Below are 144,179 nucleotides of genomic sequence, written 5' to 3' on the forward strand. Positions count from 1 at the left end.
AGGAGTTCCCTTAATTGGCAGCGATTTCTTCTCAATTTGTGTTTTGGCTATGGGACAGGAAGTGAAAGGAAATCTCCAACATGAAACACAGATGGTGAAAAAAATAATCTGACAGGGGTTATAACTCTCCCTTACTCTATCCAAAAGAAAAAGTTTTGACTATAGTTCGGATTTAAGCAAGGCTGTCTATTGCGATCCAATGCACCTACTGTGAAGGGACCCCAAGTGAAACTGTTGCTTTGCCTTTAATGGAAAGCACAGGTTGCCATCAGCATATCTTTAATTTACTTATCCAACATTCTCACCTGTTGATAGATTTCTTTGGCTCAATTACCTTGATGATTAAAGGAGACTTAGATCATTATCTTTTAAAATTAAATTATTAGGACCATTACCAAAAGGGAAGATATGGATTGTTTATACAAGTAGCTAACCAGTTTAAGGCTGGGTTCACACTATTCGCGGTGCGTCCCCATTCACTGTTTCAGGAATTTTTGCCTGAAACTGATCCAAAGACACACAGGACACTTCTATAGTGCGCTCCGCAGCCACCGCAGAGATGTGTCAACAGGGTCCATTGCCACCATTTTGCCTCTCAGATAAGTTCCCACTGACACCATTGATCTTTGTAGTTATCTGTAGCGTTCCCTGAGACCAGAAAATTATTCCAAGGGTTCCTCTGTGATAAAAGGGTTAAGAAAAGCTGCTGTACAATTTTAACAGGACTCAAATGGAAGATACAAACTGGGCTGCTGTTAGAAATCACAGGGCCTCATACAGCCTACCTGACAGGACCAAATCCTCCTCCCAGCCGAAAGTGACTAGACAGATGAATGAATAGGAGGCGCTCTGAGGCTTCCTGCTCATTCACAGACTGAAGCAGAGTAAACACCGTTTACTCTGCTTCAGTGATGAACCCCCCTGAATCCCCCACATCCCCCACATCCCCCTGTGTGCCTGCAGCATCTGCCAGTGGGAGAGGAGGAAAGCCAGCATCACTGTGGGGGAATGTAGGGGGCAAACTGGGGGGGGGGGCAGACAGCAGATGGAAGGGGGGCATTTGCTAGGACCAATTCCCCCTGCAGTACAGCCAGAGGGAGGCAAATGAGGAAAAGCTGGCAGTGCTGCAGGGGGAGGCAGGAGAGGATCAATATCTGAAATAGGACATTACAGCCAGAGCTGGCCCTCCTGCTCAGCAGGTGCCCAGGCCCTCCTTTTGAACTGATGGGGCCCAGACCCAGTACAGGATGGTTGACTGTACTGCCTTACCAGTGACCCTGAATACAAAAGCTGAGTTTATGTCATAAATTTAAATGGGGACATCTACAAAATAGATCATAAACAGTACAAAAAAACAACAAACAGCTCTATGGGTTTTGCGCACCGCATGTGATAATCTATTCCTTTCCGATTTGCTAAATGGCAATAAATAGTGCTATGTGCAGTCCCAGACACTTGGTATTACATGGGGGACAAACATTTTCTAGCTTCTTAGAAAGCTATCCCTGCATTGGGCCCGATTCCTTCCTGTGCTTTGTACACCCCTGTCACTGTTAGGCATCGTTCCCACAGGGCGATTTGATCCATGCCCCAAGTAGAGCCATGTTTTACTGTCATGGGGATGTAAAGGTGCTGCATGCATCCCATTGCCAGCAGTCTTATAGCTGTCTATTGAGACATAGCGGCTGCATGGACACAGTCGCTGCTCCCAATGTGACATGTGTGCAGGTGCACCGTCCTGTACGTACCCAGGAGGAGTTTGGGGACATGTACTCGCACCCACATGGGTGCCATACTGTAAGCAGTGGCTGTATCCATGTAGCTGCTGTGTTCCAAAAGACATGAATAGGATTGCCCGCATGGGGATGTACACAAAATCTGTGCATCCCTGTGCTGGTAAAAATATGGCCCTGTGTGGGGTACAGATCAAATCACCCCATGTGAATATGACTTTAGGGAAGTATCAGAATTCCTGTATGGGCTGGAACACAGCTTTGTGATAGGGTGCATTGTGGTAACATGTATGTTAATGATGGAGGGGAGAGTAGCGCACGTTATCAGAACAGACGTTATGTGAGTTAGTATGTTGTGGTGCCATTCATTTTGAATGGTCCCAGAATACTCAATGTAAAAAATGTTCCATGTCCATTGGCAGGCAGCCCATTCAAAATTATAAAAGAAATTAAACATCTGCCTTTCTTTTATTGGGCTTTCAGCCACAATAAACTAGTATGCACAGCCTATTAGCACATTATGGCAGACATAGCTGGCAAGCGATCCCCTCCAGCACTGCGCTGTCATTGCTCTGACCAGTCACATCTTCAACCAGTCTTCCTTCTAGACTCCAACTTTTTGGCCACTTGGGTCGCAATGACATCACGTCCACACATGTGCACAGGAGTCACATCGCATCTCCCTCGCAGGCAGTTCGCACTGCCCTCTGCGAACCGCTGCGGGTGTCAATACAAAGTTAACGACACCCCCAGATCGGTTTGCAGATCGCAGTGTGAACTGTGAATTCGGATCACATGGGTGTTTTCCATTCGATACAATTTCAGTGCAGGGAAAAAAAAGGAAGTTCCTGCAGTGTTTTTGTGCAAAGCCAATGCGAGTTCAGCCATAAAAGCTGTATGGCTGAATTCGCATTCCACAGACATTGCATGTCGTCTGCACAGCAATGCGGTGCGAATCACATGCAATGTCTGCGTTCACAATAGTGTGAACCCAGGCTTAAAGAGGAAGTAAACTCTGGTGGGTTTTACTTCCTCTTTATTTTCCTGCAAAGGTAAAGCATAATGGGCTACTATGCATCGCATAGTAGTCCATTATGTGTCACTTACCTGAAACTGAAGCCTGCGATGTCACTGCTTCCCCCCACTAGCAACAAGTGTCCATCTTCACCCCTCTTCCTTCCGGGGCCGCAAACTCCGGCTCGGTGACTGGCCAGAGTCGCGTGACGTCACAACCCCTATTAGGGACGGCACGATCTGAACTTGTAGACATCGGCGCATGGCTTTTTTGTAATTATCTCCTAAACCTTGGAGGTTTAGGAGATATTTCCAGCACCTACAGGTAAGCCTTAATATAGGCCTAACTGTAGGTAAAAGTGGTTGTACAGGGTGTACAACCACTTTAAGCAGGTGCATTAATGCAACGCACAAGAACAAACGTGAATGGGTCCTCACTTTGAGGACAGGAGATCTACTTTCAGAAAATTCCCCACACGCAAGATATAATAGAAGTCTATGGAAAAGCGCAGCTACCCACAGGAAAGCCGCAGGTGCACTGCACCTGTGCTGCGGGTAAACCGCAGCACATGAGTGTGAAAACAGCCTTATAGGGGGTTTAGGATAGTAAGGGCTCGTTTGCATTTGCCGTTTGGGGGGAGGGGGGTAAAACCCCAACCACCATGTGGCCTCCCTGTCATATTCTGTTTTACTGTACACTTGGACAAGAGAGGTGCCTACTGTATACAGGAACTGATCCTCTCCATTTTCCTCCTGCAACTGCTGAAAGCCTGCTTCTACTCCTCTACCTTCATCAGCTTCAAGAGGAAAATATACATTATGCTATTCAAAATAAAAAATTTGAAATTTTGATTAGTTTCATTGTGGCCCACAACTGGCTACCAAAATCACTTAAGTGGTCCTCGCTCTTCAAAAGGTTGAGCACCTCTGTTCTAAAAGCTTGTCAGCTGGCTTTTATTTAAACATGAAAGTATAGTTTACAAAGTGGTTGCCCATGTAGGAGATTTTCATCAGCAAATCAAGTTAACAGAAAAATGCTAAACCACTTGGCTCTCTCTTCATCAGTACAGCTGCTCTTGTCACTGGTCCCCCAGACCGTCTCACCCAGCTTCTCCTGGCTCTCTGGGCTTTCTTTGCTCACTCAGCTTGTAGCTCCCTGCTGTATAGGACCACACCTGGCCTCTCAGTAGAGGTTCTCCTAGCACTCCAGGCTCTTTCGCTTCTCTGAGATTTATGGATTTCCTGGACTCATCTAGTTGCCCCAGCTCTAGCTGCCTTCACACTCTCAGTCCTATGGACATCAAATCTCTCCTCCAGTATGGAGTGCTGTCTCTTGAGTTGAGCACCTGTGTCTCCTGACATGAACACACACCTTCCTTCACACAGGAGCTCTGACCTATGGTCAGGTCCTTCATTATAGGGGCTCTGCACACCTTCAATCACAGCCTTTTGACAGTCTTTTGCAATACCTGGAAACAGGGCTGGAGGTTTATTCTCTCCCTCCCAAAGCACTTATGCCCTGTACACACGGGTGGACTTTTCGGCAACAAAGGTCCGACAGTCTTTCCGACGGACTTTCGACGGACTTCCAGCGGACTTTCGAAAAAACGGACTTGCCTACACACGATCACACCAAAGTTTGACGGATTTGTACGTGATGACGTACGACCGGACTAAAATAAAAAAGTTCATAGCCAAAGCACTTATGCCCTGTACACATGGGTGGACTTTTCGGCAACAAAGGTCCGACAGTCTTTCCGATGGACTTTCGACGGACTTCCAGCGGACTTTCGAAAGAACGGACTTGCCTACACACGATCACACCAAAGTCTGACGGATTTGTACGTGATGACGTACGACCGGACTAAAATAAAAAAGTTCATAGCCAGTAGCCAATAGTTGCCCTAGCGTCGGTTTTCGTCCGTCGGACTAGCATACAGACGAGCGGACTTTTCGATAGGAACTGGGTCTGGCGGAGTTCCGACGTAAAGATTTGAAACATGTTCCAAATCTAAAGTCCGTCAGATTTTCGACAGAAACAGTCCGCTGAAGGTCCGATGAAGCCCACACATGGTCGGATTGTCCGCCGGATTCGGTCCGTCGGACCAGTCCGGTCGAAAAGTCCGCTCATGTGTACAGGGTATTAGAGATTTCCAAACTATGGGGCTCAATCCGGGAACAACATGCGCAGTGAACGCTGTAAAAAACATTTTTTCTGCTCATAATTGATACTCTGGAGTCCCGCAGTCTGTATGAAACCTGTGTCCCCTATTGCAACTATTTTCACAGTGGCAAGGCCTGGCATTGGCACACCATCTATGGTGGAGCCTTCACAGACCCATTCACTGTGATCATCCCCTGATTACACAAACCAATGAAGGACTTCAATATTTTCCACCATGGGGCCCTAGGAAGTGCCTAATCACTGAACCCTGAAAGTTTATAGAGTCGGAACATTATCAGGACTGGTTTCTAAAGAGGACCTGTCCTGGGTCGAAGCTGCCATGTAGACATGGATGCACTGTGCTGTGTGACCCCCTGGACCTGTGTTCTGCATCCTGGATATAAGTTCTGTACTCTCTAAATAAGTTAAACTCGAGTACTAAAAAACAAATCAAGTATTCTTCAATTGGCTACTTTTGGCCCATTCACCCCATCTGCGGGTATGTGCTTTCTTCTGTACTGGATGACCTCAGCTTACTGCAATGGCACATAGAAAAGAATGGTTTCCTAAATGGCCTGTTCACTAGAGCACTTAGGCTATGTTTCCACTAGTGCGTCCCCAAAGTCGCGCGATTTTGCCGCGATTTTTTACCGCGATTTTACCGCAACTTTTTACCGCGATTTGAAGCAATGCCTGTATCTATGGACCTCAAGTCGCATCAAAGTGGGACCAAAGTAGTGCAGGGACTACTTTGAAGTCGCTGCGACTTGAAGTCGCACAGATATGAACGGTACTCATTGGAAATCATAGGAAACAATTTGTCATGCGACTTTTCAGTCCCAAGTCGCATGAAAAGTCGCACTAGTGGAAACAGAGCCTAAGTTCCGGAGATGTGCATTAGAATGCATTATTTTTACATTTTATTATACAGGAATTTGCATTGACAGGTGTGAACGCAGCTTCAGAGTTACCAAAGTTATGTTATAGGAGGACAAGATGGTCAATAGATGAACTAACCCCTCAATGAATAAATAATGAATGTAACACAAACAAAATTCACGAATATAATACAAAGTGCAAATAATGATAATAATACAAGTTGCAAAATAAAGTGATACATGCAAAGTTTGAATACATTGATTAAAACCATAAAACAAATTCATGTGTATTATGAAAAAAAGCAGATCTCATGCATCCTATTGAACGCTACTTCCGTCCACCAAAAAGTGACTTAGATCAACTATCTGCAAGAGTTCATGTGGACAATAAGGACCAATGCTGATCTCCTGCTAGCTCTTTACAACCACTTCAGTACACCTCCCCCACACCAGTGAGCACCAAAAGATGCGGACGCACAACATTGAGCCAATCATCTTTGTTATATCTATCCGTTAACACTGCCCCCCTCTGACTGGTTCCCGATGGTAACAGATTGTGCCATAGATAATAAACCTCTGAGCTCCATGCACATGCATACACAATGATGTCACTGCCTTGGCTCCGCCCCAGAGCGTTTCACACAATAGCGTCCTTGGAGACGCCAGGGCGGAGTCAAGGCAGTGACAAGTGCAGGAGAATAATTTTTCAATTATCTTCACTGAGGCTCCGCTCACATTTGTACAACTCAAAAGTCGCACAACTTTGGATGGGTGCGACTTGGATGCACTTTTGGCTTTGACCAATGATAATGGACAACTGTTGCATGTAGAACATTCAGGTGTGACTTTCATGCAACTTTTAAGAGTGTATTTAGCAGTCTATGGCACTCAAGTCGCACCAAATTAGTGCAGGAACCTTTTTAAAGTAGCTGCTAATTAGCTGCTGATGTTAAGTCGCACGTATCTGCGCGATTGTCATTGAAAAACATGGGGTGCAACGTGTTATACGACTTTAGTGTGCAAAGTAACTTAAGTGTGAATGGAGCTCACCTTAGTGCAGAGGTTTTTGTATACATGGTTGTTTAAGCAATCCAGACAATTAATATTAAATCAGGCAAGAATTATCGAGCAGTGCCTGTCATTGCTCAGTGTTAGTCCAAATTATTCCGATCTGCTTGAAAAATCCGATCATATGAAAGTAGTTAAGTAGTTAATATGATCGTTAAGTGTATGGAGCACAGAATGATCTTTCCAATCTCAGATCGGACAGCAGATCTATTGAATATTGCAATGAAATCAGTGTCAGTCCTTCTCCTCCTGTACTGATCACTCCGATCTATCCCCAGATCACAGGAGGTGATGGTGGAAATGATCGGACAGGTCAGTGGAAATGTGACCCAGCGGGGCTTCCCCAGAATTTGTCACATCCGTGTCACCCGGCCCGGGGCGGGGGTGGTGCTGCCCCGGGCCATGCGGTGTGATCAGGGTGACACCCACATGTGTGCCCGGAAGTGAGGATGAGCGGAGAGCAGAGAGTCTGATCACATCACATTGGGAGAGACGGGAGCAGGATGGGGAACCTCAGCTGTGTGCCGCAACCCCACCGACACCTCCGATACTCCTTCTCCAGGAAGAACTCCCTACCGGGGAAAGAGTAAGTCCGACCGACCTATCCACACACACATCGATCACCGACCACCCCATCCATATCGATCCGACACTGACCACCCCATCCATATCGATCCGACCACCCCATCCATACAGATCCATCCCCGACACCGATCACCCCGGGCACCACTCTGATCGCTCTGCCCGGTGCGGTGTCACTGTACCCGGGGCTGCCAGCACTGCACCCCCCCCCTATATTATTCTGATTACTGCGCTCCATGGAGTGTTCATTCCAATCATTGAGCTCTATGGAGGATCCCCTGTGCTCGGTGTAGTATTATTGATTGTGATCCATGGAGTACTCCGGGCTGTGGACAAACTGCCAGCTCTGGACCCCATGTACTATTCATTCTGATCACTCTATGTGATCGCTGTGCCCTATGTACTATTATTATGATCATTGTACCCTGTGTAGTATCATTTTTTGTGATAATTTGCCCCTTGTAGTCTTATTGTGATCATTGTGCCCTGTGTAGTTTTTTTATTGTGATCAATGTGCCCTGTTTTAGTACTTCTGGATTGCGATCATTGTGTGTAGTTTTTTTGTTTGTTTTTTTTTTTTTCAATCGTTGCGCCCCGTTTAGTAGTCTGGATTGCGATCATTGCGCCCCGTTTAGTACTTTGGATTGCAATCATTGCTCCCCGTTTAGTACTTTGGATTGCGATCATTGCGCCCCATTTAGTACTTTGGATTGCGATCATTGCGCCCCATTTAGTACTTTGGATTGCGATCATTGCGCCCTGTGTAGTATAAGTGATTGCGATTATTGCGCCCTGGTTAGTAGTCTGGATTGCGATCGTTGCGCCCCGTTTAGTACTCTGGATTGCGATCGTTGCGCCCCGGTTAGTACTCTGGATTGCGATCGTTGCGCCCCGGTTAGTACTCTGGATTGCGATCGTTGCGCCCCGGTTAGTACTCTGGATTGCGATCGTTGCGCCCCGGTTAGTACTCTGGATTGCGATCATTGTGCCCAGTGGTTTGTAGATTTACAGGCCCCATTTGGATGGCACTGTCCCAGGGATGTTCTGGGTGTAGATTCTGCTCTTTGTGGTTTTACCATTTTCCATGTGAATTGTATGATTTGGGAGAGTCGGATTGGACGGCGAGGCTTCAGACAGGAACACTTGTTGGAGGATGAAGCTCAGCTGCTGCTGGATGTCTTAGCAGGCAGAGCTGTCAGTATAGTAATGACTTTTCAATGGAGTATTAATGGGGCACTTGGGACTAAGTCGAGCCTTCAGCACTGCCTGGTCTGTAGTATCAGCCCTTTGTAGGTCTTACTTTCCAAATAGTTTTCTGATGTGGAAGTATGGGAATCTTCATGTGTATAATATGTATGGATAGCAAATATTTTACAACATGCTTTTATTTATATACAGTATAATTGTTATATTGTGTACACAGCGTGTCCTTCTATGAAACAAAGTGACTTCTCCTGTTTTGGTCTGTAAATCAATCCTTTCCTGGGACTTGTATGCTTTTAGTGATGTCCATACTGATTTGATCATCTTGTGTTTTTATTTATTTTTTGGATCCCCTTGTATGAGGGGACAAGGAGTAAAGTCAGCCAGGTTTGCTCTCTATGTATGTAGGGAACTATTCTGGTATGAGAAGAATGGGCATACCTGAGACTTTGCTTTCCTTTTACAATGGGCAAGCTCCAGCATTCCAGGAGGACAATACTCAGGGCAAAGTATCGGGGATTGTGAAGGTGCTCCGTCTATTCTGAGAACATTGGAGGCTCAACTGCTTCTAAGTTTAACCATAAAATGTAACAATTCACAAGGAGCGCTATAATGTGAAGGCAGATGTGGTGTAAACTGAAAAGCTCACCAAACATTTCTGTTTCCTAAAAAAAAGAGATAATGCATTTACCACACTGACAGTTTGTAATTAGGTTTCAAGCAGTTTGAATACAAGGACAATTAAACCCCAGGGGGCAATCCCATCCCCCACCCAAATGTTACTGTACACAAAAAAACTGGTCTTAATTGTATTTCGGTAAAGCTCTGTAAGGCAACATGCAAATCCCTTAGAGACCCTAAAGGTGGAGTATTGTGTGCTTTCAGTGATTAGGTTGGGTTCATAGTGCCGTGTCCAACTGTAATATTTATGATGGGATGTCCTTGCATGTCTTCTTCTCACATATTTTGTACTCTTGCAGCTAGAGAGTGTTCTGCATTTTACTGCAATCTGTATTCAATTCGGGGTTCTCGATCAGCCGACTTTTTAGCTGCAGACTGCAAATTTTCTATTTTTTATGGATTTTAAAAGGTGAACTGTTTTGAAACAAAATTGATCTGCCCGTGTAGCCATCTGATTTATGCTTCCTAGAAAGGAGTTGGATCTTCATTGAGAAATTACATTTTTGTTCGGCTGTGTTTTTTACATTTACTGGAAGGAAGCCAATTTGAAGGCTCACTCCGCCTGAAGATAATAGCGGGGTGGATTGTGAAGACTTGAGGGAGAATTGCACCCTTTGCAAAAAATTAATAAACGCATTTATTATTTTGCATTTAAGATGGTAAAGCATTGCAACCATGATCAGTGGATGGCAGGTGCAGTGCTCTGACTCCTGCCAACTTCTCCTCCAGCGAAGGTTCATATCGAGGTGCAGACCTTCAGTTTAGGATCTGGAGGAAGTATCAATGGACTACAAATGCAGTGACATCACCACACTTGTGCTCAGTTGAGAACTAGAGATCTTCATCTCACAGGCACAAAATTTAAACTTGACAGGAGATAGCGGGGATCAAAATCTCCAGTATTCCATAAGTGGAGGTGGTGGGTGGCTGTGGACTCTGACCATGTTACATCTTAAATATGGGAATAACATGAAACCTGCTCTGAAAGGTGGAGTTACCTTTTAAACCACCTGAGAGTTTCTTTTCTCTGGGGCTTTATCAGTAGATAGTTGCCCTTGTGTTCCTGGGTCTGCACACCTATGGTGGCCATTGGAAGGGGGTTCCCACTCTTCCTGTTGGAAGGGAGGCTTAATTTCTGGAACATTTTAGACATCTAAGACAGTCTTTGGTAAAGTGGTTCTAAAGCCTTGGTGTTTTTTTTTTTTTTGTCTTAATGCATTCCCTGCTTTAGGCTGGGTTCACACTTATGCAAATTGGATATGGGTTTCCCGGAACCAATTCGCATAGCAGGAGATTTTGAACGACTCTCTATGGAGCTAGTTCACATATCTCCGCAGCCCTGTGCATCTTCTGGTCCATTTCAGGTATGAATTACTTGCTGGTTTCCAGCCTTAGGCAAATTGTATCATACATCCCAGGAGTCTTCAGGAAGGAAGGAGGGGTTTTCTCAGCTAAGCACACCCTCCTGTCTGCATGCCTGGGCTAAGGGCAGATGGATTCTCAGAAGTAAATGCTACATGAATCATCTGCCCTTACTCAAGATGGCCATGGCCAGAAATGCTAGGGGGTGCTTTTCAAAGTGATTTCTCAGCAAACTAAATGGATGTATGGAGGAGTTTTCTTTGATTATTAAAAAATGAATTAAATTGTGTTTTTGGTGCTCAGATGCAGTGTAGTTTCACTTTAAGGTAAAATTAAAACACTCCACCAACTATTCCCCTCCCCTCATCTCTAAACACTTCCCTGAGCCTATCAGCCTTCTCTCCTATTTTCTTCTTCTCACAGAGAATTGAGCAGGAGCCATGGCTCCTGCGGCTGTCAATCAAATGGGGGCAGGGCAAGGCTGCGCTGTGCGTGTTAATGGACATACGCGTCCTGGTTCAGAAGTGAACCCACTTTTGTGCCCCCATAGAAAACGATTGCTATGGGGTGCACAGAGAAGAGGAGGAGCGCCTTGGGGGGACCACAGAAGAGGAGGTTCATGGCCCCTCTGTGCAAAACCATTGCACAGAGCAGGTAAGTATAAAATGTTTGTTGTTTTAATTAAACAAAAAAAATCCAGCCTTTTACCATAGAGGAATCCTTGAAATAATTTTCATATTTTGGGGAACCTCTGCTAAAACCAGTTTTTTTTTTTTTTTTTTTTTAGAGATCAGTGGGGAAAATGTCTTACATTGTTAGTGGGAAGAAGGCCAGCCTTACAAAAAGCTAAAAAAGATGGTTGCTGTTTTTGTAACATTTTAATGTGTATCAATAAAGAAATCGTTGCTTGTAAAGGAATTTTGAAGAAAGTTTGTTGGTGTGATACCACTGACTCTACCAAGTGGCGCTAGCTCTGGAACTTGGTAGGCACCACCAAATGGGAGGCCAATTAGCCACAGCTTAAAGAACCCATAGCAACCCCAGGAGGAACCCTGGCTAAGAATGGCTGATCTAAGACATGCAGGAAGCCGGAAGGTGCCTCAGCCCAATAGGCTTTGCCCATTACTAAATATTACTTTTAAGCAGATTTTTAAAGCCCAACTCTGGGAAATCGCAACATTCCTCCTTGCAGAGGACCCCACGCTGTAAGGGTTAACTTCTGGTTTAGGTCTAGGGAAGAGTAAAAGCATTTTACCTACCCGATCCTGTGCTCCCTCGGTAGGCGGTGCACCCTCATGCTCTGGCGATGGACTGTGCCTTAGCATCATTATGTCCAATTAAAGGCTAAGGCTCTTACATTGGTCTTGATGATGTCGGGACCTTACGGAGCATGGCAGAGAAGAAGCTGCGGGGACTGGTCTAAGGATGCAGAGTATTTGGTAAGTACATTTCCCATGTTCTCTAGATCTTGATGAGCAGTTAAAGCAGTAGTAAACCGCAGGGTGTTTAAGGTTTTTTTTTTTTTTTAAAAAAAGAAAAAAAAAAAAAAAAGGTAATATAATAATGTGCTAGAACACTGTGAAACTTCTCTGAAAACGAAGCCTACCAGCAGCGCACTTTCACTGTTGAAGGCACTCCCATCTTCACCCGATCTTCCTTCCAGGTTTGCGGACTCTGGCTGTGTGACTGGCTTGAGCCGCGATGATGTCACTCCCGTGCATGTGTGTAAAACCTGCTGATTACGGCACAGGGCTCTGAAGGAATGCCACAGGTATGTGCCAGTGGCGTCACCGGCTGCGTCTACAGCAAATATCTCCTAAATGGCGTATGTTTAGGAGATATTTACAGTACCTATAGGTAATCCTTATTATAGGCTTACTTATAAGTAAAACTTATACATGGGAGTTTACTCCCACTTTAACCCTTGCTGTGCAGGTACAGCACTGCAGCATGGAGTTTCCCAGAGTTGGGCTTTACCTGTGTGTCTAGATTTGTTGGAAAGCATGAATCTCTTGACTTTCATTTATCAAAAAATGTTCAACACCTACTTATGCCCACTTTATGACCGTGCCCTGTGGTGCTAACTATCACTGTAAATTCTTATGTAGCTGCCTTGCTCTGTGCTTACAAGTCTCAGCATCAGGCCTGTAGTAGCAGTAGCAGAGCTTCTAAAGGTTTCCCACATGAAACCAAACACCTAGAAGTGGCATTAAGTATGGGTATGAAATTCTGTTGAACTTGCAGTACTTGGCCTGCCTTGGCGAGCAGAGAGCCTCTGAGACGTTGGCGTGTCTGCTGTAGATGTCTGCATAGGAAGCTGCCTTCCTAGTGTTAAACGATTTCCCATTCAAGGACTGTCAGATCTTTGTATTGCAGGGTAGGGCTAAAGTGCACAATCTTATCTACACTTACTCAGTCTGACCTGTCTGTCTACTGCTTATTACTAATCAGCCTCTGTGACACATTGTGCGATAAATGAAAACTGCTTTGGATTGACAATTTGAGCTTCAGTATGCATGTGTTAGCATAGACACCTTCTCTGTCTGCGTAATGGGATGACTGCGCTCCTGCAATTGCGAGGTAGTGACATCATCCCGCGTTGGCCAATCAAGACGGCCAAAGACTGGCACCTGGAAGAAGATGTCAGCACTGACGAGGGCTTTCATGGACATTGGAACTACTACTACTACTACTACTACTACTACTAAGAACAGGCAGTCCTCGGGTTACAAACAAGATAGGCTTTGCCCGAACTTCCACTTTAAAAACAACCTAACTAACGCTAAACCTGTTCTCTGCCACATTCAAAACCTAATCTAACCTTGTAAAGCAAAAATCGCTATACTCGCCTATTCTGCAACCAATCTGGTTCGATCCCAGCATCAGCTGACAGCGGCGGCTTCAGTGTGGAGGTGGGTGCAGGGGAGGCAGCTGACAATGGAAACCCCATAGTAACTCTATGGGTGACGTCACTTCCCAGCCATTTCACAGCCGTTGTCAGTCCTTTCTTGCACACAGCTTCCTCCGCTGGAGACCCGACTGAATTGGTTGCAGAATAGGCAGGTACAGCGATTTTTGCTTTACAGGGTTAAATAGATTAGGTTTGGAATGTGATGGAGAGCAGTGTAATTTTTACCTGGAATTATACTTTAAGTTGCATTTGTATGTAATTTGGAACAGGTACATTTTTTTATTTTTTAAGTATAACTCCAGCCAAAAAAAAAATTTTTAGAGTGTTTTGGATGGCATAGGGAAGGGTTAACACCCTTGTAACATTTGTTTTGTGGTCCGTGCCCCTATTCAGAAGATTTCACCTCGCTGTCTGTCCCACTAACAATTGGAATTCTGAACATTTTGGGATGTTGTGGAAAGAAAGATTGGTGATCAAGCTTGAGGCTGCATTCACACTACGGCGTTTTGAATCGCGGGTGGGTCTGCCAGCAATTTGACAGCGCCGAGGTGTGAATGACAAAGCGCAGAACTCGCTTTTGAGTCGCCATTCATTTGAATGACTTCTCAAATGCGAGTTCCCCGTTTTGTCGTTCACACCATGCAAGTCAGCGCACTCCAGCGCACGTTAAAGCACAACTAATATGGATGGAAATGTACGTGCATTTTCCATACATTTTAGCGCTAGTCAGTGTGAATTGGCTCTTAGGTTGTAAAGTGTTAACATTTTGGCTGCGGCCGGTGTCGGACTGACATTTCATAACACAGTTGTATGTTTAGCGGTGAAAGGATTCCATGCTCTTGTTTCATCACCCGCTCTCTTCACAGGCAAGACAGCAGAACTAAGTGGACCTATTTGTTTGGGAATGAAAGTGCGGCTGGAAGAGGGACTCACTCGGACAACATTCTCCAATACATCCCCGGGAAGGTAGGCACTTGTGTCCGCTCATCAATCTGCTATGGCAAAATGCTTTGTGATGACTGATGTTGTGGTTCCTAGAAATGTCACACAGCGAAGGGTTAAGCCTGTTACTGAATATCAGTCTTATCAAACGAGTCTGCTGTGTATATACATCTGCATGCCTGGAATTTGGGATAGGCTGCCAGGATATTCCTCTCTCTTCTGTATTCCCATGGGAGAGGCTGTGCATGTAAGGATTTGCTAAAACACACACACATGCATACAAATGAAACTCCACCCAAAAGGCTTAATTTCGTTCTTTAGGTGGAGGGTGCGAAGAAAACTTTCATCCAGATTCAATAAAGGAACTTTAACTTTAATTATAGTCTTATAGCAAAGTTGAAAAAAAAATGTATTTAGGACTGTAGTTTCCCCAAGCTTAAAAAATAAAACAATAAAATAAAAAAACAGATCCTAAAAATACTGGTCTTTAAAGTGGAACTAAACCCACCGATGTTTCCCAAAACAGTTGCATTCAAGGCATGCCATAAATAACTGTCAGTTGCTGAAAGACCCCTTTCACACTGGGGCGCTTTGCAGGCGCTACTGCGCTAAAAATAGCGCCTGCAAAGCGCCCAGAAACAGCCGCAGCTGCGTCACCAATGTGAAAGCCCCGAGGGCAATCGCACTGGAGCGGTGCGCTGGCAGGACGGTAAAAAAAGTCCTGCTAGCAGCATCTTTGGAGCGGTGTATACATCGCTGGTATGCATTGCATGCTAGCACATTATGACAGACTTGCCTGAAAACAAAGCCCTTGTCGTTTGCAGCTATTGCTATATTTCGCAAAAATTGCAGCATTTACCAGCTAAGCCACAAACGTCACGCTCTGTTGGGGCTTAGCAAACATTCCATGCTTAGGCTTTAACATTTGGTTTGAAAATGAAAAATGTGATGCTGCAGAAAGTCCCAAATTTGCAAGTTTGTTTGTTGTGTTTTTTTTTTTTTTTTTTTTTTTCTTATAAACCTCAAATCGATGCTTTTCTATGAAGTTGGAGTTTGAGAATTAATTTGTTGCCTGCCTTCAGCCCTTTGCAGCACAGGCTTACCAGGAAGACCCTCTAAAAATCAATGATGGCAAGCCTACAGCCAAGCCTCATATACAATTACTTCTTCATATAATGGGTACTATAGTGACCCCATATATACCATAAGCCCTGTTGCCCACATGTTTCAGCTTGTTTAAGAGTCGTGTGAACAGCAAGCTTTGACAAAGCATTTGCAGAGCTTTGAGCAAGCTTTTAAAGTTCCATTCAACTCCAGTGTTGAACACAGATCCTAACGGGAGTGCTGATTGCCACTTTAAACAAGCTGCTAGCAGTCTTAAAGAAGTGCTGAAGCTTGCTAGCAGCTGCACTCAGCACTCCTATTAGGATCTGTGTATAACATTTCTAAACTGAAGATGAAAGGTACTTTAAAAGCTTGGCGAAATCTCTGCAAATGCTTTGTCAAAGCTTGCTGTTCACACAGCTCTTCTACAAGCTGAAGCCCGTGTGAATCAGGCCTAATTGTAAATTGGGAAAGCTAGCTTTTGAGAACACTTGTTGAAGTAGGTGTAACCCCTAATGAAATGACATGTAGTTTGTGGACTGTGTATCATATTCAAAACAGGTTTTTTAATAATGATCACAATAGACCGTACCTGCGTAATGTGTAGTCTACTTTTGAAGCCTATGTGAAAAGATGACAACACTGGAGCACATTCGGGAGACGAGGACAGAGTATCACCTTATAACAGGAAGTGCCTGAATAAGGACCTTCGCCAGGAATTCTCTCAATGAAAATGACAAATTTAAAAAAATATGACTAGGGAAATGACAATAAATCGTTAAAGCTTCTCTGATATTTTAATGATTGGGGTTTACATATACTCAAAGATCAACAGTAAAATGTTTACCCATAGGAATCAATAGGGTATAGTTTACAAGCTATGCTTTGCCGATTTCAAGACTTGGCAATATTTTTAACTTGATTTGTATGACGGGTTGTACTCCCTAAGGGCTGAAACCACCCTAGCCATTGATATCCTATATGCCCCAGGTAGTTTTAGCATGGACACTGGCCTTTCTTGTCCTAAACGATAATAACCTTATATAGTGAGGGAAAAAAGTATTTGATCCCCTACTGATTTTTGTACGTGGATGGTAGGTTGTTTTTAACTGTGAGAGACATGATTACAAAAAAAATATAGAAAAATTCATTTAAAAAAATGTATAAATTGATTTGCATTTTAATGAGTGAAATAAGTATTTGACCCCTACGCAAAACATGACTGCTTGGTGGCAAAACCCTTGATGGCAATCACAGAGGTCAGACACTTCCTATGGTTGGCCACCAGGTTTGTACACATCTCAGGAGGGATTTTGTCCCACTCCTCTTTGCAGATCCTGTCCAAGTCATTAAGGTTTCGAGGCTGACATTTGGTAACTCGAACCTTTGGCTTCCTCAACATATTTTTAATGGGATTAAGGTCCGGAGACTGGCTAGGCTACTCCAAGACCTTAATGTGCTTCTTCGTGAGCCACGCCTTTGTTGCCTTGGCCATGTGTTTTTGGTCATTGTCATGCTGGAATACCCATCCACGACCTGTTTTCAATGCCCTGGCAGAGGGAAGGAGGTTCTTGTCCAAGATTTGACAGTACGTGGCCCCGTCCATCGTCCCTTTGCAGTGAAATTGTTATGTCCCCATAGCAGAAAAACTGCCCCAAAGCATAATGTTTCCACCTCCAAGTATGACGGTGGGGATGGTGTTCGTGGGGTCATAGGCCACATTCCTCTTCCTCCTAACACAGTGAGTTGCGTGATGCCAGAAAGCTTGATTTTGGTCTCATCTGACCACAACACTTTCAGTTCTCCTCTGAATCATTCAGATTGTTCATTAGCAAACTTCAGGTGGGCATGTGCATTTGCTTTCTTGAGCAGGATTTCAGTCCTTCACGGCATAGTGTGTTACCAGTTCTTTAATTGGTGAATATGGTCCCAGCTGCCGTGAGATCATTGACCAGATTCGACCATGTAGTTTTGGGCTGATTCCTCACCGTTCTCATGATCATTGAAACTCAACGAGCTGGGATCTTGCATAGGGCCCCAGACCGAGGGAGATTTACAGTTATTTTTGTCTTTGTTCCATTTGCAAATAATCACACCAATTTTTGTCACCCTCTCACCAAGCTGCTTGGAGATGGTCTTGTAGCCCATTCCAGCCTTGTGTAGGTCTACAATCATGTCCCTGACATCCTTGGACAGCTGTTTGGTCTTGGCCATGGTGGAGAGATTGGAATCTGATTGCTTCCGTGGACAGGTATCTCTTATACAGGTAACAAGCTGAGATTCGGAGCACTCACTTTAGTAGAGTGCTCCGAATCTCAGCTTGTTACCTGTATAGAAGACACCTGGGAGCCTGAAATCTTGCTGATTGATAAGGGATCAAATACTTATTTCACTCATTAAAATGCAAATCAATTTATAACTTTTTTGAAATGCGTTTTTCTGGATATTTTTGTTGTTATTCTGTCTCACTTTTGAAATAAACCTACCATTAAAAGTATAGGCTGATCGTTTCTTTGTCAGTGGGCAAACGTACAAAATCGGAATGGGGTCAGATACTTCTTTCCCACATAGTACATGAACTGGGGTCAGCACTGGATGTCCAAATTGTGCTGTAGCATCCATATTCTTCTAGGGAAACCAACATGTCACACCGCCCCGGAAAGCTTTGAGAAATTGCATCCTATTGTGGGTTTCTGCTGAATCGGTTATTTCAGAGTCAGTGCGTGTTAAGATTTACGCTTCATTAACCTTCGCGTTTCGTAAATACATAAAGAAGTAAACATTGTGAAATGGGGGGAAAAAAACAATAATCTTGATGGAGTTTCTACACTTGTGGAAAATAAACTATGCAGAGAAAGTTTCACGGTGCACGGGAGGATAGAAGGCGCTTTGAATTCAGAGCGGTGCGAAGTAAGCTGTTGCATTGACTGGTGAAGTTTCAGAATATACAAGTTAAATTTACCAGGATTCAAACATAACGTTTGTGGTTTCCAAACAAAAATGACTGATGTATTTACCCTATTGTAATATAAACATACATGAGATAATAGCATTACAACTAGCGATTATGTCGGAAAATCCATCACGTGTGCTAGCCCTCCGCTCAAATTAAAGGAAACCTGTCATGACAGAAATAAAAGGGCTGCTATTGGTGACACAATTCTTAAAATGTTAGTTGCCTTCCTGTCATGTTTATCCTTTGATTTTAGTAATATGTGAGTTATTGCTTTTTGACAGCCACTAGCTACCTGATCACTGCATGCAGCTGATGGTTTCAGGTGCTGTTTTTGACCCGGCATCTTCAACCAAAGTTGTTCTAGTAATAAACTTTTGTCAACCCAGGAGGGCCACCCACTGTGAAGAAAAATCAGCTGCAATTATAACTGGGTATGACCAGCTTAAGGCTACATACCGTTCCTAGACCAGTGGTCTCCTAACTAGGGGCCACATTATTCCCCCCACTGTTGCAGACATGGTTTCTCGCATTGCCACCAAAGATGGGGGCACTCTTCCCCCTGCATTGCCACCAACGATGGGGGCACTATTCCCCCTGCATTGCCACCAACGATGGGGGCACTATTCCCCCTGCATTGCCACCAACGATGGGGGCACTATTCCCCCTGCATTGCCACCAACGATGGGGGCACTATTCCCCCTGCATTGCCACCAACGATGGGGGCACTATTCCCCCTGCATTGCCACCAACGATGGGGGCACTATTCCCCCTGCATTGCCACCAACGATGGGGGGCCACCAACGATGGGGGCACTATTCCCCCTGCATTGCCACCAACGATGGGGGCACTATTCCCCCTGCATTGCCACCAACGATGGGGGCACTATTCCCCCCCCCATTGCCACCAACGATGGGGGCACTATTCCCCCCCCCCCCATTGCAACCAACGATGGGGGCACTATTCCCCCCCCCCCCCATTGCCACCAACGATGGGGGCACTATTCCCCCCCCCCCATTGCCACCAACGATGGGGGCACTATCCCCCCCCCCCGATTGCCACCAATGATGGGGGCACTATTCCCCCCCCCATTGCCACCAATGATGGGGGGCACTACCCCCCCCCCCCAATTGCCATCGACGATGGGGGGCACTATTCCCCCCCCCCCATTGCCACCCACGATGGGGGGCACTATTCCCCCTGCATTGCCACCTATGATGGGGGGGGGGGGGGAACTATTCCTCTCACTAATACCAAGACATTTTCTTCTCCTACTGGCCACCGTGCAGCCCCCTTAAAGTTTAAAGGACCCTAAACTGGCCCTTTTGTTTAGGAAATTTGGAGACCCCTGTCCTAAACAAATGATTGCATTTTTTCTTTAGGGCACTATTCCCCCTGCATTGCTACACCTACACCTTACTTGTCTCATGGCAATTTTAAGTAAACCTGGACCCAGTACTTCCAGTAATTAGCCTGAGATGCGGGTAATGCAAACATCTGGATGTTCATACTGAGGCATTTGATTGACTGTCAATCAGACTTGTGGTGGGTGCCTGGAGGTAATTGAGGATCTCGTACAGAGGAGGATGCTGAACGTTGACTCTTAGCATCAATATGTTCTCTTTAGGAAAGTTTTTTTAAGGTGATAACGCTGCTACTGCATGTGTGGAATAGAAAGGGATTATTGTCATCCTTGAGCAGGATGTACAAGGGAAACAATATAAACAACAAATCGTCTGGATAAGATTCACTTTAATGGTTTAATTTGCTGAAACCATTTTTTTTTTTTTTTTTTTTTTTTTTATAGCAACATTGGCTACCTATGTGGCATTTGGGATTTGTACTTCTCTGATCTATGTCTATGGTCTATTTGTGACCCATCTTTACAAAAAGCACATAACTTTGATTTATGTGGTTCTGTTCTCCTAAAACTCCTGCTTCTGGAACCCAACCGCTGCTTTCTAATCTGCTCTTTATAGTGCGTCTATATGTGATTCAAACCTCATTTGGAACAGGCTTTTATTTCTATTGCTTATTGTATTTGTGGTATTGTTCTTTGCTCCTGCTTTGTACTTCTCTTTGGACGATATGGGTGCCATAGACTGTATATACCAATAAAATAAGTCCTACTGCCAAAGCCAGAGCATGCTTGAGCAGCATGTGGCCATTCATAATCTAGTTTTAAAAAAGTGAAAAATCCTTTTGCCTTTCCTTTTTTAAAATACATTTTTGTATTTTTTGTGGCTTTTCATTGTGGGACTGTAGCAATTGTTTGTGTCCGCACAAATCAGCTAGCTGGCTCTAACTGGGTCCATTTAAGCATGACATTAGATCAGCATGTTTTTGCGGAGGTTGAATTGATCCTTTGTTGTTGTGATGGGGGCTTTGTACAAATCGGCATTTGTTCGCAAGGTAAACAGCGGTCAGCCATACAACATCTGTATTAGAGCTTGTAGGTCCTTTTTTTCCAAAAGTTGTCAGTGCAGCTTCCTACACTGCAGTCATTCAGCCTGAGGGCCAGGCTATGGGGTCATCGCCCAATCTGACCAGTGCAGCAAAGGTGTCCATATGCAGGCGTCAATTGTTATTTGATACAAGCGATTCTGATACATAAGGCATAGCAAAGGCTGAACACACATGGGCTAAAATAATTGCAGATAAAGACCAATAAGCAGGCCGGGGCATTTAGTGATCCGTTACCTGTTTATAGTTGTAACAAAAAAAAAAAAAATCGGACATGACAGTTTTTGTAGATGTTGTATTACTGTTTATCTAATTGACTGTTTGTGCGCAGCCTGCACAGCGTACTTGGCAGCATGCATTTATTCAATCACCTGTCGACAAGTAGAAAACATAAGTGGCAATTGAAATAATTGGAATCTAGCACCTGGCTGGTTTCATTGTATGACTCACCCTGTCTGTATTGCGGTTTCATTGTAATATATCCCACATAGCTGTGCTGACCTGGCTGTCTGGGAGGCAGACTTCCCCGATGGTCTCAGTGCCGGTAGGCACATCACCTTCTTTCTCAAAAAGAGAGTGAGAAGTTGGTTGGCTTAAAGTGGAACTTCACTCTCCCCTGCATGTTTTCTTTTTTAACCACCACCCCCACCCCACCATACTTGCCTTCCCTTGGATTCACATACTCAATTGCACAGCAGATCCAGCGTTCTCCTGCTGTTCAGATGTTACAGCCCAGTTCCCATGCTGCCATTTTGGTCCTCTTAGTGATTGTGAGCATCTGCCCTTCTGGGTTGAGGCAGCAGGCCCATGATGCTGACCGGCGACTCTACTCACAGCAGCCACTGTTTCATTACTCCTGCAGCCTCCTGCAATATGTGAAGGTGATATCCCAAGAGGCTGCTGGAGAAGTGACATGTCATTCTTGCCCAGGTGAGAATGGTAGGGGACTGGATGGAGTTGGAGCAAAAAAAAAAGCTGTGGGTTATTTGGCGGGGAGGGAAGGGGGGATGCAGGGACTTAGTCGCTCAGGGGAGTTATGGCCTGCTTTAAGCTGACCATACAAGGCTGGAATTATGGCTGAATCAACAGAAATTTCAGCTGTGGGTGTTCTTGTTGGCACCACCCAGCTTGACAAATTTTGATTGAAAAATTGAAGGAGTCAAATGGAAAATTGTTCAAACAGTGAGTGCACCCAGTTCAGCCCCAGATTACAACAGCTGGCAGTGTGGATTCCTCCATCCATGCTTCCACTCTGTTTGGCATGGATGGAGGAATCAAGTAAAGTCTAAATGTGTATGGCTATCCTAAAGCCTAGTACACACGATGAGATTATCAGACAAATGATCATCCGTTTTTTCTTTTGAATGCTATTCACCATATCGAAAACGAATAGGTTACTAAAGTACAAAAATTCTTGTAGGGTAGCATAAAAATTCGGAAGTGATGTAATGTATTTCTATTGTATTTTCGGACAAAAACTGTACTGTTTAAACGAAAATCGTGTGATCTGGTATCGCATGAGAAAAATGTTTGTTTGTTCCTTCGGAAAATTTCAGACAACTGTGTACTAACAATCAGATTATCATACGATCTCTTCGAAAGTGTTATTTTTTGTTAGATATTCTGATCATGTGTACAGGGCTTTAGCCTCTGCACCCAGTGACTCCTCTCCAGCCATATTCAGCTGCCATGGCCATGTGTAGATAATGTCAGCCAGTATCCCGCCCCTTCGGGAGACATTTGCCTGTTCAAAAAAAAAAAACGGCGGACATTCGGCCCATGCGTATGTCAGTCTGTCCGACAGAAGCCAGCTTTTTGGTGGGCTTCTGTCAGACATGCATGCTGGAAAACCAGCAGTTGACCGACTCCTGATCAGCGCTCTCAGCCAAAGGCAGAGAGTGCTGATTGGAGTGTTCTGGCAGGGGGGTTGTCCCCCTGTCTGAACACAAAAGCTACACGGGGTGATCGATATACTAACTTCGCAAAAATGGAGCTGACCTTTTTATTCATTTATTTATTTTTTTCGCTCAACCTGCTGGGTTGAACTGAAAAAGACTATTAGTGTGTATCAGGCTTTGGTTTACTTTAATCTGTCATCCAGGAAATCTCCCAGGGGGCAGCTGAATGGGACTGAGGATTTGGCACTGGTTGCTGGGACACTGACATTCTAGCAATCCACAAACCCTGTCCACTTAGAATTGGTGGTAATTACCACCAGTTTGTCTACCTGTTCTTTTTGAAATAGTTGCAGCCATAGTGGCAGAATCTATTTTAGTGGCGGTAGTGAGAACTACCTAAATCTGGTGCACATGATGGTACTTGTACGGAAACTGGCACAAAGCTTTTATGAATTAGTCGCAGGCCATATTAAGGTAGCAATACCACCATAAGTGTTATTGATTTATTGAATATCTCCCTATTTGTTGTTGTCCTGGTGTCTGCTTCCAGGATTTTATATGTGATATTGCAGTGTCTTATGCTATCAGAGCTCTTGAGCCATGTCCACAATGCCATGCTTCTTGGCAGCAGCTGTCATAATGTTGTTGGTGGATGCAGAGGAAAAAGAGGTGAAATTACTGAATGCATCCAGTGATCACTAAAGGAGAAGAGGCCAGTTATTTTGGGTCATGTACCAGTCTGGGAAAACTTATCACCCAATTTCTTCCCAGGCACTCTGCCGCTTGTCAGTTTATGTAATGGGCATCCCTGGGGTCATAGAGGTTCGTGAGGACCCTTACCAGGCAGATGAAAGTCTCCAAATCCAACATGGGAACATGGCTGTTTGGCACAAGAACATGTGAAAAATACCCTAAAGAGCTTGAAGTCTATGGGGCCAGAAATGTTTGATTCTGCCTGATAAAATGGCCATGTACTTTTTTTTTTTTCACACAAGTGGCAGCAAAACACTCAGGTGTGAACAGCACCATTAGATATAATGTTGAGCGTTCTTGCGCTTTGAAAAACATGCAACTTATTGCTCGTATGTGATTGAGGGCTTTAAGTTTACATTTTCACATGCCATCATACATTAGCACATTACATAACAATGATAGTAGACTGCATGGAGCTTAGATTTTACTTATCAGTCTGCCTGCCAACCCATTACCCCCTCCTTACTCCAAATCATAAATATGCATGCTTGTATTGCAAGACTTTACATGTTTAGAAGTAGTACAGGCACCCATGTGCTGCTTGTATTGTATGGGGACAGTAAGGAACCAGTGTAGAAATTCCTAGCTGTTAGCTTTTTCTACCCATAGGATCTTTGCTTAGGAATTGTGGGGTTGCCTGAAACTTTTTAGGGTGTAGGGTAAAGGTGCAGTTTCCTTTTAGCAGCTAAGCCCTTTCCCAAAACTCCTAGGTGTGCGAATTTTACCACCGCTCTGGAAACCAGATGGGCGAGTTTACCTTTAATAGAAGGCACTCCTATTCTTGTACGAATTAAAACACATTAACCAAATGCTTTCATGGGCAGCCAAAGAAGGCAGATTTTGCTTATAATGAATGTGTTATGCAATCCACAGCTGGGAGGATGCGGTGTCAGTATTGCTGGCTGTGACATCATCAAGGATATTTTTTTTTTTTCAACTGGAGCATTAGATCTGTTTAGTCATCTGCCTGTCATACAAAGGAGTGACATGAGAACTTACCTATGTCGGTAGGGGTCACTCACCTCAACTGATTCATTGCTTTGAAAAGATCCTGTTTCCAGTATGACTTTAGGTGATCGAGTGTTCCCTGTATTCCATGAAATTTAATCATAGGGGCTTTCAGAATAAAGGGTGTGAAACACAAGCATGTTACAACGCCCTTTTCCAATAACTCTGGAAAGCCAAAAAAATGAAGGCATAATTCCGAACGTGAAAGTGAGTTGTGGAGTACACATTGGATACAAGTGAGAAAAATGATTTCACAATGGGCTGAACCCTGTTTTGGAAGGACGATTGTTCTTACTGTATTTCAACCCATCTTTAATTGATGGGGCTAATTCAACAATCAAAATGACTTTCAAGCATGTTAAAATGCCTTATCAGCCTCTAAGAAATTGTTCGGTTTTCATTCCCCTCTTTTGTTTACCTAATCGGGTGAGGATTGTGACTGGTCCCAAAAACAAAAATCAGCCTTGGCAGATATCTCATCGCCCACCTATAGAATGATCACGGCCAACCTACCCATAGTTAAAAGATAAACAAAAAAAAGATAGTCGTTAGAAGGTCTGACCATAACCAGATCTTTTTGTAGAAAAAATGTTCAATAGACAACTTTTCCAACCTGACTATTATTGGCTAACAATGGTCTTCTGCCATTTAGTTTTCACGTTCGATCTTGGGTGGGTTTCATCTTGCTATTCTAGTTTCCTCCTACACTCCAAAGACATACTGATAGGTTAATTGGCTCTAGTATGTGAGGTTAAGGCCCTTAGATTGTAACTTATGTGGATGTACGGTATGTAAAGGTCTATGTAAATGGTCAACACTATAAATAAATATAGCTACCTTTTTAGGTTTCATTGAGACAGACACATATCTCAATCGGTGATGGAAAGTCTACCCATGAATCATTTTAATTCCTGGAGTGCTTGGGCCTGCTGCTTTGCTCTAATGTCGCGTACACACGATAGGATTTTCCGACGGATGTGAGCTTGTTGGCAGTAAGTCCGACCGTGTGTATGCTCCATCAGAAATTTGCTGTCGGACTTTCTGCCAACAAATGTTGGCTAGCAGGTTCTCAAATTTTCCACCAACAAATGTTTGTTGGACTTTCCGATCGTGTGTACGCAAGTCCATCACACAAGTCCGTGCATGCTCGGAATCGAGTACGAGCCAGAAGCGATCGGTTTTGTAAAACTAGCGTTCTTAATGGAGATATCGCGTACGTCACTATGTTTGTAATTGTTGGCCAAATTTTGTGTGACTCTGTGTATGCAGGACAAGTTGGAGCCAACACCCTTCGAACAAAAATCCACGGTTTTATTGTCGAAGTTCCGATCGTGTGTGTTTAAAAAGCATTTTGTGTTTTTAACAAATACGTACAGGTTTTGATGTGAGCTGGAGCTTCGAAATACTTTCCAAAAGCAAAAAAGCCATTGGTTTACTCTTTGGGGAGGCCAGACTGTACTGCATATACCTTTTCTTAAATGTTTGTCAAATCAAAATTTTACATGATTTAGTGAAACAGACTATATTAAACATGACTTTACATGACTCAAATGTGACTTTTTTTTTTTAACTTTTCAAGTATTTAAAACAAAAAAAAAAACACCTCAAATTCTGAATTTTCCCTTTTGAGTAGAACTTTTATTCATCCGGTCAGCCTGACAAAGATGGTGGATCTTTCAGCATACATGCAGTGAGACTAATATGTCTTGACAGATGCATCCTAATGCCATGTGGCGCCCAGTGATCAAACTTGTGTTGGCAGGTGTTTAGAAGCTTCGCTTTGTGGTAAACATGGGATGTAATGTATATGCAGCGTGGCTCATTCCTGAGCAAAGGCTATACAGTCTTCACTCACTGAGAGAGGCAGCAACACCAATGTGCAGAACGGCCTGCGCTCCCCCAGAGATGTCAGCCAGGGAGAACAGCTTAAAGGAGGATAAGGAAGAGGCATGCACTGCGGCAAGGGTTGGGTGTGGCTCAGTTGTGCAAGGGGCATGGCTTAAAAAGCGGTACTAGTTACTTTTACATACAAAAACCATAGAATTATAACAATTGTGTATAAGAAAAGAAGCAGTGCTGTGCAATGATCATGTATAAATGTGAGCAGTTTAGGAAACCGTAAGCAAAAGCGCAAAATTCACATTTATTGTATGTTACACATAAGTACAAATCAGGACTGTGTTGCAAAATATGGTTAACCTGGTAACTACGTATAACTTTAACTACAGGAAGGCTAGCCTTGTCTAGCCCCGCTGCTGGAAGCCCGTAAATCTCTGGTTGGCTGAACGGTGCACCTGTGCCTTCCGCCCGCACCAATACGCTGAGATCTCATGCACTGGGGATAATCGCCCAATGTGAATGAGGTTCTAATGTATGATCAATGGCCTTGACATGACAAATCGCCGTGATAACTCACCCTAAAACCCTCTTTTTAAAACGGCCAGCTGTGCGGCTGGACAGCGCACCGAATTTTACTAAGGTTTTGGGGCAGTATGCACCCCGGGATAAATGTCTGGAAAGCAAGCAGCCTGTCTTTGCCTTCCTGGTCCCGCATTGTACATGATGACTTCAGGGACTGATGGACAGAGCTAATAAGCAAACTTACTCCTTGGGACCAGTTGCATGGAGATGTGGAAGCCTGTGGGTGTGAGAAAAAAGGTAATGGTACCCTAGGCATAAACAAGCATTTAGACACTTGCAGTGCTCACCACTGCAAGGGTAGTTTTTACATTGCCCATGAGTTCAGCTTTTACATGCATCTGATCCCTTTGTGTTTGAGATAAATTTGTTTGCCCTGTATGTTCTAATACTTCTCTGAGATTGGCTTAAGCTGGCCATACCTGGTTAGATGTTTTTGTTCAAACATCAAAAAAAAAAGTGGTCAGAAGATTCTTTCTTGCCATCGAGTCATCCAGTTTCATTCAAAAGCCCTTCAAAAGTTTGATCCAGGCCTATTCTAATGCAATCCCAGATGTATAAAGCAGGTTTCAATACATTATAAATGATTTTTCCAAAAGAAAATCGCATTTAGAATTTGGTTTGAGAAAATATTTCAATGTTCATCGCTACGGGCGAAAACTAAAGTCAACTAATCATTAGAAAATAGAACAAACATTCGAAAGTTGGAAATTTTCAAATGCTATGCTACTGGCATATGGCCAGCTGAAATTGGCACAATGTATGGCCACTTTTAGTCCTGTTACTTTGCCTAGTTTGTATAGCGCTTCCACATGTCACACAATTCAGTTGTGTCCGGCCAAACAGCGGTGTGACTCCAGCACCTGATCAGGAGAGGTGTTAGACTAATCTGTTTTATTTGAAGTCAGGCTTGAGCAGGTTTAGAGCGGAGGTAGGGCACCTTTTTGTTTTTCCACCGCCTGTGTAACTTTCCTGCTGGCTCCAATTAGGCTGCTTATGTGTCGGAGGGCCAGTTTCCTTCCACTTGTCACTTTTTTTTTTTTTTTCCTTAAACTGAAAGATAAAGGTGTTACACAGGATCTGATGTTTTTCACTGTGCTTTTGCATAATTAGCACTTGGGGAAAAAAAATAGCACTGTAGTGATTCAGTATCTGAAGATACATGTAAGATCGCTAATTGCATTATAAAAAGAGGATTATTTTCCTTTATAACTGGTCTACATTCCATCCACAAAAACAGCTATGCACTTTGAAGGCCTACCTGATTGAGTATACACTGTATTTGTTAGCTATGCCCTGGTGCTGTTGGTAATCTAAGGCTGGCCAATGTTGGATTTTTTTTTTTTTCCTTTCATTCAGCCAGCAGGCTGAATGAATATAAACAAATGGATTCCTACATTCACACAATTGAGGTGGCTAGAGGAATCCTTTGTGCCTTTGTAGTCTGACAGCAGGGACGCTCTGCTGTCAAAATACACTGTTCAATTGCTGCAAGCGTTGATGGAGAAAGATTTTGCAGCAAGAGGGTTTGACAGAAGTCGATCATTAGATCGACTTCTGTCAAGTGGGAGGGGCCACACATGGATCAAAATTTGGCAGCTCCCTGCTGAACCGGCTGAATTTCGATCCATCTTTTGCCCACTTAAGGGATCATTTACACAGCTGTTTATGACCGCTCATATTGAAAGCTACAAAAGTTTACCCTTGGGACTTTAAGTGAGGTGCAGGATACTCAAAATAAAAATTGTAGATTTATTGATGCATACAATATCAGCAGTAAAACAAACAATTAATGTGTTGTCAACAGATCTATAGTGTTTTTTATATTTTCATAGCTAGACACAATATCCCATAAAACCATCCATAATATGTATGGCAGGGATATGCAATTAGTAGACCTCCAGCTGTTGCAAAACTACAAGTCCCATCATGCCTCTGTCTCTGGGTGTCATGCTTGTGGCTGTCAGAGTCTTGCTATGCCTCATGGGACTTATAGTTCTGCAACAGCTGGAGGTCCACAAATTGCATATCCCTGATGTATGAGACTGCATCCCAATAAACTGACGCATTTCGTGAACAACTGTTCGCTTCTTCAGGGGTTGATGCAAACACAATATCTATGGAATAAAACTGTTTAAGATATACAGTAAAGATAGTAGATAATGCTTTACTAGTGCAAAAGCACTAAGTGGTCACAAAAGGGGTCTGTACTTACAAATCTGTTGAGAGATCAACGCTCATATTCCATTGGCCACCGCTGCGAATGTCTATCCTGGGAGCTGTGGATATGGGATCCATGCGGGCCTGTCAAGACAAATAAGGAAGGACACAAGCCCAAGCCAACGTAATGTGGCAACCACTCGTATCTGTGCGTTTATATAGTGGTTAAGGCCGGGTGTTTGCAATCAGTCTGTACAAATCAATACAGGCCCTGAAGCTGTCTGCCTGTAGTTGCATAAGGAGCGATTACCTGCATTTAGAGATAGATGAGCAGCCATGTACACAAACTACTGTCTACAGTGTTCTGTGGTGCTTACACTGCTCCTTGTGCGGTAACATGTAGACCGTGTCGCCTGATCATTGATCCGACATCTCGTCGTACCCACCACAGAAATACACTAATCTGGGGGGGTGTAAGGCCCTGGGCAGCCATGTGACTGAGCCCTAAAGGAGATTGACCAGTCTGTGTTTGGCCACCTTTTTACAGTATATTCAGGTACTAGTGAAAAATACATGAATATCCAGCTAAAAAAATTTCCTTCAGATTTGGTATATATTGTACTTGACAGGGGCCGATGTATGCAAAACTAGAAAAAAAGGTTTTTGGCTTGACTACACCTGAATGATTTTAAATACATGACTGGATTAAATTGTGCTTTTCTTAAATATCTGCCTAGAGGTCAGGGCTACTAGATGTGTACTAATCATCTAAAATGAATATCTCCATGTTTATTTCATGCTGTCAGCTTATTTTCTGTCCTTTGATTGCCCTTTAGGACAAGTCAGCTGTAACAATTCAGTGTTTTAATTGGCTTGGGACAATTGTCTAATTTATTTGTCTTGGGCCCTCTTCTAACATGTGTAATAAACGTTAGGAGGAGCCCCCCTGCTGTGCCCGCTCAATGTTCTGGACATATCTGCCATTTCTGGCCAGGTGGGATCCATTAACACAGGACACTTTTATTCATACTATGTGGATGGTATTTGTTGTGTGTCAAATTAACTATTCAATTAAACAAAAGCTTATTGTGAATTATTAGGTAGAATATCTATGCATATTTATTTACAACAGGAGATGTGCAGGATAGCAGCAGCCATAAAGTCCAGTCTGAGGTAAGCTTTTAGTGTGGCCTAGCTGAGATTTCTTGCTGTTGGCAACCATGGGCCTCATGAATAAGTTAGTCTGAAAGAAAAGTGTCTGCTTTTCCTATTCCAACCAGTAGAATTTTTCCATTTTCAAATCTAGTCTACGCAGTAACACAAACAAAAGTACTTTATGCGGTTATGCTGTATGGTTATGGACCTAAAGCCTGATACTTCAAACCACAGGATTACAGAACGGAGCATTAGACCAAAACATGGATGAAAGTCCAAATCATTTTTTCTTTTTTCTTTACAAGGGTAGTTGATCTTCCCCTGTGCTACCTGCAGACAGCCTTGGCTGACCTTTCTCTGGGGATACAGTTGATCAGATTTGGAAAGCTTGTCTGACCACTAACGTTCACCTGTTTGTAAGTGCTGGAATGTTTTGCCCATTCCTCCTGTCTTTTCCCCTTTCCAGTACCATAGCTGTCGTTGGCTTTGCAAAGCATTCACTTTTATTGAAATCTTTAGACTGTTTTGCCTCAAGATTGTCACATTGCAACTACATACGTGTCCTTTTATGTGTATGGGTTCCCTTAGGGCTTCACTATGCCAGGTTGTTGATTGCTCTGCTACAACCCAGAATTGTCCCCCCAGATGGCCTTGTGATAAACAGATTACCTGTATTGGTCTCTGGGAGCCCACATAAATCTCATTGGTCACAACAATCGTGATCACAGATGGTTACCAAATACTCACTTTATTAGTGGTGGACAGTGGCAGCTCTTGGTTGTGCAAAAGCCTTATTAAGGATAGCTTGTGTAGGAAAGAGCTGCCCAGAGACTTGAGAGGACGGCTGTTTATGCAAGCATGATCTGACCACTCTTGGAGCAAGCTGCATGTAGAGAAATCTGTAACTGCTATTGTTTGAGGTTTATAACGATGAAGAGGGGATGGGTGGGGAACAGGTCCTCACCATTGGCTTATTGTGGCGCTAACCTGATTGATAGGGGCAGGTTTTCTTACCTGTCCAGGGTGCTTATCCAACCTGACAGTTTTTTGTTGGTGAACTGGGAGGCCTCCAATAGCCATAAGATGGTATTCCAATAGGATTGGTTAATTGCATTAAATGCCCAGAGTGTTAATGTCAGCCAGAGTTGGAAATATGCATTTTTTTGGGTTAGTTTGATTCCTCGTGTCGGGCACCAGATTTTTCTGATTATTAGTTTAGCCATCCAGTAGGCCATCCTCTTCCTGTCTGTGGATCAAACAAAAGGAACAAAGATTCCTGCAAAAATTTGATCCAAGGTTTTTATAAAACTGCAGCCCTGAGTAGCTGATAGGTATGCCTTTTTATTTACCGTCTTCTGATAGAGTATGGTTGACTGCACTTGACTTTGAATTTTTTTTTTTTCCCCTCTCTCTGTGTATATCATTCCATTCTATTGTGTGCATCCAGGATCATTTGGTTTAGTCATCCTTGTAATGCCTTATTTGTAATGACATACTGTACAATGGAGAGTCGGGCATTCCTTGGTGGGGTGGGCTGTTCCTTTCTCCAGTTCCACATTCTGATGTGCAGCTGATCAACTAAGATGTTAGCCAGAGCTTGGGGAACCTGAATGTTGTAGGCGTAGACGTTTCCAGATCTGTGATCTATGTAATTGTGTGGGTGTGAAAGAATCACCCAATTATACATTCCTCTGTTTTTCAGGTATTGACGATTTATTTATGTCTTGATAGCTGTATCTGTAAAAATATGTCCTGCCTCTGTGAGGCATGCAAATTCAGCAATTTTGTTTTTCAATTTCAATATCCTCAGTATTTTACAGAGTTTTGTAACCCACTTACTCATCGAGTGTCGAGTGCGACAATCCTTCTCAATTTACCCCTATGTCTTTGCCACAAGTCATTGAAGGAGAGCAGTTTTGTAGTAGAGAAAGCTAACATAATGATGTAGCACAAGACTGACTTGTATAAAAAAAAAAAAAAAAACAACTTAGCGACAAATCCCAGCGACTATTTCAGACAATGCTAACAAAAGTCACTGGTATTAGTGATTTGTAGCAGTGAGTAACAATTGCTACAAATGCAACCGTCTGATATGTACCAACGCATTGTACTCTGTACACCAGGATGTACATTGAGCGTGAAATATGGAATCATATTGGGTCAAGGACTTGTTCTTATCCATTATTATTATTATTATTATTATTATTATTATTATTCAGGATTTATATAGCGCCAACAGTTTACGCAGCGCAATATAAAAGGGAGACAATACAGTTATAATACAAAAAAATTCAAGAGGATTAAGAGGGCCCTGCTCGGAAGAGCTTACAATCTAATAGGGTGGGGCAGGTGGTACAAAAGGTTGTAACTGTGGGGAATGAGCTGATGGAAGTGGTAGGAGATTAGTTGGAGACGTGATAGGCTTTCCTGAAGAGATGAGTTTTCAGGGATTGCCTGAAGGTAGCTAGAGTAGGGGATAGCTGGATAGATGGAGGTAGCGAGTTCCAGAGGATGGGAGAGGCTTTGGAGAAATCCTGGAGACAAGCATGGGAGGAGGAGATGAGAGAGCTTGAAAGCAGGAGGTCTTGAGAAGAGGGGAGAGGTCGATTTGGGTGATATTTGGAGACAAGATTAGTGATGTAGCTCGGGGCAGAGTTGTGAATGGCTTTGTATGTTGTGGTTAGTATTTTGAATTTAATTCGCTGGGTGATTGGGAGCCAGTGTAGGGATTGGAGTAGAGGGTTGGCAGACACTGAGCGGTTGGTAAGGTGGATAAGTCTGGCAGCAGCATTCATAATAAACTGAAGAGGGGATAGCCTATGGAGAGGTAAGCCAATGAGAAGGGAGTTGCAATAGTCAAGGCGAGAGATCATTATCAAGTTAAACAAAATGACATTTGTTTCTGGTTGCTTTTTGTCTTTTCTCTTGACCATCCACATTTGCTGAGCATGGCACCCATATTTTAGAGGTACTGGATGTGTATAAATGGAGCCTACTGTAAAATGTTAATGTCTGAAGACAAGGAGATGCTGGTACAAGAGTTGTAATGGAACGCTCTAGTGACCACTTATATTTTTTCATAGTAAGCATTATTTCTTATTATACACAAAGACATGGACGCTTGGACACAGTAGGGTTAATTTACTGAAACTGCAGAGTGAAAAATGTGGTGAGGCTCTGCATAGAAACCAATCAGCTTCCAGGTTTTTTTTTTTTTTTTTTTTTTTTTTTTGTCAGCTTAATTGAACAAGCTGAAGTTAGAAGCTGATTGGCTACCATGCACAGCTGCAACAGATTTTGCGCACTCCAGTTTTACTAAATCGACCCCTATGTCTTCTAAGGCCCCTTTCACACGATCGGACCGTTCAGGTACGCCTGTCAGTTTTGACGGCGGACCTGAACGGGCGCTCCATGTTATTCTATGGAGCGTCGGATGTCAGTGGAGACATGTCCGCTGACATCCGACCCGGTCCGATCCGCTGAAGAGCAGACGGATGGCCCTACGTCCAGGTCCGTCGCTGGCGGATCGGGGGAGATCTGACGAAAACGGACACGCTGTCCGTTTTCGTCCGATCCCTCCATAGGCGGCAGCGGCGCCTGACAAGCCCCTCCCCGCTCAGTGAGCAGAGAGGGACCTGTCATCCGCCGCCTCAGCGGAGATCAACGGACAGATCTCCCGCTGAGCCGGCGGACCGAGGCGGGCTCCGTAGAAACGGAGTCCCCCTCATGTGAAAGGGGCCTAAGTGGTCTAGCTTCAGTAATGTGAGTTGTAATTGGTTGTTAGGGGGTTACTGGATGTGTGTGAATGGATCCCCAATGTAGAATAAAATGTGAGGCCAAGGAGATGCTTCTTGACTAGATTGCATAGTGGTACGAGAGCTATAGAACATTTTATTGACCACTTTTCTACTTAAACTAAAATTGTGTTGTGCTATCAATATAAGGTGCATAAGGTTATTATAACCATAATACAATCAAGTAAAAAAAGGTCTGTGTGATTTAAAAACCATATGTGCAAATAAAGATAGAATTGAAAAAATTCGTAAAGAGTCGAATAACGTCCAAAAAGAAATTGCTTTTGTGCAAAACATTCATATGAACTTTTAAGTGTTAACAAGAACCAGTCCTCCAAAGTGAATGAAGAAATATTCTTCACACCCAACTCACAAGCCGCTTACCAGGTGTTAAGACCCCAAGATTGAGGTCTGGCTGCGCCTTATCCCAATATCCCTATGGGATAGATGGATTCCAAGAGCCAGTGTTCGAAGATTGATTAACCATGCTATCAAGATGATCCACAATCGGCTGCTAAGACTTCAAGATGGAGGTCTGGCTGCGCCTTATTCCAATATCCCTATGGGATGGATGGATGCTAAGAGCCAGAGTTCCAAGATTGATTAACCATGCAATTGAGAAGATCCACAATCCACTCAATGAGGAGGAGGGGGCGTAGAAACAAAGGAGGAACTCCTAGTGTAGTATTAAATGTTCAAGTTTTTTAAAAAAAGGTTAAAATTACTTACAACAAGCAGGAGTAAAATTGCATAGAATACAGTCATACACATGCAGTACCCTGGCAGGCGTGATGACGTTACTGCTGTAGCTCCTCCCAGGGTCATAAGCTATCACTGATAGCATTTATTGTTGTATTGTGACACTTTTGCACAAAATTTTTTTGTTTTTAGTAGTTTCCATTATTACTTCTTTGCAGAGGCATGGACACCTGGGCACAGCATCTTATACTGCTCTGGCTTCAGTAATGTAAATTTAGATTTTTAGGGGTTATTGCACTTTGCTTCTTTTCTGTTTATTAAAATTTTAGATTTTACAAGTAAAATTGATACAAACCTTAGAAGCCTGAAGGCCATACACATGTCTGGTCTCATCTTTACTTGTGTAAATAAACAATGTTACATTGGTGATGGCTTCAGGTATAAAGATCTGAAAGACATGCCAATTGATATAGAATGAATTAAATTTAACAATGGGTTGATTCTGATGTTACTAGGACAGTGGTCCTCCTTGAGATGGGTAAAAATTAGAGAAGGAAAAAGGAAAGAAAAGCAGAATAATAAATCCACGCATTTCTGCACTTTGTATCTTGCACTGATTGTTGACTAAGGCTCAGGCACAATAGCCTGATTATTTTCATTTGAAAACCCTTCTATTGTCCTACAACTTCTACCTAATTTGTCTTGCAGCCTCAGTTGGCTATAGACTCCGGACAGCTACTGGACTCTGCACTGGTGCCATTGCTTGATAATCAGTTATGATAACCTCTTTTATAGCACCGTACCTGGTGTTAGAGGCCATTTAATCTTAAGCATGTAAAAACTAGGAATAACATTTCTGCCCAGAAGAGCTTGCAGGATGGAAGACCTGGATTAAAAAAGCAGTGCTTCAGTGCCATTCTTTGTGTATAAAATGCCAGTGAACTGAGCAGTTCCCTTTCCGAAGAGACGACTAATAAAATACCATCGTTCTGTTTGCTTTCAAACACACAAGATTTGTTTTTCTTGGTAATCTGTTAGCATTTTGACAACAATCTGTCTGTCATCTGGCATGGAGAGAGGATTAGCCGGAGTTATACATAGCAGACAGGAGGTGTGGCGGGTGGTTTTCTTCCCTCTTTCTATTGTCTCATGCGTTAAGCGCACAGGTAGGTAATGTCCTTGTCACATTCATGTCAAGTTATAGCATCCTTTAAGACATCCAGGGACTAAAACTGCTAAAAATATATAGATCTGTGTTTGTTGTGATAGCGGACAGAGAGGTTCCAGGTGCTCTCTCTGCTGGTTGGATAACCAAATTCAATGCCTAGTACACGATGAGAATATCGGACAAAAAAAAGACACACTTAGAGTGATCATCCGATAATCTATTCATTAGTACACAGCTTATGAAAACCGATCATGATCATTCATTCCAAAAATATCTGAAGGGACAAGAACGAAATATGTTCTCAGACGATAACTGAACAAACGATTTTCCTGTAATTTAGTATAGTATATGTAAGAAAAAAATGTGACCAAGACCACGCAATCGCAGAAACGAAAGAATACTATACATTACATCACTTACGAAGTTATATTATGTCTTACGAGAATATTCCCTACTTTAGTAACCTAGCAGCACTAGGGTCATCAGTTTGAATCCCAACCAGAGCGCTACCTGCCTGGAGATTGCATGTTCTCCTTGTGCCTGCGAGAGTTTTCTTCGGGTAGTCTGGTTTCCTCCTACACGTCAAAGACCTGCTGATGGGTTAATTGGTTCCTGTTTAAATTGACCCTAGTGTATGTATGAATGTGAGGGATCTTGCATTGTAAGCTCCTTGAGGGCAGGGACTGATGTGAATTTACAATATATATGTTTAAAGCACTGAGTAAATTGGCGGCGCTATAGAAGTACCTGTAATATGTTTTCAATATGAGACTAGCAAGCAAAAAGTAATAATTCTTCGGATATTCTCATTGTGTGTACTAGGCTTTAGGCTTTCCAGTAGATATTAGATGGAAGCCTGGATGTATATGTTTTGTTGAAGCTTTGTTTCTCTAAATAAGACCATTTGTATAAATGGTGCCAAACAATTGTTCTGCAGAGCTGGAATGTTTTAGCAATTTTCTTTTGGTTGAGTGTTTTTTGTGTTATTATTTGACATGTCAACCTTGTACTTGATAACATAATTTTGATATCTGGCAACATTGTGGGCATATGTTTTCAATAAATGATATTGGAGAGAATTGTCTTTTCTTATATTAGAGAATATTGATACTCTTTTTTTTGGAATGGTCTTTTGCCATAATGAGTCTTCCCTCGCTTGGAAACAATACCTTTTGTCCAAGTATCCTAAAACTAGCCAAAGACACTAGGTCTTTTTTGAGCCAATTGCTTCCTATAACATGAATGGTCGCATTGAGGGACTCTTCCTGTTTAGTCCTGGATAGGCTGACCATAGACAGTTCATATCTCGGCCAGTTCAGCAGGAAGCAGCCGAGATTCGAACCATGTGTACTAAGATGATCGATCAACTTGGGTGCAACCAGCTTGCCGGATTCAGTTGCGATCATCGCTAGTGGCTGCTGTAGCCACTAACAAAAAATAATCTTCTCCTGTCCCGCTAGGAGTAGACAATTGCCTGGCAGTAGGGATTTCCCTGTCAGCACGGTCTGTTGATGGGGAATTGTGCAAATCTTTCTTGCAACCCGTGGTTGCAGGAAAGAAATTTGCATAGTCTATGGCCTGTAGTCCTTTAAAGAGACTGACCGCTATACTTCCAGATAAGCTGTAGCCTAATGGTGTCTGCAGGTGCCTTGTAGATCTTAGTTTGTCCCCTGATCCAGCCAAAAATACCCAGATTGAGAGACTATCATCTAATGTCACTGAGTACCTAAAAAACTTACTTGCTAAAGACAACACACCTAATTTTTTGTTCTCCAATTTTTGGCATTGGGGGAGGGGGATAAAGCTGATCACAACTACCAAATTCAAGCTTCCATTGTTTTGGCACAAGGCAACAACTGATTGGTCTTTCGACTACAACATGCTTATTGCTGGACACCTATTATTATTTTATTTTTATTTATTTTTTTAACATTTACTCTAGATATTTTTTTTTTTGACCAGCTTGTACAGCTGGAAACAGAGTTGACTTGACATCCATATCCAGTTTCAGCCTACAGAGCTGCACGGTGTAGTTAAACCATGTTAAACCCATGTGTCCTTAGAAACTGATACACCAGATCACAGTCTTGGGGAAAATGAGTTTAGGAAATAGGAAAGCAGAATTCAATAAAAAGTGAGCCGGGTCCCAGTTCTCCCAGGACTTTTATTTTTTCTGTTTAAAGTTTGACACACAACCAGAAACCTGATAACGCACCATAGAACTGTGTAGTGTCATCCGCTCACACTGGAAGACCACCCTTGAGCCATGGCAAAAGATGCCCTGGGATTAGCGGGTCAGCATAAGGGAAAGGCATGTAGACACGATCAGCACAGGGATCTGAAACTAAACACTGGGTCAGACCAGTTCAGCCTTTTGAACATTATCCTGCTGACCGTAAAAATATTATCGGGATGTGCTGCTAGATATAACCCTTTTTATTGCTATGCTAGAAATGCTAACCATAATGGAAATAGTTCTAGGTATCTTCATTTGTTTAGTGTTCATGAATTGCATAGCATTAAAAGAAACCCATCCTGACAGAAAAATAGACACAGCCATTGTATCTTGTAAATGCCAGTTGCCTGGTGGCTGCCATTATAGGACAGCCACCAGGCTGAAGTCCTTACCTGTATGCAGATAAGGACTTTGAGCGTTATTGACTCAGTGTATTTAAGCCATTGGGTTAGAATGACAGTCTGGTAACTAGCATTTTAGGAGGTCAACAGTGGCAGCATAAGTTCCTTTAATGGGTCAGAAAAACTTAAAGGCCAGATTATTAAATCTTAAAACACAGATGCATCGGAATGAGGGGGGGGCCATCTCATGCTAGTCCTTCATTAGTTGTGATGACATCAGAGAGCTCTGACTGGTTGAGCAGCAAAGTGAAGTGGCTTTTGGGGACCATTTGCACAACAATGAGAATGCCTGCAGGTGCAAGGGATAAAGTAATTATTTGTACCTATTTCCTTTCATCCTAGCCAGACACTGGGGTAGGTATTGAGAAGTTCTCGTATAAAACTCCATATCACTCAGGTCTTTGAAATGTTCATTGGTAAGGAGCATCAAGAAAAGCCAACACGTTTTGGGGGGAGGCCCTCCCCTTTCTCAGGGCTAATGTGCAAGAGAGCAGTGAGAAAGGAATCATATAATATCTCACATAAATATTATAGTGATGTACATCCTTAAAATTTATATAACAATCGAGTAAATAAAAGCCATAAAATGCCCTTTTCAATAAAATGGTGGTGAATTTGACAATCAAGGTAAACCCATAAAGTATATAACATTCATGAAATATCCTAAACAAGCATTTATCCTATGCTGTGCAGGGGAATCCACTGCATAGGTTAACTTAAAAGCAGCCTGGAGTGGGACTTTAAAGTACATGTGAACCTAAACACAAACATCTCAGATAAGCTTTTATGTTAATCTAATTTTCATTATATGTAAATCTGCAACTTTCTATAAAATGATACCTGGTGATCCAGCCATGAAGTTCCTTGCTCAAACACTTCTTTTTTTTCCAAGGATGGCAGCACTCTGTTCCTGGTTGTGCTCCTGCATTGCCAACCTGACACAGGCTTCAAAGCGAGTCTACAAGTAGCTGTTTAAACACGCAGTATGCAGGCATGGTCCACAGTTGTCACCATCAGGAAACTGGTCCTGAGACATGCTATGTAGCTATAGCTTTGGGGGGGGGGGGGGCATTTTTTGGGTGTGCAGTATTGGTAAATTTGGCATATGGCTTTCTGGATGTATGAGGGGGGGCTTCTTTTTAATTACTGTGCATTCAAAATCTTTTGTAATAACTTTTTTTTTTTTTTTTTTTGTTCATAGGACCTTAATTATGATGTACAAAAGGATAATGTGGACCAAAGATTCCTTAGCATCTTTCGTAAGGGCAAGAAGAAGACAATTGTTCGAAATATGGGGCAAATGATCCACTATTCCAAGGTCAAGTTCCGCTTCCAACATATTCAGGTGAATATATATAAGTCCATTGTTTACTGCCTTTTCAAATCCATATATTTGTATTTAAAAGACTGTGTATTTAAAAGAGGTGTTTTATCTTGATGCATTAAGATAAAAAAACCTTCCGTGTGCAGCAGCCCCCCTAATACTTACCTGAGGTCCCTCTCTGTCCCTCTCTGTCTAGCGATGTCCACGAGTGTTTCAGCCGTCCAAAATTCTCCCACCTGATTGGCTGAGACACAGCAGCGGCGCCACTGCTGCCAATCAAAGTCAGCTAGCCAATCAGGGGATAGAGGGGGCCGGGTCGGGGGCTCCGTGTCTGAATGGACACAGGGAGCTGTGACTCAGGTTAGGTGCCCCATAGCAAGCTGCTTGCTGTGGGGGCACTGAACAGGAGGGAGGTGCCAGGAGCACAGAAGAGGGACCCGAGAAGAGGAGGAACCGGGCTGCTCTGTGCAAATCTACTGCAACAGAGCAGGTAAGTATAACAGGTTTATTTTTATAGGAAAAAAAACGAAACTTTACAATCACTTTAATAGCTCATTCGAGAGCCCCTCTCTATATGTAAAACTATTTAAACGATTCACTGAATTAGAGGAGACCTTAAAGGATCATTAAAGATAAATTGTTTTTTTTTTTTTTTAAATAACAAACCTGTTATACTTACCTCCACTCTGCAGCTCGTTTTGCAGAGTGGCCCCAAACCTGGACTTCTGGGGTCCCTCGGCAGCTGTCTCGGCTCCCCCCCCCCCCCCCCCGCAAGGACTCAACACGCCGCATCATTGGATGTGATTGACAGCAGCGCAAGCCAATGGCTGCGCTGCTTTCAATCCATCCACTGTAACCAATCAACGGCCAAGCTGAGCGGCAAAGAGGATGTCGGGACTTTCGAGGGGTCAGATAAGTAAAACAGGGTGGCCGGTATTGTCGGATGTTTTTTCATCTTAATGCATAGAATGCATTAAGGTGAAAAAACTTTTACCTTTACAACCCCTTTAACTTATATGATTGTATCTAGTGTCCTCTCAATCTAAAAGCAAGTTGCAAAGACCCCATGCTAATGAATATTCATGTACAAAGCAAGTAGAACTATATGCCTACTAATTATCCAAAAAATATATCCCAGTCCAAATGTATCACTTTTTGGGAATGACATAAGGGCTTAAGCTACAGATTAGGAGATTGTGTATATAAAAATAAACCCTAGGCAAGCATCTGAATTTACATTTGAAATATGTATTTAACTGTTTTAATATATTTCTGTGCAGCCAGTATTCTGACTTGGGCACTACTGCCAGACAGCACATTCAGGTGCTCAATCCCAAGTGCTGCAACAGTAAAGCTTTGCTGAAAATTGGTGAATTTAAAATTCACTGCTTTATCAATATGTCCCTAAGAGACTACTATGCATGGCTCTGAGAGATGGCGTGTGATTTATGTATATATGACTTTATATTGCAGCCTGAGGTGTATTATCGATCTCTTTAATCATAATCTAACGTAATAGGAGGCAATTGCAGATTTTTTTTTTTTTTTACAAGGTCATAAACCTTAGAAATGTGTGGTATTTCCCTCAGGTGGATGTGAGGTGTATTGTTTACATTAATGGAAAAGATAATCCCTCAGGCAGTAGGCAGTTGATTTACATATAATCTCCCTGTTGGATGAAAATCTGCCTTTCTGGACTAGTTTGCTGAATTCCCTCAGAAGACAAAGTGTTAATGGGATCAGCTGTTTGCAGAGGCCGTGTGTTCTATATCACTCATATCTTTATACAAGTTTTTCCCTACTCGTGTGCGTGCGTGCGTGCGCAGCACCCTGCGTTGTTACCTGTGACTCACTTCCGATCACTGACATCGCTGTCTTGAACCTTGATCTCACGTCTGGATGATTCGGCACTGTGCGTGTGTGGATTTAATAAAGCCCATCCCTTTCTTGGTTATATTGATAATGGCCTTCCGTTCCATTATCAGCAAGTTTGGCAGACTTGCTGATAATGTATTGTAAGTTATTGGGCTTCTTTAAAGTGAATGTGTATCAATGTTTTTTTAGGTATAGATATATGCAGTTTTTTCTGAAGCCATTGGATTAGCATAAAGGCCAAGCAGAAACAAGGCAGCAAGGGCAGCTGTCATACCTCTCAGAGCAGGTTTTGGCTGGCCATGGGTGGATTAAAATTCGTCTGGATCTGCAGAGACTGGCCCAATTTCCATCCATCTATGGGCAGGCTGGTTGTACAGCAGGCGATCTCTCGATCGCCTGCTGTACAACCAGCCCGTTGGAAATTTGTCCCATTTATTCGTGCCACGACTATGCTGATGAGTGTATTCTGGTGACGGGGAAGCCTCCTCACTGTCAGAATACAGTAGCTTCGCAGAAGGGATTCCACCATCCTCCTTGAATGGGGGAATAGATTTCATTTTCTTTTGTTCAACCTGCTGGTTGAATGAAAGAAAAAAATCAAGTATGGCCTGCTTACTTTCAGAACAGGCTCCTTGTTAACACATCAAAGCCTGTTCTGGTCCACTAAGGGCTCCTTCACACCAGCCCTGTCCTGCCCAACACAGTCCTAAGACCTAGACAAGGCAGTTTGCCCTGCGTCTTCTTGTTTCAATTTACTTACTGAAAAAAGTAGGATGTGCTGCATTTTTGCACAGCACGTTGGGACGCACTACACCACATCAAACCGCCCCTTCAAAATGCACAAGCTATGTAGAGCAGTGGTCGCCAACTTTTTGGACCTCGAGGACCAGGAAAGCGAATCTCATGGGCCACTAACATGAATTTTACATGCCTTATACACACAATGCTCCGGGCTCTCTGCCCCCCTCCCCCCTGGATCACACTGCTGGCTTATACACGCAGTGCTCCGACTCTCTATCCCCCTCTGCCCCCCCGCACTCTGCATCACACTGCTGCCTTACACAAACTCCCCATTGGATCTCACCTCCTTATCCAGCCATGTGCTTGAGCTCGGTGCTCCCTCCCGCAGTCTGTGGTCAGCCCTGCCATTGGAAAATCCCCTACTTCTTTACCTCCTGCTCTCTGCACTACTACCAGCGTCTCACTCTGAGCTCACAGGAGCCAGAACTACAAAGGAAACTTCGGGTATCGTGCATTGAGAACAACACTGGAAACAACATCAGGCTGTATATATCCGCCACAATGTTGTTTTGCGGCAGAACCCCTGGGGACGTCAAAATTTTCTCGTGGTACTTGGACCATTGGTTCGCGACCGCTGATGTAGAGCATAATGCACTTCCACTGTCGTGAATGGGCCCTTCTTCAGCAGAGTAGTCCATTTCCAAACTGTGCTCTGTAGTGAATGGCAGGAACAACTTATTCTCAGTAAATGTAATCATAGTGGTGGGAGGCTGCAAGCCATACTGCTGGAAACATAATGTATATATCAGTGGCGGACACTCACACTGGGTGCTAATCCATGCACCCGACCCCTAATCTACATACAGGGCGCCGGACACATGGATTTCAATGTTTTGTTTTGTTTTTTGAAGCACATGATTAGAGCCTGAGGAGCACCTAGTTGTGTGACATTAGCGAATTGATATTCGCTAATGTCTTCCTGTTTCTTCTCCCGGCCAATCAGGAAGGGGGGAAGGGGGTCCTGGGACACGATTGGCTGCGAGTCTTCAGTCCTGATTGGCCGGGAGGAAAAGCGAATGCCTGGACTTGGGAGGAGACGCGGGGGTGGGGGGTGGGGGGAGCTGCGACCTGGATGGGGTAAGCCGGGGGGGGGGGGGTGGTGGTCTAACTGCCACTGAAAAAATTGAGCACCAGCCACCTTCTGGTGTATATATAAAAAGTGACCCACCATATTAGTATAATGACTAATGAAAGTTCTGTTACCCTTTAAAAGTCATGGAAAACAGGACCTGCTGAGCCCAGTAACTTTTCAGTGAATTTTTTTCATTTTGATCCCCTAATTTTTCAGATTTTTAAGCTGTTCTGTATCTTGACTATTTCCTTGTTTACATATACAACCATATAAAATGACCTAGGTGAAATAGCATGTCCATTGTACTGTAGATAAGGGGTTTATCCTGTACTAGGGTAACTATGGTCACTTACTGCACTGTATCTATGGGGGAGCAGGAGTAAAGTTTGCATACACTTAAAGAGATGATTGCTGATATTTTTCACCTTTTTGTTTCTGCCAGTAACACCATTCCTGTCCTGGGTGACAGTTTTTGCACATCTTTTTTTGCACTTTCTAATTAAACAAGCCATATAGTGCTATTTTATTCAAGGTTGTGTTATAAAAATCTAGCTCTGTTTTAAAGCACAGTGGTGACTAATTCAATGTGCACAGTAACATAGATTTGGGAAACCTTATAGATTTATTCCTTTCTGCTGTCGGGCTTACAAAGTGGTTCATTGGTTATTTTTAAATATTTATCATTATTAAAACATGTTTTTAAGGATTTTAAGAATAATAATAATGGCATAGTTATATTTTAACTTGAAGTTTCCGTATGTTTTGTTTGCTTTGGAATAACCAGTGCCTCACTGAAACCACTTACCAGTTCAAATATTGTCCCAGGCCTAGGTGGTCCATTGCTATCGAGGTGGCTCCGTATTTAATAACCAGTCTGTCTTGTTCCAGACGTTATTAGTGTGACTATTAACTCTTTTATTTATTTATTTATTTATTTTTCTTTTCCAATTGTTCCAGGATATTAGTGACTGTTACTTGGAATTGTTTGAGTCCCAGCTGTACTTCCAGTCTCGGGGTCCCACCGGTTTGACATATCAGGTATGTTACCCCTTCATAGTAATGAATAGCATTGCCTCATCAACAGGCTTTGGGAATATTTGAACACGGCAGGAACAAAAAGGGATTTCTTGTATTTCCAGACAGACAAATCCTGCTCAAATATCTCTTGACCTTTCACCCCCCAGGGTCACATCCATTACATGAGTTTACACAACACTAATGCTCAGCCTTTATCTGAGCCCTGAGAAACACGCTGACTCTTTTCAGGACCTTGTGAAAACATAAACATATTTTGTGTTGGCTGTTTGTGGTGCCATACAAGTTTTAGATCTTGCATTGTGTCGTCAGGCCTGGCGTTAAGAATTTGGCTGTTTTAGTCACTTGTTTATCATCTAACAATTATTGCACTACTTGAATATCGGTGAGGTTTATGTTTTGATGCCACACACACATAACAGACAAGATTAAAGTCTTTACCACATGGGAAATTTCTGACTTGTGGTACTAGGCAACCAGACAGGGCTGCTGCTATCCAATGACTTTGAATTTTATCTGATTTAGGAACTTCCATTAATTATAAACCACTACAAAATTCTGCTTTTAATGTTAATTACCCTGCAAACATACATCCCAAGTAGCAAATAACACTTTTCTAAAGCCCACAATTGGGTGCTAATGTGCCCCAAAGCTGGTCACTTCTGTTTCAATCTTTTTATTAAGATTTCAAGTAACAACGAAAACATAAAGTAGCAAAATCAAGTACAATAAGGAACTGTCATAGTCAGTATATAGGAAATGGTTACATCAACCTAAATGGTTTAGCCAGTGTCCCATGGAAAGTCCATTAGTAGGTATGAAAAACTGCTCCAAGGTGGTCCACTATGAAGCGTCCCTAAAGGCTTCATGTACACATGGCTTATTATGACCGCTGATTCTTCTGCATTCAGGAGAGGGAGGATGAACCTCCACCTAACCGCAGCAGCTCTTAAAGGATCCTAAAAGCCTATGTGTACATGGACATACAGGCTTTTAATGTGTTGAGTTTAGGAGCTTTGGCAAAAAAAATGGCAAAAGCTCCTAAACTCATGTTTAGGAGCTGTAATGTACATGAAGCCCTATAGTAGTATATGTTCAGCCATGTTCTAAGATGGGGCCAAACGACAAATGGGCCTTGAATCAGGACCGGCGGATGGGGTCGAGCAGGATTACACCTGCCGCAAAGCTGGTCATTTCATCCAAAATGTATTCCCCAATACTTCCTGCAAATGGAAGTATCACATCTTTTACTTCCACAGAAAATAAATATCTAGTTTCAGATTTTCCAGTGTGCTGGAGGTTCAGCATTGGTCAGAATACATGTGTTTTTGTTTTGTGTTTTTTTTTTTTTTTTTTTTTTTTTTTTTTTTTTTACATGACTGCACTTTGCATTACTTAAAAAGGATAATGTATTGACTCTCTAATGTCTAAAAAGTAAAGCTGGCCATACTCAGATCCACATTCAGGACAGTTCAGCAGGGACTAGCCAAACTTCACTTAGTATGTGGCTGTCTCCATTTGACAGAAGTCATTTGTTTGATAGACTTCTGTTGGAGGAAAATGTTGGAACATTTTTCTCTATCAACCCACTGGCTAAGTGAAAAAAATAAAGTAAGAGTGTATTGCCAGCTTTAGGGAGAATATCGCTAATGCCAACAGCAACCAGTCAACTACGTGTTTTATAACTGGATAAATTGCAGGTGAAAATTTGCTATACAGGTATTTGTGTAGATTGTGATTGGTTTGACATTTATGGAAAGAAACATACTTTAATACAATACCTGCATGTTCTCTAGCGTTTTAACCATAAAGCAATGTGGTTTTCTGTCTCTGTACTTAAGACTGATTTGATATTCCCACAGCACCCCTAGTATTATGGTTGGAGGGATAACACCGGCCAACACACATTTTGGTGCCTGGAATGTTAAACCTGTTCCCAGGTATATTTGATCCGCTGATTCCAAAAATGGCACCAATTTTTCCCTATCAGCGCTAGTTTTTGAGAAACAGCATGAATGCCATATGCCACTCTTCACTCTGGTTGCCCGTCAGAAATCAGGATATTTTAATGTAGTGTTTAAATTTAATCTCCTTGCAGCACAAAAGAAATACATAGTTGCCATAACCTCTACAGTGTTCGATCTGCAAAAAATAAAATGATATGCTGTAGGTGGCAATATATACTCGAGTATAAGCCATCCCGAATATACGCCAAGGCACCTAATTTACCACAAAAAAACTGGGAAAACTTATTGACTCGAGTATAAGCCGAGGGTGAGAAATGCAGCAGCTACTGTAAAAGGAAAAGAGGGTCAACAATGCCCATCTGCAGCTGCATGCCTCCCTGTGTCCATTGCAACCCTTCCCTGTGTCCATTGCAACCCTTCCCTGTGTCCATTGCAACCCTTCCCTGTGTCCATTGCAACCCTTCCCTGTGTCCATTGCAACCCTTCCCTGTGTCCATTGCAACCCTTCCCTGTGTCCATTGCAACCCTTCCCTGTGTCCATTGCAGCCCTTCCCTGTGTCCATTGCAGCCCTTCCCTGTGTCCATTGCAGCCCTTCCCTGTGTCCATTGCAGCCCTTCCCTGTGTCCATTGCAGCCCTTCCCTGTGTCCATTGCAGCCCTTCCCTGTGTCCATTGCAACCCTTCCCTGTGTCCATTGCAACCCTTCCCTGTGTCCATTGCAGCCCTTCCCTGTGTCCATTGCAGCCCTTCCCTGTGTCCATTGCAGCCCTTCCCTGTGTCCATTGCAGCCCTTCCCTGTGTCCATTGCAACCCTTCCCTGTGTCCATTGCAACCCTTCCCTGTGTCCATTGCAACCCTTCCCTGTGTCCATTGCAGCCCTTCCCTGTGTCCATTGCAGCCCTTCCCTGTGTCCATTGCAGCCCTTCCCTGTGTCCATTGCAGCCCTTCCCTGTGTCCATTGCAGCCCTTCCCTGTGTCCATTGCAGCCTCAGTGTGCCGATCTGCCTACCTGATCAGCCCGTGTCATGCAGTCAGATGGCGGCCATTCCAGTGTACAAAAGCTGCGGCGCCTCCTCGTTTTCGTCCGTGATAGGCTGAACACTCAGTTTCCCAGCAGTCATTGTTCAGTGTTCCGCCTATCACGGACATCCTCTCATCCTTGTCCGTGGAATGAGGATGAGAGGACGTCCGTGATAGGCGGAACACTGACTCACTTCTGGGAAACAGAGTGTTCCCCTATCACGGACGAGGAGGAGCATTACGGCTGCCGTCTGAGCATTACACACGGGCTGATCAGGTAGGCAGATGGCAGTGACTCGAGTATAAGCCGTGGGGGCACTTTCAGCACAAAAAAATGTGCTGAAAAACTTGGCTTATACTCGAGTATATACACACACGCCTCCTATATGATCATAACTATAATACAGTTAATAACTTACACTTTAGAATCAAATGTTTCAGATGTAAAAGTACAGTTGGAAGTCTATAAACACTCGCTAGATCTGCTAAATTATACGCAAAAACACAAACTGGGTAGCAAAACAACAAGTTGATCAACAAGATCTTTTCAAAGACTGACTAAACAATTAAATAAATTCAACAAGAAACTAGAGCTGATGCAGTTTAGCCAATGCAATTTTCTGAATCGGCTCCCCAAATAACCCAAGGAACACTCACTGTTCCTTTCCTAATGTGACAAGACATAATTGCCCTTCTACATCAGAACAATAGGTCTATAAAACCCTGCCCTGTTGTATTGTCCATAACATAGATGGGTGTCGTTCTGCTTCCTAGCAGCAGGACAAGGCACAGCTGCCTATAGGAGTTTTTTTTTTTTTTTTTTTTTTTACTAGGGGGACGGAAATGGCCTACAGTGATTAAACCGGCACAATATTTTTAAAGCTGCATAGGGCTCTTGAATACGCTGGGGCTCTTGACTGCAATGCTATATTTTATTAAAAACTTAAACTAACCCTAATGGCTTGTGCAGCTTGCAGAGTTATTGAAATCTTATAGTTAAAGGTGAACTTCAGGAGGCTACAAAATTACTAGTTATTACAGATATGTATTCATAAAAAAAGCTAGGATAAGTATCTTGATTTTGTCTTGATATCAGCATCCTTAGAACTAAGCCATCAATAGATAGTTCAATTCTCGGCTGATTCAACAGGGAACAGCGAGATTTGATCCATGTATGAGCAGGCTGATTGTAGCCAAGTTGTTCCATTGATCGACTTGGGTACAACAAGCATGTTGGATTCCTAGCATGCGATTTATTGACAGCGGCTATAGCTGCTAGCAGTAATCGCTGTGTTCTCCGGGCAGGGATGCAACACCCTCACCTAACCCCCCCCCCCCCCCCCGCGTCTCACTGCCAGGGGAACACAATAGCCCCACAGGACTGTGCTGATGGGGGGAATCAAGCACTTTGGTTGCAGAAAAAAAATCGCATCGTCTATGGCTTGCCTTATTTGCTGTACAAAGAACATGCTGCCAAGAGTAGACAGCAGAGGGATGACTTTGTGAGTTTTCTGCTTTTAATTCATTCTCCAATCAGCAGGTTAGGGGTGTGTTCTTGTTGTGGTCTTTTGTTGTGCTCTGGTGAAGGTTGAGGGTTTTTCTGCACTGTCTGTATCCTAAAGCTGTGTGCAGTGAACCATAAATCAATTTTTTTTTTTTTTTTTTTTTTTAAGCTCATCAAGGACTTTTCCATATTAAACTACCCTTGATTAAAAACCTGTTACCATCAGGCCTCATTAATGCTTTATTTTTGGTAGTTTAATATCTGGAAGTGGTCTAAACCCCTCTACATATCTATTGGGCTTTGCTTGCATGCACATTTGGTGGCACACATCACTTGTCAGCGTCTCAGCGTCTCTGTTTTCAGCGTTCAGAACACATTCATGATCTAGGCTGTACACAAGTCACTGACTTAAATTCTTTGCATTGTTCTTCACTCAGATACTTGTTCTCCCATTTCACTTCCTCCATATTGACACTCTGAGTGCTTTAATAAGCAACCTGCACTTATGTGTGATTATTTGGGGCATCAGATTTCACTGTTCATTGGTTTAGTGTAGTTAGAACAAAGGAAAGTGATTGCTGTTCACTTGTTTTGGGCGTTTCATGTGGCTTGTCTTTAGTAAATACACCCTCCTGGCAGTTCTATATCGAATGGATTTTGAATCCTGGCCTGATGTGGTGATTCACTCTTGTCATTGGTTATTTTTCAGGGTCTGGTGCCACTGAAGGAGCTGAGCGTTTATAAATTAGAGCGCTCTAAGGTTCCACCCAAGCCGGACGAAGAGCATGCTTTCCGAATCACAGGTAAAAATACAAAAGGCCAAGCCATTGCTTTTTGTGGTCCATTGCTTTAATACAATATGACTTCCTACAAATGATTGTCTTTGCTGACTTGTACATCTACCTGCCAATACAATTGGTACATATTCTAGAATTCGTTGTATTGCTTTTCTTTAAACTACGTTATATTTTCACATTCCCTTCTTGTACTGTGTCCCTTTCACTATGATAACAGTGGCTTAGTGGTTAGCTGGTTAACATGCTTGGCTTGCAACACTCAGTTCCTATGTTTAGTGCCATCCAGGGACAGTATCAGCATAGAATTAGTACGGTATGTTGGCTTTCATTGACATGAACACAGCTCCAGGGTTTTGAGCAGCAAAAACAAGTTGGAAAGTAAAATGCGTCCCCCAACCCTTGACCTTCTCCTCATTCAAGCTCTAAAAGTTAACATAACCCCAGAATACACCCTTAACACTTGTGGTATCTGCAACAATAAACCCCTAAAGGGTGAAAGTGTTGGTGGTGGTGGGGAAGGGGGGTTGGGGCATTATTGTGAAACCACCGTTGCATATGTAAGGCCTTGGTTCACTTATAACATGCAGATTTGTCAAAAAATTTTCAGACCTGTAGAAATTGCATGTATTTCTTTCTATTTTTTATTTCTGTTTTTTGTGTGTTTAGGTCCCTTGCTCAATCCTCTAATTGTCTATTGTGCAACCCAACAAGAGCTGCAGAAATGGCTCTACCACTTAGAAAAACAGATCCAACTCAATGGAGGAAACCTGGACTCGTTGCCTGTTGCAGAGGTATGTCTGAGACCAAAAAGTAGCATTTTATGTGCACGTCCATATTCGGGATAATGCAATTCTTGGCTTGAGCCTGGTACACAGGCAGAGGTATCAGATTCATAGCTCAACTAAGTTTCTTGGAACTGCTTGATGATTATTTGGACATCTGTAGGCTATACTTGCTGGATCATTTTTTGTTTTCATACACAGATTTTTTTTTTTTTTCAGTAATTTCTAATCTGACGCTAAAGGCTGTATTTACTAAAGGCAAATAGACTGTGCACTCTGCAAGTGCATTGGCTCCAGAGCTTGGTAATTGAAGGGGGGAGCTCTGTTACCTTACATCGTCCAATCATGTGCAATCAAAAATACTTTTTTTTTTTAATTTTCCTTGTATGTGATTGGGTATTTATAGCAAAGTGAAGCCCCATCTTATTTACTAAGCTCTGGAGAAACTACACATGAAAAGTGCACAGTCTATATGCTTTTAATAAATCCACCCCTATAGCTGTTATTGTATCTTCAACATGATTGAAATCCTGATGTATCATCATGATCCTATTTGTTGCTTTGGTAATATAGTGTTTATCTTGGTAATATTAGTAATTAACATGTCTGAAGTTTAGGTATGGTGTTGAGGATTAGGATCTAGCTAAGGGTTACAGTTACGAGTTATGCTCAGGTTTAGGGTTGAGTTTAAGGTATTCAGCCAATGTTTTTGATGAAGGAGGCAAAGATTAGAATCGCTGTTATGGTTTTAAGGTTGGCAGTAGAAGGAAAGTGTGGAGTACTGGAACTCTTTTCAGTAGGTGTTCTCTTTCAGGTCTCGAGCAGGGTAGAAGAAGCGATGTCCTTCGGCATCTCTCCAAGGGCTGATGTTTGAAAGTGTTTCATTGCTGAAGTAGGGACTGGGTGTTCCAGAATGAAAGCAGCAAAAGCAGAACATATACAATCTAGATTCAGTTTTATTCACACTATTGTGTCATAAAGATCCAGCATCTTTCAAGGTTTCAACAGGTACCCCTTCATCATTCAGCCTCAGCAACATCTGGAGTGGTCATCAGGCTAATTACTCCTCAGGATCATCAGTCAAGCCGCGATGACGGGGGCCCTTAGAACACCCGAAACATGCTGGCTTTTTATGACATAAGAGTCTACAAAATATTGAATTGGGCCTTTATACCTTCTGCTTTTAACATTGTGTGAGTTTTCTTAGAGATGTCCCCTCACTACTTCTTGTCTCAGTGGAAATGTGAAAGGGAACAAGAAGTGAAATAAAACTTCCAATGGGGACACAGAAGGCAATAAAAGCTTATGAAAGTTCTAGTTCGACATAACCTTAAGCGTTCGGTGTTCTGTTGAAGGCATTGTGTTGAGGATGAGGGTTAGTGACTAATTTTTTTGGGCCTGATAAATAGATTTTTGAATGTGAAAATGTTCAACACGTGATAAGTGATTTGTATCAAAATTAGCATAGTGCCACTTAAAGCCTCTTAAAGACAATTACTTTAGCAGTCTTTGCTCTGTATTGCTGCGGTTGTTGTTTACCAAGGAGGACTAATGGCTTACGGCAGGAAAAGGGAGTCTTGCATAGAGGAAAGTCTATCCTGTAGCCAACACATTTTTTTCACAGTTGAAGACAGCCGATTCCACCTGTTCACTGTAGCAGTGCAGCTGTGATCAGTACAGAGGGGGTCACACACTCTCCAGCTGTCACTTTGCACAGGGCCTGTTTAATAGTTATTTAATGAGCACACTTTTCAGTTCCTGTTATGGATTGGCTGCTGTTAGATGTGTACAGTCTACTCTTACTTTTTTCTTTCTTTTTTAAAACTGACCCTCTTGCATAGAATGTCAGTAGGTAATATTGTGCAACACAAAAAACTTGACATGTTATGACACTTTTTTGAACCAGTACATAATGTGCATCCAATGTACCCATATGTAGGGATGTTTATAACATGGCACATTGTCCTAGGAACACATGAATGATGCAAGCTGTTATACAGGTTCCACCTTTTTTTTTTTCTCTCCAAAATCAAAAATATGCGATTTTGCAGAAGTTGAAAATATATGTTTGATAGTCTCCGGTCCGAAAGGAAAAGGCTGCATGTCTCATTAAACCATTACTCAGAGAAATATGGGGGCCTCATTTTGCGAATGCTGCATTCCTTACTGTTCTGCTAATCAGCTAATCTTCGGCTTCAATTCTGAGTCACTGACCTGGAACCAGTTTGCATAGGAACTTTGACAACATCAAAAGACTTTGACTGCTTATCACATCTAAGTTAGTGACTCAAGGGGCTCAATTCGCAAAGCTAAAACACTAGGATAAGAAGCTTTATTTACAAAAAAAAAAGTGACTGTTATTTTCAGCTGTGCCAAGTGAGACCTGAAAATTAAGACTGGCCACAGAAGAAGCAAATTTCTTTCCTGCAAGACAATGTTGACAGGGGAATCCCTCCCGTGGAGCCATTGTGTTCTCTGGATGGAGGAGGCCGTCCCTGCCAGGAAAACACTGTGATCATTGCTAGAGGCTAGGATAGCCGCTAACAATAATTGCATCTAAAATCCAGCAGGCTGGTTGTACCGAAGTTGATCGATCAAACAACTTTGGTACATTCAGAATGCCCATACATAGTTTGAATCTCACCTAGTTCCTGCTGAACTGGCTGAGGTTCGAACAGTCTATGGCCGGCTTAACAGTCACATGGCTAAGTGTTGAAGCAAGAGGGCCAGCATGACAAGCAGGTAAAATAGCATGTGCAGAATGAGACTTAAAGTGGTTGTAAAGGCACAAGGTTTTTTTACCTTCATACATTCTACGCATAAAGGTGAAAAACATTTTGTGTGCAGAAGCCCCCCTAATACCCACCTGAGCCCCCTCTTGATCCAACGGTCAACAAGAGCCTTGGTTCTACGGGGGCTTGCACTTCTGATTGGCTCAATAGCTGCGATTGTGCTGGCAAAAGCCAATCAGGAGACAGAGGGGGCAGGCGGAGCCATGGCTTCGTGTGTGAATAGACACACAGCGGTGGCTTGGGAGCACGTCTGGGTGCCCCCACAGGAAGCAGCTTCCTGTGGGGGCACCCAAGCAGACACGCTCCCAAGCCACCGCTGTGGCACCTGGCAGGAGGGAGGGGCTCGGAAGCGCGGACAGCGGACCAGAGAAGAGGAGGATCCAGGCTGCTCTGTGCAAAACCGCTGCACAGAGCAGGTAAGTAGATCATGTTTGTTTTTTTAGGAAAAAAACAAAACACAATTTTCATAATGCTTTTAGCGGCAGCAGTGTGGAAAACTTATTTTGATCTGAACTAAGCTTATAACTCCTCCAAGTTGTCCCTGTGCCCTACGCCCTCAAATTTGCTGCAGTGCTTAAAAATCAATGCAAATGTATTTTGTTGCTGTCCCTGTGTACAATATTGTGCAGTATGGACAACTAAAAAAAGTGTACTTCACCTTTATACAGTATATCCTATACAATTTTAGTTTTATTACTGTTTTATATATATAAATGTATATTTTAAAAATCCAATTATTGATTTCAATTGAATTGCATAAAGAACGGTTTTCATTGACCAGAAAAGAACAAACAGAAAAGCAAAGGACAGAGATTTCAAGGACAAATGTTTTACAACTAGGGTTTGTCCCTTGGAATCTGTAATTAGGGTGTTGTGTATGTATTTCATTGGCTCAGCTCTATTTCATGCAGGTGCCTTGGCTAGCTGTCAGCCATGCTAGTGTTTTGGCTGGATAGGTGTTACTAGCTCAGCTGTTATAGAGGCCTCTGGAGTACATGGTCCCGGATCAGCACTTTTTTTGTGAGTGAGTTTAGCTAAAGTGGAACTAAACTCATCAATTTAACAGTTTCCCAAAACAGTCACAGTTGTTTGTGCTTGCAACTGAACGGTCAAGCCATTAAAAATGGCTGGTGTCCTAACCAATCATATGTGTAGCACCATGGTAACTGCACATCAAACAGAGGCTAGGATTGCAGCCTCCTTGGCTGTAAGGATAGAAGGGTTTAGTTCTGCTTTATGTTAGAACACTGAAATCTGATGGAAGATCTGCTGGATGCTGCACTCTAATTTTGAATAGATTGATATTATATTGGTATACAGGATTTATACAACGCCAACAGTTTACACTTAACAACATAACATAAGGGCAGACTGTACAATTTCAATTTAATACAGTAGGCATCACATATGAACATTAATTTGATGATCAAATCCCTTTTTTTTACCTTGCCAATTAGTCGGTTCAGACTGTCATATTGGACAGATTTTGGCAATTGCTTCAAAATCTGAGCTGCCGGTCTGGTTGGAAAGTTTGCGTTAATCAAACATATGGCGTAATTTACACGTGTGGCTGGTCAGCCAACAAGTATTGTGTACTTAGCCTCTTAAATGCTTTAGAGATTAGCATACAGGCTTATTAAAGCAGGCCATAGATTATGCAATTTTCTTTTCTGCAATCACGGATTGATGGGGAAATCCCTCCTGTGGAGCTTTCTGTTGGGAGAGCACAGTGATTACTGCTATCGACTATAGCCACTGGCAATAATTGCATGCTAAAATTTGACATGGTGGTTGTACCCAAGTCAATTGATGGATTGACTTGGGTACAATCAGCCTGCCCATACATGGATCGAATCATGGCATGTCCCTGCTGAGATTGGATCCATCAATGGCTGGCTTTAATAAAGCAAAATGAATGGTAATGGTTCTATACAGCAGGTCATCCATAGTTGTTACAATTTCTGGAACAATTGATGTGACACTTCTCTGCCATAGGAAAAATGAAAATGCTGCGACTTTGTGTGCATTGGCTCCTGCCCGGAGTGATGTTCCACGGGACAGTTTGAAAATCGAGGACTGTCTGACACGGCAACCTGCTTCGATCCATCAGAAACAATTGAACTTAGTTTGTAACTGACTGGTCGCTATGGGTTATTGGGATTTGCACATTGCTCTTTTGTTTTATAAAGCATGCTCATACAAGTGATAAGTAGTTCATGATTGATGGACATGAAGACCTTGTGCAGTGCCTTAAAAACTACATTTCCAGATCATAAAACCCGGCTCTGATCCTGCGTCCTCTTTCACCTTCCACGCTCTTTTCTCTCTTTGCACCTGTGGCTCCTGAAACTCGAGATTTAGCTGCTATGGGAACAGACAGTCCTGGACAGCAGCAACAGCTGCTGAGGGTGGAGAGGCTTGCCTGGCCTGCTAAGGGAATACCCTGGGTGTTAACACAGCTGCAAGCAGATTGGGTCACGCAGAATGGCTCGCTCCCCCCCCCCCCCCCCAGCTCATTATTTCTGGCTGAAGTTATCACCCCACCCAAAAAAAACAAGAAAACAAAGAAGTACTATGGTGCAGGACTTTACAACACTATAACTGGACAATAGACGCAGACACCAGTGTTTATATATACGCTAAAGCATAAATGTGATCAATCTTGTACACATTTTATAGTGCACCCCTTTTTGTCCACTCATATGCAGAGAAAAAAACTCCCATCACAATGACTTTATTCAGTCTAAAGGCTCGTACACACTATAAGAAAATCAGGCGAACATTTTTGTCCAAAGAATTTAGTGTGTTGTACGCAACTTTCGACAGCCGATTCCGAATTTTCGTATGAAACTTCTTGAGGGGACAAACTCCAAAAATTTTCTTGTACGGGAACAGTAGGAACGATTTTCGTTTTTGATGTGTACCGTTTTCTTGTACAAAAAGTCAGAAAAGAAAGACTGCGCATGGTCAGAAACAATAAACGACAAAAAAAAAAAAAAAACCTTTGCCGTACGAGGAATTTTCGTATGAATTTTTTTTTTTATTCATCAGTTCCGATGTTGCTATGAAACATTGAAAAAAATCGGACCAACGGTCGCCCAATTTTCTTATAGCGTGTACCCCACCTAACGCTGACAAAATATTAGTAGATTTTCGAATGAATAGTTGTATGAAAAATTCACATCTGTACATTTTATGACGTGACAAATGTAGTTCAAAAGTACTTAAAAAAAAAAAAAAAAGTTTGCTTTAACATTGAGTTTTTGGGTGAACTTTTCTGAAGCCACCCTGCTCCTTAGAATTGTTTTGTCACTGCGGTCAAAAACGTCACTAAAGATTAGAAAATCGAGTAAATGTTCTCAAAATTAGAATTTTCAAAAAAATTCTACTAGTGTACGGCCAGCAGCAGAGAAAATGGTTTGTCTTTTGTACACAGATTAGTTTGATATGTCGTATGTAGTATTGAAAGTATTTGTTATGTCTGTTCAGTAAGTGAAAAAAAAATACCTGCTGATCCTGCCAGTAAACTTCTTATTGGTTAATAAAAGTATAGCGCCCCCCCCCCCCCCCCCCCCCCCCCCCCCATGCTATGGAGACGAGAAGAGAGGCAAGGGATCTGTAGTCTTTGCAGACTTCCTGTTGTAGGGTGATAACTTTACTCCTCTATAGATGCAGTACTGTGAATGCGTATCATCACCATAGGGAAAGGAAGTGTGTTGCTGGCAGGATCACAATTTAGAAAAAAAAGAAAATGAATGCAGCCACCACATCCAAGGGATGGTAAGCTGCATTATATTCTATTTTTGTTCTTTTGATTTAGATACTCGGTTTTGTGAACTTTCTGAGCAGCCTTGTATCTAAGTTTTACCATGGTTTGTTATTTAGATCATTAGATGATTAGTGGTTTGTCATAATGATAATGAAAGCGTCAAATTGTTTCCATTAGAATTATACAGGAATTATTGTGATTCAATTCTGAATGACCATCTGATACATGCTGGTGGCAGCGCCTCTTCTACTGCTTGTAGTAATGTGAATGATTTTTTAGTTGGTCATAAATCCAGTGTAAATCTCCATTAAGCCAGCCATACACCAGTAGAGCTTTGTTTTGAACATTCATATGGAAATTCTGAAAAAGCCAGTAAAGTTTTGTCAGGACCTAATACTTGACTGGATTCCCAAATGCATTAAACCAATTTCTTTTTTCTGCTTAGACTATTCTCATTATGATATGTATTTTGTTAATTCGAGAAAAAACAATTCCATCCAGCTCCTTCAAATTTACTTGTCATTATGGTTGAAAACATTTGACGGTTTGACCCCACTAACCATTTGAAAATTTAACAAATGTTTCCAAAAAAAATTTCTTACAAAACATTATACAAGTGAATGGCCAGCTTTAGTGTAAGAGAGACAAAAAAAAGTTTTTGTGTTTTTTTTTTTTTCTTTTTTCTTTTGTCCCCCCCCAATCCAATTGAATATAATATGCCGGGGCGGCACAGTGGTGTAGTGGGTAGCACTCTCCCTTAGCAGTAAAAAGGGTCACTGGTTTCAATCCCAACCACAAAACTACCTGCCTGGAGTTTGCATGTTCTCTTTGTTTCCTCCGGGTACTCCGGTTTCCTCCCACACTCCAAAGTCATGCTGGTAGGTTAATTGGCTTCTGTCTAAATTGGCCTTGTATATGAATGTGAGTTAGGGACATTAGATTGTAAGCTCCTTGAGGGTAGGGACTGATGTGAATGTACAATGTATATGTAAAGCGCTGCGTAAATTGATGGCGCAATGTAAGTACCTTTAAATAATAATATGCCTACATTTAAGGATGTATGGTTTGTTGGCATCTGCTTACCTAGTACATCCTTTTGGCTACCTGCAAAGGTTTTAAAGTAAACGCATGTTCATATGAAGTTATAGACCCTTGTGTAATCGGCTTTAGTCAAATTCCAAGTCAAAGGTTGATAACCTCCCTTTTTGTTTCCTCCAATTAAGCAGTGTAGCTAGGTCACCTCCCACCCCCAAGTCTGTAATTGGACAGAGTAGGAGCAGCAGCAGATTGATGAGCTCATCACTCTTCTCTTAGTGTATTTCATGGCGTCACATTTCTAAAAATATAAAAATATCTACCTGGTGTTCATCTTCAAGTGGCAATGTTGGGGTGGGCTTTAATTCATATTCTTGTCATCTCTTCTTGTTTATTGCCCTTCATGTGTAGTCAGATGATGATGTGTTTTTTTTTTTTTAACCAGGTAAACAATGGTAATATGTGGGAGAAGTCTGAGCTCAGGAGGTCTGTACAGAACCAGCCAGTGCTTGACTGGGAAGGAACACGGAGGGAATCCCTTGGTGCCATCACCTGCATCTCCAAAGTGAAGCTTCAGACACTTCCGTTCCAGGTTTGTGCTGCTGTCCTTTAGCAGACCAGTTTTCTATTTTGCTCTTGTTCTGTAACTGCATAAGTAGTACCAATACAAAATGCACTTCTACATTGTGCTCTTTTACCCTAACCTAAATGAACCCACCCTCCCTCCACAAATGCCTACTTACCTGGAATCAACGCCCGCAGCCTCTAGTGTTTGCATACATCCTGGCTGCGGCTGCACATTACTTGCCAGGGGCCATCTCCTTACAGTCTCTCCATCTCTGGCCTCAGGACACAGTACTATAGAAGTCTGGGGACAGTGAGACTTGTGACGCCAGTTGCAAACAAGCTACAATATTACTAGTAAACCTTGGCGCCCGCCCAAATATCAACAACCATAAAAAAATGAGTATGTGAAGCTGCTTCTTTAAGTGGATTAACCACCTCTGAACTGGAGAAAAGTAAGGCGCTAACACACATCTGCAATTTGCATATAAGCAATAAGTGAATACCAATCCAATAATCTTGAGAATTCAAAATAGAAAAACAAATAACAAAAAAAAAAAAAAATGTCAAAAACTACACAGTCCGTGAGCTCAGTTTTTTGTTATTTGTTTTACTATTTTGAATTCTCACGATTATTGGATTGGTATTCACTTATTGCTTATATGCAAATTGCAGATGTGTGTTATTGCCTTACTTTTCACTTTTTTCCAAGCTATTTAGGCAGCATTTGAGGTTTTTAGATTGTCACAGGCTGCTCCCCAATGTTCTGAAGTATGTTTGTTTTTTTTGTGTTTTTTTTTCTGAAATAAAGGTTCAGTAACATCCCACATGGTGTTGATTGCTGCCTAGTGTAGAAATGTTCTTGCAGTGATGACCGGTCCGTTTTTGCTGAACTTTTGGCACTGCAGAGGTTAATTTCCTCGACTTTAACAATGCTGAACAGTGAAAAAACCCAGATGTCCTCCAGCCCCTCTCTGTTCTCTTCACATTCATGAAAGTTCTGGTATTTTTTTCACAGAATGCAACACATTCTGTGAATGGAGGAGGGTACCCTGTCTTTCTTCCACCCTACCCCCATTCACAGATGGTGTTACGTTCTATGAAAAAAATACAATTATTTTTCTTATGTCATTGTTTTGCAATTTCACCCCCGTCGGAGAAGTCGACTCCTGCAGCACAGTAAGTTCAGCGATGTAAAGAGAACCTGTCATCACCGCAGGGAACATTTCTTCACTAAGGAGCAATCAACAGGACATGGGGTACACTTCATTAAAGACATGTAATGTTACTGGACCTATATCCCAGATTTGTTTTCAACTAAAATTCAGTTTTAGGATGTCCCTGTCCAAACTATTCATTTAACTGATGAGTCACAAGAGATGCTTAATAAAGCAAATCTATACTAAGGGAACCAAGTATGCTGCCATTGTTGACCACCTTCTGAAAATGCGAATTCCCTGACTGTCTCCTATTCTTTTTATGCCACTGACCCAGAATAAGCAATCGGCCAGAAAAGCTATAGCCCTTAAAATGGTTCTGAAGGCTGAAGGTTTTTTAAGCTTCCCCTGCACCCTCCCTCTAATACTTACCGCGATCCTTCAATGTGCACAAGAGCAGCTGCTCTCCTGTGTGTCTGCCTCCTCATTGGCTGAGAGACAGCAGCAGGGGCCATTGGCTCCTATTGCTGTCAAGCACAGCAGTGAGGAGGGGGCGGAGCCGAGCCCTGTTCTGTGTCTTATTGACCAGAGCGTGGCTTGGGAGTGAGTGTGCACAAGTGCCCCCATAGCAAACCGCTTGCTGTGGGGGCACTCAGAGAAGAGGAGATGCCAGGAGTGCTGAGGAAGAGGATCAGGGCTGATCTGTGCAAAACCATTGCACGAAGCAGTTAAGTATGACATGCATGTTTTGTTAAAAAAAAAAAAAAAAAAAAAAAAAAAAAAGATTTACCTTTTTAATATTACTTTAATCTGCGTATTTGTTCTGGGTCAGTGACTCAGGAAATACTGAAGCCTTTAGATCAGCTTGACTGCCAGACAAAAATCATTTTTCAAATAATGTCAGAAATGACATCTTGCGTATTTCTCTGTGTATGCTTCCTTTTTAAGATTCCAGATGATTCTTACATAAAAAGAACTTTTCAGAAAGTTTTTTTTTTTTTCATGATGTCTGATGTTGGTAGCTGAGTCATACATTCTGGTCATATCTTGAAGGAAATGTCCTTTGGACTGATCTTCTTTTTCTATAATACAAGGATGAAATGTGATTAAAATGTGCTGTTTGCAAGACTCACCCATGACATACTGTAATTAGAAAGTAAAACATTTCTTGGAATCCGTTTTGTGATTAGAAAGGAATGTAATGGCAGGGACACTGCTCTGTTAATTTGCATGTGTCACAATGATATTTAAGCCTCTTATAATCTTGCTGTACTTGTATCTTCACATTCATTTCTGTGTCCATAAATTTTAAGTAGAACACGTCAAGAATGGGGTATTTGTGAGAATCTGACTTCCCATTCCTAAAGTGTATGTATAGAATAGAGTATGGAAGGCTTGGACCTTCTTCCAAACCGTTACTGTGTCCCCGCTAGGAAGATTCCGCCCTCTATTTGTCCTGTGATCATTGTCACAGAGACCGAAAGGTGAAATCCTAAATCTAGGACTTGTCAGGACTCGAAGATGCAAGGAGAAATCTTCCAGGGACAAATTTTCGTATGATGACTAAGATGAAAATTTCCTTCACTTTATGAAGGTTTCCTTTCACTTCCTGTTGCATCTTCAAGAATAAAAATAAAGGTAAATCTCTCCAGAAGGACACAGACCACAAGAAAATAACCTGATAGGGGTTTAACTATTTGCTATTGCCAAAACTAATAAAAATAAAAAAGCTTTAGCTATACATACAAAGAGACGTATGGGTTTTATTTTTTTATTTTTTTTAGAATCATACTTGCCTAGGTGGATGCCGCATTGGTCCCCCCAGTGCCTCTAACACTGAGAACCGAGCGATCCAACACTGCTATTCACTCAGTTCTCACAGCTCTTTGAGCAGAGAGCTGCTGACTGTCAGTCACCGGCTCTCTGCACTGCCCCCCCAGTGCTCACTGGAGTGCTGGGCTGTGGAGGGAGCGGCTGGCTCAGTCTCTCAGCAGCTCGCTGAGCCAAGTGCCAGTCCAGACATGTGGGCGGATCCTGATTCCATTGTGGTTATCTTGCCTGAGCCTGGACCGGTATTGTGATGTCAGCGAAAGCAGACTTCAGCCCGCTGTCTGCTGAAAACAGGTCACCGGAGTGCAAAACCAACTGCACTCCTGTGAACCACAGGAGAAGTGCAGCCAAACGAGTTTTGGCTGTACTTCTCCCTTAAGTTGTTATATAAGCGCAACCTTGCCTCCCAGGGATAGCTCTCCTGCCTTGGCTTGTCTTTCTGGACATCTGGAGGAATCTCACTTGAATATATTTCTTACCAGCACCACTAATTCACAAATTTAATATGTGATTAATGCTTTTTCAGTTGCAACATAATGAGTTTTTAACTTTGTTAATTCTTACAGGAGCTGAATGAGAGGCTGTTGGTCCTATACCCTTCCACTCTTGTGATACTTTCAGAAGAGGGAAAAAACCTTTGCTTTAGGGTAAGCATGTTTGTGTTTATTACTAAACATTTGTGTTCTTTATTTTCAGGTAAACTGCGGTATGGAGGTGCCCTACGTTTCCTCAGATCTGCTGTTTTATTCATGATCCTAAGCAGAATAAAATCCTAATATGTAATACCTTGGTTCTCATATAGATTGTTACGTTGCAATACTAGACTTCACCAGCAGATGGTGCTGTGGGTGAAACCTACAGCTGCAGCTCCTGGTCATGATACAATCCAGTAGCTGCAGGAGGGGATCTAGCAACCCAGAGCACCTACTACTTGCTGGATTTGGTGGTAAAGACAAAAATCTATTGAGGCACAGTCTCAGCTCTCTTAATGTACAGAACATTAAGCACGGTCTCTTAGGGAATGCATACTGTGCATGTCCTATTTTTCTGTGAGCGCATACATCATCAGGCATGGAGCTGTGTCTACATGTTTCTGTATCTAGAGGAACTGGTTGTGACTCAACATAGACTGACACTATAGAGAGAGGTGTGTGTGAGAACAGGATGCCAAGTGTAAATTACTAAATTGTCCTCATCAGGCAGTGATAACACCCTCCTTATTATTGATGCTAATAATAATCTCTTTACCACCAGAGGAGCAGCTTTGTGTTGTTTCAGCTGCAAGTATGGTTAAAGGTTTCAGCAGAGATATGTACAATTCATTGATCCTTTTGTTTTAACAGGGAGAACTGCCGCTTAAAGCCATACGGGTAATTGCAGACGAGAATGAAAAACGGAAGTCTTCTTTCTTCTTAGAAGGTGAGAAGAAAAAGGTGTCCATACACCGAGTATAAAGAATTGCAGGACTCTGCTCTGGCTTTTGTTTAGGGCAGTGGTTCCAAATCTTGGTCTCGAAGTACTTCCAACAGGTCATGTTTTGCGAATCTCTCTTAAAATAAAATAGCGGTTATAAATACCAAGCAAATGACAAGGAGATCCAGAAAACATGACCTGTAGGGGGTAGTTGAGGACTGAGATTAGAAACCACTGGTTTATTGGTATAGACTGGATCAAATCTTTATAGTGATATTCCATCCAAAACTTTGTAGATTTGGATAGAGTGGTAAAGGTTTAAATACTTTGTCAGATTTTTATTGCCCTGTGTATGCCTGTTGGCAGGATTTCCCTGCATTTTCTGTGTGGTCTCAATGCCAGGAAGTGAGGGTAAAAGCTCTTCCCCACTCTATCCAGGGCACTAAAGTCAGTTTTAGCTAAAATTGGGCTCCAGCAGATGTTGTAATTGGCACCTATAGGGAGATTTGAGTGAGCCAGGCTGAAGCTGGCCATACACCGATCAAAATTCAGCCAGTTTAACAGGGATTGGCCCAATTGAAGTCACTGTATGGCTGCCCTGACTTGACAGAAATCGATCATTTAATCAACTTCTATGGAAGGGACATGGAAATTTTTCTATTCATCAGCGGCTGAACGTTGTACTCTGACAGCATTTGAGGGAGACTATCTCCATCTGTCTCGTTTGTATGGATGGTGGAATCTGTTTAGTTTTTTTTTTTTTTTTCAGTCCACGCATACCAATCATAGTGGCATTATGAAGATGCAACTCTTTAAGGTGCCAGGTTTTCCGAATACTAATGTCTGATTAATTTCGGATGAGACCACTCATTCATATTGCAGGGGGCGGGAGAAAATCGAATCGAGAGTAAAGGGGGTCCATGTGAATTCCATGCACACCAATTTCCTTTGGTTGTAGAAAAGATGGAAAAGAGAGATAAAAGTCTTCTTAAATTAAAGTGGCTGTAAACATCAGACTTGAAATATGAACAAGCATATCCCTCTAAAATTTGTACTTGTCTCAATTAAGAGCACTAAATGTCATTTCTGTCTGCTGCTTCATTCCTCTATCAGCATGATTTAACTGTGGCAAGTTTTCCTGACACCAAGAGAAACATGGTGACAGGGGAGGAGAGCTCCAGCTGATTGACAGCCTCAGCTCTGTTGCTGTGTGGGTGTGTCCCTTCCCTCCTATCAGCTCTCAGAGCTCTCCTCACTGAGCTCTGCGGAGTGTAACTCTAGCTCTCCGACACTTTATTTCTAAAAGCTCTGACAAGCTTTATAAATTCTGGACTTTTAACCAATGTAAAGCAGAGAAGGCTGCAGATAAACAAGTACAACTTACATAGGAGGATTTGTTTCATCTCTGTGTATCACCCGAGGCTAGTCCTTCACTGGGTATGTGTAAGAGTTTACAGCCACTTTAAGGGAACTAGAAGTGGCAAAATCTGGTGCAGCTCTGCAAAGAAACCAATCAGTTTCCATTTTTTTTGTCAAAGCTTAAAGCGGACCTTCAGTCATTTCTTTTTTCAACTTTTTATCTATTAAATCTTCTGCCCTTGTTGTTTTTACTTTGGATAGTAAAACATTTTTTTCTGCCAGTAAATACCTTATACAGCCCACTTCCTGTTTCTTGTCTGGTAAAAAGCCTAGGCTTATGACATCATGCACAGCTCTCTCTCGCTCTCTCACTCTCTCATTCTTGTGAGAGTTTACCAGGAAGGGAGGGGTGATGAGTCATAAGAGGGCCAATGAGAACTGCAGAGCTGGAGGTGTGCTTCTGTGTAAATCCAGGAAGTGAACAGGCAGCAGCTTCAGCTGCCCACAGTTAAAATAGTTGCAGCCAGACTCAGTGGAGGGAGATTTCTGCAGCATATTTGGCAAGTACAGAATCACAGTATATATGAAATAATATGCAAAGTAATTGGAGGGAAGCTTCAGAATGGTAAAGATGTTTTTATTACAAATAATGTGCGCAGACTGCAGTTCCTCTTTGATTGAACAAGCTAAAGTTAAAAGCTGATTGACGACTATGCACAGCTGTACCAGATTTTGCACTATCCGGTTTTAGTAAATATGTGTCTGTCCATGAATGCATGATGAGTGGCACTGCATTAAAAGCACTCCAAAGTGAGATTCCAGGCAATTAAACTAAGGCCCCATTCACACTTGAGCATTTTGTAGCTTGAAGCCTGAAGCTACAAAACGCTGGAGGACAAAAAAATCAACTCCAAAACGCCTGAAGCCAGAAGCCCCAAAACGCCTGAAGCTCAAACAAGTTCTAGAACTTTTTTTTTAAGGCAGATATGGGCATTTTTTCTGCCTTTTACATTGGTGACCTTTTTGACCTGTACAAAATCGTGGCAAAAACGTGGTAAAACTGCGCGTCTTTCTGCCTGAAAATGCTACACTCAGGTGTGAATGGGGCCTAAGGCCTCATGTACACTGCTGCTGCTAAACGAACGTTTAGGATCAGTTGGGCGTTTTTTTTTCAACTGCTCCTGAACTCTCCCCTGTTATCTTATCAATACATGTACACAGGGTCGTTTCTAGGCAGTTAAGTTCAGAGGCATTTCAAGCGCCAAACGCTTCTAAACGTGGTAACTTGCGTTTAGCCGTGTTTCATTTACAGCCGTTTTTAATTTTTGGCTATTTTGGGAAAAAAAAAACGATTTTTTTTTTTCAAACGCTTCTAAACGCAAACGCGGCAAAACGCCGCTAAACGTGCCATGTAAATGTGGCAAGACGGACGTTTTAAACGTGGGTTACTATCAGTCAAGTTAAATAGTTCAGGAGAGGTTGTAAAAACATCCGCGTACATTAAGCCTAATAGTGCCCACCACCCTGGCCTAACTGCAATTTAGTGCGTTTGTGTTATTTGTTGAAGGCTGTGTTATAACAATAACTGGCTTCTGTGTCAAGAGACCCATTAACTAACATCAGGTTATGTCTGACCCGTGTCCTGACAGGAAGGTACATCAACACGATCCGGGTGATCTGCTACAATCCGCAGGATTATGATGAATGGATAGAACATTTGAAATACGCTCAGCAACAAAACCGAGACTCCTCGTTATCGGGCTCCAGCAGTTTCTGCGGCTCACACTCTGCACATCATGAACAGGTATACTACAAGTCGGAGCAGAGACTACCCAGCTTACTGGACTGGATTGTCTGCCTGAAAATGGTGAACAATTCTAGAGATGATTAGCAAGGATTCTTGAGAAAGAGGAAATCTCCTAATTTGCATGGGACCCTTCCATGTAATAAAAGGGTGGGGGAGGGGACATTTTCTCAGTCTCTTTCTATACAGCAGCAGGAGGCCCCTATTCAGTGTTTTGTGGAATGAAGTCTGACCGTAACAATACGGTGGTTCCTAAAGAATCTCTTTCCCACCAAAATAACTTTCTAAGGGGTCACAAATGTACCCTTTAGGATAAATGTTTTTTTAAGGTTTGTTTTGTGTTAACCGAAATTGCAAAAAAAAAAAATGGCCATCTTGAACATTAACATGCAATTAAGCCATGTTAAGTAGCATTAGATAGCTTAGAAGCTCCAATAATTGTAGGGTGCTGACAAGTATGGGCATTCACAAGCAGTAAAATAAAAAGTTCACATTTTTAAAAAAAAATAATAATTTGCAGGTAAAAAAAAAAAGTGCATTTATTATTTTTATTAGGAGTCTGTAAAGCACTGCACCTGCAAACAGCAGATTGTGGGTGCAATGCAGGGCTCCTGCAGACTGTCTGTGTAAGCTGTCTGCTCGTATCTTGTATGGGCAGCAGTTGCACACTGACAGGAAGAATCAATGTACTACCAGAGCACTCAACAGCACTCTGATAGTTCAGCGAGAACTACAAGCCAACAGCCGCAAAAGCAAAAGTTTTCTCTGATTAACAGAACTCTGGCGGAGCCCCGCACAGCCTCGATTTTTTTTTTTTTCTTTTCTATTGTGACAATAGAAGATCCTCGGCTCGCTGTCACTAAAGGTGGCCAGGCGACCCGGGTGCAGCATACAGTCTGTCATTGACATCAGTGTCTGTGGCCGTTGTATTCGTGTATACAGCTGTACTTTCATAAACACAAGTACAGTGTGTGAGTATATGCTGCATCTGGACTACCTTGGCAGGGGAAATATGCTGGCAATTATGCCAAACGACTTATGTGCACGAGTAGTAAATAGAATGCTGTTTTTAATCAGCGCTCCACAAATGTGTGTTAACCAATCTGCCTTTTATCAATGTACGACAGTGGTAAAGCCGGTATTTAAAGGGGTCAAAAGGAAACAAATAAAAGAAGTGACGTTTGTTAGGGTTTACATACACTTTTAGGGGTATGTGGATACACTTTCTATTTTGTCTATAAAAACTTTGTTATTTTAAATTGAGAGGAATCTCAATTTTTACAATGTCTTGGTACTTTTGACAATTTAATAGAAAAAAAAAAAACAATAATGAATCCCTTTCCAAATCACAGGTGACTGCAAGCTGCAGGAGCTCATTCACATCAGACGGTCGTACCAAATCCTGGGCGTCTTCAGTGAAGCTGCCCAACTCTAACCACCAATCAAACAACACTATTCAAGGCTCTGACCAGCCGTCATACACAATACTGGGCGAACAAACCTTGCAGGAGGATCCTCTGTCACCTGGATATTCACAACCAGTTCATGTGAGTCCCTTACTATTCGTTAATGTTATGGGTTTTTTTATTTTTTCCTAAGTAAATAAAATATAAGCTTAAGGTAAAATTATACTGATGCAATTTATTGATTTTTAAAGGCTCGGGGTTTTTTACCTTAATGCATTCTCTGCATTAAGGATAAAAATCTGAATGCAGCTTCACCTGAAGCCCCCCCCCCATACTTACCTGAACCCCATCTCGATCCAACGATGTCCATGAGAGCAGCAGCTCTCTGGGGTCTCTCCCTCCTCATTGGCTCACACACCAGCGGGATGTATTTAGTTAGTATCCATTTAAAGTTTTCTTTTTTTAGTGGTGTTTTTTTGTTTTTGTGTTTATAAATATGTATGCAATCTTAATATCTTGAAATTAAATAATTTAATGCATAAAAAAGGGTTCCTTTCTTAACTATGCTTAGTTAGTTTCTTGCAGGATTTCTTTTTTTACAAAGAAATTGTGTTCATTGCTGTAGCCTTGTTATGGAAAGAGATGCAATGCTGACACCTGCAGGCTACCAGGCATTACTGCATTTTATCTAAAGCTGTCTATTACTAAAAATACTTGAACATCAGTGAATCAATTCTAAAAAAAAAACAACTGTAAAATTAAACCTTTGAATTGTGAAGTGGCAGAGTACTGATATTTTGTTTCTATTTTTAAAGTGTTTGGTGAATCCTAATTGGCCCAGTGGACAAAATGGATCGAGTGATCTTAAGAGAGGTGGCAGCATCCGCGACTCTAAAGGAAAAAAGAACCTTTGCCTTCAGATTCCGTCCGTAATGCCACAGACTTATGATCTGGAGAACACGCCCTTTATGAATATCCCAGAGACCCCTAGTGAAGATATCCTGTCCCCCTTATATAAAGAGCCATATTCATATGAAAAATCCAAAGGGCACGCCTCTTTTACACCCCAGCTGCTGGTAAGTTATGACTAAAGAGGCATTCATCTTTTACTGCAGTGGGTATCTCCTCCTCCTATGTTATGTTATAATTTTTTATTTTAAAGAAAGACTGGTCGTTACTGCTTCCTCTCATTTTGCAGGGTTGCTTCCCCTCCTCCTCCTGTAATTTTCTGTTACTGGGTCTGAGCCCTGCTCCCTGCTGCATATAGTTAGTTGAAAAATATACCTTTAAGCAAATAAGTAAGATTTTTTCTTGCCTTGACCCATCTTCCACACGCAGCGCTTAGGCAAGCGTAAAGTCACTGGAGAGACCCTGGGAAGTATAAGGATCCCCTGACTTGTGAAGTATAGGGATCCCCTGACTTGTGAAGTATAGGGATCCCCTGACTTGTGAAGTATAGGGATCCCCTGACTTGTGAAGTATAGGGATCCCCTGACTTGTGAAGTATAGGGATCCCCTGACTTGTGAAGTATAGGGATCCCCTGACTTGTGAAGTATAGGGATCCCCTGACTTGTGTAGCATAGGGATCCCCTGACTTGTGAAGTATAGGGATCCCCTGACTTGTGTAGCTTAGGGATCCCCTGACTTGTGTAGCATAGGGATCCCCTGACTTGTGTAGCATAGGGATCCCCTGACTTGTGTAGCATAGGGATCCCCTGACTTGTGTAGCATAGGGATCCCCTGACTTGTGTAGCATAGGGATGCCCTGACTTGTGTAGCATAGGGATGCCCTGACTTGTGTAGCATAGGGATGCCCTGACTTGTGTAGCATAGGGATGCCCTAACTTGTGTAGCATAGGGATGCCCTGACTTGTGTAGCATAGGGATGCCCTGACTTGTGTAGCATAGGGATGCCCTGACTTGTGTAGCATAGGGATGCCCTAACTTGTGTAGCATAGGGATGCCCTGACTTGTGTAGCATAGGGATGCCCTAACTTGTGTAGCATAGGGATGCCCTGACTTGTGTAGCATAGGGATCCCCTGACTTGTGAGAAGGTGCCCATGCATTAGAGTGGAGTGTATTCCTTTGGGATTTGGGGTACTCTCCATACTCCAGGAATGTTGGAAGGATAGCAACATCATGCCCTGTATATGCAGAAGCATATAACCTTTTTTTTTTTTTTTTTTTTTCATTATTCAAGATTCATTTTTTATCCACCTTTAGACAGTATTTTTTACAGGGAGAGGTGGCCCTGGATCTAATATAGGGACTATGCATTTTTTTGCAAGGTTACTATCAAATTTTCCAGGCTCATAAAATTATGTTCAGCAAAATTTCTTTTGGTGGAGTGGGTACAGGGTGTGATCTCACACTGACAAAGGTTTGAAGAAGAGTTTTTCATAACTACAAGTCATTAAAACCTAAGTACTCAAACCAAGAAAGCAAGCAAGATGGCTAATGTTGTTAATGGTATACAGTATATGTGATGAAGTAAAGATTTGTAAATGATAACTTTTAAGTGTAGCATGTGCGGACTTAAAAGGCTATAATAGATCATTCCTGGTAATGTCATATTGCGGTGGCACGTGTACACCCTATCATTATAAAGATGTCCTCATTCTTAATGAGATGTGCAGTGACTGCATTATCTTAATGGTGCCAGTGTGCTTAGATAACCAGGCCTGATCTTTTAATAAGTGCTTAATGTAGAAATTAGGTCAATAATAACTTTTAACCTTTAGTATGCTATAAAGACAAACATGTTTTTTATACAAGGTTAGCTGGTGAATTTGGCCATTAGTGATTTGATTTAAATTCAGAAAAATAAAGCATGCTTTACAAAGTGTGCGTGTCTGCATTTGATTCACTTCTATACTTGTAACCAATTCATTGTATGTCCACAGTTAAGCAGAGTGACCAGTCTGACAGATAGCCAGAAGACTACCTCACCACCTAATTCCCAGGCTTTGTCAATGTCTCCGTTGTATGCTGAACCATATACATCAACTGGAACACCAAGTAACAAGCTGGTGGATGAGGTTAGTGTCAGTTATCATAGAGAATATCACCAACAGATTCATTGGGGTTGATTTACTAAGACTGGGAAATGCAAAATCTGGTGCATCTCTGTAGAGAAACTAATCGGCTTCTAGGTTTCTTTTTTAAAGTGAACATGCTGAAGTTAGAAGCGGATTGGCTACTATGCACTGCTCCGCCAGATTTTGCACTAAATCAACCCCTGTGTGTTTTCTCTTTTACACTTTGTGAATTAAAACTAAAATCTTGCAATCGTGCCAAAGGGTATTTTTGGTTTTCTTGTTCAGTTTTTTTTTTTGGGGTAGAGTGGGGATAGTATGAGAACTTCTGTCAGGGGTAGACAGGCCAGGAAACTTAACGTAAATGGGTTGGGTACACAAAGAACAGTTAAATCCGCTAGAAGTTCTAACCTTTGCTTATTCTATCCAAAATAAAATCATTTTTGGCTGTTGACCTTCAAGTATTATAATTTAAAGCTCAACTCTGGGCAAAAAATGTTTTTCCGGTCCAGTGGTGCTTTTCCTGCTCTGTACAGGTCAATTATTTTTTTTTTTATGTCTAGAGGTAAGCAGGATGTATATACTTGCCTGATCCTTCCATCCTCCTGAAACTGGCCCTCTCCTGCGGTGCAGCGGGGGGGACTATTCCTGGTCTATGTAGCCTGCTCTGGACTTTGACATCAAACAGTCCACTGTTTAAGACTATTGGAGCTCAGGGATGCCGGACCAGTCTTGTGCTGAGAGGATCAGGTAAGTATATCTCTGCTCTCTTCCCCACTAGAAAAAAACAAGCCATTAACCAATGCAGTGCGGGCACAGTCCCACTGCAAGGGAAATGTTGTTTTTATTTATTTTTTGCCCAGATTTGGGCTTTAAAATTGTAATAAAACGTAATTCTCATAATCGTTTATTCTGTCTCTCACTGATAGGGCAAGGTTTTGCATGTGTATCTACCAGGGGTGTTGCTAGGGGGTGGCTATTGGGGCTATAGCCCCGAATCTGGGGCCCATAGCCCCGAGTCTCTTGCCGCAGGGTCCCTGCTTAACCAGCGCTTCAATCACCCTGACACCATATAAACCATGGTGCCATGATGATTGAAGCATCAACACCAGCCATTGCCCGTGAAACATGGCTTACCACCGGCGTGCCACCCCCCCCCCCCCCCCCCCCCCCGCAGGCCTGCAAAAAGGTTGGTGATCACTGGTATGGGCTCTAGCCCCAGATCTTTTGCAGACCTAGCAACGCCCCTGGTATCTACTAACCTTAGACCACAGATGAATCTTTTAAAGCTTCACTAATAGTAATAATAATGTGTAGATAAAATATCAAGGTTAATATTTTTGTCTCTCAATAAGATTTTACAAAATCTGACTTCAAACCGCACTGAGAGCCATGTCTCCGACCTGAAGATAAACAGATCATTCCATGGGAAAAGCAACCCACACCCAGCCCTTCAGAAGAAGTATTCCAATCCAGTGACCGGGAGCCAGAAGCTCGTGAGGCCCATGGTGCACCGGAACAGTGAGCCAGACACATCTATCGACTCAAGGCTCATACCCACAAAACAGAGCCAGACCCCATTCTTCAAAAGTGTAAGTCTTCCTTTGCCATGAAATAGTAAAAATGTGAATGTGATCTGTTCCCACAGGTACATTGAAGTCTGAAATAATGTGAATATTCCTGGCTACATCTCTTTTGTAAAGAGTTTAATTATTGGCTTTGGTTGAGCACTGAAACTGAGGAAAGCAGTTTAAATGGTTCGTGGGTTACAGCTCAAATAGGGTTATTGTAGTTACAATCAGCCCAATTTTTTTGCTTGTTTTGGATAGAGTAGGAAGGATTATGGAAAGAGTAAGATAGAAACCCTGTTTTTATCGCTTACCTGGGCTCCATTGGTAAGACCCCTTCACTGACTATTCTGGTGATTAATAGTTTTAAAGGGCAGTAAGTGAGCAAGAATCTACAATCGCAGACAGAAATTTAAAAAAAATGTTTTTCTTTTGAAGAACCAGTCTGTTTTTATATCAGCCTCTTGTAAATCTCTGCCCAGCAGGATTGGGACTGCAAGAGGATAGGACAATCTGCGAGTGAATCAGGCTTTACTACAATGCCCAAAGTGACCTCATCAGTGTGTTGTTGTTTCTGTACTACTCAATCAAATGTTAGGATGGTCCTTGACCAAGCTGTATTGCCTAAACTGCTGTAAAGAATAACTAGATCATATCCTAAAAGTGATATCTTTCTTACTTACATATTTTAGTCACAAATTTAGCTTTTTGCCTCGCCTCCACTTTAAATGGTTTATACCAGTGCAGTTGCTTTAATTACTTAAATTTTTTTAATGATATAATAATTTACTGCATGCAAACTAAAAATTAAAGCTGGACGTGTGCTGGGATTGACTGTCCTGAAAAATTATGGGTGGGAGGATGAGGGAGCTCACGTCGTGGGGGGCTTATGTCCTTACTAGTGCTATGTCTGGAGGCAGGGCAGGGAAGGGAAATGGAGACTTTAGAATTGGGGCTTTTAGAAAATGTAGTCCTTGTAGTAAGCAGCAATGTGGCACAGCAAGTGTGAACTTTAGGCACATAATTTTGTTACAATTTTACAATTTGTTTGATATAAATTGTCACTGTTGTTTTTTTTTTTTTTTTTTTTTTAAATAGGCTTACCTATTATAATAGCAGAAGGTCAAAAGTTAGTCTATGTAATACAGAAGCATGCATGTTCCTACTATATTGTAAACCTATTTCTTATCATTTCATTGTAGATATCCTCAGTTAAAGAAGAAATTTCTTTCTCTCACCACAACAAAGAAGGTAATGTCATAAACCTGTCATGATGTTTATAGCACCAGACTGCTGCAAGGGTAGTTGAGGGAAAAAAGTTCAGACATGCAAGTGATAAGCCAGCTCCAATTATCAGGTTAACTGGTTATAAATTTACTATAGCTTTTGTGAAAACTATAGTAAGTTTGTTTTGTAACTATGTCTGTCTTGTTACCAACAAACTTTGAGTTATCCATGATCACTAACCAAAGCCTAAGTTACAACACTTACCGATGCTCATAATAATCCATGGTCAGCTTTAGTGTGTTTTGAGTGATATTGCAATTTTTTTTTCCTGTTTATAGCCCTTCTGTGTAGCAGCATAGTTATCCAACAGCCCTTTGACCATTGTTAAAAGAACTGACGGTCACTGTGCAGTCCCAGTTTTCACCAACAGGTGTCATTGCTGTTATTTCATTAATTGCAGGGATCTGAGCCAGGAATGTCCAAAATCTGTGAAAAAGGGGGTCCCTCTATGTTACCATACAGAGACAACTGAAACAAAAGGGATTTCCAGTTTTCATGAAAATCTACTTTTATAATCTGTCTACAGTTGAGTTAAATGATTTATGGTTCTCCAGACTGCAAGCTGCAAGTTCAGTACAAAACCTTTGATTTGGGCTTATCGGTTCATTCCCCAGTTCAGAGTTCCCGCTCAATGCCTATCTCATTGTATGCATAATATAACTTCTTATATCGGGAGTATGTGTGCTACTAAGGTAAACACCCATTAATGCAGTTGCAGTGCACACTTGCTCACAAGAAGGCAAAGAGTGATGTCTTCTCAGCATGCTGCTGTTCCTTTGTAGTCCATCAGGCTGGGGATTTATGTTTTGGGCCAGGCTGCACTGACGCTATAGTGAGGGTATCCAGTTTTTGTTGGTGTATAGTGGACAAAACTACTGTGTAAACCTTCCTTGGCACAACACCATACACAGTTGTTATAGTCAATAAACATATGTTACATTACAGTTGACCAAGATGTATTACGTTTATAATCAATTCTAAGTACCTACCTTAAAACACTTACTTTCTGTTCTTCCAGTTGAAGATATGTTTGACCTGCCCTCCTCTGAAAGTCTGAAGCCGGACAGTTTGGAGCACGACTATGCAGAGTTACAAAGCTTTCAGAGTGACCTCAGCTATGACAACATTTGGGACTATGAAGGCAAGGACAAAGATCCAAATTGGTTTTCTCCACCTCCTTACCCAGGACATGCTTACCTTGGTATCCAGCATGGAAAGGCTGTAGCTAGCCGTTGGTTGTAAAGAAGATATTTGGAGATACTGTCATGAACAAAGGGTTAATTTGTATCCCGTACCGTTGTGAAGGACATGTTGCTGCTTTTTGTTACACTGGGGGCTTGGCTGCCCAGCAGGAATATCACTGGTAGCTGAGAATTTTGGAGCCTTTTATACCCATAAATGATCATTTGTTGTCTGTCTGCTGCATGCAGAGATATTGTGTTAGATCAGGGACTGCTGGAAAAGCTATGTCCCTCACGTTCCCATGTTATTTTTGCCTTTACAACCTGTTCTTGTTTAAACAGACACTATAGGGAGTTTTTGCACATAAAAAATACAAAGCACGTGTTTCTAATTTACCTCCAGCTTAGCACAGCCCAGTCCCCAAACCCGACTTTTGTGACTAGCATCTGACTCACAAAACACACAATGCCTTCATTCATAAATGGCCTAAACACTCCCTGCTTTGTAGACCCTCCCAAAATACAAACATGTCTTGGAGAAGCATCTAAACCCATGACCACTGCTGGGACCCAGATGATGTGACTACTGTGGGGATGCAGATGTTCACTATTCTTTACTAAAGCAAGCCATACATGGATCGAAATTTGGCTAGTTCAGCAGGGACTGATCAAATTTCGATCCCTGTATGCACTAGCTGGTTGTACACAAGTGGATCTATTGGGTTTTTCGTGAACAATAAGTGTCTCCAGCTATAGCTGGCAAAATTGATCATTGTATTCTGCTGGCAAGGGAGCCTTCCTTGCTGGCAGAACATAATAGGGCTGTGGGAGTGATTCCTCCACCAGCGCCGCGTCTGTCGATGGGGAAATCTGCACATTTTTTTTTTATCTATTCCACCCGCTGTTATGGCCTGCTTAAGGCTTAGCTTATGTATTCTGTCAGTGGGGAGTCTTCCCTGCCGGCAGAATACAATGGTCAGTGTTGCCAGCTGTACTCGAGGGCACTGATTGTTCAGGAAAAACCTGACAGGCCATCCAGAACATCCTAACATTTTTGCTGTGATTCCTGTACACCAAGGGAATTCCTTGGATTCGGGAGATATTCTCTCTGTAATGCTTCTTGCTCCTATCAATAGATAGAATGGTTTTGTAGTTTATATTGAAACTGTTAATATGTAAAAAATATTTAATTAATAATTGGTTTATTATTTCAGCCATAAGGACCTTTTTTGTTTTTGTTTTTTTTTTATACTGGTTTTAAGGGTCATGTTGTTCTTATTTAACATAAAGCAATATTTATTAAGAACTGTTGCACTGTTTCTGGACTGTACATAATTTCTAAGGAATGTATGTTTTGAAGGGTGGGTTTTTTTTAGTTCTTTTGGAAATGTTATACTGTTAACTTTCAAAATAAAATCTCACCACTTCCCTTTCTGTGTGTTCTTTTGTTTCACCATCAATAAATCGAAGAGATTTATAATTGGATATACATTTGTTTGCCAATAAAATCGCTCACGTATGATATTCTTCCAGGTCATGTTCAAGGTAGATGTCATTGGGGAAATTAAATTAGTTGGTAAGGAAAGACAAGACCACATTTATGACTGAAAGGCAAATCAGTCCCTACTCCTAAGAACTTACAATCTTAAGGTTTCTACCTCACATTCATACTTAAACAATCACATACTAGGGACAATTTTAGAAGGAATCCAAATAACCTACCAGCATGTCTTTGGAGTGTTGGGCGAAAACCCTAGCAAGCACAGGGAGAACATGACAACTCCAGTATAGTTCCTGGTTGTGTGATCCCTGATATAGCCAGATAAACTAACCACAACTAATTTTGGTAAATAAAATGTATTTCAGCTGCCAGTATTTTCTACTATTACTAAAATAAGCCAAATGAAATAGACATTGTCCCTGTACAATAAATATAACTGGTTGAATCTGTTTTGTAAAGCAGCAGGATCACTTTATCAACCATGCATTTTTCTTTTTCTGTGCCAACGTTGACATCAATACTCCTTTAACATGGGCCAAGGCTTAACACAAATGTGAGCTAGCACCAATTAAAACAATTTGCTAACCTATGCACTTGCATAGATGTGCATTGAATGCCTTACACCCTGAAAAATAATTGGGTGATAAAGGGAGGCTTTTTAAGTTGTTAACAGATACAGGAGTATGTACCCCTACTGAACTGTGCAGCAAGTGCCCAGGCCTAGACTGGGGATTTGCTCGGTTGGCCTGGGGCCGCCCAGTCTGTGGCCTGTTGATGAGCGGGCCGCACAGCAGGAGGTTAGTGGTGACAGGGCTAACACAGACTGTGTTAGCCACTTACCTCCTGCTATGCGGCCATGCCTGTGTCTCCTCTGCTGCCAACAATGTCATCCTATTAGCAGAGCAGGGGGCGAGAGGAGTTGGACAGGGATCTACCAGTGGCAGAACTACCAGCGGGGTTGCTGGCTGCAGGGCTCTGAGCAGAGTCTCTCTCTCTCTCTCACACACAGCTCAGAGCCAGCACTGTGACAGTTTCCTCCCCCTGGACGGATGGGAGAGGAAAGATGGCTCATCTGCTCTTCCTCCATCCACTCCTCTCCTCCTGTGTCTGCTCCGCCCCCGCTCCCTGGGGATTTGTGGGCAGGTAGTTTGAGGCCAGCAGACACCAGCCAGAAGAGAAAAGGTACTGATGCCTGAGCCTCCATCCTGGGGTGAGTAAGCTCGCCCTCTATCCCCTGTCTGTGACTGAAATCTCCTGCCTCCCAGTGTATACATTAATGTAAGGGGTGGTCTGTGGATGCTGATGTAAGTGGGGGCTTTGGTGAGCAAAGACCCCCTTACGTCAGAGTTTCCCTTTTATCAGAGTCCCCAGCTTTCCCCCTTTTTACATAAGAACCCCCTTAAATCAGGGATCACAGAACACCCCTTACATCAGAGTTCCCCTTTACTTTAGAATCCACAGAGCTCCCCTCTTACAGTGTAAGTGGAAATTCTGCAGACCCTGATGTAAGGAGGCTCGGTGGACTCTGATGTAAGTGGGATGTGCAGACTTTGATGTAAGGGAGCAGGGGACGGGAGGAGCTGGAGGAGCTGGAGATGTGCACAGAGAGCATGAGTACAGAAAACCTTGGTTTGAGAGTGTTTTGCGAGACAAGCAAAATATTTTTTTTAGAAATTTTGACTTAATATACAAGTGATGTCTTGATATATGAGTAGTGTCATGTCACAACTGAGTATAAAAGAGAAGAGAGGCGCCAGCAATAGTGTAGCAATATAGTCACATGGTTGATGATTAAAAGAGGCACATCTAAGTATCCACATAAAACCATCCTCCTCACCACCATCCACGTCATCCCTTCCACGAGCAGTTCAAGCCTCACTTTCAGACCGCTCTACTGCAGTGCAGACCCCTTTATATAACAGTGCCGTAGAAAAATTGGCTGCTTAATCTAAATTGCCCAGGCCTATTTTTTGTCCCAGTCCAAGCCTGCAAGTCTCTCTACAGTTATTTTACAATTGACCTTACATCTAGTGTCAGAGTAGATTACAACTGGGTGGGAAAGTCAAAGTGGCCAGTACACAGGCTTATAGTTACATATTGTCTAAAAGAAATTACAATTTTAATGAGCTATTGTAGGTACCATGCAGATCATGTTGTTAGAGCTATTGAGATATTATTAAACTGTATGTAAAGGCAAAATACATACATGATTGAAAAAAGTCCATCCGGTTCAACCCAAACAAAAAAAATAAATAAATCCTACATTTCTGCAAGACATGCCCATTTTCCCAGGTTTTATCATTTTTTAAAAATTCTGCAAGTACAGAAAAACAGTTGATGTGCCATAAATATAGTATGCTTCTCCTACCTTCCACATTTGCATGACAACACAGTATTTCTGGCTCTGAATTCCAAAGCAATGAAAGTTGTCAGCCCTAACTTAATTTCTTAGGCTCCTTTCACACTGAGGCGCTTTGCAGGCGCTAAAGTGCTAAAAATAGCTCTTGCAAAGCGCCCTAAAAGAGCCACTCAATGCAATCCAATGTGAAAGCCCCAAGGGCTTTCACACTGGAGCGGTGCGCTTGCAGGGCGGTCGAAAAAGTCCTGCAAGCCCCATTTTTGGAGCGCTGTAGGAGCGGTGTATTTACCGCTCCTAAAACGCCACTTCCCATTGAAAACCATGGGAGAGCGCTCCAAACTCGCCTGCAAATCGCCGCTGCAGTGGTGCTTTGCGGGCGGTTTTAACACTTTTTCTGCCGCTAGCGGGGGGTTAAAACCGCCCCGCTAATGCCGGTAAAGCGGCGCTATATTTAGCGCCGCTGTACCGCCAGCGCCCGCACGCGTCAGTGTGAAAGTAGCCTTAGGCATTAAAGAAGAACCCAGACCCTCAGCTCCATCGCCCTTTATCAAACCGATAAAGTAAAATAAATTGCTTTCAACGATATGTCTTAACAATTCAAAAGGGAGCACATAAAGGAAGTTAATTGTTAAATTTTGCATACACTATAAGGACTTGTTCGCAGCAGAATTTAGTGCGAGAAACCTGCTTTACATGCACTTTTCCCGCACATTCAAAATGCAATGGGTGTGCAATCTGCTGTGGGTGTCAATATAATCTTAATGACATCACAAATGCAGTGTGTTTGCCTGCACTGGATCGCATGGTATCGCAGTATCATGCAATCAAGTTTCAATGCTTTTTTAAAAGTAGTTCATGCACTACTCTTTTTGCGCTCAAGTACGGTTTCAGCCTATTTAAATGAATGGGCTGAAAGTCACATCTGCACTGTGTAGAGTGTTTCTGTGAAATTCTGGTGTGAACCAGCCCTTTAAATTGTCAAAACAGCCACCAAAAAATTACTTATCACTCTTTGAAGAGAAGTCAATGGCCAACTCAGTAATAATTGTCCAAGCAGTCCACAGAAACCACAGCTCACCCTTGTATACTGTATACACGTAAGAATTTTAAGCTCAACAAACACATTACAATACACTCTGATTGTACGATCTTCTTTAAATCTACCAACAAGTATGCAGTGCAACAGTTTGCATAAATGGAAATTATTTTTTGGATAGATTAGCAGGCCCCTCGCTTCGTTTTGGTAGATCTTGATTGCAGAATGTAACGTGTGTGGTGAGCCTCGGATTGATCCATGCTTCCAGGCTGGATAAAAGCTAAAAATTGTTTTATACTGTAATTTAAAAACATTATTTACCCTCAATGTAGACTAATCAACCACCTGTTGAGAACAACTCAAAAAAAAAAAAAAAATCTAATTTCTGGATTTTTTTTATACCAATACATTGCCTATATGAAGACTTGTGTTCCATCTTTGATTAAACCTTGGAGGTATACTATTGTTTTACAATAATGTATTTCTCTTATCTCTCCCTCATGTATGTGACATGACTTTTTCAACCACTTATTATAACAAATTATTTTCAAGGCAAGGCCCTAAAATTGTATCTTGTCAATCCATGGAAAGGATGATCCATGCCTAAGATAAACCACTGAAACAGCCTCCATTGGTGTATAGAAATACTTTTGTGCCAAATTCTCTCAATACTAATAAAGTTAGGAGGCTAGACAATCTCATTCTCCTTTCTCCCATTCCTCTAGCTTCTTTTGTCTTGCCTTCAGAGCTTTGGGTACGAACACTGGTCGCTGGTGCTTGCCCTGTATCCCCTAATCCCTCCCACTACCTTTCCCCCTTTTTTTTTTCTTCCCCTTTCCTCCCTTCCAACAATCCTTATGCGACAGAACACATTTGTCACTGAGTACGGTATATACTCCTCCTTGATTCATGATAGTGACTATATGAGATTTTTTTTTTTTTTGGCAGTATGAATCTATAAAACATCCCGCATGACTGCTTATTTGGGCTAAGCGGAAGCTAGTCTAATGTATTAATTTCATTCTGATGATTTCGCCTTGATTTATGGATAATTCGTACCAAAGCCATGTGTCCTACAGGTTCAATTACCCCACCAAGATAAAACAATAGGACCATATCTGTTGGCTTCCACTCTCCGACACTGTGTGAACCTTCTGTTTTCTGATATGTTATATTACAGTATTTTGTGTACCGATATGTCTTTAGTACTATATAAGTTCAGGAGGTATGGTTGGTCCACTTTATACTATCTACAGGTCCTGTATGCCTTTGTACTGTTTACAATTACTATTTCCCTACTTTTACTTGTCTTTTGTTAAAAGAGTACGTTTAAAAGTATGGGCTTTTAAAAACAAACAAACATCATACTCACCTAGCTGTCCCCGCCGGCTCTGTAGTGAGAACTGAGTGATCCAACACCACTGATTGCTCAGTTCTCCCCCTCTTCTCTGAGCAGAGAGCAGGTACTGTCAGTCACCAGCTTTCTACTCTGCCCCTCCAACACTCACTGGAGCGCTGGGCTGTGGAGGGGCCGGGAGGGGCTGGCTCAGTCTCCCAGCGGCTCGCTAAGAGGCTGAGCCAAGTGCCAGTCCAGGCATCTGGGTGGATCCCAACCATATGGTCATGATCTTTTCAGAGACTGGCTCTGTGACGTCAGTCACAGTGATCACTCATGTGATCCATAGGAGAAGTACAGCCAAAAAAAGCTTTGGCTATACTTCTCTATTAAACTTTGGAAAAATGCAATAACCCAAGATTATACATAAAACTGTGTCTTGTATAAAGTGTTTTGATACATTAGAGGGATTCATAAATTTGGGATTAATTACTCAAAAATATCTTCTACTATGTAGGAAACCCTACGTATTGCTCACTGCATTTCTCACCTCATGCCAGATAGACCACATAATTTGTATTGAATTTAGCTTAAAGCAGAGCTTTATCCAAAAGGGGAAGTTCTATTTTAAGGCCTCTTCTTCCCCAAACTTTTTTGGAAGGGGGGGAGGGGAAGCAGGTACTTTGACAGGTACCGTCAAAGTAGAAGTTCCCCTCTCCCCTTCCCTAACCACAGTTATCTAGGACATGTCATAGGTCCCAAATGACTGTGGGATCATTCACAATGCGCAGTGGGCACCCGACTGTGAAGACACAAGCTGTCACAGCTGGGTGCCCACTGTTGAGATACCAAGGAAAGAAGAGCGAGGGAAGGGACGGCTCGGGTGAGCAAGCAGTGCTGACTTTTAACAAACGCAAAAATGACTGGAGCTCCTCTTTAAGTATTTGTCGCAAACTCTTTATCCAAAATACATGTTGAGCTTTTATCAAGCCTGGGAGTGCTAATTATGAATAACCAGTTATACCTGTGTCTCTGGTAGAAAAACATGATGCACAATTCCATTTTGTCATAGTCATATTGGCAACATAATCAGATGTTTACAGCTTGTTCTACAGCAGATGAACAGGTACAAAGAATGTTTTCAGGTATCACAGGTTATAAGTTTCCTGATGAATCCTACAACCTTTAATGACAGCAATGGAGTGTAACCTCATTAAGTAAATGCCTACAGGAGCACACATCTGGGATGGGAAGTACCTTTAGACGATGTAGAACCAGAGAACTGTGTACTGTGTGTAATCTGCTCTTTCCTCATTCTTCAAAGTTTGCTTTGTGACCACTGGTGTGTCCCATAAAGTTAGGCAATCATGTCTAGTTCCATGAGACCGAGATATAATTTCTGTTTCCCAGCGGTAGTCATACAATTTGATCTAATCAGTGATTTTCCTGACAGTGCATGCAATTAGATTAGAACACATAAAACTGAAAACTTTTTGTTTAGTTAAAGGTCACCAGATTCCTAAACTGTAATCTGCATATTGTAAATTTGTACCATGTCTCTAGTATGCCAGTTATTAGTGGTTATGCTGAACAATAGCTGGCAAACTCCTAACATTGGCGTATGAAAAAATGGTGTGGAAATTCCAGTATACCACTTCTTTATAAATAGGCCCTAAAGAAAGGAGAGTCACACGAAACAGAATTGAAATAACAGGAGGCTGCGGTAGTGGTCAGTAACATACTGTGGGATCACTCCTCTTTGTGTTAAAGCAGTTGTCTCTCTGCAGTGGTCCTCTGAGTTAGAGCTTTCCAATCAGGTAATATGAGATTTGCTGATTGGAGAGCGTTAACTCTGACTGAGCAGGGATGGTGAAGGTGTATCGGACTGCTGCAGAGAAACCACTGCTTTCACGTATAGGACAGCATTTCTTCTTTGCCTCCTCCTGTCTGGAGGATAGACTCTGTAGCTAGTGCTGGAGAACAATTATTTATTTTTGATCAGGGCTTTTTTTTCTCAGAGAATAGGTGCAGATACTCCTCGCTTCTGAGTCACCCCCTGTCTCTACCTCCTACCCATCTCCAAGCACCGTCTCTTGGCTCCACCCCTTACCCACCTCCCAGTACTGCCTCTTTTATAGAATAGAGAACCAAGTATCATTTTATGGTGCTAAGTAATATGTATGGAATGTGTTAATCACAAGAAAAGCAGTAAAATAGATCCCCTGGAGCCAGCAACAATATCCACCTCCCAGCAGTAATAGATCCCCCTAGAGCAGGGATATGCAATTAACGGACCTCCACCTGTTGCAAAACTACAAGTCCCATCATGCCTCTGGGTGTTATGCTTGTGGCTGTCAGAGTCTTGCTATGCCTCATGGGACTTGTAGTTCTGCAACAGCTGGAGGTCCGCTAATTGCATATCCCTGCCCTAGAGCAATGTTTCTTAATGCCAGTCCTCAAGTACCCCCAACAGGTCATGTTTTTAGGCTTACCATTATTATGTACAGGTGATTTGATCAGTTTAACTGCCTTAGTAATTACCACAGCTGTTTAATCTGAGGGAAATCCTGAAAATATGACCTGTTGGGGGGTACTTGAGGACTGGAGTTGAGAAAGATTGCCCTAGAGCCAGCAACAATAGATTCCCTACAACAAAATACCCCCCCCCCCCCAGCAACTATAGATCCCCACCAACTATAAATCCCCTACAACAAAATACCCTGCCCAACAACAATAGATCCACCCCAGGGACAGCTGGCCCTATCCAGCAACAACAGATCCCCTCAGCAGCCAGCATCCATGGACCCTCCAGCACCCCTTGCCATTACATACATTCAGTGCTGAAGGAGGCCAAAACTGTGTTCCCCACGTTCCTGCTGAAAAAAGCCCTGGTTATGATACTTCCAGAATTCTTGTCTCCTTCCTTCTTACTCCCTCTGCCTAGCTGAGCAGAAGGAAAGAGTGGCAGGTACCTGATGCTTGTCCACAGAGACACTCCAAGCAGTAGAGTACTGTGAGCTGCTACAGATCGCTTTATTACTCCCTGCACAGCAACAACGTGTCAGTTGTGTGCTGTCACTATCCCTGTGGGACCTCTGATCATTAGGGGTGTTGTGCACCATGTATAGTTGATTGGGTCCACTGTGATGTCATTTCATATAGGAAGGAAGGATGAAACACACTACATTTTTGCCACATCAATTTATTTATCTATACTTGCAGCATGTGTAATAGGATAAAACGTGCAATGTGGAAATATGCATGTATAGTATATATGTACAAATATGTTTTTATACTCTTCAATAATGGCACCAGAGCTGCCTGACTTCTCCCAGTCATATAGGCCACAGAACCTAAAGTTCCCTCACTGTTCTTATATAAAAATTCCTCCACCTTTAGACAGATAGTAGTTGTCAGCAATGCTAACTCTATGCAGGAAATCCATCTCAGCATGACATGAGGAGGAGGGGATGGGAAGGATAATGACATTGGCAATTGGCGAGGATAATGCCAGGGGAGTGGGAGGAATAATGACAAAACAAAACTCACATACTGACAGCGAGCTGAGCACTAACTCTCCAGAGACACCTGTCTGACTTTTTCACAGAGCTGCAAAATGTCAGCCTAGCTCTGGGAGAGGAAAATCTCAGAGGCGGAGAGCTGGTATAGAGTGTCACCCACATGTTATTCCCAGGAAGCCATGCTTTCCTACACAGGGCCATGTGGGATATGACAGTGCTGTGAAGGTCACTATCTTCAAAAAGGCAGAAGGTGATATCACACAGGCTTCCTGGGAGTTTAACCTTTACATAGCCAGACTAACATATACACGCACTTGCAAATACAAATGTCTTTTGATTTTAAATACAGTACATTGGAATGCAGACAGTACTTCTATTCCAGATTCAACAAAACAAAGCGTTATTTGTTAAATGGAGTTCCCATTTAAAAAAAATAAATAAAAGTCAGCAGCTACAAATACTGCAGCTGCTGACTTTTAATAATCGGACACTTACCTGTCCCAGGGTCCAGCAATGTGGGGGATAGAAGCCCCGCTCGTCTCCCCCTCCGTTTGGCGGCGACAGCATTGCAACTGTGGGCGCCCGGCTGTGGCTTCACAGCCGGGCACCCACTACGCGTGCGCGAGCGGCGCTGCGCGCCGTGATTGGCCGCTCAGTCATCTGGGACCTGTAATGTGTCCCAGATGATTGACAAGAGGGAGGGGGCAGAGCTGAGCCCTTCCTGCGCCGAGGGGAAGTGATGTCACCAGCCCAGGCACTGAAGGAGGCAGACTACAAGGGACCCCCTAGCAACAGCCATTTAGAGGTGAGTTAAAAAAAAACATTTTTTTCCAAAATTTTTTTTGTTTTGTTTTGTAAGGCACATTCATGCATTTTTTTTGGGTGGAACACCACTTTAAGTAATAGTGAGAAATTAACATACTGCACTCTCACGCCTCAGATCAGCCCCAATTCCTGCACTTTCACACCTCTGATCAGCCCCAATTCCTGGACCTTCACACCTCAGATCAGCCCCAATTCCTGCACCTTCACATTTCTGATCAGCCCCAATTCCTGCACCTTCACATTTCTGATCAGCCCCAATTCATGCACCTTCCCACTTCAGATCAGCCCCAATTCATGCACCTTCACACTTCAGATCAGCCCCAATTCATGAACCTTCACACCTCTGATCAACCACAATTCCTGCACCTTCACACTTCAGATCAGCCCCAATTCCCACACCTTCACACCTCAGATTAACCCCAATTCCTGCACCTTCACACCTCTGTTCAGCCACAATTCCTGCACCTTCACACCTCAGATCAGCCCCAATTCCTGCACCTTCACACCTCAGATTAACCCCAATACCTGCACCTTCACACCTCAGATCAACCCCAATTCCTGCACCTTCATGCCTCAGATCAGCCCCAATTCCTGCACCTTCACGCCTCATATCAGCCCCAATTCCTGCACCTTCACACCTCAGATCACTGTACCCCCTGCAAATTTGTATCACCACTGTACCCCCTGCTCATCTGTCCCACCACTGTACCCCCCTGCTCATCTGCCCCACCACTGTACTACCCTGCACATCTGCCCCACCACTGCACCCCCTTTCTCATCTGCCCCACCAATGTACCCCCTTTCTCATCTGCTCCACCATTGTAACCCCCTGCGAAACTACCCCACCACTGTAACCCCACCGTACCTCCATGCTCTTCTGTCTCACCGCTGAACCATCTTCTCATCTGTCCTAACACTGAACTTATCTGCTCATCTGCCCACCACTTTAACCCCCTTTCTCATCTGCCCCCCCCCACTGTACCTCCTGCACATCTGTCCCACCTCTGTTCCCCCTGCTCTTCTGCCCCACCACTGTCTACTCATCTGTCCCACCAATGTACCTCCTTTCTCCTCTGCCCCGCCACTGTACCCACCCCGTACATCTGCCCCACCTCTGTACCTTCTCATCTGTCCTAATACTGAACCCATCTGCTCATCTGCCCCATCACTGTAACCCACTTTCTCATCTGCCCCACCAATGTATCTCCTGCACATCTGTCTCACCTCTGTTCCCCCTGCTCTCCTGCCCAACCACTGTAACCCCCTGCTCATTTGTTCCACCAATACACCTCCTTTCACATCTGCCCACTGCTCTACCCTCTGCTTTCTGTTCCACCACTAAACCCCCTTCTCATCTGGCCCAACACTGAACCCCCCTGCCCATTTGCCCCATCACTACACCCTCCTGCTCTTCTGTCCCACTGCTGAACCCCCTTATTATTTCTCCCACCACTGTACCTCCCTGCACATCTGCCCCACCGCTGTACCCTCCTGCTCTTTTGTCCACCTCTGAACCCCTCCTGCTCATTTTCCCCACTGCTGTACTCTCATCTGCTCCACCGTTGTACCCTCTTCTCATCTATGCTATGCGTGATATGCAGAGTGGTGAAAGGAAGCAGAGATAAGACACATCTACCTGTCCTGGCACACTCATCCTGCTGATCCACCTCTTGCATCCAGCCCGCATGCTTGTATTTGATGTCACAAGCATCTGGAATGGATGCGCAATGATGAGCTCAGGTCAGGGGCATTTTCTGAAAGCAGTGGGACTGTGTGCAGGATCATAAGTTGGGCCCCCGCAGCTGAGGAAAACTGCGGCGCTCTGCACTGCACCAAAAGTTGGGTGTGATTTTCATTGCGCTGAATACTGGCTCTGGCTTAAAGGGACACAGAGTGCAGGAGTTCAGTAGTACGTGACACAAAGGTTTAGGAATAATTTCAACAAAGTTCCCAGAAGCTCAACAGTAATTCCACAAACTGTCACCTGATTGTGGTTTTCTCAATCACAGTGAAATTCCTTCTTTCTGAGATTGGTAGTGGCAACCAAGCGAGTCATCTTCCTCCAGATAGTGGGCGGGGCTAGCAGGACTGTGATTGGCTTTAGCAGTGGCCAATGACAGTTCTCCTCCTCCTGGAAACAGGGACGGCCTCCCCCAGCAGAACTACACCCAAGCTCTTCCCCATCACAAGAGCTGACGATTGCAGCTACAGCAAAGTTAGAGAACCAATCAATGTTTCCCATCTTTTACAATGTGTGGGGGCACAGTGCCTCCCCCCCTCAGTGCACGTGCGGCATGGGGAATTCTGAAATTGGAATGCATTAGTGTCTCACTGACACTTCCCTGCTCTGCACTGCTGATGAGGAGGGAGTTGAGTGCCGGAAAAAGATGCTTTGTGTGCCGGGGGTTGCCTACCTCTGCCTTAGACTGAACTACATGAGTGATCCACACTGACAAGCAGTTTGCTATACCCTCAAATGTTACCCCATTTCATTATAGAATATTTTCTACTTTATTCCAAAAATGAAGGTCTACTTACCCCAGGACTGTTACAATTGTTACAATTAAAAACAAAGAAACCAGTCCATGCTCTTATAACCTTTTTTATTCTTGTGCCCCTTTTTCAACAACTGGTATTCCTACAATGAGTCCCAGGGCTGGGACGAGGGGTGGGTGGGAAGGGTAGTTGCCCTGAGCGCAATGGTTTACTGTATGGATGGGGGCACCTTCCTTCTGTTCCAAGGCTGACAGGAGTAGTGAGAGTGGCAGTGATTTTAACAAGTGAGTGACTGCTGGGTATGGAATCCCCTAAACTTGCACATCATGAATGGGGGAGGGGGTACAGTTTGTCATCTTTGCCCTGGGCATTGGATGACCTTGTCTTGGCATTGATGAGTCCAGTTTCTTAAGTATTGTTTTATAATTATTGTTCCTGTGCATCCTTTGGGCTCTTGGATACTTGAACTATACATTTTACCAGTTTGCATATTTTGAAATATTGTAAATTAATTCAAATTGCATAATTTGAAATATTGTAAAAAAAAATTCAAAGCAGCAAGCTGATCCCTCAGTTGGTTATGATGATCGTTCGAGAGCAAGACAAGTTGACTGGATCAGGATGGAAAATGTATGTCCATTGTTAACTTTTTCTGTGTGTGCAATAAATACCTGATTTGAGCTGGATTTAAGCTTTTGTAATATTGGTGTGTTGTGAGATATGCACAAAGATACTCATAAACAAAAGCCCTGTGTATACAGATGCTTTATCATTGTCTGAGAAGCTTTTCTCTCTGTATAGGTCAATGGGAATGCAAATGCAGCTAGAAGCAGCTTGATGCAAGTCAGGTTAGATGCACCTATGAAGAACTAAGACATGTCTCAAACAAACTGATTTCAAATAAAAGCTAAATGCACCAGAAAAAAATGCACTATTCCTTTCATTGACACCAACGATGGGGCACTATTCCTCCCACTGACACCAACAATAGGCCGCTTTTTCTCTTACTGACACCAATGATGGAACACTATTCCTACCACTGACACCAATGATGGGACACTATTCCTCCCACTGGCACCATTGATGGGACACTATTCCTCCCACTGACACCAACAATGGGATACTTTTTTCTCTAACTGACACCAATGATGGGACACTATTCCTCCCACTGGCACCAATGATGGGACACTATTCCTCCCACTGACACCAACAATGGGATACTTTTTTCTCTAACTGATACCAATGATGGGACAGTATTCCTGACACTAACAATTGGCACTATTCCTCCCAACAATACCAATGATAGGGGAACTGTTCCTCCTCATACTGACCACTGGTGCTATGTAATTTTCTATCTCCCACTGAAAATCAAGCCGTAGGCCAGTCATACATGGTTCGAATCTCGGTTCAACAGGAACTAGCCGAGATTGGAACCATTAATGGGCAGGCTAAATTACCAAGTTGATCGATCAACTTGGGTACAACCAGCCTGCTAGATTCTCTTACAATTATCGCTAGCGGCTGCTATAGCCACTATCGATAATCACTGTCTTCTCTCGCCCGCTCCCCGCCAGGAGAAGACAATAGCTGATTCCCCTGTCAGCATTGTCTGTGTTGATGGGGGAATCATACAAATTTCTTTTCTACTCCCACTGGCCACAGTTCGGCCCTCCTAAAGTCTAAAGGACAGTAATCTAGCCCTTTAGAAAGTTTGGAGATGCCCGACTTCAGAGGTTGTTATTGCCACAAGTGAGACTTGTGTATAAGATAGGCACCAATCCCAGCAGCTAACAATTCACTTTCAGTTACAACTATTGTCTACAGTTCTGGAAGGGTAAACTGATAAGGAAACAAGATAATATGTCAACTCTGGTATGTCTGTCATTCCTGGATGTTATATTTGAGCCATTGCTGCAACACATTACCTGTTTTGTCTTGCATATTTCACTAATGCAGGGGTAGGCAACCTGGGGCCCTCCAGCTGTTGCAAAACTATAAGTCCCATCATATCTCTGGGAGTAATTGTAACTGCCAGCCTTGCGATGCCTCATGGGAAATGTAGTTCCACAACAGCTGGAGGGCCCCAGGTAGCCTACCCCTGCACTAATGTGTATATACAAGAAATTACATACATTTTAATTTATATACTAAACATGACAGCATACAGTAAACAGTTCGGTAACAGCTGGAAATCCAAGCTGTGTGCACTCTTAACCCCTAAATAAATGAATATTCTTTGGTAGTCAGCTAGTATTTTATTACCCTCCCTGTCTCAGGAGTTCTCTAAGCCACAACCCATCAGGAAATAACCATGATATGAAGGTCACAGTTCTGGTGATGCAAGGACACGATTTTGCTTTGTACTGGATTCCTTACATCTGTTTCCCCACCACAAGGCAGTGATCCTGTCTGATTTATGACTCCAGGTACAAACACATTGCTATTCCATAAGAGTAAAGAATTATGGCATGAGAACAGACACAACAACATAATGGCTAGTCACAAGCTCGGGGAAGTAAACTAGACACAATTTATTGTGTATCATAGCAACACTGGTGGCATCGCAATCAAAACACAAAACTTTCTTCTGTTCCCATCCGACTCTTACTAGGACTTCCAGGTGTCTCTTCAAGAAAATATGTACTCATACCATCCATAAGGTCTGTGAATCCCGTAATATTGTCCTGTAATAGTGCTAAACACTTATGCAAAATTGTAAACTAAAATAGCCATACATACAACACAGAATGGTTAGCATGGCTATGAAGAAGAGAAGTACACTTAAATAGCCCTCTAAAATTCTCCAAACTGCTGCATGTACAGAAGCAAATGGGCTGCTTTTATACATATTTATTTTTTATGTTAAACGTTGCAATTTTTTCGATTTAGAACAAGCCTAGCTTTACTATTGCTTGCTGACCTTTGATAATGAAGCTTAAAGTAAACTTTATAAAATTTTAAAATTCTGAAAGTAAACATCCTGCTTTTAAGTAGTCATTACAATATGTCCATCGTTACCTTTCAAGGTTTTAAATAGCCTTCTGCACCCTTCTCTGGCTTAGTTTAACTTTGTTATTCCGGGCCTGACTTTCTTTGACTTGAGGGAGCTAAACTCCACCTACCACCATCCCTCTGTGCATGGAATGTGCCTAGATTGGTTACTGAGGCAGTTTCATTAGACACTGGTGTGAGAGTTGACACAGCTTAGCCATGATGTCAGAGGAAGTCAGGCTTCAGTAACAATTCAAATTTGAATCAGTCTGTCATAGACACGCCAGCCATAACCAAAAGGAGTTTCTAGATCAACTTTTCTCAACTAGGGTTCCTCCAGAGATTGCTAGGGGTTCCATGGTGGATTGACTTCCCAACTTGTGATGTCTGAAACAAATAATCTTTTTTTTTTTTAGCTGACCATAGATTTTTCAAAATTCAGCTGTTTCAGCAGGACCTGGCTGAATTTTGATTCATTAATGGGCATTTCAGCTTGAGAGAAGTCGATTTAATGATCAGATTTTCTCAAACAGGAATTTTGGAAAGTTTATATTTGATCAATACCTGTAGTCAATTGGCTGCAGGGCTGGCTGTTGGAAAAGAAAAGATCCATGTATGGCCAGCTTAAGGGTTGGCATTTTCACAATGACCATCAATGTCAATCCTTGTGGCCACCAATGCAAGTATGCCCACAATGAACCAACTTGTAAGTCAAATACTTTAGGAGTGCCACAATATTTATTTTTTTTATTTATTAGATCTACAACATCTAACTGATGCTAATGTACTATGAGCTGCAGATGTTATAATTTGTAGCAGGGGTTTTATGAGGTGTGAAAATTATTTCAAGGGTTCCTCAGGGGAAAAAAGGTTGCGAAAGCCTGACCTAGATGATTAAACAAACTCTATGTTGATAACTAGTATTATAGAAAGGTAACCCCTTCATCTGCTTCACTCGAAATGAAGCCAAACCCCTTTCATTTGGTATTGGATATATTAGGGAACAATTAAAACCCTCTGTTAGGTATATGTGTTGTCTGTGTACCATTGGGGGAATTGCCCTGGACTTTGTATTCTTCAGGATGCAACAAGGAGTGAGAAGAAATATTTCAAAGTTAACCTTAACAGGTATCCCCATTGGAAGATTTCCCATCATCACCTATTGTTCTGGTGACAACAAAATTTGGATTTCCCATCACTTTCTGCCTCGGTGACACCAGTACAAATAGAGTAGTGAATCCTCCCAAAGCTGGCAAAGATATACATTTTAAAGGGGAAATTAAAAAAAACGCAAAAATGAACACTTATCATAACACTCAAATGTAGGTTTTCCATTTACAGTTCTCTTGAAACTGTAATCTAGCAGGCATCTACGTAGGTTGGCCGCTACCATACTATATAACATTATGCTACACTGTACCCAATCAGACTATATTTTACTATATGATTGGTACTTAATGTTAACAAAATCACTCAAACAAGTCCTCTTAATAGCGCCCAATATGCTGCTATCTAAACTTTACTTTATTTGTGCGCCTTTTTCCTGCAATATGGGATATGATGTATTGTTCTGTTACCCATTAAAAAAAAAAGTTTTGAAGAAAACCAAATCTGATGGGGGCACAAACAAAGCTTTAGGGTAATGTAGGCAATGGGACAGAAATGGGGGTAAATCCCACCATTTACAATTGTTACCAGAACAGGAGGTCTGGAGATTCTAAAAGCTACCCCCGACTTGGTAACAAAGGTGAGTGTTCAATTGTCTACAGGGAGAATGTCTGGTATCTAGTACAGGAGGAAGAGCAGAGGGATCCAACAGGAAAATATCAACCTTTTTGAGCTTCTATTTCTGTATTACTCTAAAACAATAAGCAAGTCTTAGATGGAGGACCTGTGGATTTCAGCCTCTGCTGTGAACTAGACCTAACATATCAGCACCCTACAATACAACATACCATTTACTTGCCAATACACTTCACATGGTTTGAAGATCCCAGGAATGTGTTCATAACTAATTAGCTCATGCCAAGTTTCTCTGATATACTTGTTCATTCACAGCATTGTCCACCAGGTGCTGTGAAATAAAATTGTCCAATTTATGGAAACATTCAATACTGAAGCAGCGAGTTTACCTTATTCACCTAATATTATTTTCAGTAATAAAAAGAAAAAATCTATGAGCTACAGAGAAATCTGCACGCAGACTAGAGGCCTTTGTATCCAAATTGCTGTAATTCCAGTGCAACCCTGTCAATTTCTGTTATCTACAGTCCACCTTGTTGGTTGGACATTTAAATCTCTTCCAAAGGCTCCAATGTCGGCCCCTGCCAGGTTCTCCTGCGCCTTCGTAAGTAGCGAATGGCAGAGACAGCGCCAATGTTTGCAACTAGAGCTAGAAAACAGAAACATTAAAAGAGGGATGTAAGAATATTACATGTTGAGTCATATAACACATTGTAAAAAGAAAGTATATTTTTTAAGTTGTTACATGTTAGATTGAGTAATCTAAACTACATATATATTTTACATTTATTTGAGGTTTGGAATTACAGCAGATATCAAATTTTATACTCAACAAACAAACCTGATTTAAAACCTTTATCTAAAACAAGAGCTGTAAAATGTCTTCCAGTGGATCTTCACATCAAGCCACAATGACCTCCAAACTTCATCCTTTGCAGACAACACCTCAGAACTAATTAAATTGGTAAATGTGATGCTTAATTGAATACAGGTACACTTTTTATATTACTTAGAAAAATCCCATTCAACCCTATCCCGTCTATGTGGTTAACACATGTAAGTTGGCCTCAGTCTTGCACCACTTCACACGCCACGTCACACTTTTTATATTAATGTCAATGAAATCTGAATTCCAGGTAAATAGCTAAACACAAAATTAAAATACATATGAGGGAATTCTTCAACCTGAGAAAGGATTTGTATTTATGTCCCTTCTGTACTGAGATTTACACAGCTCTGTCACACAGCATAGCCTTAATTGGCAGGGGAGAAGACTAGATTTTTCTCTTCTGCAAGTAAAGAGGAACTCAATTTTGCAAAAATGTTATGACATTTTATGACAAAATAAATTCTCTGAGGGGAATCTATCAAAATGGGAGCATCCAGAATAAGGAACAGATGTGCATGGCAACCAATTAGCTTCTATCTTTCATTTTCAAAGCTTAGCTGAACAAGCTGAAGATAGAAGCTGATTGGTTGTCATGCACAGCTGCTCCAGATTCTGCATGCTCCAGTTTTGATAAATTCCCCCTGTATGTCTCTTCTGCCATAAAGTGCATGCACAGCTCATTGTACAGTAGGGATGAGCCGAACACCCCCGCTTCGGTTCGCACCAGAACCTGCGAACGGACCGAAACTTCGGACGAACGTTAGAGCCCCATTGAAGTCTATGGGACTCGAATGTTCGAAATCAAAAGTGCTCATTTTAAAGGCTAATTTACATGGTATTGTCCTAAAAAGGGTTTGGGGACCCGGGTCCTGCCCCAGGGGGCATGTATCAATGCAAAAAAAAGTTTTAAAAACCGCAGTCTTTTTGGAAGCAGTGATTTTAATGATGCTTAAAGTGAAAAAAAAGTGAAATATTCCTTTAAATATCGTACTGGGGGGGTGTCTATAGTATGCCTGTAAAGAGGCGCGTGTTTCCCGTGCTTAGAACAGTCCCTGCACAAAATGACATTTTTAAAGGAATAAAAGTCATTTAAAACTGCTTACGGCTTTAATGTAATGTTGGGTCCCGGTAATATGGATGAAAATCAGTGAGACAAACGGCATGGGTACCCCCCCACAGTCCATTACCAGGCCCTTTGGGTCTTGTATGGATATTAAGGGGAACCCCGCACCCAAATTAAAAAAAGGAAAGGCGTGGGGCCCCAGGCCCTCTGAACAGCAGTATACAGGCAGTGAAGACAGGGACTGTAGGTTTTTTGTTAAGCAGAATCTGTTTGTAATTTTGAACTGGTACATTTTTAAAGTGTTTAGCTCCAGACAAAAAATCTATTTTAAGCTTTTTGGAAAACATAGGGAAGGGTTATCGCCCCTGTAACATTTGTTCTGCTGTCTGTGCTCCTCGTCAGAAGATTTCACCTCACTTTCTGTCCCAATGACAAATGTTTTTTGAAAATTTGGCGTTTTTAGTGAAACAAGGATTGGTGATAAAGCATCAGTGGAAAGGAGAAACGTTTTCCCCATATTAACACTTACAGGAGAGAATTTCCCTTCCTAGGGGTAGATTTCATCCCACTTCCTGTTGTCTCCTTCTGTTTGCAAGTAGGAGTCATTTGTAAGTTGGATGTTTGAAAGTAGGGGCCTGCCCTATATACTCTGCAGAAATTGGGGCCTTAGGTGTTGGTGTTGCCACAACACTGTAAGCCCTCACAGGGCCCTGCTGTGAAATATTAGATCAAGAATTGTAATTACATGCCCCTGTTGAATAGGGTCAGAAAAATTGGGCCTTTGGTGATGGTGGCGGTGGTGCTGGTGCCACAACACTGTAAGTCCTTACAGTTACACTTGGTGGGGGCTGGAACGGGCCCTGCTGTGAAATATTAGATCAAGAATTGTAATTACATGCACCTGTTTAACAGGGGCAGAAAAATTGGGCCTTTGGTGGTGGTGGAGGTGGTGCTGGTGCCACAACACTGAGTCCTCACAATTACTCTTGGTGGGTGCAGAAACGGACCCTGCTGTGAAATATTAGATCAAGAATTGTAATTACATGTCCCTGTTGAACAGGAGCAGAAAAATTGGGCCTTAGGCACTGGTGCCACAACGCTGCAACCCCTCACAAATACTCTAGTTGGAGCTCAGGAACGAGCCCTGCTGCAAAGTATTGCATCAAAAATTGTAATTACACGCCCCTGTTAAACAGGGGCTGAAAAAGTGGGCCTTAGGCACTGGTGCTGGTGCCACAACACTGCAACCCCTCACAAATACTCTAGCTGAAAGGCAGAAATGAGCCCTGCTGCAAAGTATTGCATCAAAAATTGTAATTACACGCCCCTGTTAAACAGGGGCAGAAAAATTGGGCCTTAGCCACTGGTGGCGGCGCCCAGAACCAAAAATATTCTTACAAGCTATCATCATGATCATTGAGGAGGAAGAGGATAGTCACTCAGCATAACAGTATAGTCACTCAGCATCAGCATAGTGAGTCTTGAAGGAATCTGACATTTAAAAAAAAATTATTCGGTTACATCAGCATCAGGTGCTTGGTATCTGGTGGTGATCCAAGACTGATTCATTTTTATGAAGGTCAGTCAATCGACCGAGTCAGTGGACAGGCGCACCCTGTGATCGGTTACAAAGCCTCCAGCAGCACTGAATGTGCGTTCCAAAAGAACGCTGGATGCAGGACAGGCCAGTAGCTCAATTGCATACTGTGCAAGCTCTGGCCAGTGAGCCATCCTCAAGACACAGTAACCCAGAGTCAGATCTTGCCCCTAGGTATTCCTGCACCATGTAAAACAGATGCTGGCGATGGTTGCTGGAACCGATCATACCTTGGGGCTGCGGACTAAAAAATTGTCTGAACGCATCGGACAGACGGCCACCTTCTCCACCGCTCCTTCTTTGACTGACCGAAGCCTCAGCAACACGTTGTCCAGGAACAGGAGTTTGTAACCTCCCAGTCTCTGGGAACGCGTTGCACAGACCTTTCTGCAAGGCCTCCCTAAGATGTTTCATCCTCTGCTCCCTCTGCGATGGCTAGATAAGGTCTGCAACCTTACCCTTGTAACATGGATCAAGGAGGGTTGCCAGCCAGTAACGATCCCTCTCCTTGATACCACGAATACGAGGATCCTTCCGCATGCTTTGCAGAATCAGGGAGGCCATGCAGCATAGGTTTGCTAAGGCATTCGGTCTGGAGTCCTCTGGGTCACTAAGGATGACATGATCCGCAGCCACCTCCTCCCAGCCACGTACAAGTCCATGGGTTTCTTGGGACTGTAAATGATCCCTTAAAGACTGCTGCTGATGCTGAGTTCCAGGCTCCACCTCCATGCTGACACAATACTCCTCCTCCTTGTCCTCTTCCTGTGTGATCGGCGGGCACGCAGGAACACTGTCTGGATAAAGGGGGCCTTGAGAGCTAAGGAAGTCCTCCTCTTCCTGCCTCTGTTCTGCCTCAAGTGCCCTGTCCATTATTCCATGCAGCGTGTGCTCCAACAGGTGGACAAGGGGGACAGTGTCACTGATGCATGCACTGTCACTGCTCACCATCCTCGTGGCCTCCTCAAATGGTGACAGGACAGTGCATGCATCCCTGATCATGGCCCAAAAGCGTGGGGAAACAAAATAAGCTCCCCTGACCCTGTCCTGGTGCCATAGTCGCACAAGTACTCATTGATGGTCCTCTGCTGCATGTGCAGCCGCTGCAGCATGGCCAACGTTGAATTCCACCTGGTGGGCATGTCACAGATTAGGCGGTTCTTGGGCAGGTTAAATTCCTTTTGGAGGTCAGCCAGCCGAGCACTGGCATTATACGACCGGCAGTAATGCACTCAGACTTTCCTGGCCTGCCGCAGGACATCCTGTAAGCCCGGGTACCTGCCCAAGAACCGCTGCACCACCAAGTTAAGGACACAGTCAAACAGGACACATGGGTCAGTTGTCCCTGTCGGAGGGCGGAGAGGAGTTTGATGCCATTGTCGCAAACCACCATTCCTGGCTTAAGCTGGCATGGTGTCAACCACCTCTGAACCTGCCCCTGCAGAGCTGACAGAATCTCTGCCCCAGTGTGGCTCCTGTCCCCCAAGCACACCAGCTCAAGCACCGCATGGCATCTTTTGGCCTGTGTACTTGCGTAGCCCCTTAAACGTCTACAGAGCACCGCTGGTTCCGAGGGCAAAGCACAGGAAGAGGCCATGGAGGAAGAAGAAGAGGAGGGGTGGAGGAGAGAGGTCTGTCAGAATCACCAGTAGTAGCATTTTGGAGGCGTGGTGGCGGAACAACCTCCAACACTACTGCACCTTGTCCTGCATCTTTCCCAGCTGCCAGCAGAGTCACCCAATGCGCTATGAAATTTAGGTAACATCCCTGTCCATGCCTGCTGGACCATGAGTCAGCGGTAATATGCACCTTACCAAGACATTGACATGCCAAGACATTGCCTTCCACATGCCGGTAGAGAGCCGGAATCGCCTTCTGTGAGAAAAAGTGGCGTTTGGGAACCTGCCACTGAGGAACCGCACATTCCACAAACTCACGGAAGGGGGCAGAGTCTACCAACTGAAAAGGTAGCAGTTGAAGCGCTAGCAATTTTGCCAAGCTAGCATTCAACTGGTGGGCATGTGGATGGCTGGGAGTGAACTTCTTTCTGCGGTGCAGCAGCTGGGGCAGGGAAATTTGCCTGGTACAATCTGACATTGGTGTACCGATAACAGATTGCCCGCAAGTACTTGGCTGTGACACACCTAATTCTACACCTTCATTCCTCTCAGTGCAGGTCTCAGAGAGGACTGAAGGTATAGTGGGGTTGGAGATCCCAGCTGATGAGGAGCAAGGAGAGGTCCTCTTTGTTCTTTGGTGTGGGTCTTTTAGGTACGCTTGCCAACGAACTGCATGGCAGGTCAACATATGTCTGGTCAAGCATGTGGTGCCCAAGCGGGAGATGTTTTGGCCACGCGAGATACGCTTGAGACATATGTTGTAAATAGCAGCGGTGCGATCTGATGCACTCGTCTCAAAAAAGGCCCACACCAAAGAACTTTTGGAATAATGTTGCAGAGACAGCAGCGCCCTGCACATGCGGAGCTCTGCGGTGTGATGCAGTCTGTGTGCTGCCCTTAAGCTGGGCCCTGGAGGGCATCCTGCCTCGTTGGTGATGTGCCTCCTCCTCCTCTCTCCTATCAGGCACCCACGTGGAGTCAGTGACCTCATCATCCCCTCCCTCCTCATCACTGGAGCAAACCTGGCAGTATGCTGCAGCAGGGGGAACATGACTGCCAAATTGCTGTCCTTCTTGGGCACCCCCTCTGTCTGGGCTCACGTTACTGCCTTCCTCTAGCTGAGTACCATCATCGAAGCCTTCAAAATGCTGGGAATCCTCCTGGAGCATGTACCCAACACTGTGGTCAAACAGTTCGGCGGACTCCTCAGGAGGACATGGTGGGGCTAGGGAAGGAGTGACTGATGCCATTGAGCCGAGGGAAGAGGCCGCATTGGCAGCTGCTTTGCCAGACAAAGTACCCTGAGCCTGGGTGAGAGAGGATGAGGAGGTCGTCCAGCCTCGACCAAGTCTTCTGCATGTTGCGGCTCAACACGGCCAGCTGCCAAAAAAAAGGACAAGCGTGTCCCACGGCTACGTGCTGATGAGGATGCACCGTCTCCATGACCAGCACTGTTGCCTCTAGACACAGAGCCTGCTTGCCCTCTTTTATTGGCTTGTGACTGTCTGCCTCTCCTTGTTGGCCTTCCAGACATACTGTTGGCCTGAAGTGAGATGTAGCTGCACAAAACTGGGATGTATATATATACTGATTATACTGCAGCTAGCAGAATCAACTGCCTGCCTGTAGTATTATTAGTATGAGAACACCTTCACCTGGCTTCAGGTAGCTATACTGTAGGTGCAACTGTGCAGGGTACACAGTACACTAACTGGAAATACTTCAAGAGCCTGCCTGTGCTAATAATAGAATCAGAAAAAGCACACAAGCACCTGTCTTCAGGTAGCTATACTGTAGGTGCAACTGTGCAGGGTTACACAGTACACTAACTGTAAATACTTCAAGTGCCTGCCTGTGCTATTAATAGGATCAGAAAAAGCACACAAGCACCTGGCTTCAGGTAGCCATACTGTAGGTGCAACTGTGCAGGGTTACACAGTACACTAACTGTAAATTCTTCAAGAGCCTGCCTGTGCTATTAATAGGATCAGAAAAAGCACACAAGCACCTGTCTTCAGGTAGCTATACTGTAGGTGCAACTGTGCGGGGTACACAGTACACTAACTGGAAATACTTCAAGAATCTGCTTGTGCTATTAATAGGATCAGAAGAAGAAGTACACAAGCACCTGTCTTCAGGTAACTATACTGTAGGTGCAACTGTGCAGGGTTACACAGTACACTAACTGTAAATACTTCAAGAGCCTGCCTGTGCTATTAATAGGATCAGAAGAAGCACACAAGCATTTGTCTTCAGGTAGCTATACTGTAGGTGCAAGTGTGCAGGGTACACAGTACACTAACTGTAAATATTTCAAGAGCCTGCCTGTTGCTATTAATAGGATCAGAAGAAGCACACAAGCACCTGGCCTCAGGTAGCTATACTGTAGGGGCAACTGTGCAGGGTACACAGTACACTAATTGGAAATACTGTAAAAACACCTGCCTGCCTGTCAGTATATTAGGAAGAGAATAACAGGAATGGATCTAGCTAAACTGAATACAATGTATATATATATATATATATATATATATATATATATATATATATATATATATATATGTATATGTATATATGTATATATATATATATATTCAACCTGCCTACTCTATCTAACTTAAATCAAATGACACTCTCTCTCTGTCTATTTATCTCTCTCCACCACAAGACACTACACAAGGCCGCCACGCAGGCAGCTTTATATAGTGTGGGGCGTGTACTAAACCCCCTGAGCCATAATTGGCCAAAGCCTCCCTGGCTTTAGCCAATTACAACTCTCTGAACACACGGCGCTGTGATTGGCCAAGCATGCGGGTCATAGTGCATGCTTGGCCAATCATCAGCCAGCAATGCACTGCGATGCCACAGTGAATTATGGGCCGTGACGCGCCACTCGAATTTGGCGCAAACAGCCCATATTGTTCGTAATTCAGCGAATGGGCGAACACACGATGTTCGAGTCGAACATTCATTCGACACGAACACGAAGCTCATCCCTAGTGTACAGTCTTTGCAGGATGTTGTTCCTGGATGAAGAAAGTTACAGTGGGGAAAATAATTATTTGATCCCCTGCAGATTTTGTAAGTTTTCCCATTTACAAAGAAATGAAGAGTCTGTATTTTTTATCATACGTGTATTTTAAATAATAGAAACTGAATATTAACCAAAAATCCAGAAAAAACACATAAAACAAATGTTATAAATTAAATTGCAGTTAAGTGAGTAAAATAAGTATTTGATTCCCAAGCAAAACATGACTTAGTACTTGGTGGAGAAACCCTTGTTGGCAAGCACAGAGGTAAGACATTTCTTGTAGTTGGTGACCAGGTTTGCACACATCTCAGGAGGGATTTTGGTCCATTCTTCTTTACAGATCTTCTCTAACTCCTTAGCGTTTCTTGGCTCTCTCTTGACAACTCGAAGTTTCAGCTTCCTCCATAAATTTTCTATAGGATTAAGGTCTGGAGACTGACTAGGCCACTCTATGACCTTAACGTGCCTCTTCTTGAGCCACTCCTTTGTTGTATGTTTGGGTCATTATCATGCTGGAAGACCCATTCATGAACCAACTTTAGTGTTCTGGCTGAGGGAAAAAGGTTCTCAAGATTTTACAATGTATGGCCCTGTCCAGTGGACCCTCAGTACGGCAAAGTCTGCCTGTACCTTTAGCAGAGAAACAGCCCCAAAGCATCGTGTTTCCACCTCTGCGCTTGACTGTAGAGATAGTGTTCTCAGGGTCATAGTCAGCATTTTTGTTCCTCCAAACATGGCAAGTCGAGTTAATGCCAAATGGCTAAATTTTGGTCTTATCTGCCCACAGGAATTTCTCTCAGTCCTTCTTGAAATCATTTAGATGTTCATTGGCATGACTGTACATGTGCCTTCTTGAGGAGAGGGAGTTGCCATGTTTGGAGGAAGAAAAATGCTGACTATGACCTTAAGAACACCATCCCTACAGTCAAGCACGGAGGTGGAAACATTATGCTTTGGTACTGTTTCTCTGCTAAAGATACAGACCGACTTTGCTGCATTGAGGGGCCAATGGATGGGGCCATGTATTGTAAAATCTTGGCTCAGAACCTTCTTCGTTCAGCCAGAACACTGATGATGGGGTATGGATGGGTCTTTCAGCATGACAATGACCCAAAACATACTGGAAAGACAACAAAAGAGTGGCTCAAGAAGAAGCACATTAAGGTCATGGAGTGGCCTAGTCAGTCTCCAGACCTTAATCCTATAGAAAATTTTGGGAGGGAGCTGAAACTTCGAGTTGTCAAGAGACTGCCAAGAAACCCTAAGGATTTAGCGAAGATCGGTAAACAAGAGTGGATCAAAATCCCTCCTGAGATGTGTGCAAACCTGGTCACTACAAGAAACGTCTTACCTCTGTGCTTGCCAACAAGGGTTTCTCTATCAAGTACTAAGTCATGCTTTGCTTGGGGATCAAAACTTATTTTACTCACTGAACTGAAACTCAATTTATAACATTTGTATCATGTGCTTTTTTTCTGGATTTTTGGTTGATATTCTTTCTCTATCATTTAAAATACACCTATGATAAAAAATTATAGACTCTTATTTTCTTTGTTAGTGGGCAAACTTACAAAAGCTGCAGGTGATCAAATTATTTTCTTCTCCACTGTACATCATCCCAGTCAATACACATACTTCCCATCGCCCCAATCATCACACATACTTGCACATTGTGGCAAAAGCTCCTGGGGGCCCCAAATTGTTTCTGCAGTTTAGTTCCACTTGAAATAACACTTATCTCTCCACCTGGCTGTGACTGGGCAGTGAACGAAGGATCAGCAGAGCTTATCCCTCTGTAACTCTGCTCTCTACTCATATGAACATGTTTCTTGCTAGCACATGAGCACTGCAGCACAAAATACTTGCTCCTTCTTAACTACTTGCTTCTTTTACATGTCTGAGCACTGCTGTACATTGGGATTGCAAGAGCCTAATACTGGATAAAACTCAGGTACTTACACTACATGCAAAATACATTTAATAATGTATTAACGAATACAAAGTTTTTGTTTGTATCTTTTATGTCTGATTGCAGTTCGGCTTGAAATGAATAATTACCAAAATTGGGAATTAAATCAAATCTAAAGTATATAATACATGAAATCCAGCAGAAAGTACTACCATGTAAACTGCTCATAGGAATGCTGTTTAATAGCACAGCATTCACATTTCACATCATAATCCATAATCAAAAAATACCAGCAACAAGCTGAAATGCATATGAACCAACACATGCTAAAACGCATCTGAAAAAAAGCTTAAAGTGTATTTTTAGCCAAACCATTTCATTTTAATTTTGAATAGTTTAGGGAAGTGTTAAAACCTGCATCAGAATAATGTTTGCTGCCTGTGTCTCATTGGGTAGATTTCTTTTTACTTCCTGACCTGATGTTGCAACAGGAAGTGAGAGAAAATTTCTCTAGAATAAAGGAAAGTTGCCTCCTATACAGCTGGCACCAGAACAAATGTCCATATTGGAATATTTACCTTCTCATGTCACCCCTAAAATTTTGGATTGTTCTTCACTTTCTGTTCCGGTGACAATAGTCATCAAGACTAATAGATTGAATCTCTCCATCAGTGACACAGTAATAAAAACTCGACAGGGTTCTAACCCTTGTATAAAACAAACACACTGCCAGTACTCAAGTGCTTTGCGATGTAGGTAAGATGCTTGGCTGGAAACCTCTTGTACACTGATCCAATTCTTAGGATGTCAAGGGATCATTCACTGCTTGGCAGCTCTTATCAGACTGGGGGATCTTCATTACTATTTTTTCATTACTTTTTTTTTTTTTTTGGTTGAACTTGATGGACTTGTGTCTTTTTTCAACCTGACTAACCTTGTAAAATGACAGAAACAAGAGAGTGAAATACCACAAACACCACTTCATTCATAACATTCATAAAAATACTTACAAAAGTATAAAAATCACAGGCGTGTAACTATCAATGGCGACCCTAGGGGGGGGGGGGGCAGAGGGGGCCCTGACCCCCCCAACATTATGATGTGCCCCCCCAAAAAAAAAAAATTTTTTTTTTTTTTTTTTACAAAAAAATCAATGTCTAAGAGGGAGAGAGTCCCCAGTCAGCTCCTGCAGGTGATTCCTCCCCCCTCCCCTGCTCGCTGACACTGCATAATGCGAGCGTTCACACAACCATGGCCGCCTGATCTGCTCCTTCACCTGCATCCTCATTGGCAGGGAGAAGAGCGAGTTGCAGGAAGGACTCCACCAGGACTTTCAGTTACTGAAAAAACAGACTGATTTCTCCCGTCCTTAGGACAGGAGGACCAGCCTGTAAATTCCAAGAGATGCCAGACCAGAGCTGTCAATAGCAGGGGCAGGACAGCAAGAGGAGGCTGGGGAACCCCACAGTGGCAGAACACCAGGGCCCGGAGGCAAGACAACCTTTGCAACCCTGATAGTTCTCCCACTGCTTTGGATCCTTATATTTTCTTGATATGCTGGTGACATATATCTCTTGTTTTCTGCCACCCTGGGGGACCCCAATACAGTAGGAAGGGAGCTCACTGCAGAACATGTGAAAGGGCACGTTGTGGGGTCGTAGTAAAGGGCCCCAGGATATATATATATATATATATATATATATATATATATATATACATTTTATAGTTGCCCCCCTACTTTTGTCCCTGTCCCCCCATGTGCCCCCCCTAAATTTGAAAGCTGGAGACGCCACTGGTAACTATCATATCTCTTCTCATCGCTATCATCTGAATAACCAATAGGGAGACCTCTTCTGAAGAGGGCTTCTCCCTCAAAATTCGTCAACCCACTTGTATATACTGCACTTTGTTACAGTTAGCGGAACAGGCCTTTCTATTGGTTATCCAGATGATATAAATGTGAAGAGGCCTTGTATATGGGATATGGTGGTTACGTCTGTGATTGTAATACTTTTTTGAGTATTTGTATTACATTTATTAATAATGTGGTGTCTGAGGCAATAGGCTGGTGCATGCTCCCATTTCTGTCATTTTAGGGTTCAGAACCTTCCCTACAATATCCAAAACTAAGAAAAAAGTACTGGCCATATGCACACTTTAAGATGTACACATTTAAAAGGACACCCTTTAATCTGGGTATGAATTATTTATAAAGAAGTGAAAAAAATGTGTTATTAAAGAACCTCATAAACAGAAAATCATAAGCAGCAAATCTCCTGCGAGACATATACACAGTACACAAACATAAGAGTATATAGAATTGTTCTAATCAAACAAATTATAATAAATCAACTCAGAATAAACATAACAAAACAGTCCACAGGTGTTGTGATGATATATCTTAAAAACTCCTGGTGCCGATCTTCACCATCCACCACCTTTTTAATGATCTTATACATCAGTGCCTCCACCAACAGCTGAAAAACTTGCTTACCAGCTCCTGTGGACCCCTCATTACAAGGGGTCGTTTGCACTTATGGCCTAAACCCAGCCAAGGTTTTTCTCCAGATCCGGTAATTCTCCTACATTGGATCACCCCTTGGCACCGTGTTATATGTAAGAATCTCTCAAAAGAAAACCAGAATGCTCCACAGTGTAAAATCCTTTTAAAATGTATTAGAATATAAAATATTGCACTTACAGAATCCGCTGATCAAATGTACCTTAAAGAGGAGCTCCACCTTAAAAAAAAAATATTAAAAGCCAGCAGCTACAAATACTGCAGCTGCTGACTTTTAATAAATGGACACTTACCTGTCCCAGGGTCCAGCGATGTCGGCAGCCAAAGCCGATTGATCGCTCGTTTCTTGGCTGCCCCCGTCATCATCCTCGGTCAGGGAATCAGGAAGTGAAGCGTTGCGGCTTCACTGCCCGGCTCCCTACTGCACATGCGCGAGTCGCGCTGCGCGTCTTCACTGGTCCTCGCTGTGTTCTGGGAACTGTGTGTTTCCCAGAACACAACGGGGCGGTCATCTGCAGCTATTCTGCGGCTATCTAAGCCCGGAAGTGGGTGTAGATACCTGTATTAGATAGGTATCTGCACCCCCCTCCCCCCTGAAAGGTGCCAATTGTGGCACCAGAGGGGGGAGGAATCCGATGAGTGGAAGTTCCACTTTAGGGTGGAATTACGCTTTATGTTTGGTGTGTCGGCCGCCACACAAACAAACAAACCCATCCTTCTAGGACACATGTGGGATTGGTGACGTCAGAAGGCCTTGGCTGGGTTTAGACCACAAGTGCAAACAACCCCTTGTAAGTGAAAGGATCATGTAAAAAGCCCCTTGTGTTTTGTAATCTAATATATGAACCGTGCCTTTTGTAATAATATGAATGAACCATTATGACACCATTTTGTATACCCCCGCCATTTTGTATGAAGTCCCTTACTGTGTAAGTTCAAACTTGTGTAAGAATGCTTGCACAGCACCCCCCCTCCCCTTTATTTGCTCACTGCGGTCAAACCTGTTCTCGGAATGTATATCCTGTTTAGCCTTAGGCGATCAGCTAAGATATGTGACTAACGACCTATCTAACCCCTGATAGATACAGTGGGGACGGAATGTATTCAGACCCCCTTAAATTTTTCACTCTTTGTTATATTGCAGACATTTGCTAAAATAATTTAAGTTCATTTTTTCCCTCATTAATGTACACACAGCACCCCATATTGACAGAAAAACACAGAATTGTTGACATTTTTGCAGATTTATTAAAAAAGAAAAACTGAAATATCGCATGGTCCTAAGTATTCAGACCCTTTGCTCAGTATTTAGTAGAAGCACCCTTTTGATCTAATACAGCCATGAGTCTTTTTGGGAAAGATGCAACAAGTTTTTCACACCTATATTATGGATATCCTCTGCCATTCCTCCTTGCAGATACTCTCCAGCTCTGTCAGGTTGGATGGTAAACGTTGGTGGACAGCCATTTTTAGGTCTCTCCAGTGATGCTCAATTGGGTTTAAGTCAGGGCTCTGGCTGGGCCATTCAGGAACAGTCACGGAGTTGTTGTGAAGCCACTCCTTCGTTATTTTAGCTGTGTGCTTAGGGTCATTGTCTTATTGGAAGGTAAACCTTCGGGCCAGTCTGAGGTCCTGAGCACTCTGGAGAAGGTTTTCGTCCAGGATATCCCTGTACTTGGCCGCATTCATCTTTCCCTCGATTACAACCAGTCGTCCTGTCCCTGCAGCTGAAAAAACCCCCACAGCATGATGCTGCCACCACCATGCTTCACTGTTGGGACTGTATTGGACAGGTGATGAGCAGTGCCTGGTTTTCTCCACACATACCGCTTAGAATCAAGGCCAAAAAGTTCTATCTTGGTCTCATCACACCAGAGAATCTTATTTCTCACCATCTTGGAGTCCTTCAGGTGTTTTTTAGCAAACTCCATGTGCGCTTTCATGTGTCTTGCACTGAGGAGAGGCTTCCGTTGGGCCACTCTGCCACAAAGCCCCGACTGGTGGAGGGCTGCAGTGATGGTTGATTTTCTACAACTTTCTCCCATCTCTCGACTGCATCTCTGGAGCTCAGCCACAGTGATCTTTGGGTTCTTCATTACCTCTCTCACCAAGGCTCTTCTCCCCCGATAGCTCAGTTTGGCCGGACGGCCAGCTCTAGGAAGGGTTCTGGTTGTCCCAAACGTCTTCCATTTAAGGATTATGGAGGCCACTGTGCTCTTAGGAACCTTAAGTGCAGCAGAAAATTTTTTGCAACCTTGGCCAGATCTGTGCCTTGCCACGATTCTGTCTCTTCAGGCAGTTCCTTTGACCTCATGATTCTCATTTGCTCTGACATGCACTGTGAGCTGTAAGGTCTTATATAGACAGGTGTGTGGCTTTCCTAATCAAGTCCAATCAGTATAATCAAACACAGCTGGACTCAAATGAAGGTGTAGAACCATCTCAAGGATGATCAGAAGAAATGGACAGCACCTGAGTTAAATATATGAGTGTCACAGCAAAGGGTCTGAATATTTAGGACCATGTGATATTTCAGTTTTTCTTTTTTAATAAATCTGCAAAAATGTCAACAATTCTGTGTTTTTCTGTCAATATGGGGTGCTGTGTGTACATTAATGAGGAAATAAACAAACTTAAATGATTTTAGCAAATGGCTGCAATATAACAAAGAGTAAAAAATATAAGGGGGTCTGAATACTTTCCATCCCCACCTGTATAACCCTAGACACGTATGCATTAAACTAACCATTCCCCCTCCTTTGTTCTATACTGTATATAAGCTACTTTCGCGCTCAATAAACTCAGACATTTTATGAATACACAACCTGCCTCTCGTTCATAAAGTGTCTCATGATATCTGAGGGCTCTGCTGGTGTACCAACAAGAAGGGTGGTCATCCAGAATACCTACTATTTCCTTTCAGTAATGAGGGGTCCACAGGAGTTGGTAAGCAAGTTTTTCAGCTGTTGGTGGAGGCACTGATGTATAAGATCACTAAAAGGTGGTGGATGGTGAAATTCGGCACCAGGAGTTTTTAAGATATATCATCACAACACCTGTGGACTGTTTTTTATTTTTATTCTAAATTGATTTATTATAATTTTTTGATTAGCACAATTCTATATATTATTATGAATTATTTATAACAACATGAATTGTGTTTTAAATGCAGATAATATAAGTACCTGAAATCTGTCTTTATTTTAATATCTTATCATCCCTTGCACACCAGGACTCAGAATAAGAAAAGATAGGGCAGCGGTGTAAATTAGGCTCTACTCTACTGCACAGTGCTGAAAATAAAGCAGTAGAATCTTGATAACAGGAAGGAAAAGCACAGAGATGATGTCATCAGTGTGCTGCTGCTCCTTTATTGTCCAATTAGCAAGTTTGGAGCAGGGAAGTGACTGAGAAAGCAGAAATTTTGTTAGACGCGTTTGCTACAGTTACATCAGTACTGCTACAATTTCTTTTTTTTTATAGGAGGAATATTGAACCATGTTTATGACAGACTCCATAGACCATACTTTTTTGCTGGAATTCTATTTTAATAATTACGTTGCAATAAGTGTAGAAAAGCAACCTTCATAAATTAGTGTTTGTGTTCACTGTGATAAAGCAGTGGGTTGTGAACCATATGTTGGCTACTTGCATTATTGCTAACAGCAGCCTTTCCGCTGCATTAGTACCTATTTATCCAGCCACCTATTGCTTTATTGCCTTCTCACAAGAATGAAGCCAGGCAGTTTGCCCTAATATATATCTCTTCACAATAAAACTTTAACTTAATGTTAAGTGTCTGACAGTTACTTTTTCCTTGTTTGTGTGGCTTATTCTCCACTGTTATATATATGCAGGTGGCAAAGGTTCCTCTTGATGAGGTATCAATATAAATGAAATTAACAAATGTACTCTGAACACACCTGTTTTCCATCCATCTGAAGACTGCAAGTCTGAAGATTTTACAGCCCAAGATGCAAGAGCTAGAAACATCAAGCATGCGTCACTCCGGCTGGGGGATAAATATGGAACAAGAGAGCCTGCAAACAGACATGTGTGTAAGTAAAGCCTGACAGCATTAACAAAGCTGATTTTACTATAGAAGTGTTATTGTGTTAATATGATCATAGGATTAATTAGCAGTTACATCATTGCTTGTACCTGTTGTTGGTTCATTTGTCTCTTCAGACGTCCCACGGTGCAAATGAGGAATGAGTGTTCCACCTCTGCCATGAAAAGTATGTCTTGCTGTATATTCTTGTAGTCTTTCAGGAACAATAGACTGGAAAATGCTGGGGGCCCTTGGGGCAGGCGGTATACTGAATACGATGCCTTCCCTGTCCTGATGCTGAGGTCCATCAGCAAAAAAAAACTCACAGGCTTCAGGCCAAGTGGCAACAACTGTAGGTGATGAAGGTTCATCTACATTTGATTCTTCTGGTTTATGGTCTTTAGTTTTTATTGTATGTTCATCCTCTTCCACAAAGAAATATTCATACATATCTGGTGTGTATACGACTGCTTCTTGTATTGCTTCTTGACTTGCCATATTTGTTCCAGTCTCAACAATTCCAGATTCTGAAACATCATCAAAGAAAAAGTCATACATTTCAGGAAGGGTAAGGGCTGTATTTCTATATGATGGTGACTGGTGTTGTGTTGCTAGGCTCCTACTGAACACAGTATGCCCACTAATTGTAGCAGGTACCAGGCTGCACACAGGATTTGTACCCTCAGCTCTGGGAAGTCTATACTGGTCAAAACTCAACTCATGTGAGCTCACAATGACTTTGGTGTCTGGCTTCTGTATCGCTGACTGAGTTTTGGATAAATCCAAATTTTCAATTAGGGGAATATTTTGCTGCACGGCTGAGGAATCTCCAGGGGCTTTGGTTGTAAAGAGCGGGATACAGTCCTGGGTATCATATTGTGTCACATTGGCTTTGAAAAGGTTTTTAGTAGAAACATGGCTGTCCATACTATAAAGTGTTGAATTTGTGTTTTTAAAGCAATCATTTTCATTTTTAGCAGTCAGTTGGTCATAATTTTCAGGGCTTTTTTGTAAAGTGGTCAGATTTGGCAAAAAACACCTTTGAGGATCCTCTGTTGTATTGGTTATACCAGGGATGTGTCCATTCGGTAGACACTCTGATAAGGAAGGGATGTTTACCATGATACAACTTTGATTATCTTTTGAAATATCACGCAAATCTTTTGAATAAAGTAACTGAGCACTGGTTCTAGATGGATTATTAGTAGCTACAGAAAGTCTTTCGTTGGGGTGCCCCCTTTCTGACTCTTCATTAGAAATTACAGAGGGATTCATTCTTTCTGTGCTGTGGGCTTGGCTATCCTCTCTGTCCCTTTCATTATGGTGTTTCACCCTTGTGCTGAGAGATCTCATACATTCTACAAGACTTTCATTAACTGCCCTGTCTTGTGATTTTTCTATGGTTAAATAATTGTCCTTGGGTTTTGGACGTGGAATGCCTGTTCTATGTTCTGTTTCCACCTTCTTGGACAACAGAGTCTCTTTCTGACACAGAAACCTAGCGACTGATCCAAACTCCTCCTCATCCTCACTGCCAGACAACACATCATCACTTGAACCTATCCATTTGTAGGGTGAATGTCTTGGTGGAGACAAGGCTACTGGCATGGTCTGGGGTTCCCTGTGGTCTCCTACTGGTGGACATAAGCTGACCCGGATAAACTTTGGCTTGCTAGTTGCTGTTGAGCATATTGCATCTTCATGTTCTGTGTCACTCAGTAAAAGTTCCTCCTCTGTGGCTAAAGACACTTGCATTAGGCCACATTCCTCAGCCGTGGAGTAAAATTCCTCCCAGTCACGGTCACTGATTTGAATACTATATTCAAAGTTATCCATAGCTGCAAATAGAAAAACATATATTATGAGTGCTAAGTGATAATAATAGGTCAAACTGTATATACATTCAGTTCTTGGTAGACACTGAAGTTTTAAGGTGGCCATACATGTAGCTATTTTTTTATTGATTTCCATACGTGTGATTACAAACTAGCGAATTATCATCAATCTAAATATCGATGTTGCAACTCATAGGGTATTATCCCACACTTTGAAACCAACAAAATCTAAACAATCTATATAAAATATAATCATTTAATCATTTTGAATTACTATTCGCTTTCTGACGCACGCAGATATTTGATTAGAAGTGATTGACAAAATTCCACCACTGGCTTGGCAGAGTTTAAATTGATTGAATAGAAGGCCTTGATGTGTATTTTTTTTTTTATTGGATCAGTTTAGTTGCGAATGGATTTACGGTGGTTTACACCAGTGGTTCACAATGGTCTTCAAGGCCTTCTGAGATTTGATACACCCAGATGTTAAAATGGTGCTTACCAAATGTTCTTCTGATCATCAGCAGAGTGCTTCCTAAAGCGGGGCCACGCATACAAATGTAGGAACAGCATCTGCTGAACAAAGGCTCCCAGCCTCTGGTTGTTTTCCCACGTATGCAAGTATGTACTGGTGGCTCCCCAGGCGCTAAAAAGTGCCAGTGAGCTGCTAAGCATGTGTATGAGGTCCAAAAATATATATTTATAGCCCAAACATTTTCGTTAGCTTTGAATACAATTGTGAGGGATTAGAAGCATTGTCAAGTTTTTACTGCTGTATTTGAGCCAGAGGGAGGGCCAAACAAATGATTTAGAGTCCAAAAGCATTTCTTTGATTTTTGAAACATCAATCGAAGCCAGGACATTATCCAGCGAGTGAATGCCTGTGTCAATGACAGAGCAGCAAGCTTAAAGTCTAAGTATAGGTGAAAAAATAGGCACAAGGGACATTACTTAACAGCAGTGTGATGCTGCTGTCTCAAGGTTTAGCTGAAATCTTCCTCTGTGGCAGCGATGCGGCTTGGAATGAGGCCCCTGAAAAGCTGTTCGATCTTCATGTTCTAGCATGCTCAATCTCAGCTGCAATGCTCTTCCAGTTACCTCCAGAAGCCTGTTCCCATCATGAATACAGCCCTGAGGAAGGGGGAGGCAACTCCCCTGAAACGCATTGGATTTACCTGTTACTAGCGGCGGCCCGTTCACAAGGGGCGCCACACTCCCTAATGTCTATGTGCCCAGCCCCTAACCTCCAAGCAGGGCAATAGTCACATAGAGTTCTATGCTTTTTTTTGCAAATTACTTGATTAGAGCCGGAGGCTCTAATTGGCTTCAAAAGGGGTGGGCTCAGGGTGCAGAGCAGTGTCGCCTGAGCCCACCCACTTGTGACAATAGCGAATCAACATTCGCTATTGTCTTCCTGCTTCTCCTCCCGGCCAATCAGGACAGGAACTGGGTCCTGAAACCAGATTTGCCAGAAGGAGAAGCGACTGGATTGTCTGTGAAGAGAAGTCGGGCAAGCCATCCGGGACCTAGATGCGGTAAGTGCGGGGCTAGCGGGCTTGCAAGCGGGGCTGGGTGGGTTGGATGGCTTGTTTGCGCCAACCCCCCCCCCCCCCAAAAAAAATGGAAAGGTAAAGAGATGCTGCACTTAAAGCCCAACTCCGAAAAATTCAAAAAATTCTAAAATGACCTTTTGCAGTGGGGATGCACCCACACTTCTAGGGTCAGCGGCTTGTTTAGTCAAGGAGAGAGGAAAAGCACTCTATTACCTGATCCTCTGCTGCCCCAGCAGATGGTGCTACCCCATGTGTCAGCAGTGGACTGTCCCTCGACGTCATGAGGTCCAATCTAGGGCTGTGGACCCTACATTGCGATAACTGAACACTGTGAAAACAAAAGAAAGGGCGCACCAGCCTAGCACATTATCCTTATACACCATTTATTGACCCAACCCAAATTGCCAGTGGGAAGAACTTAGGATTCTCATCAGTCACTTTAGGAGATAAAAAAAGTCAGGCTACAGGTAATAGACCACTTGGCTCTGAAGAAGAGGGGATACCCCTTGAAACGTGTTAGCCTTTGTAGACCTGCGTGGCTTCTTCCAGTGATAAAAAGTTTGTGCAATGGTTTTGGCATACCTGTTTCTGGATTATATTGATGAGCTTGTTCATACATTGGTTTGTGAGTATAATATTTGCTCTTATCTTATCAATAAATAGTGTATAAGCATAATGCGCTAGGCTGGTGTGTCCTTTCTTTTGTTTTCACAGTGTGCAGTGCATTGGGAGTACCCCAGTCCTAAGAGGGCAGCAAAGAGTGGTTTGAGACTTTGGAGCAGAGCAGAAACAGAGAGGATCAATTGACTTTGATCATCACACTTGAGTGCAGGATGGTGTTTTTCAGTACTATCTTGGTCTTGATAACATCATGACCTAAGTTACTGGAGTGTGGGGGATGCTGTGGGGACTGGTCTAGCAGCAGGGAGGATCAGGTAAGCAAATTTACAATTCTGCTAGACCTAAATGAGCAAATATAACTCTGCACCCTCCCACTGCAAAGGATAATTTTTACAGAGTTGGACAATAAGTAGCACTGTCTCAAAGTAAAACTTGCCCCTGACCATGTTTTTATTGTGCATTTTTTTTAAGCAAAAATCTCTCTCATCTACATTCTACCTTTACAAAGCTGTCATAGTTAGTTGCCCAGGATTGCAGCATCAGGGGTCAGAATTATGTGAAAAAAACCTGTTGTATATAAGTACGTATGTATTTGCCAAATTAGACTTATATTTACATGGATGCATGGGGAAGGCCAGGGGCAGCCACCGACGAAAATAATTGGATTCTTGCTGGCCTGAACACACTGGGGTTGATTTCCTTAAGACAAATAGACTGTGCACTTTGCAGTTGCACTCTGCAAGGGCAATTGCTCCAGAGCTTAATAAATGAGGTAAAGTATCACTTTGCAAAGAATATCCAATCACGTGCAATGAAAAAACCCCAAACAAAAACAGCTTTTTTGCTTGCACATGATTGGAAGATGGAAAGTCAGCAGAGCTTCTGCTCATTTAATAAGCTCTTTTGACTGTGCTTTTGAAAAGTGCACAGTCTATTTGCCTTTAGTAAATCAACCCCAAAAGCCACGTACACACGAGCGGAATGTCCGACAGAAAAAGTCAGACGTAAGCTTTTCATCGTCTATTCCGATCGTGTGTATGCCTCATCGGACTTTTTTTTTCGAAAATTCTGACGGACCTAGAAATGGAACATGTTCCAAATATTTCCGACGGAACCAATTCCTATCGGGAAAACCGATCGTCTGTATGCTGTTCCGACGGACCAAAAACGACACATGCTCTGAAGCAAGTACGAGACGGAAGCTATTGGCTACTGGCTATTGAACTTCCTTTTTCTAGTCCCGTCGTACGTGTTGTACGTCACCGCGTTCTGGACGGTCGGACTTTGGTGTGATCGTGTGTATGCAAGACCGCTTGAGCGGAATTCCGTTGGAGAAACCTTCGGAGTTTATTCAGACGGCAAAACTGGTCGTGTGTACGCGGCATAAGTGTATGACCAACAGGACCCTGTACAATACAAATCAATGGGGGGCGCAGCCGCTGTTCGCATTTAACCACTCACCTGAGTGGTTACATGCAAAAGGAGCCTCCAACCGACCCCGGATGCAGCCAGTGTGCATTCAGGGTCGGTGTTTCTGTGGAGTTCTGGCCGCAGCTAATTGGCCAGTTTGTATACAGCATTGCACAGAGTGTTCCTACGTCCAGAGGCGGCATTTAGCTGCTACTGAACGCAGCAAATTATCCATACCCATGAATGGAGCCTCAAGGACAATCTGATTTGCAATAGATGTTGAATGTTTTGATGTATCTACCCACGCCCATTCATAGAAATTTTTTCTGGTTTTGTGCTTTTGGAATGTTAAAGATGTCAACAACGTCTTCACAGACACCCTGCTCTGCACAGACACCTGCATGAAGAAATGGATTCTCTATGTGTGGTTTACACATAAATTAGGTCATGTCTCACGGATTATCTTATCAGGTCCAGGCCAGGGTCGGGTCACTGAGAGGCCTTTACCACAAGTGAACGCAACATGACTGCCTGTCAAATACATATCTGAAGAACAATTAAATGTACAGAGTATAGAGTACGAAAAATGTGTCAGGGCACATACTCAAATTACCAAGGACTTAATGAAATAATATTCTTATACACAGCAAGGGTTAATGTGAGCCTGTCTATCTCTCAGGTCCTTCATGACCTTGGAATAGTCAGTCTGTGCTTTCAGTCACAGCAGGCACAGTCAGTTCCAGACACTTGAGGTTTGCTGAGGGGGAACAAATCCTTCATGGCCAGTATCTGGTTGTTCGTCGCATGGGATTATTTTCCCTTTAACGTGTTTTTATTCTTAAACTCTGTTTTACAAGTATATCCTCATATATTATTAAAGTCCGAGGTAATGTGTCTCACATCCTGCATGAATGCACCGTTATATGCTCAGCTATAATCTGTAGTGTAAGTGTTCTTTCACACCAGAATAAATACACAAACATACACAGACAATATTATAGAAAAATATTCTTCAGCGTGCAATTTAGAAAGTATACTTAATGGTGCTCAGTAGCAGCTGAGTGATAACAGAATTCCAAAAATAGTCCCTACACAAAAATCTGGTTAAAAAACACTACTCAATTATGAATTCTTAAAGTGGAACTAAAGGCATTTTTTTTCATTTTGGATGGAGTAAGAATAGGTTTTAATCCCTGTCTGTTTTTTTGTCATCTGTGTCCCATTGGGGAGATTTCTCTTCACTTCCTGCCCCATAGCTAAAACAGGAAGTGAAAGGAATTCTCTTCAAAGAGAGACAATCCCTGGTTGTCACCAGAATTAATGTCCCCATTGCAGGATGTCCCCTCTATTCCTGTTCTGGGAATTTCTTTCACTTTCGATCCCAGTCCTGATCCCAGGACAATTAGAGAGGGTGAACCTAGCTAATGAGGACACAGACTGCATTTAAGAATTTGACAGGTGTTCTAATCCCTCTCCACTCTATCCAAAACTAAAATCTAAATTGGATATATCTGAACAGCCTCAGATGATACACAGAGATGAAAAAAATCTCCCTACATAAGTTTTACATGTATATCTGCTGTCTTTGGCTTGCTATATTCTTTAGAATTCTTACATTGTGTTAGAAATTTGACTTCCTCATTCAGCTGTAGGAGTGGATTCTTGGCTTACACTGTGTGACAATTGATTGGAGGAAAGGCACACACCCCCACTCCATATAGGCAGAGGAACGAAGATACTTTCAGAGCTGTGCTGTGACAAGACAAGCTCTCTGCTAATCTATTTATTTTGGTTTTATCTCCTGTGTCAGAGAACTTGTCAGAAGTTATCATGCTGACAACAGAGTAACGAAACAACAGAAAGACACAGGACTCAGGGCTTTGGATAGAGATGAGTAAACACTACAGATATATGTGCCTAGGTCAAATTTCAAATCAGGTTTACATCCACTTTAAGTTATAGTTGTGTCATTAAACCCACATTATTAAATAAACTATCAATAAATGCTGTGTTACGTGCTGTTCATAATCACTCTGGGATTTGTCTTCAGTATTCTGCATAAAAACTGGTTAATCCTGTTGTTCACGATCTCCCCTTCTGTCCATGTCCCTACTGCAGCTAGGGATTTTGCAGAGCAGTTTTGGCAGCTCTGCACATGCTTAGTTTTCAGTGAGATTCTATGCTGAGCATTTCCTCCCTATCACATCTGAGCAGCCCATGTGACTATAGAGTCACGCATGTGGGCGTATACACAGTGGTAAATGACAGCCCAGTACCTCCCTCCTCCATGCCTACTAACCAGCTAAACACAATGGGGGCGGGATATTACATCTTAAATAATGGAGGCTTTACCTCCCTCTTATTCTAAGACACAGGCTGGAGGGGCGTGACACAGTCTGTGACTGCCAGAAATCTGCCCAGACCATGTTATTGCCAAAAAAATAATAAAGATTTGATTTAAAATATATATTTTTATGACAATTTAAAAAATGTATTGATATTATTTTTTTTACTCTGTATTCCAAAGGCTGTGTATTTATTATTTTGAACATGTGACAAGTAACAAAGGACTAGAAGCTCCTCCTGCCACGGTTTCCCTGCACACAGGCTGGGAGAGAGCTGGGTCATGTGACAGCTGTATATTGATTAGGAAAAAAGGTATTTTTTAAAAATCAAATTAATTACAGTACCATCATTCGTATACAGAAAGAAAGGGGACAATGTACATTAAATGGTTATTTACTAGAGCTGAAGAGTGTAAAATAAGGCTCACTTCTGTATAGGAACCAATCAGCTTCTAACATCAGCTTGTTCAGTTAAGCTTTGGCAATAAAACCTGGTTGGAACCTGATTGGTTCTATACAGAAGTGAGCCTGATTTTACACTCTCCAGCTCTAGTAAATAAATTCCAAAGTGTGTGTTTAGTACCACGTTAAGTCTAATAAGTCCCTTCTATTGCTCTCAGCCTCCTCCAAATCTCTACATTTCTTTCTTTTTTTGGTGCTGTGCTCTGGCTTCCTGTTAGAGAGTGGCTACATTTATTCTCCATGGTCCCAATGTATGTAGGAATGTAGCCACCCTCTCGTGCTCACTCCCGAGATCTGAGATGGAATAGCACAGTGATGATGAACCTTGGCACCCCAGATGTTTTGGAACTACATTTCCCATGATGCTCAACTACACTGCAAAGTGCATGAGGGTTTATAGTGTGCATAGAGCAGTGCACATCACCAAAACAAATGTGTACTGCTCATTTCAAACAAACAGAAGTGAGGGAGAAAAGGAGAGGTTCTGGACATGGGGGACATTACAAGGAGGCAGAAAACACAGTAAAGCCTCATACACACGATCAAACTTTGTACAAACTTTCCTGTGTATTTTTGTACAAAGGGCGTTGGCCGTAAACTTATTAAGCATACACACGGCAGGACTTTTTCGGCAACAAACACGAACGTAGTGACGTCACTTCAAAAAGAGGATGTTCAATTCTCCTTCGCCACCCTTTGGTCAACTTCTGTATTGTTGTCTGATCTTTTGCATTGGTTCTGAGCATGCGTGTTTGTAGTTTGTACAAAAGTCCGATGGTTTTGTGTACACACGATCAGACTTTGCTCCATCTGACTTTTGTTGCCGGAAAGTTTGTCCGTTCGCACAGCCAACAAAAGTCCGATGAAAACCGAAAAAGTTTGTCCAATGGAGCGTACACACGGTCGGATGTTGCCCTAAAACAGCTAATTTGCATGTTTGTTGTCAAAAAGTACGATCGTGTGTACAGGCCTTTAGTAACAATTTCATGAAAAATAGATTACAGGGCCATTAAGCAGTGGATGTATACGGAAAATTTTTGGAGAATAGGGATATGGTGTTAATGTGTTCACCTTTGTAAAAAAGACCATAATAGGTAACACATTTTCTTGAAATGTATATAAAAGTGATTGAATGTAAACAAAATAAAAAGTAACTTGCTTGTTTCATACACTATACAGAATAATAATATACCCATAAAAAGTGAAATACCACCTTGATTGTACAAGCTTACCTTTAAATCCACAAGGGTATAAGGATCCGTATTGTGAATAATAATAATACGCAGAGAAAGAGACAGCAGTAACTGCCCTCCCCTGCCTATTGTATAGGTACAAATGGTGTATGGTGTATGGTGTATGATGATCAACAAAACCCCAAAGTGATGTAATTAGGATGTTTGCAGGAGTACAGCGTCACTTGCAATGCATTTTGATTTTTCTGCCTTGCTTAAAGGCATGGTTCACCTTTACCAAAAAAACTGCCCAGACAGATAAGGGACATCTGCAGATAAGACCAAACTGTGCAGCTTTCACCAGTGTTAAATAATACCACTGCTATAGGTGTAGGCCATTTGCGTACTTCATAAGGTTTGATCAGAAAACTCCCAAGATGTTACTAAGACGGTTGCTAAGAGAGGCCTAGCTGTTACTATTCACTTCCACCATCAGCTCGGTCTCTGTACAGCGATCGCGGTTTTTGCGCAGAAACATCAGCATCCCAGTGACGCATATGTGCGGCATGTGGGCGTTAAAACCTACCCTTTTGCCGATGAACATATTTCAACTGTGGGTATAGGGTTGTGTACAGTATATATGCATAGTATATGTTTTTTGACTAGTGTCTTTTTTCAACCTGACTATGTAAATAACTATATGTAACAGGTTGACGACATAATGCAAGTTGATATTCATAGCAGCCAATTGGAAGTTAGCAGAGGAGTGTGACTCCTGATTGGAAATTCTTGATTGCTCGATGCACATTGAGAAAGATCAGGGCAATGCTGAGCAGAAGTGAGACAGATTATGAGACACATATGAGACAGATTTACTGCAGGATTGCAGCTTAGTTCATAAAATATGCTGTACCCCGCTTCTCCAAAGTAGCACTACAGCAATATAAAACCTGCCCCAAGCCCAAGTGAAAATCCATCTCATCTCCAGGGGTAAATCCGTCCCAGACCTTTGCAAAACCGTCTCAGATTGCGATTGCAGATGCAGGGGTCATAAATTCACAAACAAATTCTCGTTGTATACTCTGTACTAAATACGGACCAGACTGACTTTCATGTGCGTCTACATTTGCTGCTTTGCTTGATAGATCTCCCCCAGGAGTTTTGACTTCAGAATCAATAGCTGATTTTTTTAAAAATAGTAATTAAATGGACAGTAGAATCAGAAATGTGAAGTCCAGGTTTTGATTTCTGAGCTTCACTTGGACTCCTGACTTAGATAAGTCCCATTAAATCATGTTGTAGGAGGACATAAACCCCTTCTGAAGGAACTTTCTGCGGCACCTTACCTCACAATCGTCTCCTCATAGTATGTCGGCCTCTTCGAGTGTCTCTAGTTCCCTCGGGGTGCTACGTGCTGTAGGACACACAGGTACCTGTCATGCCCCTTGTGTCCATTCAGGTGCTGAAAATAGGGCCTAGCGTGTGCAAGTAAAGCACGGGACCAAAACTCTCTGTGAATGCACGCCTATAAATAGCGACCACAGATAGCAACCACTGAAGTCACTAATAAGCTGTGGTGACGCTACTGACAAGGGCTGGACAGCCGCTTAAAGGTCCAGTCTTTTCCAAAATAAAAAAAATATTTTTGTAACCCCCTCCCTATTAGATTGTAAGCTCTCATGAGCAAGGCCCTCCTAACCCTCTTGTACTATAACTGTACTGTCTCCCTTTATATTGTAAAGCTCTTCTGCGCTATATAACTTCTCTATAATAAAAATTACTTTTACTCTTTCTGTGTACTAAATATTTTAGTATATACTGTATACTGGGGAAGGATTTCCACTTTTCTCTGCAAGGAAGAATGGCAATTAAAGTGTTACTAAACCCACAACAGTAAAATCAGTCTGTATATGCAGTAAAGCATCCTTGTTATACTCACTGTGGAACCTAAGGGGTTAATCCTCCGCATTGTGTAAAAAAGACTGTGTGATCCTGTCTTCTCTGATCCTCCCCTTCTTCCACAGTCCCAATCCATCTCCTGATAAGAGAGAGCCTTTGGAGTCACTCTGCACACGCTCAGTTTGGTGTGTATCGCTTGAGAGTTTTTTTTTCTTGGGAGGGCGCATGTGATCAGCACAGGGCCAATCAGCACTGTCCAGACAGAGAGTCAGGGGTCCTGCAGCCTCATAGGACAGTCAGGGGAGAATGAAAACTCCTCCTACAAGCTTTAACCAGTGCTCGGCTGGGCACTGATAGATGGCACAAGACTGCTATATACTGCTGATGAGAAACGTTATTTAGCATTTACTAAAATAATTGCATTTCCATGTTCTGTGCACTGTGGGAGACCAGATATAGTGAATGCAGGGTCCTGGGTTTAGTAACACTTTAATGATTTAGTCAGATAATTTTCTTTCATCAGGCTTATCTTTTATCGTGTATGGCTACTCTAATGCCCTTTACACATGATCGGAAATGCCGCCAGCAAAACTCCGATGAGAGGTTTTGGTCAGAAAATGCGACCGTGTGTATGCTCCATCGGACTTTTGCTGGCGGAATACCAGCCAGCAAAAGATTGAGAGCAGGTTCTCTATTTTTCGGTCGGAAAAAGTTCCTATCCGAAAATGCGTTCATCTGTATGCAATTCGGACGAGCAAAAAATCATGCATGATCGGAAACAATTCGACTCATACTCAGAAGCATTGAACTTCATTTTCTCGGCTCGTCGTAGTGTTGTACGTCACCTCGTTCTTGATGGTCGAAAGTTCAGAGAACTTTTGTGTGACTGTGTGTATGCAAGGGAAGCTTGAGCGGAATCCCGTCGGAAAAGCCATCACACCTTTTTCCGACCAAAATTCTGATCGTGTGTATGCAGCATAAGGAATCAAGGCCCAATATAAAAGACATGTTGCTTTCATACATATGTTTATTTAGGCCTCATTCACATGGATGCTGAGGCCTGTATGCCATGAATGGGCTGACTTTATATGCCGCTTAAAGGGGTTGTAAACCTTTGTGGTTTTCAATGCATTGAGGTAAAAAACCTCTTGCAGTGCAGCAGCCCCCCAGTGCCCCCGTTTAACTTACCTGAATCCTCTTTTTCTTCTGCCGGGGACGAGCACACCAGCTCTAGCCAGTGTCTTGTGTTCTGATTGGCTAGATTGATAGCAGCGCAGCCATTGGCTCCCGCTGCTGTCAATTAAATCCAATGACGCGGGCGCCGGGGGGGGGGGTGGAGTCATACATTTGGTGGCTATGGGCGCCGAATGCTGGACTCGGGAGCGCGCCCACAAGGTAACCCCCTCGGGGAAGCGCTACTCCTAGGGGATTATCTGATGGGAGGAGCCACGAGAGCCGCCGGGGGACCCAGAAGAGCAGGTTCGGGGCCACTCTTAATTTAAAATGACAAATAATGTTTGTCATTTTAAATTAAAAAAAGACAAACCCTTACAATCACTTTAAGCAACCAGGTGCTGCATGAAAGCAGCTCATGTAAGCATATGGGGACAGAGCGGCTGCACAGACACAGCTTGACAGGCAGGAGGGTGTGAACAGGCTTCTGATCATGCAAGAAAGAAATGAATGCTATACCGTGGGATGTGGAAATTGTAATTAGGAGTGAGCAAAGTGATTTTGTGGTGAAATTACATATTTCATCAACAAAGGTTCATTAAAAGTATCCTTCAATTTCTCAATACAGACTACTTAAGTGGTTTGTAGTTTTTCTCTCCTCCCTCTGTTATCTGCATGAGTCTCTTCTGAACTTTTTTTTTCTGGATAGAGTAAGGGAGGGTTATCACCCCTGTAAGGTTTATTTTTTGCCATCTTTGTCACATTGGGGAGATTCCCCTTCACTTCCTATCCCATAGCCAAACAGGAAGTGAGAGGAAATCTTTGCAAATTAAGGGAACTCCTTGGGTCACCATAACTAGTGCCCCCATTGGAAGATTTCTCCTCTATTACTTTTCTGGGGATAACCCAAAGGCACAGACAGCAATGAAAACTTGTGTTCCAATCCCTCTCCCCTCTATGCAAAGCCGAAAAAAAAAGTTTTGGCTTTAGTTATACTTTAAAGTGCAGGTCCACCCTGAAAAAAAATTGCATAAAAAATACCTAAAAAAATTGTTTTTAACTTATGTGAAATGGCTGTTGCTAGGCAGTCTTCCTAATCTGCCTCTTCCTACACCGCGGTGATCTTCAGTCTTCTGCTTCCCGCTTTGTCTTCTGGGGATTGGGGCGCAGTGTGTTATGGGAACTGTGTGTGTCCCACAACACATCGCGTCCCATTCACAAAGCGCCGCTCGCGCGTGCGCAGTAGGAGACTGGCAGTGAAGCCGCAAGGCTCCACTGCCTGTTTCCCTAACTTAGGATGGCGGTGCCGGACCCGAGAGCTGAGGGACGGGTCGGCCTCGGGCGGCCGACATCGCGGGCACCCAGGACAGGTAAGTCTACTTATTTAAAGTCAGCAGCTACAGTGTTTGTAGCTGCTGACTTTTTAAAAAAAATGATCCTGGCCGGAATCTCGCTTTAACATTAATTCTAATGCTAACTATATTTCCACTTATCCTGTTCTCTTGAACTTTGCAGTTACATTTTTAACAAAATGATGTTACATTGTAACATTGTTATTGGTATTAAACAGCCCTGGTATCCAGTGACCTTTTTCTCTGCCTAGTACATAGCAAGCTATAAGGTGTACAATCTTATGGAGTACTGCTGCCATCTGCTGGTACAAATAATGAATAGCAATATTTTAAGCTAAGCTGATTTCTGAATGCTGCCATTGACATCTTTTTAATGGAAATTATGGGCTGCTCTCAATGGTCTCAATCTATTTAGCCATTCTGTTCTCTTATTTTGGAGATGGGATCAACTTGTTTGTATGCAAAGAGATGGGGTAACATAAAGCAAAGTTGTTTTTTTTTTTTTCAAAGGTCATGGGAATTTTTAAAGTGGTTGTAAAGCCTTATGCATTTTATGCATTAGGGTGAAAAACCTTCTCTGCCGAAGCTCCCCCCAGACCCCCCTTTTTACTTACCCGAGCCTGATCCGATCCAGTGATGCGCACGCCACTGTCGCTCTCCTCATTGGACAGATTGATAGCAGCAGGAGCCATTGGCTTCTGCTGCTGTCAATCAAAAGCTGTGACACGGGAGCAAAGGGGAGTGTGTGTCAATGGATGCAGCAGCAGGACTCAGGAGCGAGCCCACACGGGTGCCCCCATGAAAAGTGGTTTTCTGTGGAGGCACTCGAAGAAGAGGAGGGGCTTGGAGCGCTGGCGGGGCACCCCAGAAGAAGAGGTTTGGGGCTGCTCTGTGCAAAACCATTGCACAGTGCGGGTAAGTATGGGCCTTTTTTAAATTTTTATTTTAAATAACAGTTTATACTTACCTGCTCTTTGCTGTGGAATTGTACAGAACTTCCTCTTCTCGGATCCCTGCTGGTGCTTCTGGCCCCTCCCCGCTGGCGAGTGCTCCATAGGAAGTTACTTACTATTGGGGCACTTATGTGGGCTTTCTTCTGAGAGACAGACGGTGGGGCTTGACCCCTCCACAGTGGCTTTGATTGACAGCAGCAGCAGCCAATAGCTTCTACTGCTCTCAGCAGAGCCTTTGAGAGTGGGGAGAAGAAGAAAGATCCACTGCAGACAGGCACAGAGCTGGATCAAATGAGGGCTCAGGTAAGTATAAGGGGGGGGGGGGGGTGAGGGGGGATACTAGTACCTCAACATTTTTACCTTAAGTATAACTAAAGGCAAAACTTTTTTTTTTTTTAGTTTTGGATTGAGTGGATATGGATTAGAGTACCTATCAGGTTTTTATTGCTGTTTGTGCCTCCCATTAGGAGATTCACCCTTTCTAATTGTCCTGTTTACCATTATCATCAAAAGTGAAAGAATCCTAAATTTTGAGTTGTCCCCAGAACAGTAATAGAGGGGAAATCTTCCAATGGGGACACACTGGTTCTGGTGACCTGGGGGGTCCCCAAGAGATGCTCTTAATTTGCAGGTATTTTCTCTCACTTCCTGTTTTGGCTATGAGATGGGAAGTGATGTGAAATCTCCCGAATGGGACACAGACGGCAAAACAATAAATCTTACAGAAGTTATAGCCATCCCTTATTCTATCCAAAATGAAAAAAAAAAGTTTTGGTTATAGTTCTACTTTAATGCAAGGAATACATTAAAGTAAAAAATGTTTAGGCTTTAAAATCATTTTAAGGTTATGAATCTAGACAGCTTTGCTTAACTAGATGTGCCTGCATTCCTCAGCCATTCACTGGCATTTGCCCTGCAGGTTCTTAATTTTTTTTAACATTATATATATATTAAGATTAGAAAGCTGTGTTCAATATAGAAGAAGACAAGCCATAAGAAGGCTTTTGGTATGGACACATGGTACATATGAATCACACTTTAAACCGGCACATAGAGAGAATACATGGTGATGCAGAAGTGATCTACAATGGCGTAGTGATACAGTGTAGCTGAAACCACACAATAAGTTGAGAGCTTGGTTAATACCGTCACATAGTCTTCATATTTTTGGTGGTAAAGAGTGCCTCGTAGGCCATGAACTAGGTCATGTGTCTCTAAGCCAAAGATAGAAAGAATGTTGGGGAAGAGAGAGAAAAAAGAGAAGAACCGAAGAAAGATATAAGTAGGTGGGGGAGGAGAGTGGAGAAGAAAGAACAGGGGTGTGGAGAAAGTTCTGAGGATTCTTAGTATTTGAATCTGTGGTGGATGTAAAGGGCGAATGCATCAAATGTGTCTGGCACATAAGAGGGTGGAAGTGAACTGGACAAGTGCTGATGCGCAAACTTAAAGAGGTTCTTCGTCCTGTTGGGAAAAAAATTGAAAGTCAGCAGCTACAAATACTTTTAATAAAAGGACACTTACCTGTTCAGAGGTCCAGATCCCAAACTGGTTCTTTGCCAATCAACGGGTCCCCAGTGTCGGCATGTTTACTGTGGGTAGCTGGCTGTGATTCCTTGCAGCTTCACAACCAGCTGCCCACTGCACTGTGAATGGTCCCTCAGCCTTCTGGGACCTGTAACGTGTCCCAGAAGTTTAGGAGTGGGGGGGCGGGTAAAGAGAGCTTCCATTGGATCGGTGCGGCGATCTGACCAGGAGTGGGAGCAGGAACCTGTCAAAACCAGGGACCCATTCCCCCCCCCAAAAAAAAAGTGCCAAAAATAGAAGAAGAGGAGAGTGAAGTTCCGCTTGAATAAGTCTGGTAAAAGACAGTGTTAGGGACACATTGTGATCTAGGGACAGTTGACAATACACTATACAATCTGATTGTGCAAATCCTTTAGATTTACCATTAACTATGTAGTGCAAGGGCCTGACTGAATTATACAAACTGAACAGTTTTTGTTTCGGTTTGTCCTCCTATGACATAGTTTTGGTAAATCTAAAGGAGATTGTAGAGATTTTATAGTCAAATTGTGTAGTGTATGACCAGCTTTGAGGGACGTCCACGTTGGGTGATAATGCTTGGTAGGCTACATAACTACTGAATGCTAATGTTTTATAGTCATTGCCTGCATAATGGACAATTTTCGCTTACTGCATTGTTTAAAATTGTTCTTGAGGTTTACCATCTAACTAAAACATGTTAAAGCAGATCCAAACCCATCACTAAAATCTCACTTTATCCCTCACATGTTAATGTAAATTGAAAAATTGGTTTCCAACCTTCTAAATATACATGGTTAGGAAAAAGACAGTTTGCTCCACCTGGTACTAATAATTAAAGTGACTGCGGTTGAAAGGTTGAAATCCTATAAGTATCTATATCCTTAGATAATGATGTTGGTATGTGACTATTACAACAATAATAAAGTGCATACAATTGATCTAATATCTGTGTAAATCAAATGCAGTGAACAAATGAATTAATGGTACAATAAGGTGACAAAGGGGCTGATTTACGAAGCATTTGCGCCATGAGTTGCGGAGCACGTCGATGCGCAAAGGACCTTTTCTTATTTACAAAACAATTGCGCTGGTAACACAGTGCAATTCCCCATTTACTATTCTCTTCCCAGCGCACGGGAGGAGGCGAACGGTATGCCACTATAGATATGGCGCACAGCATCTTTAACTTAAACTTTAAACAAGATGGAAGTGCCAATATTATGGAGGTGATGTGGGTGATGTGGGTGATGTGAGGAAGTATAGTATTAACTGCCCAAGTAACAAATATGCCCAAAATAGAATGAGAAAGTAAGTTTTTCTGAGCAAGCCTGCTGCACCGGTAAGTCCATTTACAACTGCGGGAGGTCAATTTATGCACCGCGCATGTGCAAATGGCATTTGCGCTTGTTCAAATGCGTTGGTTCACTGCACCGGCAAAATCTTAGTAAATGTCAAGCAACGTAAATGCATTTGCATAGGTTTTTTTTTTTAACGCTGGTTCACTTCGCGGCTATAATGAAATGTCGGTCCGGCAATACACATAAAAGTTCATTGATAAAAACAGCATTGAGAAAAAAAACTAAATTAAGAAAAAAAAAATGTGTGGGGTTCCCCTGCAATTCCATACCAGACCCTTCAGGTCTGGTAAGGATATTTCAGGGGAACCCCACGCCAAAAAAAAAAAAAATGGTGTGGGGTCCCCCTCAAGATCCATACCAGGCCCTTCAGGTCTGGTATGGATTTTAAGGGGAACCCCGCGCCAAAATTTAAAAAAAAGGACGTGGGGGTCCCCCTAAAAGTCCATACCAGTCCCTTATCCGAGCACGCAACCTGGCAGGCCGCAGGAAAAGAGTGGGGGACAAGAAAGTGCCCCCCCTCCTGAACCGTACCAGGCCACATGCCCTCAACATTGGGAGGGTGCTTTGGGGTCCCCCCCAAAGCACCTTGTCCCCATGTTGATGAGGACAAGGGCCTCATCTCCACAACCCTTGCCCGGTGGTCGTGGGGGTCTGTGGGCGGGGGGCTTATCGGAATCTGGAAGCCCCCTTTAACAAGGGGACCCCAGATCCCGGCCCCCCCTGTGTGAAATGGTAAGGGGGTACAAAAGTACCCCTTCCATTTCACAAAAGAAGTGTCAAAAATGTTAAAAATGACAAGAGACCGTTTTTGACAATTCCTTTATTTGAAGCCTTCTTCTTTCCATCTTCTTCGGGTCTTCTTCCTTCCTTCTTCCTTCGGTTTCTTCCTCCATCTTCTTCTTCCTCTGGTTCTTCCTACGATCCTCTGCTTCTTGCTCCGGTGTTCTCGTCCGGCATCTTTCTCCACAGCGTCTTCTTCCCCGCTTCATTCCCGGGCCGCTCCACATCCATGGGAGGCTCCCGCTGTGTGACGCTTCTCTTCTTCTGACACTTCTTATATATCGGAGGGCGGGGCCACCCAGTGACCCCGCCCCCTCTGAAGCATGGTTCCGTTATATAAGTGTCAGAAGAAGAGAAGCGTCACACAGCGGGAGCCTTCCATGGATGCGGAGCGGCCCGTGAACGAAGCGGGGAAGAAGACGCCACGGAACAAGATGCCGGGCGAGAACACCGGAGCAAGAAGCAGAGGATCGGAGGATTGGAGGAAGAAACCAAAGGAAGAAGGAAGGAAGAAGGAAGAAGATCCGAAGAAGATGGAAAGAAGAAGGCTTTAAATAAAGGAGTTGTCAAAAACGGTCTCTTGTCATTTTTAACATTTTTGACACTTTTTTGTGAAATGGTACCATTTCACAAAGGAGGGGCAGGATCTGGGGGTCCCCTTCTTAAAGAGGGCTTCCAGATTCCGAAAAGCCCCCCGCCCGCAGACCCCCACAACCACCGGGCAAGGGTTGTGGGGATGAGGCCCTTGTCCTCATCAACATGGGGACAAGGTGCTTTGGGGGGGACCCCAAAGCACCCTCCCAATGTTGAGGGCATGTGGCCTGGTACGGTTCAGGCGCGGGGTTCCCCTTAAAATCCATACCAGACCTGAAGGGCCTGGTATGGATTTTGAGGGGGGCCCCCACGCCATTTTTAAAAGATTTTGGTGCGGGGTTCCCCTTAAAATCCATACCAGACCTGAAGGGCCTGGTCTGGATTTTGAGGGGGACCCCCACGACATTTTTTTTTATTTTGGTGCGGGGTTCCCCTTAATATCCATACCAGACCTGAAGGGCCTGGTATGAAATTTCGGGGGAACCCCACACATTTTTTTCCCTTAATTTTGTTTTTTTTCTTAATGCTGTTTTTATCAATGAACTTTTATGTGTATTGCCGGACCGACATTTCATTATAGCCGCGAGTAGTTTTAAATAACTTTTATTCCTTAAGGGCCAGTTCACACCACATGCAGTCCAGTGCATTTTTTTCTGCATCAAAAACGCATGGAAAGTAGGTTATATGGTTTTCAATGGCATAGTTCACACCAGTGCTTGCAGTTCCAGTGTGTTTCCAGTTCCCGAAAAAAAAGTAGAACATGCTGCATTTTTTATGCACTGGACTGTACTGGAACACTGTAAAATGCATCAAAAACGCACTGGAACGCACCTAAATGCAACAAAAACGCACTGCAAGACAGTTGTCCTTATTTAAGGTTAAGAAAAAAGAGGGGGTTTTCTTAACCTTAAATAAGGACAAATGTGTTGCAGTGCGTTTTTTGATGCATGTAGGTGCGTTTTTGATGCAGTCCAGTGCGTTTTTGATGCGTACGGCAAGAGAGTACATTTGGGTGTCCTTATCGAGTTTCTAACACATGTATTTTCTCTTTGTATTTTGTTTGTTATGTTGTTGTAAAACAGATGTGTTTTTATGCAATTTATTTGTTACTTTGGTTTGTTGTATTTTGCCTTCATGGTAGCACATGCATGGATTGTGCGTATGCTGCCATGGATGGTGACCAGGAAAGTAACATTGCAGAGTGGTACTTTGATTTAAAGCACCTGTGCAAGATGAAGGAAACCTGCAAACATGGCCTGTTGGGGGTACTTGAGGACAGGTTTGAAAAGCACTGATTTAGAGCACTGAACTAAAATCAATCTCAAAACAATCCTTCTATTCTAATTGTGGACATTTACGGGAAATCATGAATTTTTTTGGGGGCTTTGTGTCCCTTTTCTTAACATTGGCTTTCCTTCCTGTCACATAGCCAAACAGGAAGTGAGAGTAAAACCCTAACCATATTTTTTTCCTTGGGGACACAGGTCAATCTAACTAGTGTCTCCATTATGCAAATTGCACTCTAGCACTTTGTTGTGTACACCCCAAATTATTAGGTATTTTGGGGTTTATTAAAGGCAAATCTTTTCTGCAATACAAGTGTAGTTGATGCAAATCAGAGGGGAAGCAATGGTGATTTTATCATCCAATCATGTAGAGGCAAAGATTTTAGTAAATAAACCCCAAGATACATAATAATTTGGGATGTACATGGCAAAATGCTAGAGTGCAATTTCCCGAATGGGGAAACTATTTAGATTGACCTGTGTCCCCAAGGACATACATTGGTAGGGTTTTACCCTCACTTCCTGTTTGGCTATGTGACAGGAAGTGAATAATTTTGAATGAGAAATTGGCAAAATTTGGGAGTTGTCTTCACCCTATAAGGGGTGTAGACATCCCCCAAAACTTTGAATCCCTCTGCAGTCTATCCCCAAGCAAAAATAAGAAAGGATTTTAATTAGTTTAACTTTGCAAAGACACATTACTAAGTTCAATTGTGATGCATGGTAATGGCCCATTTAGACCTTTAATAGAAAGTCATGAGTTGCCTTTGACTCTAAACATTATTTTTGGCCAGTCCTAGAAATCTGCATCTGTTTTTCTATTAACCACTTGGTGTCTGTGCTATAGCCAAACAACGGCCACAGCGTGGACCTGAATTTCTGGGAGGCTGTCATAGGACGGGCTCCCTGCAGGGCGCGCACTGAGACTCGGGTGATCGAAATAAGGGCCAGTCCTGGCCCCTCACCACGCGATTAGCTGTCAGCCAATGACAGCTGATCACATGATGTAAACTAAAGCTCGGTAATTGCTTATTTTTTCTCCTCACGCTGACAGCATGAGGATAAAAATAAAAGCTGATCACCGGCTTAGGTGCAAGAGACATTGGTCCTGAAGAGGCAATTCTGTCTCATCTGTGCCCACCAGTGCCACCTATCCATGCCCACCAGTGGTCCCAAGCAGTGCTGCCTATCAGTGTAACTAATCAGTGCCGCCTCATCAGCGTACATCAATGAAGGAGAAAAATTACCTGTTTGCAAAATTTAATATTAAAATATCCAAAAATATACAAAATTATTTAGAAAAATCTGTCTTTTCTTTTTTTTGAACAAAAGAAAAAAAACACAGAGGTGATCAAATACCACCAAAAGAATGCTCTATTTGTGGGAAAAAAAAAACAAAAAAACAAAAACATTTGGCTAAGTATGACCGCGCAATTGTCATTCAAAATGGATCAGCGCTGAAAATTGGTCTGGGCAGCAGGGGGGTTTAAGTGCCCAGTAAGCAAGTGGTTAATTTCCATGCAAAATATGGATTTCTGTAATAAAGATGTGTGCCCGCTGTGTATATGGCATGGGCGTAAGCAAGTCGCACACATATGAATGGTACTCATTGTAAATCATGGGGTACAACTTGTGATGCAACTTTTCAGTCCCAAGTGGCCTTAGGCTTTCTTTCCACTACTGCGAGTTGTTGTGCGACTTGACACATGTGAAGTCGCAGGACAAGTCAAAACACATGTATTTCAATGTTCCCCCATTCTAATTGGTGCAACTCCAAAAAAAGTTCTTGCACTACTTTGCTCCAACTTCAGTGCGACTTTTTCTCAGTTGTTTTGAACTAGTCTCATGACATGGCATTAAGGCTCGGTTTCCACTATTGCAAGCCCAAAGTCGCGTGTTTTTTGCTGCGAGTTTCCCGCAAATTTTTGCTGAAACTTGAAACAATGCCTGTGCATTTTTGAGGTCTATGGACCTCAAGTCACATCAAAGTGGGACCAAAATAGTGCAGGGACTACTTTGAAGTTGCTGCGACTTGAAGTCGCACACATATGAACGGTACTCATTGTAAATCATGGGGTAGAACTTGTGATGCAACTTTTCAGTCCCAAGTGGCATGACAAGTCGCAATAGTGGAAAACAAGCCGAAAAAGCACATTGTAAATCACGCAACTTTGGGGTTGAAATAGTGGAAAGAAAGCATTAGGCTAAAGCGGTAATAGGAAGATGCACTGTAAGAATTACTTCTAATTGTAGAAAATCAAACAGGCTCTTGCACTGAATCTAATTTATGGAAGATCTAACTGATTGCCCAGTGTATGGTGACCTTTAAAGATATGAAAACTTGAATTTCTGGTGTTTAAGCCTCATACACACGATGGGACTTTGTACAAACTTTCCTGTGGATTTTTGTACAAAGGGCGTTGGCCTTAGGGTTCTTTCACGTGGACGTGTCCGTGTACGGAGCCTGCTCTGCTCAGCGGGGGATCGCTCCGTTGATCCCCGCTGAGCAGGCAGATGACAGGTCTGTCTCTGCATACTGTGCAGCGACGGACCTGTCAGAGCGCCGCTCTCCTCTATGGGGGATCGGATGATGACGGACCGTAGAGTCCGTCGTCACCCGATCCAATCCGCAGACGGATGGAAAAATAGGTTTTTCCTCAGTTACACTTTTTCGGATTGGAGTGGGTCGGATGTCACCACTGACATCCGACCCTCCATAGAGGTCTATGGAGTGTCCGTTCAGTTCGGACGTGAGTGGTCCGTCCGTGTGAAAGGGGCCTTCACACTGGGGCGGGGCGGGCAGCGGCGGTAAAACGGCACTATTTTTAGCGCAGCTTTACCATCGTTTTAGCGGCGGTATTTGGCCACTAGTGGGTTTAACCCCCACTAGTGGCCGAAAAGGGGTTAAATCCGCCCGCAATACGCCGCCGCAGCGGCGTTTTGCCGGCGGTATAGCTGCGCTGTCCCATTGATTTCAATGGGCAGGAGCAGTTTATACACCGCTCCAAAGATGCTGCTAGCAGGACTTTTTTTAGGCCCCTTTCACACTGGGACATTTTTCAGGCACTACATCGCTAAAAATAGCACCTGAAAAACGCCCTAAAGAAGTGGCTCCATTCACTCCAGTGAGGGCTTTCACACTGGAGCGGTGCGCTGGCAGGGCGTCACAAAAAGTCCTGCCAGCAGCTTCTTTGGAGCGGTGAAAGAGCGGTGAACTCACCACTCCTCCACCACTGCTCCCCCTTGAAATCAATGGGGCAGCGCTGTGATACCGCCGGCAAAACGCTTCTCCGGATATAGGAAGAACCAAGCGACCTATGTGGAAGCGTATACAAGAACATATACAGAATATTACAAATGGCTTCCCTAAGCATAGCGTATCACGTCACTTCGCATCATATCACAATAAAGATCCCACATGTCTAAAATTCTGGGCTATAGATAAATACAAAGCCCACTGGAGGGGAAGCAATAAAATCAGAGAACTAAGTAAAAGTGAGTCCAGATGGATTTTTGAATTGTGCACTTTATCGCCGAGGGGCTTGAACATTGAATTTGACTTAAATTGTTTTATTTCAGATCTTTAGATTTTAATTAATTTTATTACCAATCTGGTATTTTAATTAGGTAGTATATATGTATCATGGGTGGTATTTCTGATATCCACTGTGAGGTTATATCTATGACTCACCACATGAGGGAAAAAAAATTTATTGTGAGGATATATCTATGACCCACCACATGAGGGAGTAAGAGTATAGGTTAATACGAGGTAATTAGCGAAATGGAGGCAATTCCCATGATAACCACAGGAGGGAGTCTGGTATTGTAGTTTTTAGTTTTTTTAACCTGCGTCGAATATATTTACCTATGTCAAATAATTTTTAACCAAAGTTTCATATATATTCAGTATTATTCGTTATTAAAAGTCATATTGTGTATTGTTTGTAACTTATCAATAAACTGTAAGCATTGTTAAACCATGCGCTCAATGGAATGATGATTCGCTGACGACCGACACCACTATGACGCCGGCAGCAGCTTAAATAGTGAGCGTGGTCACATGGCTACCCTTGAAAAAGTCACGTGTCATGTGACGCAAAGCGTTGGGAGGAGGAGTCACTGACGGTATCGAAAGTGTTTGTTAACACAGTAGATGCTGTGTGAGCAGTGTCAAAACTTCTGACCATTGATTTTAAAGCGCCCCAGCTACTACATAAATGTGAGTGGTTTAAATTCAGTATACAGATTCATGGTACTTGTATCATTGCACAATGATGCGCTCTCTTATTTCTTTCATGTGAATCATCATTCAAACGGTGAACTTGAGGAAAGCAGCAAGTGAATTTAAAGGCATAAAACTGGATTAATATTTCCACAAAAAAAAAAATGTTCACAGTTATGAATCAGTAGGGATTGGCTGTTTATTTATTACTCACTTCTGCATTTTTATGGTAATTTATTTATGCAGGGATTATTTGACCCCCATATGTATGTTCTTATTTCATAGTGATATAGTGTATATACAGCACACAGTGTGATACTATATTTGTGGTATATATTCATATTTTTATTGATTATTACATAGCACTCTGGCAATTTGGATATTTATCATGACACATCAGTGATTTATTTAGGGTGGGAATTTGATATTTAGCGCACCAATATATATTTTTATTATTTTTGTTTTCAGTCATGGTGACACAGCACTATTAGGTTGGTTGCAGCTTGTATCACTTAATGATTTCACATCACCCAAACACATCCACATCAGTGCTTTAGTATTTTTTCCATTTGTTTATCTACTGATTATGGGTGCGATTCTTTTTTAGGCTCCTGCAGTATAAAATGAATGCACGTTTTATTTTTCTGTAAAAATATGCGCATTTATATTTTCTAAAATGGTGAACTTATCCTTTAAGTTGAGATATTCTTATTTTTATAGTAAAAGTCAGATAAGCAGTTTAAATACTTTATGACTAATATATCATCACTATCAGAGGCTCCAAAAAGTCTGGTTTATGAATCTTTGACCTGTAGAATAAAAGGTAAAACCTCAGAGAACGTTCTGTCCAATTATGTCTCAAGAGGGGAAAAAATTCCTTCCTGACTTCAAATACAGCAATCAGTTTCTACTCTGGATTGTATTTACAGTTAAAAATTGCACATTGATGTTTACAGGACCCAGCCAAACCAGACTTCAGCTCCTTGTGGGTTGGACTGCTTTACCCATCTGTTCTTCTCTACTGATCTTGTTACACAGAGAACTCTGCCAGTCTGTCAGTCAAGGGTTTTATAGTGAAACATTCTGCCGATCAGGATGGGAAGCCATTACTGCCTGACTAGTAATAGTTTCTTTGACCCAAACCATGTGCTCAGAGCCATACATTGTTGGGAATCTAATTCTCCATACAGCTGAGGAGTGAACTCCTGGGTTGTAAAGTTTTATAAGGTCTTAGGAAAGCAGATGAATATACACATTTCTTTGCCGGCTTTGCAGATCATGGAGCCATTGCGGTTTATTAAATCACTACGAGGTGTGTTATCATCTCATCAACTCTTCTGTGCAACCACACCAAGGTCGGAGAATGAAGATCAATACCATTCACAAAGCCTAACCACAGTTCTACCTACACTCACAGATAAAAGAGACCACTTCATTGAAATATATAACCTTCTACATAAAAGGGTAGCAAAATTACGTTTTAAGCAGTGTCAGTAAAGATGTACAGTAGAGCCCTATTGCAGCTCCATTATGGAGTCAGGGGTGTGATCTGCTTGGCTCCCTCTAGGGCAGTGGTTCTCAACCTGGGGGTCGAATGATGATTCACCAGGGGTCACCGAATCCTGGGCTGTTCCAGAAGCCCGCACCGCTCTCCTAGCCTTTTTGCAGCCACCCAGCAGGGCTGTCCCTGAGCCTGTGGCCGCCCAGCTGGGCTATTCCTGGAGCCCGTGGCCGCCCACTCAGCCTCTTCGCAGCCGCCCATTCAGTTCATGGCATGGCTGGGGGGCAGAGACTAGAGGTTAGCTGACTGGTGAAGAATGTGAGGTGGGAAGGGTTGGAGGAGACCCTATCTCCTGATTTCGGCATAGGTGTCACTGCTATGAGACACCACAAAGTCAGAGACACAGTGTGTAACATTACCTGTGATTATAGTTGCCATTAAAAGTCCCCACTACAGTTCTCAGATCAGCAGATGACCTTGATCAAGAGCACCTAAGTTGGATGATCGGAACTACCCCGAGCATTGCCACTCATCCCAACTCCCCACCAGCACTGCCACTCATCCCATTCCCCCCACCCCCCACCAAGGAGTAAGATGTGGAATAAAAATAGAGAATACATGGAAGTGATTGGAAAAGAGGGGGAGGAACAAAGAAGAAGGGAGAGAAAGAATAAGAAAAAGAACAAGAAAGAAGGCTAGAGAGAGGGATGATAAAATCTTCCATTCTGAGTCTTTGTCTACTGTGTGTGAATCCACCTTGCAGCCAGCCCATAGAAGTGAATGCAGAGGCAGCGACTGCACGGAAACAGTCCCATAAACTTCTGATCAGAAAGTCTGTAGGAGCTGGAACTGATGAAAAACATGCGAGAGGGCTCCTGGTTCTTTCTGACACCGTCAACAATTCCTTGGGACCAAGGGCCTGGCAACAGGTATTATCAAGTCTTGGTTGAACACTGTTAATCCTATCCACTCCAAATTCTAAATGCAAAAATGCAATGATCACACACAGGTCAACGCATGTGAAAATGCATGTCAATGCTAAAAGGTGATGCACAACACCTGTGTAATGCTACAAAAAGAACCGCTATGCTCATGCACCTTAGAGCAGGGGTGTCCAGCCCACAGGCCATATGCGCCACAAGAGAGTTCAGCATTCGGTCCAGCAATGTCTGCTCTCTTGTACCATACAAACATAGAAGCCACAGCGCCCAGCAGGGAAAAGCTAGGCACAGGCACGTATGGAGGGACACCAGGGATAATGTGCAAACATAGCAGCTGCGGCGGCTGGCACTGAGAATCCAGGCACAGGTACAGCTAGAGGGATGCTGTGGCTGCTGCTTTTGTAATAGCACCACCAGGAGTGAATACAGGGACTCCCAATAGCACCAGGCAGGTAAATGCCGCATGGCTGTATCTAGGAGGCTGCTGGGGATGGGCTGTGCCCCCCCCAGATTTCAGTTGGGCCCCCCAGGCCCCCCTCACTACCTAGAGGCAGGGGTAGAAGGGTGGTTGTGGGAGGGGGCTTTAGGAAGGAGCAAATAAAATCTGGGGGGCCTAGCCCACTCCAACATCCCCCTAGATACAGTAATTTAGCTGTATGTTGCTCTCTTGTACTTTTATATTAAACAAAATTACAATAAAAATAAAGTTATAAGTGATCGTTAACTCCTGATCTGCCCGAATTTTCTGCTCATCAGCTATCCTTATTGTTAGTGTATTTTATGTGTACCCCAAGATAATTCCTCTTCTTCCAATGTGGCCCAGGAAGGTCAAACTGTTGGACACCACTGCCTTATGGGGCGTACACACGGTCAAGCTTTTTGACCGGACTGGTCTGACGGACGCCGACGGACCAAATCCGGCGAACAATCCGATCGTGTGTGGGCTTCACCGGACCTTCAGTGGACTTTTCCAGTCGCAAATCTGACGGACTTTAGATTTGGAACATGCTTCAAATCTTTACGTCGTAACTCCGCCGGACCCAGAAATCCGCTCATCTGTATGCTAGTCAGACGGACAAAAACCGACGCTATGGCAGCTATTGGCTACTGGATATCAACTTCCTTGTTTTAGTCCGTTGTACGTCATCATGTACGAATCCGTCGGACTTTGGTTTGATCGTGTGTAGGCAAGTCTGGTCGTTAGAAAGTCCATTGAAAGTCCGCCAAAAGTCTGTCGACAGTCTGTCGGACAGGCTGTTGGACTTTTGTAGCTGAAAAGTCCGACCGTGTGTACACAGCATTAGAGTTTACATTTACTTTAGCCACTTCCGGATCGGCTCACGACGATATACGTCGGCACTTTGAAGAGGAATATCGTTGTTATGGCAACAGATAGCTGCCATAACCCGGTATCCTCTTTTTCAGTGAGTGGTCCGGTTTCAGAGAAAAGTGGTCTCTGCAGCGGATTTGCAGCTAGATCACTTTTATCAATGGCGGGAGAGGACCCCTCCCTTACCGTCACGCTCCGCTGCCCTACGCCACTTACCGGAGCCACCGGCAGCGGCGGAGGCGATCGGGTCCTCTTCCCTGTTAGGTATGGAGTTGAGTGAGGGGAAGTTGGCCCCCACCCAGCTCCATACCAGGGCGGAAGTGACGTTAAAACGTTACTTCCGCCCATAGCTCTTAAAGGAACATTTTTTTTAAATTGCATTTTTGTGTAAATATGAAATCTGAGGTCTTTTTGACCCTAGATCTCACATTTAAAGTGGAGTTCCACCGAAAAAAAAAAAAAAATAGAAGTCAGCAGCTACAAATACTGCAGTTGCTGACTTTTAAAAAAAGGACACTTACCTATCTTGGGTGCCTGCGATGTCCTCACTCGAAGCCGACCCGACCCGGCCCACCCGATCCGCGTGCAGGTGCCAGCATCTTACGTAAGGGAATCAGGAAGTGAAGCCTTGTGGCTTCACAGCCTGGTTCCGTACTGCGCGTTCTGACTGGTCCCTGCTGTCTTTTGGTACCTGTGTGTCTCCCAGAAGACAGCGGGGGAGACATAGGAGGGGCCGGACATTGCGTTGATCGCCGCGGATTCTGCGGCGATCTATCGCCGATAGTGGGAGCAAATACCTGTATTAGACAGGTGCTCCCCCCTCCCCCCTGAAAGGTGCCAAATGTGACACCGGAGGGGGGGAGGAATCGGAAAAGTGGAAGTTCCATTTTTGGGTGGAACTCTGCTTTACGAGGTCCTGACATGCTTTTTTACTATTACGAGGGATGTTTACATTCCTTGTAATAGGAATAAAAGTGACACAATGTAGACAAATAGTGTAAAAATAAAAAGTAAAACAAGTAAGAAAAAAAAATAAATACAATTTTTAACGCCCCCCATCCCGCCGAGCTCGCGTGCAGAAGTGAACACAAATGTGAGTAGTGCCCGCATATGAAAATGGTATTCAAACCACACATGTGAGGTATTGCCGCGATTGTTAGAGCGAGAGCAATAATTCTAGCCCTAGACATCCTCGGTAACTCAAAACATGCAACCTGTAGAACTTTTATGGAGATTGTTAAGGGTAAAAGTTTGTCGCCATTCCACGAGCGGGCGCAATTTTGAAGAGTGACATGTTGGGTATCAATTTACTCAGCGTAACATCATCTTTCATAATATAGAAAAAATTAGGTTAACTTTACTACTATCTTATTTTCTAATGCAAAAAAGTGTATTTTCTTCAAAAAAAGTGTGCTTGTAAGACCGCTGCGCAAATAGCGTGTGACAAAAAGTATTGCAACGACTGCCATTTTATTCTCTAGGGTGTTAGAAAAAAACAATATATAATGTTTGGGGGTTCTAAGTAATTTTCTAGCAAAAAAAAAATGATTTTAACTTGTAAACACCAAATCTCAGAAAGAGGCTCTGTCCTTAAGTAGTTAAAAATTGAATAATATTTTTAAATCTCTTTCTCAGTCCAGCAATCCTGGTTTTTACTTCATGTATGTAATTACATTAACGGGAATGTTTTATTGTTTTAATTTCCAATAAACCTGATTTTAAAAGGAAAATTAGGCTGGACAGACATACAGATTTTTTTGCTAGAAAATTACTTAGAACCCCCAAACATTATATATTGTTTTTTTCTAACATCCTAGAGAATAAAATGGCATTCGTTGCAATACTTTTTGTACCTTACTCTCTTCAGTGAGTCACCAGTGTCATCTCAAGCGCTTCAAGGGAAATATTTTCTCTTGTCCCTGGTAATGTTCTACCTGTAAATGTCCCTGTTTGCTGTAGAGAACAGTTTTACTAAAAATTAATTAGTTTTCTACATTATGTGTTAGAGTTTTATTATTTATTAAAATTACATTGTTTTTGTTATACTTTATGTATATCTTTCCTTTATGGCATGGTGTCACAAACCTAATACAGCCAATGGTGCTTTAAAAAGATCCTTTCACCAGGTGATACTTTTTTCATTAGAATTTTTTTACATTTTTTTATTATATCATTGATACATGTCCCTATTTTTATATTCATTACTCCTTATTTTATTTATGATCCCTACAAAATTGATAAGAGCCAGACACTTCTAGGAATGTAAGATTTTACTATCTGGCGGTCTCCCTCTTTCTGTCATTGCTCTCATTGCTACTGCAAGCACTAAGGCTGACAGTGGGATCATGGGCCTATAATGGGTCAGCGGAAGGGAACCTGAGACTTGGGGCGACCTGTGGGTGGACGCAGTGCAGAATTATTCCAGAGTGACATTTTCCTGGAAACTGCAGTAAGCTGCCCACTTTTAAGTATTCTCAGGTTGCTGGGGAGGTAAGTCACCTTTTGAATCTCTCTTTTTAAGGTCAGGGGGGTCCAAGTGTGGGCCCTGAGCAAGGAATGCTGGGCTGTGTAGCTCCCAGCCTCTGTCCTAAGTGATACTAAATGCAAGAAACATTTTGTGGCGATTAAAAGCCAACAGTGTGCAGTCACTTCACATCTATTAGATTGTAAGCTCCCAGGAGCAGGGCCCTCCTAAACCCTCTTGTATTGAATTGTATTGTTGCTGTATTGTCTCCCTTTATATTGTAGAACGCTGTACAAACTGATGCCACTATAAAAATCCTGTATAATAATAATTAATACTTATCTTACAAATGACAAGCAAATTCCATTAGTGTAATTTTGGGTGAGAGAGAAGAGAGACAGTGGACCCAGCAAAGGACCCCTCGATTAGAAACACCATTTATTGCTCCCACAGAAAGGCTTTCTCTGTGATCATATAGGCCACACATAGTGAAGGCGAAGATAACCTGACCATGGTTGCACTGATCACATAGGGATCAATGCAAGTTTTTTTTTTCTCTTTAGTTTCTCCATGGCAATTTTACTGATAATTTACTAGATAAACACTAGGGGGAGCCAAATGCCATAAAATGGTATAAAATAACAATTAGCTGTCATTGCTAAGCTACTTGTCAATTTAGCATGACGGTACAAATTAACTGTGCAATTACCAATATCACTAAGGGTCCTTTCACACATATGTGTTATGGCAATGAGTGTTAAAACATACGTTACCGCAATACATGATAAGGGCCCATTTACACCTATGTGTTTTAATGCATATGTTTTTACGCACATCAACGCATGTACACAGGTTAGGCATTGTTTTAAATAGTTCTAGTTCACATCTTGCGATACATTGACGTGTGTTGCCTTTATTAATGCATCAGTGTGAGTTATTAATGACATTAGTAGTGCATGAAAACACATGATTGTTGATAACTATACCCAACTGAACCACATAAAAATGCATGTCACTGACACTCATTTCTGTGCATTAGGTATGAACTTTTTCCAATCATTGACATGAATCCAAGGAAACATTGGTTTGTGGAGTCATTTCTTTTGGGCCATTTCTAGCCTTTTAGTACATCACAGTACCCAGATACTCTGCCTGATGGCAATGCTGTGTTAATGCACGCCCTTGCTGGTCCTCCCATGTTCATTTGAACAGTGGAGAGCAATTTATTAAGATTTTTTTAGGAATGTAATGACTTGTTGCCTGGATATTGAATGTTACAGTTTATATTATTCAGTGCTTATATTATATTATGCTTATAATATACAAGTGGGCAAAGATTTCCCACTAAGCTTTATGAATAGACATAACAGGCAACAAAAATGTAAATTCACTAGGGAGGAAAAAAAAACCTTTTTACAAAATAGGACTCCAGCAAAAGTTTAGATAAACACATGTACTTTACCTCTTGCCACCAACATAATGCACATGTGCAGCGGCAAGGAGGGTGGGCTTTAACACTCACATGCTGCAGATATGCGTCCATGGGTGGCAGATGTTTCAGTGCTGAGAATTTGCTCACTATGGGAGATAAAGCTGTCAAAGACAGCTCCTGTTTTTTTAAATAAAGATCAGGAGCCAGTGGGGCCGGCTACCAATCATGTGACTACTGTAACAGCCAATCATAGTGGTGGTTATGTGATCAGGCAAACCTTCCTACTCTGGGCATAATTGCCCAGTTAAAGGGATGCAGGGCCTGGGAGGGAAGGGGTTACTGGTAAACTGCAAACAGCATAGTTGCCAACATTGTAAAAAAAAAATGTGGGACACTTTTGTGGCTGTAGGCGGAGCTGTACAATAATTAGGGGGCGGGGGCATTCGTTTGTAGGCGTGGCTTAGTAAAAAACAGTAAGTGCGGTGAAAAATGGGCGTGGTTTACGCGTCATAGTGGGCGTGGCTTAAATTGGCGTGGCTCAAGAGGGTGTGGTTAGAGTCTGAGATGAATGAGGGAGAGGGAAAGGGGGAGAGGGAAAGGGGGAGAGGGGGAGAGGGAGAGGGGGAGAGGGAAAGGGGGAGAGGGAAAGGGGGAGAGGGAAAGGGGGAGAGGGGGAGAGGGAGAGGGGGAGAGGGAAAGGGGGAGAGGGAAAGGGGGAGAGGGGGAGAGGGGGAGAGGGGGAGAGGGGGAGAGGGAAATGACGGGACAGCAGCCCCAGATCCTACACAATAAAAATATGTGTATTCTAGAAAGTTTAACAATCAGCAGATAAAGATACTCCAAACACCTGGTGTTAGCACTTCAATCATCCCGGCACCATGATTGTTATTGTGTCAGGATGATTGAAGTGCAGTATTTCTATTATTACATTGTAATATAAAATTAAATCATTCAACTCACCATAATGCAGAATCAGTGGGAGCCCTGAGCGTGTCACTAGCCACGTCGCCTGCCCCCGGCAGAGTCCGTCCTCACATCAGGTGTCCCCGGCAGAGCCCCCCCTCACATCAGGTGTCCCCGGCAGAGCCCCCCCTCGCATCAGGTGTCCCCGGCAGAGCCCCCCCTCGCATCAGGTGTCCCTGGCGGAGATCCCCCTCACATCAGCTGTCCCTGGCGGAGCCCCCCTCACATCAGGTGTCCCTGGCGGAGATCCCCCTCACATCAGGTGTCCCTGGCGGAGCCCCCCCTCACATCAGCTGTCCCTGGCGGAGCCCCCCTCACATCAGGTGTCCCTGGCGGAGCCCCCCTCACATCAGGTGTCCCCCAGTGGAGCCCCCCCTCACATCAGGTGTCCCCCAGTGGAGCCCCCCCTCACCTCAGGTGTCCCCCAGTGGAGCCCCCCCTCACATCAGGTGTCCCCCAGTGGAGCCCCCCCTCACATCAGGTGTCCCCCATCGGAGCCCTCCCTCACATCAGGTGTCCCCCAGTGGAGCCCCCCCTCACATCAGGTGTCCCCCAGTGGAGCCCCCCCTACAAATTCCCACAGCGGCATGCGCCCCCCCTCCCCTACCTCAGAATCCGCCGGTCTTTTCGAATTCCGCATGGATGGCAAAACCCCCGCGCCTTTCCCTGGCAGCGGGGCGGGGGTAGGCGGGGCGGAGCGGGGCGGAGCGGGGTGGAGGGTGGGCGGAGTGAGGCGGGGCGGAGCGGAGGGTGGGCGGAGTGAGGCGGGGCGGAGGGTGGGCGGCGTCGGAGGAGCTCCGTCTAGCCCCCCCCAGCCGTCTTCAAGCTTCTTCAAGATGGCGGCCGGCGGAGACAATATCTCCACCGGCCGCAGACCTCTAGCGGCGGCGGCGGGCGGCGGCGGCAAAAATCAAAAACCGGATTTTTCGGGACATTTACCGGGACACAAAGAATTTGTGAATGGAGTGTAAGTCCCGGGAATGTCCCGGGAAATCCGGGACAGTTGGCAACTATGAAACAGCTATATACACAGTTGTATGATTTTACCTGTTAAAGGAGTTTATGGACAGACAATAAAGCCAGCATAGGCGTGCACAGTTGGTGTGCCGATTACCCCTACTGCCTGGGCATAGTAAACAGTGTTTACTATGCTTCAGTTTGAGAATGAACAGGAAGTCACTCAGCGCAGAGCACTTCCCATTCATTCCCTGTCCAGTGCAACTGAGTCTGCAGAGAAAGTCATGTGTGTTTGAGCTTTGGGGTGCACACCCTACTGCAATAGGCTGCCCACACCTATGAAAGCTAGGATGGTGACCTACACTAGAGCTTGGCCACCTTCAACAACCTTTGATTGGACAGTAAAGGAG

General features: G+C 43.0%; 2 protein-coding genes across 2 annotated transcripts; one reads left to right on the forward strand and one right to left on the reverse strand.

Moving 5' to 3' along the window:
• Positions 1-7,264: 7,264 nt before the first annotated feature.
• PLEKHN1 (pleckstrin homology domain containing N1) lies at positions 7,265-76,556 on the forward strand. Its single transcript, XM_073603049.1, has 16 exons — positions 7,265-7,443; positions 14,463-14,562; positions 39,950-40,093; positions 44,778-44,858; positions 50,056-50,149; positions 50,810-50,934; positions 58,967-59,113; positions 62,639-62,719; positions 63,416-63,491; positions 66,494-66,648; positions 68,001-68,195; positions 68,870-69,130; positions 70,960-71,094; positions 72,447-72,683; positions 73,862-73,910; positions 74,965-76,556. The coding sequence occupies exons 1-16, from the start codon at positions 7,361-7,363 to the stop codon at positions 75,186-75,188; spliced, it is 2,187 nt and encodes a 728-aa protein (XP_073459150.1). The 5' UTR covers positions 7,265-7,360; the 3' UTR covers positions 75,189-76,556.
• Positions 76,557-90,304: 13,748 nt separating this feature from the next.
• On the reverse strand, positions 90,305-120,543 carry PERM1 (PPARGC1 and ESRR induced regulator, muscle 1). Its single transcript, XM_073601317.1, has 4 exons — positions 120,363-120,543; positions 109,729-110,145; positions 109,491-109,607; positions 90,305-93,584 (listed from the first exon to the last, which is right to left on the reverse strand). Exons 2-4 carry the CDS (start codon positions 110,114-110,116, stop codon positions 93,484-93,486), a joined length of 606 nt encoding a protein of 201 aa, XP_073457418.1. The 5' UTR covers positions 110,117-110,145; positions 120,363-120,543; the 3' UTR covers positions 90,305-93,483.
• Between the last annotated feature and the right edge of the window lie 23,636 nt (positions 120,544-144,179).

This window comes from Aquarana catesbeiana, linkage group LG10, assembly GCF_042186555.1.
Source record: "Aquarana catesbeiana isolate 2022-GZ linkage group LG10, ASM4218655v1, whole genome shotgun sequence".
NCBI lineage: Eukaryota > Metazoa > Chordata > Amphibia > Anura > Ranidae > Aquarana > Aquarana catesbeiana.

Bases quoted from the DNA above. Each gene is read 5' to 3' on its own strand.
- PLEKHN1 (XM_073603049.1), top strand. From the start codon at position 7,361: ATGGGGAACCTCAGCTGTGTGCCGCAACCCCACCGACACCTCCGATAC. The intron at 50,935-58,966 runs GTATGTCTGAGA...TTTTTTAACCAG, and splicing joins ACTCGTTGCCTGTTGCAGAG to GTAAACAATGGTAATATGTG. The intron at 59,114-62,638 runs GTTTGTGCTGCT...TAATTCTTACAG, and splicing joins TTCAGACACTTCCGTTCCAG to GAGCTGAATGAGAGGCTGTT.
- PERM1 (XM_073601317.1), bottom strand. From the start codon at position 110,116: ATGGCAAGTCAAGAAGCAATACAAGAAGCAGTCGTATACACACCAGAT. The intron at 109,608-109,728 runs GTACAAGCAATG...GTCTGTTTGCAG, and splicing joins GACAAATGAACCAACAACAG to GCTCTCTTGTTCCATATTTA. The intron at 93,585-109,490 runs GTGTGTTCAGAG...TCTGTTTTCTAG, and splicing joins TTCAGATGGATGGAAAACAG to CTCTAGTTGCAAACATTGGC.